The sequence below is a fragment of the Accipiter gentilis genome, chromosome 18 (genome assembly GCF_929443795.1).
Source record: "Accipiter gentilis chromosome 18, bAccGen1.1, whole genome shotgun sequence".
Classification (NCBI taxonomy): Eukaryota; Metazoa; Chordata; class Aves; order Accipitriformes; family Accipitridae; genus Astur; species Astur gentilis.
Genome location: NC_064897.1, coordinates 7,613,567 through 7,730,485, shown reverse-complemented (window position 1 = coordinate 7,730,485; position 116,919 = coordinate 7,613,567). Strand labels below are relative to the sequence as shown.

General features: G+C 43.7%; 4 protein-coding genes across 7 annotated transcripts; 1 reads left to right on the top strand and 3 right to left on the bottom strand.

Annotated features, from left to right (window-relative positions):
• Nucleotides 1-16,093: 16,093 nt before the first annotated feature.
• Nucleotides 16,094-27,104, bottom strand: LOC126047731 (killer cell lectin-like receptor subfamily G member 1). Of its 2 annotated transcripts, XM_049821759.1 has the most exons (7): nt 27,015-27,104; nt 22,401-22,522; nt 21,695-22,000; nt 20,549-20,647; nt 19,291-19,442; nt 18,707-18,810; nt 16,094-16,863 (listed from the first exon to the last, which is right to left on the bottom strand). In XM_049821759.1, exons 3-7 carry the CDS (start codon nt 21,936-21,938, stop codon nt 16,752-16,754), a joined length of 711 nt encoding a protein of 236 aa, XP_049677716.1. In that variant the 5' UTR covers nt 21,939-22,000; nt 22,401-22,522; nt 27,015-27,104; the 3' UTR covers nt 16,094-16,751. The 2 variants fall into 2 exon arrangements, with proteins under 2 accessions (XP_049677716.1, XP_049677717.1); XM_049821760.1 differs by lacking the exons at nt 22,401-22,522; nt 27,015-27,104 and having other exon boundaries at nt 21,695-22,116.
• Nucleotides 27,105-43,950: 16,846 nt separating this feature from the next.
• Nucleotides 43,951-63,749, bottom strand: STYK1 (serine/threonine/tyrosine kinase 1). Of its 2 annotated transcripts, XM_049822239.1 has the most exons (11): nt 60,481-63,749; nt 59,985-60,343; nt 53,355-53,459; nt 52,323-52,463; nt 51,097-51,345; nt 50,604-50,785; nt 48,818-48,901; nt 48,355-48,563; nt 48,068-48,108; nt 47,692-47,788; nt 43,951-47,010 (listed from the first exon to the last, which is right to left on the bottom strand). In XM_049822239.1, the coding sequence occupies exons 3-11, from the start codon at nt 53,419-53,421 to the stop codon at nt 46,806-46,808; spliced, it is 1,275 nt and encodes a 424-aa protein (XP_049678196.1). In that variant the 5' UTR covers nt 53,422-53,459; nt 59,985-60,343; nt 60,481-63,749; the 3' UTR covers nt 43,951-46,805. The 2 variants fall into 2 exon arrangements, with proteins under 2 accessions (XP_049678196.1, XP_049678198.1); XM_049822241.1 differs by lacking the exons at nt 59,985-60,343; nt 60,481-63,749 and adding an exon at nt 55,386-55,459.
• A 1,373-nt stretch (nt 63,750-65,122) lies between these two features.
• SYCE3 (synaptonemal complex central element protein 3) lies at nt 65,123-68,753 on the top strand. Its single transcript, XM_049821954.1, has 3 exons — nt 65,123-65,173; nt 67,404-67,512; nt 68,584-68,753. The coding sequence occupies exons 2-3, from the start codon at nt 67,404-67,406 to the stop codon at nt 68,751-68,753; spliced, it is 279 nt and encodes a 92-aa protein (XP_049677911.1). The 5' UTR covers nt 65,123-65,173.
• Nucleotides 68,754-77,298: 8,545 nt separating this feature from the next.
• YBX3 (Y-box binding protein 3) lies at nt 77,299-102,651 on the bottom strand. 2 transcript variants are annotated; one of them, XM_049821873.1, is made up of 9 exons: nt 102,255-102,651; nt 98,283-98,346; nt 96,641-96,674; nt 91,540-91,629; nt 90,735-90,857; nt 84,188-84,282; nt 79,013-79,184; nt 78,323-78,423; nt 77,299-77,895 (listed from the first exon to the last, which is right to left on the bottom strand). In XM_049821873.1, the coding sequence occupies exons 1-8, from the start codon at nt 102,508-102,510 to the stop codon at nt 78,358-78,360; spliced, it is 900 nt and encodes a 299-aa protein (XP_049677830.1). In that variant the 5' UTR covers nt 102,511-102,651; the 3' UTR covers nt 77,299-77,895; nt 78,323-78,357. The 2 variants fall into 2 exon arrangements, with proteins under 2 accessions (XP_049677830.1, XP_049677831.1); XM_049821874.1 differs by lacking the exon at nt 102,255-102,651 and adding an exon at nt 101,645-101,881.
• Nucleotides 102,652-116,919: the final 14,268 nt, after the last annotated feature.

Here is a 116,919-nt window from a genome sequence, read left to right as displayed (position 1 = left end):
GCTGACCATGCACAGCAGCTGCCCCAGCTTGCATTGCCAGTCTTCAGGAGGATGTTGCAGGTCCCATGGTATTTGTGTTCCTGGAAGCTTGCAGGCATCCCAAAGCACAGCTCATGCCTGGATATACACGTGTTACAGGAATTAGTTAATATTCTCCTTAAAAAGCTGGACCTTGCAACACCTTTCCGTAAAGCAAGGGTCTGGTTCTCCCTGATTTTGCACTCTGGCCAATGTCATCTGGATGTTGTATTGTTCTTTGGGAATTAAAAGATCGTTAATAAATGCTATAAATAGTGATATGTGGAAGCAGCAGGAGAACATCAAGATCCTCATTTTCAAGTAAGGGCGTTGCTATAACTGCATGAAGGTTGAATGTACTGGATTATTAGCTGAAGGAAAAACTGATCTATCTCCTTTCCACTTCCCGCCCCTCCAGCTTAGAGGAGTCTTTGTCAGACCTCAGGACCCTGTTTTGGCTTTTTGCCACAATCCTCTCTGATCATCTGAGCAGTCTCCTGAAGTGTCCACACACCATTCAGGAACCTGGAGAGCTTGCAGGAGGTAGCAGTCCCCGTTAGCAGGACATGTACCTTACCGTCCTTGAGCCAATTAATATAATCTTTTTGGTCAGCATTCCTCCTCGTCTTTGCTGTCTTGCTGCTTGACCCTTTTGAAATAGTCTTCCATGTAGCAGAATGCCCTTAGGTCAGTGAATGTAAGTCCCTAGTGTTTGCAGAGGATGTAACTTTTTGCTGCATATTGGGGCAAAAGCATCCCCATTCACTGTTCCCAGCACACGCAATGTGTACGTGGCAAGTCTTGCAACTGCCACCATATCTGCAGCCTGTTTCCTTCCTGCCGGAAATCTGGCTTTCCTCTTCCAGATACCACCTCTTCTGCCAGTGCTCAGCACTATGGATGCTGTTCCCAAAGAACTGATGGAGCTGTCTAGAAGCACAGGGAGTCTGCAAGAGGATGGCAACTGCCGGGGGAACTTGAGAATGTCTCCTAACATGTCAGGGAGATCAGGAGTTGATGGTGTATATCCTTGTCCAAACATAGAGTCCTCCTCCTTGAAGTAAACCAGCTTGTAGCGGATACTGGCTCTGCCTCTTCTCTCTCCCAGTATCCTATTATTCCTCCAGTAGCAACTGCCCTTTTCTCCCTCAGGGTACAGCGAGATTACCAGGAACAGAAAGCTTTCCTTACCCTTTGATGTCATTGCCTGCCCAGCCACCTTCCCTCTCACAGGAGATGACAGAAGGCTGAGATGTGCTCTCATGCAGCAGCATCACCTACCTCCATTACCTGGGGTTCAAAGACACTTTGCTGCCCAACATACAGTGAGCAGGGCTGAAAATGCCTCACATCAAATAAGCAAAGTCATTGCATATCATTCCCACAATGAATACACACCTGTGAACACACCACCTTGACCACACACACAGAAGCGTAGACTACATCCTGCACCTTATGCTGGAAATACCACACCATGCTCACCCCAGACATGTACACACACATGCACCTTTTTCCACCACGCCTCACACCACATTAAATGCACATATATCTTCATATGCTGCACTGGCCACATCATGAATATTACCACGTCAAAACCCACTCTGTGTCTTCAGTAGTTCCCCACACAACAGTGAATTTGCATGCATTCCCATGATATGCTGTCAAAAACAATATGCTGCATATACCGAGCTTTGTATTGCAGCAAATGTGCAAAACATACCAGTCTGACGGTGTTCACCTGAAGCACGTGTAAGCAGAAGGGACGTAATGGAGCAGACAATGCACACTGCACACTTAGAGTTCAACTCCCCACACAGACTGCAAGTTTGGAAAACAGTGCAGAAAGGAAAGAAAAAGGAAGATGCATGTACACACTGAACGTGACGCTTAACAGGCCTGAAGTACAGCCAGTCTGGTGAGTATAGTGTGTACAGGCAATCAATAAAGAAATACAGCAAAATAAAAGTCTGCGCATACTGGCTTTCACCCAGCCCTTGGGGTGATGGACAAACATACATTTTGTGCTAACATGTATTCAGCGCAACTGGAACCAACAGCCATGTACAAAAAGTGGCCACTGAGGAGTGGAAATCAGGAAGGAAACACAGGATGGAAAAAATGCATAGGGTAATATACAGACATGGGCTACATGTGGTTACAGAAAGGTTTGCAAGGGTAAAAGTAGGAGTGAAGAAGAAACCTGGAGCACTCAGCAAAGGTACTGCAGTCTACAGCCACTGAACTGGCCCTTATCTGTGGAGTGCAAAGGATGCCAAGAGAGCATCAGGTCATAGGAAACCTTGGAGGAAAGGAGCCCACTACCTACAGCCATATTTCAGAGGTGAAGACACAGTAGTCCCTTTTCCTCTATCCTTTGCAATTAAGGTGAAAATTAGAGTCTGGAAAAGCAGGACCCTTCTGACTAGGACTGGATTGGGTTGGGAGAACAGGAGGGAGGCAAAACTGGAGTATCGGCAGTTTGTGGAGTGCAGATGGAGGTAGTAGCCTGGTGGAGCAAGGTGTGAGGGGAGAGTAAGAACAGACTAGTGGAAGGACTGCAGGATATGAGTGACCCTGGCAGAATTGTGTGGGAAGCCCAGCACTGAAATAACACAGTGGTTCCAAGGCAGGAGTGAAAAGATACAGACAGCTTAAACTAATTCCTTTTGTGCATAGTCATTACAGTAGCCATCCGAGCTCCCTGTGACCATCTGCTACCTCAGTGCTATCAATTAACCTCTTTGACCCTGGGTGGACAGTGGTATGGGACATCCTAAATGCCTTTGCCTGACATCACACAGGAAATCTGTGGCAGGGCGAGGCTGTGAACGGTTATCACAGGGATGGTCCTTCTTTTTCTTAAGAAGTGTTCTGAACCCAAGAGCAAAATAAGTGTATAATTAAAGGAGTGGTATCACCATGCAAATACACGAAGGGCAATAGAGTCAAATATTTAGGAGAGAACAACTAGAAGACAATGGGCAACACAAGCCTTTTAGAATGAGAGCCAAGAAAGGCAGGAGTCAAGCTGCAATGCACTATGTAAGAATGTATCTAGAAATGATGGAGAAGATGCTAATACAGATTAGAATCTGAAATAAGTATTTTGCCCTTTTACTGTGGTTGTTCAGATGTACCATTGGAGTATTTCAGGTCTCACTCACAGTTCCTTTGTTCCAAGGGGCATACAACAGAAAATGTGAAGTGACAGGTCTGATCATATTTCATTAGTTTGCATTTTATTCACACTTACATAACAAGTTCTATATGACAGTCTCAGTCCTTTCAAAAATACTGATCTATTCAGCCTCACAGTGGCTCAGTGGGGTAGCTCTTACTGTCTCCAGCCTGCTGCTGGGGAAACTGAGGCACAGAGATGTGGACTGGCTTGCTTTAAGGCCATACAATGAATTAGAAGTAGAGCTAGAAAAAAAGCCTTGTCCCCCTCATCTCTAGCACCTCTGATAACAGGATGATACTCATCACACAGTAAAATTTGAAATGTGGCTTCTGTATATTCATATCATCATTCATTAATGAATGAAACCCCTCATCATCTTTGAGAACGCAACACTGTAGCATTTTGATGTTCTGCCATTTGCGGACTAGAAAAGCTCTGATTTCTGTGCCAGAACCAACAACAAGACGGTAGCCCCTACTCTTGACATACTGCCAAGAAAACACTGCTGAATTGTCTTTGAGCAACAGCTCTCTTCAAAGCTCATTGATACATTTATCAGTGCCTTCTTTCTCTGGAACAAAAAACAAATCACAGTGCAAGCCTGAAAAAAAAAAGTGCATTTTCTTCTTGTCATTTGCATATTGTTGGATTTTCTGGCAACTTACAAGTATTTAGTATCTGCTCTTCTATTTTATTATGAACATGTTTCATAAAATTTGCAAAAGGATTCAAATGATTTAGAAGCCTAAAGGTCATTTTGAAAGAATTGACATTTAGCTCTAGATGCTGCAGGACTTCAGGGCTGAAGTCCCACTCGCTCTTGAAAAATGCTGAAATAAATCCAATATGTAGCCACAGACTTTCAGTAATATTTTGTTTTGTAGTATTTTTAAAGGCATAGTCACATGACAAGCAGAAGGAAATCTTGATGATTTTGAAACTATATAGCTATATGCATCTGTGGTTGACTAAATAAAAATCAGATATAAGACACTTTTGGAAATATCCTTTTGGGATAGGATTTCCTGGCTGAAAAAAAAAAAAAATTTTTTTAAATCTATACATTTGCTGTGGATGTCATGGAGATGAGCATTAGAGTGTTTCACTGTTAGAGGAAAATATCATGCACTATCTTGGCCTCAGAAGGTGAGAAAGCTCCTATCCAGTGGTAGACACTAAAGGCCCTACAGGTACCTAATAAAATGGAGAAGTGATATTAAGTTAACATCACTTCAGTGATGGAGATATTTTTGTTTCCTATAAAAGATTTCAGCTTATTTTGCCTCGAGGATGTCCTGTAAGAAAACTGCATTTCCCCAACTCAAGCCCAGGGGAAAATACCTCTTATTAAAACTTTAACTATTCCAGAAGGCAGAATCAAGTGCATATTTGGACCAACTTCTGAGCTCCGGAAAAATCACAAAGGTACTAAGGCAGGTTCATATTTTAGCATATTCTTATAGTCTATTTTAGCATATTCTTTTACTGTAATGTTCTCATAATTTTCCAGAAAGCAGAAAACACATCTAAGTAGTACATCCCAGGTAGCATGAGCTGCAGTTTGCTGTAGTGCACCGCCACTTCTCTTGACTCAGGCGTTGCAAGTCAGTTGCTCCCACAGCATGGACATTTTCTCCTCTTTCTGCAGCTGGTGTTGGGTTGTCCAGACTTAAAAAAAATCTCCTTGAAGGTACCTCCCTGCAAAGGATTCCTGGTCAGAGCCTATCTCCCAGAGAGGATATGAACATGGCACCTGGTCTAGTAGCATATTTTGAACAAAACAATAAAGAAACAGTTTTAAAAGGAAAGTAAGCTGTGCCAGGCAATTTAAGGTGAGGTAGCCACAAGAAAAGAACACCACTCAGTGAATGAAGATCTAAGATTTATTTACTAAGGGAGATGGTATTAGCAGGTGGCTGGCAATTTCTAGCTATGAAATGTGCTCACCACACGCTCTTTGCAGAACATACACACCCACAACTGAAAACTCCAGTCTGACTGTGAGTGGCGCCATGGACTAGAGGGTGACAACCCTGTGCTGACCATAACTAGCAGAGTTTCTGTAACAGGGGGCTGCAGGGCTGCCATGTGCAGGAGGAGTCAGTGAGCTGCCCCGTGCCAGTCACAGCTACTTCCAGGTAACCCTGAAATGGAGGTGAACAGCCCATCGTGCTCCAGAAGCCTCAGCCTGTCAGAGCCAGCCAGAAGATCCATGGCAGAGCACGTGGCACCTCTGCTCAAACAGATTTTAGAAAGAGCAGCACACACAAAGGGGAGGAGATATGTGAGGAGACACATGGAAAAAGACATTGCTGGGGACATGGCTGGAGATGCACCCTTGGAAGGAGAAGCTCCATGCCAGAGCAGGGACACGCCTGAGGGACTGTGGCTTCTGGAGAACCCATACCAGAGCAGGGACACCCCCAAAGGGACTTCAGCCTGTGGATGGTCCATGCCAGAGCAGAGGAAAATGAGCAAAATGCATGGACTGGCAGAGAGAAACCATTCCGTTCGAACCTCAGCCTCCTGTGCTGCCTGTCACATCCTTGAAGGGACTGGGAGAGACTGAGTGTAATGCATGGCAAAACCAAGGGAAGTTGGGACCAGGAAAGGGTGGGAGTGGTGTTTGACTGAAGTTGAGCTGCAGGAAAGAGAAGGAAAGGTGTTTCCTTAAATGTAAGTTTAATGGTTTACTTTTTTTTTTCCTCAATATATGAATCAGTAATCAAAAGTTTGCCCTAGTTGGCAATAAATTAATATAAATAAAATTGCCCAAGTCGAGACTGCTTTGGCCATGACAAGTAGACTTACTCCAGCTGGTAAAAGTGTCCAAGACCTGCCTGGTGGCCCAGCTGGTACCTGCAGCAGTGCCAGCTCAAGCTTAGCCTTCTGTGTGATGCTGTATATCTGGGGATGTGGTTCCTTCCCTCAGCAACAATTGTTTTCACTATTTATTGCTGCCTAACTGAGATGGCCAGTAAGTCACCAATTACCTCATTTTCAGATCAGCCCAGGCTGGTTTAGCTTTCTCCATATCTTAAGCCAATTAATGGTCTTTTCTGGGGTCACTAGTATGTTGCAAAGGTGTAAAGTTGTTAAGAGTTCTCTGTGCTTCTTGTTTCTTTCTGTTGCATACACGAATCATTTGGAACAGGGCAGATGTAGTTCAGAGCTTTGGGCAAGTTTTCCCTGTAGCAGCTATTTGTGCTTTCCTTGTTTTTCGCTGTACATACCAGAAGTGTTAAAGCTGGCAAAGCAGTTGAGGGCTCATTTTGTCTGAGTGACAGTTTTGGGCAAGTTTCACCACATGACAAGCCTAGCCTCCATTTCCAAAGGATCTCAAAGCAATCTACAGAGATCGATACTAAAATGGTCATCCTACTTATGGAAAGGCAGCTGTTCTTTGAGCAACAGAAAACAATCATAAATCAGCTAGCTACAGGGTAGAAAAAGCAGAATAATATCAGGTCTCTAAAGCAGGAGGTTGGGGGGATTCTGTCTGCTCGAACTGGGTCAACACTTTCATAGACTCATCCACTTTCAGAAATACTGAAGATAATTTACTATTATGCATAAGCTTAGTTTGAAAATGATTTTCTGTCTCCAAATAGCAGGTATTTTGATTGGAAATATGAAAGATGTAAGCCATGCGTAGTGTGGGAGTTTTAAAAGCAGAAAAAAATGAGAGGCTAAATTACATAACGAAATAACAGAGAAAAATTATATATGCTGGCTACAATTTGGGGATAGTGTGTTTTCTAGGTAGTTTTGTACTGCCTCTTAAAAGTACAGAAAAAGAGACAAGGTGAACTAGTCTAATCCAGTGAGAGGCAGAAACCTCCCAGCTATTCAGGTTTTCCACTTTCAGACAATTGTTATCATAAGCATTTTTTATTAAAAACTCATGTTGCAGTCAAAGAACTCAAATATCCACTGTTTATGTAAGATATTTATTTGTCTGCTTGATGGGGTGTGGAAGTTGAAAATCTCCAAAGTATAGAACAGAGATTATAAAGTCATTCGATGGGACAGATTCAGTAATGTTATTGCGGGACCCAAGACCACAACATTACGTAGGATTCACTGCTATGAAGTTTAGAGGCTGTAACCAAAACTTGACTCTCCTGAGATTACAGTGTAAAGGAGAATAGCCTTATCCTTCCAGCTAGGTAAGAGTGACAGTAATAAACTCCTCTGGAGCAAGAAGTAGCAGTGAGTCTCTAAAGGATAGGAAAGACCATCAAAGGAGACATAAAGGATTTACACTGGAAGAAGAATATTAAATGCTTGATCCTGCTTTCACTGGCACTACTGAAGAGCTTCGGTTTTGTTTCTATGAGAGCAGACTCTGCATCCAAAAGCAGAGACAAGATTTTGCTCTAGGCTACGTTCATGGCACTGAGATTGGTAGAGTTGCACGGAGGCAACTGACAGTAACGTCTTGCCTTGTCTGTAAGCAGCAGCTTAAAATCTCTCTCCTTCTCTGGCATAAGAAAAAGTAATTTGATAAAGATCACATTTCCTCTATGTTAAAGACTGTTCTAAGCAACTCTTTTTTTCCTGGAGACTATAATAATTTTTTAACACAATCAAAACATTCGGGATTCCCAAATGCTTGGGAATCTTTTCTGCCAAACCTGTGCATCATTAGTAAATATTATTCAATTTACTTTTTGTACAAGGAGATATTAATAGATTTCATAATGATCTCATTTCATTATAATTTGCAAACAAAACCAGAACAATGGAATTAATTAGCAGGGCTGACTCACCTGTGTACATTATTTGAATACAATTAACAAGACTCCGGTCAAGGAGTAATAAAAAAAATTAAAAGGGAATGATTTTAGCCTTCTGCTAAACTAGATGAAGAAAAACAACCAAAAAATTTTAATTAAAAATACCAAAATACAAGTCTGCAGAAATATTATGTTTAATTGGAAGTTTATTTCAAATAAATTACTTACTGTTAGTTAATTACTGTTGCCAAGCATATTTTGAAGGTTCAAAGTGCTAAGAACTCCCAGGTCTGGCAGAATGGTGCTCATTCACATCTGCTCCTGTAGGAGGTTGATAAACCAGGGTTATTTTACGCACATGATATTTTCTTCTTCTTTCCAAAATAGCTGGATAAAATAACACCTACTCTCAGAATTTCTCAGCTGAAAATCAATTTGAAAGTTTCACCCCAAACCAGAAACATGAGTAGTGGTACAAATGGATATTTCACCCTTCTGATACCTAAAATTCTGGCAAAACTGAAGTTCTTTGTTTCCAAGCAGAAAAACTGTTCCTCTTCAAAGTTCAGTGAAAAAATTCCTTTCTTTCTTGGTGGGAGTTGAAATGAAGCCAAGAAAGCTTTGTGGTGGTTTTCTGCAGGTCTCTATTAAATATGCTTCAGCCTATGGACAGTGCCACCCTCCTTCACTTCCTATTTCAGTCATCATCATATATGTCAGGCTGGAAAATGCTGTTGAAAGGTGATTTATACTGGATTTTAGACTGGGTAGATCCTATCAGGGGACAGCAGGCTTGAAAGAACATAAAGCAAGTTTGCTGCTTCTTTGCTTTTGTGCTATCAGTGGACTCAGCTGGGAAATGATGCAAGATTTAGAAAGGAAGCTGGGAACTAGATGGAAAAATGTGTTCTGATTGAACTGCTATTTCATGACAGGTCTTATTGGCCAGCAAAGCAGCAGATATGAGACACTTGGCTGGGTTTGACATATGCCACCATGTCAGGGTGTTCATACCCCTCAAAACCTCATCCATTGAAAACCACTGAAAAATATATCAAAATATAACAGATGGCTCTTAACAGCTCCTGAGAGCATCCTCCCCTACATTTCCAAGCAACTACCCCTTCAGTGGACATGTCTGCACAGCATTAACTGTCACAGGTGGTCCAAAGAAGTCAGATCACAGTGAAAAATTCTCTTCTGCTTTTGTGATTAATATTATTGAACAAAATCGATTATTGATACAAATTCTTAAAAAAGAACTGGATTATCCAAACTTTTTTTTCCTCTCCAGGGTTTTTTTTCTGACACTATGTACACAGCAGGACTGCATCAAATTATATCAAATATCATAAGAAAAATTCAGGCCGTTTTAGGCATTTAACACACTGCAGGCAGCGTAGAACAGAAAGATAACAAGGTTTCCACCAAGTCAGTCATTAGGAGAGATTGTCAGATGGCATTATGCTTGAATGGGTATCGTCAAAAAACCCCAGGGTTTAGATGTCAGTCTTGCAAAATTACAAATAACAAGCAAGTGTGTGATAGACCAATTTCCCATCTCCTAGATGTCTGTGGCAGTACGATTCTTCTGACAATAGCACCCATGTAACTGCTTTAGAAAGCAGATGAACTAAACTTATGTAAATCGTCTCTTGCGGCCCACCCTCTCCTGGGTTAGGAGCACCTTTTCTCAATATAGCACCATCTTTCCCACACCACTACCTTCGTACAATCACTGTGATCTTTATGCTCCCTGAAGCGCTGGGGACTGAGAGTCATATACTGTTTCTCAGCACAGCCATGCTTTTTCCCAGTTCCCATCCCTCTGACAACCAGTGGAGCAGCTCAGCAATGCACACTGCCTTTAAGAGAAGGCTGTGCTAAAATATTTATTTTTGTTTTAGAATGTGTAAACACTGGTTTTCATTCCAGAGCCCAAATAATTTCCCACCCCTCCAGTGCTGTCAGTATAGTTTACGAATCTAATAGTTTATTATGGGAAAGTCACAAGTGATACAATCTGCAGAAGTAACCCAAACCCATTCCTTTCATTCCTCAGACTCTACAAGGAGAACAGGGCACAAATTTCATGTGCTGTGAAAAGACGCGTATATTCATGAGGTGCTATCATACATATTAAACAGGAGAGTGCTCCTCAGAGGCTGAAACAACACCCAGATGAGAAGAATTTGCGTGCCAAGAATCCTGCCTGGTTTGCTTTACATTCTGCTAGGAAGAAATATAGAAAACAACAGTATTTGTCAAAAGGTATTTGAAGAACCTCTGCTGTTTTTCTCACATGCTGTGTTAGTTTTTGTAACTCAGAGTGAATAGCTATTAAAGAAAACTAATGAACACAAAGGGGTAACATTTGCAAAGTGCTTATTAATTGCTTCTGAACTGATTACACTTTTAAAATTAACTCCTTTTGCATCCATACAATAAGCATGGTCATGGAAGAGTTCTCTGATTGGAGAGTGACTTGCAGCATGCTGTGTAGAGCTGAAACTGCTGTTTATTCTTTACTGTAAGCACAAAAAAATCTTGGAAGATTGCTCTGATGGTTGCTGAAAATTTGTAAATCCTTCCAAGGCAATCAAGATGTATTTTGCAAAGCAGAGGGGCTACAACTACAGTAAGATTTTTCCTCCAACATATCATATCCCTCAGTATTATTCTTAGTATCATGATTTTCTCTACCTCATTGATGGTGGGTTTGCCTTTGAAAACCCTTTGCTCCCAAACATGAGCTAGTCCTTATGTATAGCCAAAGGAATAAAGGTTTTCTGTTCCAAAAGGAGCCTGGTGTCCTATGCCATCCTGTTTTATGTGAAATCTGAAATTGGAAGACATCTTTTATTGTTAACTTTTCTAATCTTACTATAAAAGGCACATAAAGAAATGGTCCCTCATTTGCTTCTCTGGGTACCCTTAATCGTCTTGGAGTTTACAGGGATTCAGCATGGAAGGGGTGGATGGGTGAGCCATACCAGGCTCTGCTCCATCACAGAAGTCTGTATACAACAGACAAAAAGGAAAGCAGATACACTTAATATTCTCCTAAGAGAAAGCCCATGAGCTGTAGTTGCTGCTGTAGTTTGCACTGTCAGACATGAATGCATCCCAGCCTTGCTTCACAGCCCTGGAAATCAGGGCTAGTATAAAAAGAGGGTAAGGCTTAGCACAAGGGAGAGCTCATGGCTGCTGTACTGGGAGTTCAGGATGGCAGAGGGGAGACAAGGGACAGAGGTAAGGACAAGGGCCCTATCAGTAACACTGTCCTAACTACTCAAAATGCTGTTATAAAGGCCTTTGTCTGCCCAAGCCTTGAGACAGAACACTCCTCCTTCCTTCTGGAAGAGAACATGCCCAAAGGCATCCACCTCCCAAAGCAGGCTTTGTGAAAGCACAAATAACAGATAAAGATAAGATAACCTTGAAAACAAAAGAAACTCAAGATTTCACTTGGGGCGGGGTGTGGGGGTGTGGGGGGCTAAAATCTCCTCTGAGCACTCTGAGCACTCTACCCTGTCAGGGTGGTCCTTCCTTGGTCCAGTTCTGCAGTTTTTTCAGTGATTCCCTGCATTAAATAAGCAATACGCACCCCCAGACCCCAGAAGGCATGAGGCTGTGCTAGAGGTCTGCACCCAGAGCAGATCACCTTGCTCTGCTCTGGTTTCAGGGCTCCTCCTTGCTGTGTGACCCCTGCCTGCCCCATTCCACCTTCTGGAAGCTGAGCATGGCCAGCCAGATGCAGGGAAAGTGCCGTCTCCCCTCTCTTCAGTGGGGTCCCCTTGACTGACCATGCTGCAGCAGGGATGCGGTGACAGAGCAGACTTTCTTGTCTTCCCATCTTTGCCATCCGGCTATACGTTTTACCTTTTCCTCCTGTAATCCATGGCCCTTCTTTTTCAAGCAAATATCCCTTTGAAATACAGAAACCTAGTTATGGTTCCCCTCGTGTTCACTTAACCCTCTAGCAATGCCTAAACTCTCAACCTTACATGTGTTGCACCTTCCAACAGTCTGTGTGTCCTCACCTTCCACATAAAGTCAGTGAACACCAGGATTGGTGATGTTGCATAGCATTCTCACCTCCTTGGGATACTGCTTTAGATGGTGGGATAGCTACTTGGTAACTGTTCCATATGTCATCATCTATGATGTGATGATCCCCACATTTCCCCTGTGGCACTCTCTGCAGAGATTTCACCATTTCTGCTCACACCTTGCAGACTGTACTCTGAACAAGAATGTGTTGCCATCCCTGAAACTTTTCTAATTCTTGAAGACACTGACTTCTTTACAGGGGAAAGGAAATGATAGCAGTTTTCTGAAGTCTTGTGGGGAAACAAGCTGCATCTCAGGACTCATTTTTGGTGACTAGATCCCAGGGGAAGGACCATGAATAGTGAGTCCAGGCCAGAGACCAGATCCTCTGATTTAACTAATAATTCTCAACTAAAAGCAACCCTCAGTACGTAAAATCTGCCTGAGAACTTTTCAGAAAAATCTCATCTCCAGCAAACCAATAAGTCCTATAAAGGTATCAGCCCTGCAATATTCTAATTCTGTAGCAGAGGAAGAACTCTGAACAGAGAGAAGGACTCATTCTCCTTAAACATCTGCTAAAGGCTGACCTGGACCTAGCTCCCTGGCAGAACCACACAGAGCACCATACTTCAAACCCTGAAACCAGATCTACTGCTGCTTTTACCAGTATGATCAGCTGCAGCCTGTCAAGGCTCCTAGACATTAAAATTTTCAGGAAAGAGATTCCAGGGGAAATTTGGCTTCATTGAAACCAATGGAAAAACTCCCATATAAAAACACATCCTTATAAAGCCAATTTTATATAAGTCTTACGAAGGTCCTATCACAGCCTGGAGGTATGGAAAAAGAAATACGAATTATATTTATGAAATAATTTATATGGTAATAATACCAATGCTACACTGCACCAGTGTAAGGGCCTTATGATCTTTGAAAGTGCCTAGAAATGTCTGAATCCTGGAGAAAATAAGTTGAATATATATCTAAATGGATTTTGTCAGAATTTCTTGGAAAATTATTTGCTTTCTTATTAGACTGTGGATGGCAGCTGAGTGCAGAAAAATATCTTAGAATAAAAGATGCAGTCCTATGGTAACGCTGAATTAAGGTTATTGGAAGATGAAGTAGTGTTAAAATAAAGTCAAATGGAGTTTAGGAGAGAAAACCCAGGGTTTTGGTTACAGGGAGGCACCTCAGCTGCAATGGTGGCTTAACTCCAGCGGGAAGCAGCTGAATACGGGCTTTTGGCCGGGAACCATCCCATCCCCCTTGGGTTGGGGACAGCCGTGCCTTCCCGCTGGGTTAAACAGCGGAGAGCTGAGAGACCATCACAGCTCCCAGGGTGTCCAGGGAGAAGACAACTATCCAGTACTGACATTTCCTCTGCACAGCTTTTGAGGGACTCACCTGCAAGACTCAAAATGACCCCATCTGTTTTCTTGCAAACCTCACGCAGGATTTGTCAAACTGACTGAAACCTCCCACCGTTTGGGCTGTTAGGTTGTGTCCAGCTGCATCAGTTGCACTGGAGTGAAAAACAGTCTGTCAAATTGGCATTGGAGCAAAATGAGTAACCTGAAACAAAACTGTCTTTTTAAACTCACTGACTTCTGAGTACAGTTAATAAATTTGTTATTTCATTAAAACTGTAAGGTCAATGTAGGGATTTTGTTCTCTTTACATGGGGACATCTGATGTTGCTGTATTAATTTTGAATAGCAGATGCAGCCTTCAGACTTTCAAATTAGTAGAGAAAAGACTCATATGTCCGGGTTATATATTCTGAATTTTTGCAGGATTTTCCTTGGCCTGCTGCCATGCTGGAGCTACGCTTTTTTTGTGCTTATGGAACAAGCTTCCCCAAACTGGCACTCACCATTCCACTACACAGCCAGTGGACATAGCAGGAGAAGGTTGATTACACAAATTTCTGCAGGCAAAGCACTAAATGCTTTGATATCATTCATAAATACTTTCAAAGGTATGAAGATTTCTTTGAAAGCTTCACAGAACAGTGGGTGAGAGTCTGGTCTGATTTCTAATCCTGCGTTTGTTCCTAATATAAACAAAGTACAGCAGAATGAATAATGGGTAGTTGTTTATTAGTCATTAAAAATTATTTGATCTAAACATCTATTTTCGCTAATCCAGTAGGTGATGCTAAGGTAATCGTTGGTTGGGGGTGTGTGTCCTGATATGATCTATAATATGAACATAGATGAAAGAGTGTAATAGAAACTTGACTTATTCTAGAGCGATGGGCAATTCATCCAGTCATCAGTGTTCAGAAGATAGAGCTCCATTTTAGCAAGCTTTAAAGATAGGTTATCTTTAATTGGCATAGATTGTTTGACAAGTTTGTGTCTGAAGATCTTGAAAAAGAGACATATTTCTCCACCTTATAAGAAGATACTTGGGCATGTGTTGTCAAAAATCCTACTGCAAGCTGATATTTGATTTGTGTTGTCATGCTAGGTTTCGTTCTGTGCTGTTCAATACCAAAGATCTCCTTGGTGATAAGTATTTACTGAACCTGAATTTAATGTATACACTACACATTATTTCTGCATTAAGCATTTACAGTAGAGCAAATGCTAATTAGTCATTACATATAAATAACATAATTTTTTCATCCTTGAAATAATTGGTCAAAATCTCTTGTTATGGGAGACATCTCATGAACTGCTATTAGATCACTGGGTTTCTCACTCCTGTAGATTAGTACTGGGGCTGGTAACTTCTTACAGATTGTTCAAAACATATCTAGCTGCCCTGGACTCCATATTGGGTTAAAGTCCTCATATTATAACCATTTCTACTGATGTCATTGCAAGGGCACTCTTGGTTATTTTTGAAAGGTAATGGCAACTGGGATATGTTCCTGAGGACTGGAAGAAAGCAAATGTCACTCCTGTCTTCAAGAAGGGCAAGAAGGAGGATGCAGGCAACTGCGGGCCAGTCAGTCTCACATCAGCCCCAGGAAGGTGATGGAGCAATTTCCAGACACACGGAAGGACAAGAAGAGGATCAGGAGTAGTCAGCACAGATCCGTGGAGGGGAAATCATGCTCAACCAACATGATAACCTTCGACAATGAGGTGACTGGTTTGATGGATGAAGGGAGAGCTGGGGATTTTATTTGTCTTGACTTCACTAAGACCTTTGATGATGTCTCCCATGAAATCTGCACAGAAAAGGTGATGAAATATGGGGCTAAATAAGTGGACAGTAAGGCGGTTTGAAAACTGGCTGAACAGACAGGCCAAGAAGGTGGCACAAAGTCCAGTTGGAGGCCAGTGATCAGTGGTGTATCCCAGGGGTCAATACTGAATGCTTAGCTGCATTAAGAAGTGTATCACCAGCAGGTCGAGGGAGGTGATCCGTCTGCCACTACTCGGTACTGGTCAGGCCATGTATTTTGTGCTGCTTAGGGGCATGAACCTAACAACAAAATCATCAGTATTTTAAGAAATACCATCATGAACTACCACCAGAGTGTCACTAAAAAGTCATCACAGTCACCTGTCAGGTAGTCAAGGTGTTGCACAGCATAGGACTTTGGGTGACTATAGCTTACTTGTCACAAAAAATTGGAATTGTATCTGTCTGTCCACTGAATCCCATGGGAAGAAGTGCTGGGTGAGGAGTATAGCGGCACTTCTTTATGGGGAGAGCTGCTCTGGAGGAAACTTGGAGCATGGGGCAAAGAGACCACTCAGTCAAGGTATGGTGCGATGCGCTTGAACCGTGGCTGAGGGCACCTTCATGGGTGGGCCTTAGGACAAAGGGTCTAGAAGATGAGGGGCTGCATTTACTTGGCTACTGACAAAAGTAAGTTTGTCAGTCTGTAATCCCTCAGGCAGAGCTGGGGTAGGAACCTGTTTAATAGCTGTAGCTGTATCTTGGCCTCTGCAACAGGAGATGCTCTTCTGCAGCGTTATTGCAAAGAAAGTGTTTCACCCCCTGCCCTCCTGCCTCTGCTCCTGCCACTAGCTTAGTTTCTGCCCATTTATCAATTACCCAGTGTGCTAAACAATGATGTTGGGGAGGAAAACAGAAAAAGCCACCACTGAAAAAAATTGTTAGAAGCAACCCATATTTATTTTCATCTCAGCAGGGCAGCAGGTTTACTCCTTGCTAGTTACACAGCAATGTAGCACTGGGTGCCATGCTCCAGTTTTCTCCAGGTACAAACAAAAAACACAGAAGAATTTAGGTTAGAAGGGACCTCTGGATATCATCTGATTCAACCACTTGCAAAAGCAGGCCAGCTTCAAACTTCAGGCTGGTTTTCAGCCTTGGTGTATGACACCAATGTTCACACGAGAGAGAAATTAACCCAGAGTTCGCACCAGCTCACAGATTACAATCCCATCTCTCTTTAGGATTTCCGATGCCAGGACAGCATTCCAGTGACAGTGCTCAAGTATCTCTGAAAATGACTGAGAGGGACTTAGAGAAATCTCTCCTGCCCCTTCTCTACCACTTTGAAGACTGTCTATCACTAGCCAATGGCTATGAATAAGAACCTCACCAGTGTGATCCTGAACAGAGCCAGGAGCAGCACTCAGACCTCCGGCTGCTCGTGCCAGGGCTTTGGCTGCGGCTACGTTCATTCCTTGCACTATGGCAGGTGTCACAGCAGCAAGGAGCACAGCCAGGCACTCTCTCAGAGAAGCTTCCTGAGTCACCTTCAGAGGGATCAAGCATTAGCACAGCTTTCCAAAGGACACTTCCTAACACAAGCTCCACAGAGGTCACTGAAGAGATTTCTCGCAGACCCATGGGGCAAGGAATTCACAGCTGGAAGCATGGATGGCACCTTGCAGCAGAACGGCGCATTTCTGCACAGGGCTGTTGGACAGGACCCTGTGGGAGACACAGACAGAGCACAGAAGCAGGGAAATATTAGAGAGGGATCCCCACTTTGGCTGGGGGAAGAACACCTGACAGCTTTGGAGGCAGGAGGCTCACTGCATGGACTTCGTGACCTTGTGTCAGGGAAGACCCATCCTGGGAGAGAGGAGGTCTGGCAGTGGGGCTTGCTACACCCAGAGCTCACCGTGAGACTTTCAGTTAGCCAGTCTCATTCTGGGCTCTCCATTTCCCATCACTAAAGAGAGAAGTCCTGTCCCACAAAGGATTTTTTGCTGTTCCACTTAAGGCATTTGGAGACCTTGGGACAGAAAGTATCGAGTGTTCAAGTTTAAACCTGTTGTATGGGTTCATGGAAAGTGAAAGCCTCTGCTTCATTAAGGTTGTCTAGTCAAGGACATTTTCAATGCAAAAGGGGGTAAGAAGGAGGAAATGATTAAACAGAAACCCACAGAGACACCAACTTGGTGCACAAGAAATAGCAGAGGCAACGGCAAAGACCAGAAGTCTTCAGCCACAGACTGACGGGCCGTTAAGAAACTCCAGGTGCAGCTTTGGAGAGGGACACCCTGGGCTTTGTAATGGCTGAGAAGGGGGCAACAAGAGGAACAGGAGGAGTTGGGATGTTCGAGGGGGGCTGTGGGACTCTGCAGAACTTGTTGAGGAAAGTTTAGGGCAAGGGGACGACCAGGGAGGAGAGGGTCTAACGAGGTGTGGGTCGTGTGTGAGCGGTTGCTGACGGCGGGTACGTGCTCGCCTGACCCAGCCCTGCTGCTGCCCACCGCGGTCCGTCCCGGTTCTCCTCAAGCCCTTCCCTCGCTGTCTGTCCCTGCGGTCTCGCCCCCCACCCTGCGTGTGCCAGCACCGTAAGGACGAGGTGCCGGTAACCGGGGGCACCCTGCGAGGGGACACGGTGCCGGCTCTGGGCTCGGAGAGGGGTGCCGGACCCCGGGCGGTGGTGCCGGGCGCTGGGGCGGGCGAGGGGCTCATCCCAGCCCCGGGGTCGGCACCGGTGGGGGCGTGTGTGTCCCGGGTGTAGCTGCTGGGGGGACCGGGGTGGGCGAGGGGCTCAGCGCCGGCAGCTGGAGCGGGACCGTGGGTGGCTGCCGGGGTGCCGGGTGCTGGGGGGAGAACGCGTGCGTCTTCCCCCAGCCCGGGCTGCGTGGGCTGTGGTTCTGCAATTCCCTAGCAAGCTCTGAGTTGCGCTAGCCGGCGAGTAGGAGGCCCTGGGTCTGGGCAAGGGGTCCCAGGTGGGCAGAGGGTCCGTGCTGGCGCTCAGGGAATCCTTGAGTGGGTGCGGGCATGCTTCTGAACCTGGAGGGTGTTGTGTATGTTTCTTCACTAGTCAACTTCAATCCTAAGCAGCCGGAGAGGTGGAAGGGGACTTTATCTGGCTGTAGCTGGACATCATGTGAGTCCTGGTGGCATTACATGTGGGTGCTGCTGAAGGCAGTGCCTTGTCTGTTGTAGCCAGCTGTGTCAGAGTCCTTCACCTGCCTGCGTTTCTGTGTCCGTGATTGTGTCTCTGGGATACTGGCTCAGCTTTACTACTGGTTGAACCCGCAAACAGGAAAGTAGCAGCTGTGTCCGTCAGCCTGGGATAGAGACTCCCAGGTCTCTGGGTGCACCAGACTGGGCTGCAGCAGCCAGGCAGGAGGAACCCCTTAGTTCTGGAGCTGCTAGAGCCTGTGGCCACTCTGAACGTCCCTTAGCAGCTCTGTTCATTGTTGGTCGACTTCCATCAACTACAGATGGAACATTTCACGCAAAAGGGTTAAAGGCAGGGGAAGGATCTCAAGCCCTTTGTCTAAAAATACAGAGGAAATACCATACTCACTTTTTGCCACTCAGTTCTGAGCCATCTTCCCAGGCCCAGTCACCACCAGTGCTATTCTTCAAACCAATCCAGTACGATTCAGTTTGCAACATCTGGAAGAAGTCCTAGGAGGGACGGAGAGGCAGAGAGATCAGTGGACTCGAAGAAACCCAGTCAAGTCCTGGGTTCTGAGGGGGAAAGAAAGGGTCGCTGTGTGGGAGAGGGAGTTTGGGGGCCATTTCTCAATGTCCTTTGAACACCCATGCCCTTCCTTCCTAGAGGGACCGGCTTTGTGAGACTCAGTGTTTCGGAGTACCAGGCAGCTCCCCTGACTGTGGGGTCTGAGGGCTGAGCCCACGACAAGCGCAGTGCCGGCAGGTAGAGAGAATCGGGTCCCTCTTGCAAAGAGGCCAAGAGAAAGCCTTGCTTCTGCCAGATGCAGGAAGGTGGTGGTGGGTCCCAGCGCGTTGCAAAGTCCCTTCACACTCTCTTTTCCCCACAGAGGGGAAGAGCTGGGCAGTACAGTGCCTTGGACCTGCTCCCCCGTAATCCTACCATCCTGCATGGCAAAGGCCCTCTGCCCTTGCCACTGCAAAGGCACCCACCATTTCGCTGGGATCGCTGATCACCAGGAGATGAGCTCCCTGTGCCCGGCAGGATTCCTGGCTGGAATTCCAGTCCTTCTTCTCCTTGGAGAAGGAGTAGCAGCTCTCTCTGTAGGCCACCCACTGCTTGGGGCAGCGTGGACATGCGCAGCCTGCAAAACAATCGTACGTCTCTCTTCCCATTCATAGTCATAGCCTAGTTGATGACAAACACATTTCACAAATACACCTTCTCCAGAAAATGATTCTGCACCGTTACTGTAATGCCATCCCTGGAGCTCTTCTGAGACTGGCAAAGACAATGTAGTTACCTACACCAGAGTGCCTGAAGGGCTCTGTGAAGGGCATCCATATGCCAGACGGGAACACGTGGGAGAGCGTGTAGGGGTCTCTTGGGACCTTCCTTTTCCTTCCCAGTGTTTTTGCCTTTTTGTTTTTCCCTCCCCTTTTTGTTTTGTCTTCTCCATATAAACATCCTCTTTGGCCCATGTTTCCTTCTGTCCAACGGGAAAGGCAAAGCCCTGGCACCTGACAGGTTTGTGGCAGGTCATCCATTTCCATACAGTCCCCACCGCTAGTGCTGGCTGCTGCTAGGGCACATCTGTAGCCCATTCCTGAAGTACTGCTGCTTTGGACAAACAGCATTTCCGATTCCTATACTTGCCCGAACCTCAGCTTCGTAACATTTCATGGCAAGCTGGTCAAAAGGCTTAAACTTCCTAGGAACAGGAATCATTTTATAACAGCTGCTAGTCATGGAAGTCTTGCAGTTTGAAGCACCCTTCTTTTCCTTCCTAACAGGAGAGCAGCTGGTGCTACTGGCCCATGGATGGTCACTGAAGACCTCAGTGTTCATTCTGTCGCTCTACAGCACTGATCTCCAAATCAACAGAAAAGAAATGGGCCTTCAGGTTATGTCCTCCAGCCTAGAGCTGTATTTGTCAGGATGTAAATGGTCCTGAGTGGCTGAGCATGCAACACAGCGTGCTTGCTACACACTGAAGTCTACCCAGTCACCCCTTTCAAAGGCATCTTTGATACTTTCTACCCCCTTACTCTCTTGTTCCTGCTGAGGGCAGGTCTAACTAGACCAAGTTTAGCATTTAAAAATCTCAGAAAAAAGAAGCAAGTCTTTTTTAAGAGAGAAAAGGAACTTCCATGCTCTCCTTGGACCTTTGAGATTTCAAGAGCTCTGTTTTGCTCCCTGACAAAGTTCTAAATTCAAATAAAATATTTTCAATGGAGGACATTTATTTACCCTTGATAATAAAAACCACTGTTGTTCCCAGCAATGCCAAGAAGAGGATCCCTAGAACCACTGCAATACTCCAGCAGGTAGTACATGAAACAGGACAATCTAACAAGAAGAAAAAGAACATAAATGTGAGAAAGGTGAGGCTATCTCAATGGGATCAGCTCTAAAAATACAACTTAGATTGAACTGCAGTGTCTGTTTACCTCAGCCTGCACTCGTGTCAGAGTCCAATACTGTCTGAAAGGGTCCTTTTCAATATTACACACATGGATAATTTAATGTTTAATACCAAATTTACTTATTTGAAGATACCTGATGTCGCATGAGATTCTGATTTAGCAGAATGATACAGCTACATGTTGAAAGCACAACACAAGCGCAAATCACACTTAGCAGAATATAGCAATTTCAATACACAGCTGAATCGCAATACAAATGTGATTCTCATTGCTAAGCTCTATGATATGCTCACCATCGCAACGCTGAGTGGCACCAGGAAGGAATATGTGGGTTTAAGCAGCTCAAGCCTGTTGCTCTCTTCAAAGCTCTTTTTGTCAGTTGTTCAGCAGTTGTACTCTGTTAGGCTGAGTCACGTATACACTCCCCCCATCCTGGTCTGGCTAACTCAGGAAGACATTCCCACTCTTTTGATTAACTCATGGCCAAAAATTTACACAACCAGCTGATCTACTCAACTGATACAACTTTTAATCTAAAAAAAAGTTTTTCTCTGGTCCCCTTAATGTTAAATTCAACTTTCTGACAGCCATGTGCAGTCACTGCATGCTTCACATGTACATTGCACTTGGCCACCTCCTTTGAGCCTTCTCTCATTGTAGGGGCTTATTGATCAGTCACAACTCAGGATTACGTCTGAAGAGGAGTCCAAATGCAATGACTGTTTTGATACGGCACCAACAGAAATTATTAGATCACACATTACTTACTCTGTTGCAAGAGTAAGTTGCAAGACTCTGCAAGTCTCCAAATTTAACATGCCTTGAACTGCCCATCCTTCCCAACTTCAAACAGCAGGATAGAAAAGAAAAATTTTTAGCATACAAATGCAAATCTCTTATTCAGACATGAAATCTGTTAGACTATTTATTCAGTAATGCATACATCTTTCCCATTAGTAACAGACTTTACCTTTGTTCTTGATGTTCTTCTTTTCTGTTCTTTGTCTTCTCATCATCAGTTTCTTGGAAGAAGTGCTGTGTTTCACGTTCAGATAGATGTGCTCCTTAATATTCCCGTCACAAGATTTTAAGTATTGCTTTTTTTTACTTTGCATTACTTGGAATTTAGAAGTCCAGTTAACTGCAAAGTCCAGGTCTGGATCTGAATTTCCCTGAACGTCAATACAGCTTTCCTCCCAGCAGTTTGGAATCATTTCAAACAACAGACCATATTAGCGGAAGGGTAATAGAAGGAATGATGTCCTAAATCAGCCTTCTGGAATACAAAATCATTTAAGCAAGGACAATAGCTCATGAAGAACTCTATCTTTTGTGATTAAACTGCTTCTGTGACGGATGCTAGGTAGGTCAATGTTAGACAGGGGATCTTGCTTTCACAGGCAAGGGAAGTTATCTAGCATTTTCCACATCAACTAATATAAGTAAGCAACTTAGTCTTGACCAAGATGACAAAGGTGAGGAATTAAATTTCCTTATGTAGCAAATGGATAGACATGGGTAATTGTAGTGGGACAATTTACAGAATGCTTTTCTCTCTTTCACTGCAAGCACCGTCAATAAAAGCAATACAGATGCATTTGATCTATGTCAATGACACACTGATTTAAAAACAAAAGTCCTTTGAGCATTTGGACAAGAAAATTGGGCTGGTTTACCTTAATTCCACAAGAGGAAGCTGAAATGTAATAGCAGAACAGGTGGTGCATCTGTCCTGGTCTCCATATGTGACTCTGCAGGACGCCGAGGTGATCGTTAACATCAGACTGAAACAGGGCAACTGAGAGATGAGAAAAAAGTATTGTGGTGACCCACACAGGAAACTTGCATTCTTTTACACAGCACAAAGCTCTACCCTTTCAGAGTTACAGTGGCAAAACCTGTTCCTGTCATGGTCACACAAAACTCTGTTTGAGCTAATTGTAATATCATGTTCACTGAGCAACAGAATACATCGAACAAGTTGAATCTGTAGAATCCATTACTAAAATCATAGGCTTGTACTGCCAGTGCTTTTCCTACAAGAACAATTTCTCTGATCTGTCCAACAATATCAGTCTTTCCACCCAACTCTTTGGTCTGTGTAGAAAAAGTTGCTTGCCCTTGCTTTACAGATAGGTTGGGACTCGGCTTCAGATGGAAACCAGAAATTATAGTACCTTCAGAACAGCAGAGGACTTCACAAATCACTCTTTTCATTAATTCTGAGAATGAATAAAAATCTGGAAATGTAATTCTATGAACATTTGCATAATTGTTCTTACTTTACAGGCTACCAGGAACATAATATTTAATTTTGAAACATAAAAATATTTTCCTTCCTTTTCTTCATTTCCTTTCCCTTCTTTTTCTTCTTACCCAATTTATTTTTAAGGACATGGACAAGAACTGGTCAGGGATGTAAAGGTTGGGGGCAGGCTTGACTGCAGTAACCATGAGACGGTAAAGATCAGGATCCTGAAAAGAAGGGAAAACCCCCAAAAAGCAGAATCACAACCCTGGACTTGAAGAGGGCAGACTTTCGTCTGCTCAGGAATCTGCTTTCAGGGATCCCATGGCAGACAGTCCTGGAGAGAAGAGAGGTTCAGGATAGCTGGTTGGTTTTCAGGGATCAGCTCCTCTGAACTCAAGAACAGTCCATCCCAATGAGCAGGATACAAAGCAAAGGTGGCAGTGGACCTGCATGGAAGAGCAAGGAGCTCCTGACTAAACTCAAGACACAAAAAGGAAGTGTACAAGAGGTTGAAGCACGGTCGGGTGACGCAGGAGGAATCCCTAACTTGCAGGGATGGGGTTAGGAAGCCCGTCTGGATTTGAATCTGATGGGGGATGTGAAGGGCAACAAGAAATGTTTCTACAGGTACATCAGCAAGACAAAAACTAGGGAAAAATGTGGGCCTCCTGCTGAATATGCAGTGGAGCTGGTCTCAAAGACATAGAAAAGGGTGATACATTCTGTGACTCAGTGCCGCCTTTGTCTCAGTCTTTGCTGGTGTGACTTGCCTTCAGCAATCTCAGGTCCATGAAAACTATGAGAAAGTCCAGTGCAAGGTAGACTTACCCTTGCTGGAGGAGGATCATGTTAGGGAGCATTTAAACGAAGTGTACACACACAAGTCCACAGGCCCTGATGGGACACACCATGAGTGCTGCAGGAGCTGGCTGATGCCATTGCGAGGCCACTCTCAATAACCTTTGAAAGGTCATAGTGATCGGGAGAGGTCCCTGGAGACTGGAAGACAGCAAATGTGACTCCTGTCTTCAAGAAGGAGGATCCAGGGAACTACAGGCCAGTCAGCCTGGTATCAGCCCCTGGGAAGCTGATGGAGCAACTAATCCTGGAAACCATTTCCAGACACATGAAGGAGAAGAAGGTAATCACATTCTTGTCAGCATGGATTTACAAAGGGGAAAACATGCCTGACTGACCTGATAGCCTTCTACAATGAGGCAACTTGCTCTGTGGATGAGGGGACAGCTGTGGATGTAATTTATCTTGACTTTAATAAGGCTTTTGGCACTGTCTCCTGCAAAATCCTCACAGACAAGCTGATGAAGTATGGAGTTGGGTAAGTAAAGAGTGAGGTGGACTGAAAACTGGCTATAGGCCTGGGTCCAGAGGGTTGTGACCAGCGGCATGAAGTCTAGCTGCAGGTCAGTGACCAGAAGCATGCCCCAGGGGTCAATACTGGATGCAGTAGTGTGTAACATCTCCATTAATGACCTTGAAAATGGGGCAGGGTGCACCATCAGTGAGTTCTCAGATGATACAAAACTGAAAGGAGTGACTGATACAGCAGGTGGTTGTCCCAACATTCAGAGAGACCTGGACATGGTTAGAGAAATGGCCAGAGAGGAACCTCATGAAGTTCAATAAAGGTAAATGCAAATTCTTGCCCCTGGTGAGAAACCAGTACGCACTGGGGGCCAACTGTCTGGAAAGCAGCTTGGCAGAAAAGGATCTGGGAGTTCCTGGAAGATACCAAGTTGAACGTGAGCCAGCAATGTGCCCTCATGGCAAGGAAAGCCAGCAGCCTCCTAGGTTGCGTTAGGCAGAGAGCTGCCAGCAGACCGAGAGGAGTAATCCTTCCCCTCTACTCTGCACTGGTCAGGCCATGTATCAAGTACTGTGTCCAGTTCTGGGCTCCCCTGTACAAGAAGCGTATGGACTTACTGGAGAAAGTAGCAGAGGGCCACTAAGATGGTGAAGGAACTGAAGCATCGTTCGTACAAGGAAAGGCTGCGAGAGCTGGGACTGTTCAGCCTGGTGAAGAGAAGGTTCAGGGGGATCTTGTCAATCAAAGCTTTTTCCATTTTTTATTTTTTTAAATAAAAGTGAGTGTGGTTTCTGAGTGCAGTCAGAAAAAGTTTCTGAGCGCGGTCAGAAACTGGAACAGGTTTGTGAGAGAGGTGGTAGAGTCTCTCTGGGAGACCAATATTCAAAGGCCAACCAGACAATGTCCTTAGCAGCTTGCTCTAGTTGACGATGCTCTGAGCAGGGCACTGATGATCACCAGAGCTGCCTTCCAATCTCAACTATTCTGTGATTCTGTGACAAGTAGTGAAATTTCAGCATGAAAGAGAAGATGAAAGCTGAATGGAACAGACATCTGATTCCTCTACAGCAGCTTTGGATGGGCAGGTAGGTTCTGCTCTGCTCTGCCTTCTAATACAATAAATCTTTGGCTACTGGAAGGGACTTCTTGGGCTTAGTTAGTTAAAACAGACTTCAGTTTGCTCTGTTTTGTGCTGTTGATAAGGTCTAAAAGAGATTTTTTCCCAGCCTCCACATCCAAAGATCTCCTCCCTCACTCCACTTTGTGCCACGTGGTCCAAGGGGCTGGCAGATCCATGCCAGCTTCAGGGACAGTTCTGTAGGAGTGAGCTGCAGGATGCTGCTGACCCATTGTCATAGAAAAATTTAGGAGTCTGTGGCTTTTTATATTCCAAACTCATCCAGACAGTGCACGAGCAACTATAATGTAAAATGTCTCTCTAGGGGCAAAACAAGCTGGTACAGTTGTTCCTAGTAATTACACCATGCACTATAACTCACAAGATCCGAATCAACTGTGCATACAGCAGAAATCACGTAAGGATGACACTGACTGGGTTAAGAACTTTAGCACTGTTTTACAAGTCTGTGGCTCCTTGTGGGCAGATTTTTGACACAAACATCAGACTTATCACACTCCCCAGCAAGCTGGATCTAAATTCTGCCCCCATGTCCCTGAGTTCTTCATTGTGCTGCTGCAGCTGACAACATATTCTAGGGCAGGATGTTCTTCATTTAAAACATGGATGTATCAAACGAATTTAAATACAGAATGTGGGATTAAATTCAATAAAAGACTTCCTTTTTATAATTCAGTATAAGAAATTAAGTAATTAAACTTATCAAAACATAAGTAATTAAACTTATTAAAACATAACTAATCAAACTAAATGCTGTCCTCCAACTCGGAGCTGGAGTATACCTGTGCAGAAAGTACACATTCAAAAAAACCTTACAGACAGTTCAGCTTGTATCTGGCTCTTTTTTGTTTTTGCAAAAAATAAACCACAGTAAATCCACACTTCGAAAAGATAACACCAGTTCACAGGAACTGCTTTTTCTAAAGGCGTTAGCTTCAGACAGGAAGCATTAGCTTCACAAAAAGCTTTGTTGCCTGATATATTGCTCATAGGAAGAAATGATTAATAGGAAAGGCAATGAGGAAGCTCTGAGTGCTTCTCTTCCACAATGCTATATATATCATAATGCCATTTCTTTGTGTGTCTCAGCAGATAGGTCTGTTTTGCAATATGTCCATAGGTTAAGAACTTCAGCAAAACACATCCATTTCTGGTTGGTTTGTTTTTTTTGTTTTGGTGGGGTTGCTGCTCTGGTTTTTGGTTCTCTCAAACTCAAGACTTCTCATAAAAATACAGAAATACAATTAACAGCACATAAACTCTTCTAAATAGAACAGCATACATTTTTTTATAGGGTACATTACCACAGTTTAGAGTACTGCTCCCATCTCCTCACCACATCTTGAAGATAGGTTGTGGTGAAGAGCTTACAGCTGCAGCTCAGCTGCATATGTGCAAGATCACATACATGTTATGGGTGCAATAAAGAAAGGAACAGCTGATCATGACCTGACTGTGGTGCAAATATTTAATTGCTTTCATTCTGTTACAATGATTCAGGTGAAAAGTAATGAAAGGTTTCTACAGTGGCAACAGCTCTGCTATAGCTTTTCCACATCAAAATATTCTCTTCTTACCTACTGAAGCCCCATGCCTCTCCTCCATGTACTGAATTTTGAAGTACTAATATAGCAAACTGATCAAACCGCTGCTGCTCACACTGACACAAAAATGCTCCCGTAAGGCTATGTGGAAGGTGACAGCATCCACTTCATTACAGTCATTGAACAAGGAGCCTTTAAATGTAAAAGAGGATTATAATATAATATAATATAATAAAAATAACAATAACAGCAATAACAACAACAACAACTATTATTATTATTATTATTATTATTATTATTATTATCACAGAGACACAAACTACGCTGGACCCGCTGGTGAGTAAGGAACCCGTGGGGTGGGATCTGGGTAGGGGTGTCAAATGGAGAGGTGCTGTGCTGGTACTCGTGGGTCCATGAAAGCGTGCGTGTGCTTGTGAACCTAGAGTATTGCGTGTGTGCCTTCATTAGTGAATCCTGAGCAGCCAGAGAGGAGGAAGGGGACTGCGCTGCCATTAACTAACATTTGTGTGAGTTCTGGTAGTGTTATCCATAGGTGCTGTTGAAGGCATTGCCTTGCCTGTGGCCATCTGTATATCCAGCAGTGTTAGTGTTGGGTATTTGTGTGCGTGCATGTGTGTCTGGGATACTAGCTCAGCTTTTGGTACTGGTTGAACCTGCAAATGGGAAAGCAGCAGATGTGTCCTTCAGCCTGGGACCTCCCAGGACCTCAGATGCACCAGCCTGGGCTCCAGTGGCCGGGCAGGAGAAATTCCTGAGCCCCAGAGCTGCTGGAGACGGCATCCACTTAAAACATCCCTTATCAGCAAGAATATCAGAATTATGTGTATTAATTTCCCGATATACACCTGCTTATTTACCCCTTCAGAGAACTTCAGTTTATTTGCTTAAATCTTTGCACAGAAGCATAGTTGTCTCCTTCCCCAGACCATTGTGCTTAATGCTCTGTCTATTCTATGTTTGTAATGGTTTCTACCAGCACGTGTAATGTGACAGTCAAGCTTTTAGTCTGTAGTTTTAAGACCCTTAAAAAGTGGTGCTACATTTTGTTTCTTTTGTGTGTTGGGATACATTCAAGAAGTTACTGGGGTGGGTTGACGCTGGCCAACAGCCAAACACCCGTCCATCCACTCACTCACCTCTCTGACAAGACAGGTTAAAAATAGAAGTAAGGTGAGAGGTCTTGTGGATTGAGATAATGACAGTTCAATCAAGAAAGCCAAAGCTGCATGCTCAAGCAAAGCAAAAAAATTTTTTTTTACTACTTCCCACCAGCCAGCAGATGTCCAGACATCCCTCCTTCCTCCTCCTTGCCTTGACCTTAGTGTTCTTTCTCTTCAGAGCTCAGTTTGGAAAGGTGGCGTTATTTCTTTTCTATATGCATTCTGCCAGAGGGCTGTGGGTTGGGTTTATTTTTGTTGTTTTGCTGGGTTTTTTTCTGGTCCTGGTGCTGTTTCAGTGTCATCTACTTTCTAAGGCTCTCCTGTACTTGCCTGCTACGCTTTTTAAAGTGTCGCACTTACTTAAACTGATGTTCTTTCAACATGATTTTAAAGAAATTGGTCTCATCTGTAACCACATTATGTGGTTCACTTCTTTTAAAGACATATGGCATCGGCTGATTGGTTTCTCGTTGTGACGTCCTCTCCCCGTTCAGGACGGAGCTGCGTTACTGCCTGAGGCTGTGCGCCCAGGTGCGAGAGCGTGCTGGGGCAAGGGACAGAGGGAGACATGGAGAAACAGTGAGAAATACCACGGTGAGGATTGTAATAAATAATAAATAAAAAATAAATGAAGACACCTCTGTCTGGAAGTGAATGTTCATCTAAACTACTATAGACAGGAACACAGACTTTTATGAATGTGGAATGCTGCGTTGGTTTTTTTTTCTGAAACTGTCATACAGGAAGAGGTAAGCAAGAAGGAATGAAAACATCCAGACAGGCAATTCCTCCATTATTTATATTTCAACCGCTGAATTTGGATCTCAGAGTCAGCGGTACCATGCCTGCATCCAGGAGGCAGCAATGCAGGTCTGTTCTCGTGTTGGATGGTATTATGTGGATATATTAAAGGATTAAATGTATCAAAAGATCAGCCAGCTAAGGCTTTTCCTTACAGTGTGACCTCCCCACCTACACACACACACATCCCCGCTAATATTACCCTCTTCTTTTGTTGAAAACCCTGCTTTCAAGGATAGTTAAGGAGCATAATAACTTTGAACTATGTATGTCAATGTATAAATTGCTGGCATGCCCTGTACCAAGTAGGGTATGATTTTTCTGGCAGCATCAAGCTAATTTTTCTTTTCCTTACTTGTTAAATAACACTTTTTAAAATACGGGTCCTAAGACAACATTTCTCCCATTAAAAAAATGGGTCTGCCCCATCTTTTTTTCCCTTTTTTCTTGCTTAAAAAGTAAAAGCCTTTTTTTTCTGACAGCAGTAATGTATTTTCATGCTATTTCTGCATGCAAAAAGAATTTACTCAGGAGGGCCAAAGCAAGATCACGGTCCAGGAACGTCACAACCTAAAGGGTTACCTGGCCTGTGGGTGTGTAGAGATCACAAACATGGGTTCACAGGATTCTGTAATACATAAGGACATGGAGGCTTTATCCTCTAAATTTCTCTACTTTATTACAGATTACCACAAATCACCACTAGCAAGTATACATATGATTAATAAAGGGAATATATATATATAAAGCTATTAAAAATTATTATCAGCAATCAATAGCATAGCAGCAATCAAGAATAGCTGCAATCCAGAACAGCAGCAACAACTGCTGCCTCCCTGGGGCCTGGGTTAAAGATGTGACAAGAAAGCTTCCTACCCTGGTATGGCCCTCAGATTATTATCCATTATTGCTTTTTCATGTAGGCAGCAATGAAGTTGCAATAAGAGGTCCAAGAGCAATCAAGAGAGACTTCAGGGCCTTGGCACGACTGGTTAAAGGATCAGGACCACAAGTGGTGTTCTCCTCTATCCTCCCAGTTGCAGGGAACGATGAGAGAAGAAACAGACAGACCCAGCAGATTGATACCTGGCTCCGAGCCTGGTGTCACTGGCAGAATTTGGGTTTTTTTGATCATGGGTCTCTCTACATGACACCAGGCCTGCTGGCAACAGATGGGGTACACCTATCTCAAATGAGGAAAAGGATCTTCGCGGAGGAGTTAGCAGGGATCATTGAAAGAGCTTTAAACTAGATATGAAGGGGGGAAGGGATAAAATCAGACTTGCTAGAGATAAGCCTGAGGGTGGCACACCAATATTTGAGGGACAGTGTTCTAGCAAGGTCCTTCAGTCTGCTGAGTACACTGGATCACATTCAAGGTGTCTCTGCACCAATGCACACAGCACCTTAGCCACCTCAGTGGAGGTAGGGGATGGAGATCCACTTTTGCAGCAGCAAAGACGTAAGGGTTGTCGTTGCCATTAGAAACCACGGAAGCACCTGGGAACAGTCACATAGGAATTAGAGCTTCTCCCCCCAAAAGGCAGCAGGATCAATAGCCCAACTGAAGTGCATCTACACCAAGGCACGCAACACGGGCAACAAACAGGACAGGTCGGAAGCCGTTGTGCAGGTGGAAAACTATGATGTAATTGCAATCACAGAAACATGGTGGGATGACTCGCACGACTGGAGTGCTGCAATGGGTGGCTATAAGCTCTTCCGAAGGGATAGGCAAGGAAGGAGAGGCGATGGGGTGGCTATCTATGTTAGGGAGTGTTTCAATTGTACAGAGCTCCACGATTGTGATAATACGGTTGAGCGCTTATGATGAGGGCGAAGGCCAACAAGGCAGATATCACGGTGGGAGTCTGTTATAGACCACCCAACCAGGACGAAGAGGCAGTCAAAATATTCTATAAGCAGCTGGGAGAAGTCTCACAATTGCTAGCCCTTTTTCTCATGGAGGACTTCAACTTACCAGACATGTGAGAGGAAACAGTCTAGGATGTTCCTGGAGTATGTGGAAGATAAATTCCTGACACAGCTGGTGAGTGAGCCAACTAGGTCAGGCACCCCACAGGACCTGTTGTTTGCAAACAGAGGAGGACTTGAGGGTGATGTGATGGTTGGAGGCCATCTGGGGCACAGCAATCATGAATGATAGAGTTTTTGATTCTTGGAGAAGTAAGGAGGGGGGTCAGCAGAACTGCTACCCCGGACTTCTGGAGGTCAGACTTTGGTCTGTTTAGGGGCCTGGTCGACAGAGTCCCTTGGGAGGCAGTCCTGAAGGGCAAAGGAGTCCAGGAAGGCTGGACATTCTTCAAGAAGGAAACCCTAAAGTCACAGGAGCAGGCCCCCCCCATGTGCTAAAGGATGAGCCAGCAGGGAAGAAGACTGGCCTGGCTGAACAGAGAACTTTGGCTGGAACTCAGGGGGAAAAAAAGAGAGTTTATGACCACTGGAAGAAGGGGCAGACCACTCAGGAGGACTGCAAGGATGTCATGAGGTTATGCAGGGAGAGAATTAGAAGGGCCAAAGCCCAACTAGAAATTAATCTGGCTACTGCTGTAAAAGACAATAAAAAATGTTTCAATAAATACATTAACAACAAAAGGAGGGCCAAGGAGAATCTCCATCCTTTATTGGATGCGGGGGGAAACATGGTGACAGAAGATGAGGAAAAGGCTGAGGTACTTAATGCCTTCTTTGCCTCAGTCTTTAATAGTAAGACCAGTTGTTCTCGGGGTACCCAGCCCCCTGAGCTGGAACACAGGGATAGCGAGCAGAATGAAGCCCCCACTATATATGGGGAAATGGTTAGCGACCTGCTACACCACTTAGACACACAGAAGTCTATGGGGCTGGATGGGATCAACCCAAGGGTAGTGAGGGAGCTGGTGGAGGTGCTCACCAAGCCACCTTCAATCATTTATCATCAGTCCTGGCTAATGGGAGGTCCCAGTTGACTGGGGGTTAGCAAATGTGATGCCCATCTACAAGAAGGGCTGGAAGGAGGATCCAGGGAACTACAGGCCTGTCAGCCTGACCTCGGTGCTGGGGAAGGTCATGGAGCAGATCATCTTGAGTGCCATCACACGGCACGTACAGGCCAACCAGGCGATCAGGCCCAGTCAGCATGGGTTTATGAAAGGCAGGTCCTGCTTGACTCACCTGATCTCCTTCTGTGACAAGGTGACCTGCTTAGTGGATGAGGGGAAGGCTGTGGATGTTGTTTACCTGGACTTTAGTAAAGCCTTTGACACCATTTGCCACAGCATTCCTCTGGAGAAACTGGCTGCTCATGGCTTGGACGGGTGTACTCTTCGCTGGGTAAAACCTGGCTGGATGGCCGGGCCCAAAGAGTTGTGGTAAGTGGAGTTAAATCCAGTTGGCAGCCGGTCACAAGTGGTGTTCCCCAGGGCTCAGGACTAGGGCCAGTTCTGTTTAATACCTCTATCAACGATCTGGATGGGGGAATCGAGTGCACCCTCAGTAAGTTTGCAGATGACACCAAGTTGGGCAGGAGGGTTGATCTGCTTGAGGGTAGGAAGGTTCTACAGAGGGATCTGGACAGGCTGGGTTGATGGGCTGAGGCCAAGTGTATGAGGTTCAACGAGGCCAAGTGCCGGGTCCTGCACTTGGGTCACAACAAGCCTGTAGCATTGCATGGGGTTGGGGAAGAGCGGCTGGAAAGCTGCCCGGCAGAAAAGGACCTGGGGGTGTTGGTCGACAGCCGGCTGAATATGAGCCGGCAGTGTGTCCAGGTGGCCAAGAAGGCTGATAGCATTGTTAAGGAATACTAGTCATTCCGCTTAAATAAGTAAGTTTTAAATAGAATTAATTGCTCTGTGCGATTGGTATACTGTTTAGTGTAACTTACTTAGCATGAATAGCTAGATTTACTGAAGCCTTAGGCTGCAAGCTGTGAACTTTCACCTAAATACTGCTGAACTTATGCTGAACTTTTACCTCATTACATGAAGGAAGGCCCCAAAATTGGTGCAAACCAGAAACATAAGGTAGCCACATCCATCAGCAGAAGTTGTGTCTTTGACATAAGAAAAGGAATGGCCTGCCTGGAGACAGAAAAAGGATCTGAAGTGGAACAAGAAGACCCCAAAACCAAATATTACTATTGGACTGAACCATCGTGTGATGGGAGGGGAACTTAGATTGTAAGGGTGTAATTGCCCAGAGGTTTCTTTGTTCAGGGTCCCTCTCTGGAGGCACCCAGCTTGAGCTGTTTTTACGCTCTACCATCTGAATAAATTATTTTCATAAGATTCGATGCCTGAGATTCTGCTACAGGAAACCTAGGGTGAAGAAACTTCTTTAACATCAGCAATAGTGTGGCCAGCAGGAGCAGGGCAGTGATTGTTCCCCTGTACTGGGCACTGGTGAGGCCGCACCTCGAGTCCTGTGTTCAATTTTGGGCCCCTCACTACGGGAAAGACATGGAGGTACTGGAGCATGTCCAGAGAAGGACAATGAAGCTGGTGAAGGGTCTAGAGCACAAGTCCTGTGAGGACCAGCTGAGGAAACTGGGGTTGTTTAGGCTGGAGAAAAGGAGGCTGAGGGGAGGGAGACCTTATCACTCTTTACAACCATCCGAAAGGGGGTTGTAGTGAGGTGGGGGTCAGTCTCCTCTCCCAAGTAACAAGCGATAGGATGAGAGGAAACAGCCTCAAGTTGCACCAGGGAAGGTTTAGGTTGGATATTAGGAAACATTTCTTCACCAAAAGGGTTCTCAAGCATTGGAACAGGCTGCCCAGGGAAATGGTTGATTCACCATTCCCGGAGGTTATTTAGAAGACGTGTAGACGTGGTGCTTAGGGACATGGTTTAGTGGTGGACTTGGCAGTGTTAGGTTAACAGTCAGACTCGATGATCTTACAGGTCTTTTCCAATGTAAATGATTCTATGATTCTAACTATATACATAGTATTTCAGGTTACTAGAAACTTACCACTAATAAAGCAAACTTCTTAATAATATAACAGCAAATATATATATGTTAGATTACTTATATGCATATAAAGGTATGCTCATAATAATACCAGTACCAAGCACATCAAACTGATCCCAGAAGTGGGAGGCCAAACCCGTCCCCACAAGTTGGACCAAATCAAACCAACCCCAGAAGTGGGCCCAGAAGTGGGATGAATAAAAAACAGACTGAGGCTCACCTCAAAGATGATCCATGTCACAGAGCTGGGTGATGACGTCCCAATAACTTGTCTAGGAGATCTTGTAGAAAAGTTTGTGCAGGGAGTTCAGCCTGCTTAGGAAAAGGAAAAGTACGTGCAGCATGGGAAGTTTGCAGAGAGAGAGGCTCCATTTTGGGTCAAAAATAAGTCATTTTTATATCACAGAGACATAAATGGGCACAGAACACCCCACCTGGAGCAGCCAATAGAGGCAGCTAATTTCTATTTTTCACTTGGGGCAGCCAATAGATGATGAGGATGTTTTCTGTTCTCTCAGACCAATTTTTGTTTTTCCAGACTGTTTTCCTGTTTTTGCAGCTAGAACAGCCAATGGCAGTTACCGATTCTTACTTTCTCAGTGTGTTTTCCTCTTTTGCCAGACTTGTTTTCACCTTTCCAGATGATAGCTTGCTGTTACAATCCTTGATTTGGCGCTTATCTCAGGCTGTCTCTTGTTTCTAGGTACCCAGCTGTACTTCTCAAGGATACTTCTGGTTCCCAGGCCTCGTTCCCAAGCTATCAGGTGTTTTCTCTGACAGTATTTCGGCAGACATCTTCTTCTGTTAGTAATCTTCCCCTTATAAACAGGTTGCCTTTATGGCCGTTCACATCAAGGAAAAAACTTGCATTTCTGAGAGAAGTCTGAGACTTGCAGTGTAATTTGAAATGACCAGCTCTAAACCTTGAAGCTGGTTGTGAAACTTCCCTAAGAAATTTTGCAGGATTTTCTCTGTTATAATAGAACTTGAAAACCAAAGTTTCCCAGGTTCAAAGCTGAGCTGGGACAGTGGGAGAGCGAGAGAGACCAATTTCCAGAGTTGTACGCTGGTAGCCTGGCTCCTACGCTAGGACATCCAACACCTAGGTTTTCTTTATTGTTTCTGAAACATTGGGATTGGATTAAAGACCAGAACCCAGATGTAGCTGCCCTCACCATAGTAGTATATATATACATATTTGTAAGTGAAAAAACCCAGATGAGTGCTTGGTTTGCATTTCCTATCTTGCATGCCGTGTGGGCTTCAGGCTGGGCAGAAAACAACAGAGGTAGTAAGCCAGCATCACGCAAGAACCTCCCTTGTCATTCAGCAACTTAAATAAACACTGAAGTGTAACATAGTGAATAAATATTGTCCTGACCATGATTGTTCTTGGAGCTGTGATGCCTGCTGCCTTCAAGCCTCAGCTGATTTTGAGATATTGTTACCAATTCCAAAATCTTGCAGAGAAGTTCAGTGTAACTACTCAAGTTTTTAACATCTGCATATTGCATGTTGCATAAATAATCATGATCTGCAAGTTATTTGCAAGAGTTTTCAAGACTGCATGCACACTTATGTGATGGAAAAACAGATGGTAATCATGAATTTTCAAAATGTGCTCACAACAGAGCTGCTAGCAGAAGCCGTGTAAATCCTGACCTTCATGTGAAGTTCTGTGTCTGTCTGCCCACGATTTTCTGTTTCTTTGGTTCAGGATTTTCCTTTCTCTCATTTTGGTTTTGGTGATGAACTACAATAACCACAGGCATCCTCTGCCTACCATTAACGTGAGCATTAGGATTTTGAGTACATGTGTCCAAAGAAAGACACAAATGAGAATATCATATATTCTTGCCTGGTTGTAAAACATACCTTCGATAGCATGCCACAAAACTCCAAGTCTGAAGTGAAGCAAAGCAACCCTCTCACTATTTCATCCCTTACATTTTCCTAGACCTGTTCTCTGGAGAAGAAGAAAGAAGATATAATTGAAGGTCAGAGATGGGCAACTGGTGCTGCAAGAAGACTACAGCCCAGGTCAGCATAGTCGGGGACACGTGCCGCAACGACGTTGCAGGCAGGATATAATGGCAGGACTATCGGCCACACGTCTTGCCGTTGTCAGGTACAAGACAAACACTGAGCAATGCCACTTCAAACAAAACCAAAACAACGGATGCCTACAGGCCACAAACAGACCATCTGGAGTATCTCAGCGTGCCTGCTCGCGCTGTGCCAGTCTGAATGACAAACCTGGCCAGGAAGCGATCACCAGGCACGACGACCCCCTTGTTTTCACAAATGGTGCTTCACGTCAGGTCCCAGCTTCTGCCAAAGTGATGCCAACCATGGCTGAAAAGATAAATTTGATGCTGGTTACATCATCCATACCCACCATCTATAACCACAGGCACTGTTCTCCAGCAATCTGCCCTGGCACCATCACCAGGAACCCCAGTTACCGGGCAGGATCCCAGTGCAGACAAGTGCTTTGGCCAATGTGAGGTAACTTGGCAGCTGTACCCCTGAAGTGAAAAGCAGGCTCTGTTACAGGCAATGAGATAACCTACATTGGAATTACAGTGTGGTGCCTGGCAAAAAATAAACTTCAGGTAGGGAATTATTTTTCTAATTTAATTTCTTCTGACAGTTCACAGACTTCCACAGAACAGAGCTCTTTCAAACACTTTTGTCCTTACCTTTCCCACGTAATGCAGCTCACGGAGTAATCACAGGGCTGTACTGTAGCCAGGTGACTCTGGATATGGTCCCATTCAGAAGAAACATACAGCTCCTCTCACTGAAGAGGTAGTTATCAAGTTTGCATTCAGCAGCTCCTGCAAGCAAAAGTTGATTTAACTAATATGAATCACACTAGCACCTCTTCCTACTCTGAACACTCCTGGAGGAGTTAGTCATATCATAGCAAATGTTGCCCTGAAGACAAAAAATCCTGACATACGCTAGCACAAACAGATGAAGAAGCCAGCTATTAACAACTAAGAACCGAGAGAGAGCATTTTCAATATAACATCCTGGTTTAAGACTAGCATGAATAACAATTCCAATGTAGGTATTGCTGTGCAATCTCAAACCAGGCAACCGTGCTCAAAACCACTAGTTTTTGAACAAATTCAACACAGTCCCAGCTTAACTGTCTTGATGTTACTCTACTACACTGGCAGACTCTTCCAGGTCCTATTCTGACATATCAAATTCTCCTTGGGCACTGCACTGAAGGGCTCTAAATGTCGTTCCAGGAGGGAATGCATCTCAGAGAGCAAACAGGCATTGTGTTATTAATGAAGAAACAGGGAAAGAATAAGGCTGCGGTGACTGGCAGAAAGCAGGAAGAAAGGTGCAGCACAGGTCTCATGTCGGGGCTTGGTCTTCTGCTATCATCTTAATACCAGCCAGCATGTGACCAACCACCTTCCTGATAAGCACTTCCAGCCCCTTTCAAAGGTACTGGATGTAGGCAAGGGTCATCCTGTGGCAGCAAGAAGACACGGTAGCTTCTTCCTCTGCCACGAACATCTCAACTCCTTTAATCCTACCTGTGCTCTTCACTTCTTCTTCAGCAGTTCTTTTGCTCTTAAACCCTGGATGCTGACATCTTTACTTCTACCAAAAACTGCTCCAAGAAGAAAAACTTCAAATTTAGAGCCTGGACAGAAATCATTCCTTGAGTCATGTACACCAGGTTAAATTCTAATCTAAACAGGATTATAAATATTTCATCACATGTCTTGGTAGTGTTCCGGCTCGAGCCTAGCACTATTAAACACTGCTCTCTCACACCATAGGTCTGCTGTAAGTTTCCCAAAGTCAGAAGTAGTTACTGTAAGTGAAGCAGAGGGTGAAGTAGCGTCCCCATGCACGCTTCAGTGTCTGATGAGATAGCAGTTGTAAATACCACAGTAAAGGCATTTTCAATACACAGAAGGAAATCTCTAACACAGGACACCTCAAAAAAGCATCCAGCACCACTATGTAAAACAGCAGCAAGGGAGAAGAGTTTTCAGCTTAAATAACACCTACCCAGCCACTCACTTGCCAGTGAAGGCTAAGCCTCCCCACTCACACTTCATGATCTGCAAGCGCACGCAGTCTTAAGAGCTCAGAAACGAGTCCAAGATGAACTTTAAATCTGCATCTCCAACAGGAATGGGAAAAAAAGCAGTGCTGGATAAGAAACATTTCTCAAGCCCAAGAGGGAAGAAGGAAGATCTGGGAGTTGTGAGACTCTTGGCACAGCTGGAGTCCAGAAATTTTTGCTTCAGCTTTAAAGGACACTATATGGGCTGCAGGATCTGCAGATACGTGTCATCCTTACTAAGAGCCAACACTTCAAGACCTTGTCACTTTATGAGATATGATACGGTATTTCACATGCCAATTGCATCCATGTCAGATTCACTCTAAACATGCAGAAGCACGCAGAAGACAACACCATGGCTGTGCTTTCCACACTGCATTTCTTCATCTGCTGCTTACTGGCTCCTCACATATAGCTCAACCACACGGGAGGGAGCTTAAAACTCACAAACCAACAACCACCAAACTCCATTTTAAATAGGCTGTAAAAGCAGCTACACGGCCCAGCAAGATTTCAGTAATGATTTTCTGAAAAAATTATTCATAACCAAGGTGTATCCCATCACTTACAGCAACAAAGGCTACGTCAGATGCCACTCCAACATCGGACCATCAAGAACGGACAGTACTTTGCAATAGGGGATCATACCAGATTATCAGTGCTTCTAACAGCAGCAGCAAAGCCATGGTGGAAAAGACACGACAGGTATTCAGGTAGCATTCTCTAACACCAGTGTATCACTTCGCCTGAAAAAATAGGTATTTCCTGTCAGTCCCAAATGATTTAATGTTACCTTGGCAGTGTTTTCCAAGCATTCTTTTTTTACCTGATATCTATCTGTCCTGAGTCAGACTCCAAACCGTGCTGCCCTTACAGATCTGAAAAGTCACCCACAGCTACCCACATCTTTCATGTTGTATGCACGTCCTAAAGAACAGACTGTGATCTCCTCTCCTGGTTCCACCTGGCTAAAGGCACCTACATTGGCTAAAGTCAGCTATTTCTCTACAGCCATAAGCTGTATCTAGCAGCTTTTATAACCTTTGAACAGAAAAGTACCACCACACAGAACAAGGCTTGCAAGAATACATTTTGGCTTCACACAGTATTTAAAAAATATTAGTTACAATTACCCTACAAACCTTCTAAAGCTTTTCTGCACAACTGCCTATACATTTTTAGTCTATTTTAACCACCTCTCCAGAGGATTAGGCCTTCAGGCCTTCTGCCTTCACTGCTTTTTTGGAACAAATTCCAAAAATATGTAATTATTTTAACATGCATAAGTCCAGTCATGGACTATATTAAGCAGGTTTCCTGGGCCTCTTTGCTTTCCTGGTGTGTTTTGTACATGAGCCATATTCAAAAGTCCTTGGATTACTGACAAGCTATATGAAATCCAGCTATTTTGCTGGATATCGAATAACTCCATTACATTCCACTTGATTGCTCATGCCATGCAAAATAAGAGTTACTGTATTTTTGTGTGTGATATTAAATCAAGAATGGTTTTGATATAGTATTCAAGGCACTGTTGCTGAAAGTCAGTGATGGCAGCTCAGGCTAGCTTGCTACATATGCATATGAGATTCTCGGGAACAAGTTCTGCAGGGGAGAACTGTAAGCAAAAGAGGAATGAAAACAAGCTTCCAAGGGCAAAATTGGGGGGGAAAAAAACCAAAACCAAACCCACAAAGGGAAATACAGCATCCTGCACAGAAATAATTTCCAGAGGACATAGAATTTGAGATAAAATTATTATAATCCAAAACAATTTACAATAAGAAAAGCAAGACAGCATTCACTAACATTTGGAAAAAAATTACTGGATAGCAAGCTCTAAGCCACAGACGACTCAAATATTTTCACGAACGTCACCAAACTAGCAATTTAAAGTTTTGCATGTGAATTACCGGTTTTACACACTAAGTAGAAACCCACCAATGGCCCAAAGGGTTGGTTAGAAAAGGCTCCACCAAATCAGTACACCTGTGGGATAACCCAGAAAGAGAAACAGGAACATCTCAATTCTTACAGCAGTTCAAATGTGGCAGGCTTCATCTGAAAGCTCAAAGCATGTTAGAAGACAGTGCAGCTACTACTGTTAGCCCGAAATGTATGAATCAAGTACATAATGGGGTTGTTTTAATTGTATTCAGGTTCCCAGTTGCATCGAAACAAAATCAGATGCACAGTCAAGTCCTTCCCTTGCATCCCAGCAGCAATTCTTAATTTTAAGGTAGACTACCATGGGGCAGACGTGGTAAGACCAGTCAGCCCTGCCGTACAACTAATGGCAGCAACTACGGGGAAACAAGGGCAAATGCTGCAGCCTGTGGGACAGGGCTGAGTTTTGCCACGTTGCTGCCTGTTTCTTATGCCAGAAACCATGCTGGCATCCTTTACGAACCTGTGTGGAGTAAAGGCACCCGTAACCCTTTAGCAAGGATTTTTTTAACATCCATTTGGACTGACATCTGAGAAACTTCCCCTGCCTTAGCGAGAGCGACTGCGGCAGTGAAGCATGACTGATCCTTGTTATTAGGATGCCACCTCAGAGCAGCTCCGACAGCAAAGGCTGCTCCAGCAAAGACAAAGAGCGAAATATGCAGGGTGATGGCAGCAGGGGAAAGTAAACCAGATCCAAAGCACTGGTGAAAAACTGGAAATCAGCTTGCAAAGTAAAGGAGCTTGTAACTTCTGACCTACGGCTATAACACGGTTTGTGTGAAGCTATGCTGACATGGGAACAGAAGAGCAACACCTCTAATGTAAAACACAAAGCTACAGAAGTAAAATGCCTCTTGCAGAAGTGGATGACAGTGGGGGCTGTTTAAAAACAGGAAAACCCCAGGCCACCTTCTCCTTTTGTCACAAGTAGAAAGACCTGTTAAAGCACTATAAATATGAGACTAACTAATGTGAAAAAATTAGCGCTTTTATGTGTCTTGAAAAATTTGGGAGGGGTGTGTGTGAATTATTGCTATTTCTTGATGGTGCAGTACCTGCTATAAATAAAACCACAAGCTGTAGGAGGTAGCATAAACAAATACACTCTCACATTATCCAGACTAACCCACAGCCGTCACCAAAAAGCAATTCTGTGACCATAGAAGAGCAAGTAAAAGCACTGCAGTATCTCTCTTCTGTGTGTTTTAATGGGAATCCTTTGCTACGTGCCCATTGTTGCAGGAGAAAGATTTACGGAGGCCTAGAGAGTTCAAAAAGACTCTTTAAAAGCTAATGGCTCATCTGTGGTTCCAGGAAATTCCAAGCATGGTGAAGCCAAACCGCACCATGAATATCTAGTATCTGTGCATCCTGTCTGTTGTCACCTTTTGGACCATAAACTTTCTTTTTCTCTGGACAGAACTTCCTCAGCAGAGCTGTTGGTGCTAATTCAGTCTCTCACTGATCAAACGGCTGAAGAAGGCAGGTAGCAGAGATAAACCTTCATCTGTAACAAAAGACATGCTACATCTACGTTTGAGAAGGAGAGTGAAACATCCCACTGTTTTCCAGTCTCCAATCCTGTACATACAGCAGGTACGTTGAATGCTAGTCAAATAAAGACTCAGATACATACAATTTACATGCTGTGGTGCTAAACTGCTCCCTCCTTGTCCTGTCAGAAGCGGGGCCGGGCAAATTCACTCTCAAATGAGCAGTAGAGCGAGGCGAGACGGCCGTCGTTGACCCTAACCCTCGCTACCTCTCAGCAGACCGAATCTGCGCAGGCACAGGGTCTCACTGTCACAGCTTCAAATATCCAGGAGGCAGCAATGCAGCACCTGTGTTGGTTCTCTGCATTTGTTCCAGCGGGAGGAATTCTTCTCTCGTGTTCTAGAAAAGCTTCCAGACTTCCACCCCAAGCCTAGGGCATCACCATGCAGAAAGTAAAAAGCTTGTTTCAACGGAACGGTAAACTCACGCTTTCGGTGATGGCAAATTGTCAGACCGAAGTATTGCCAATCGGAGAGGTGAAGGCCCGGTGCAAAGTCCATCCTGCCAGTTCTACAGGACTTGTGGCTCCTCTGCTTCACACTGCGTCAGCAGGGACCAACTGAATTATGCAGATGGCCCTGCCATCTTGGAGAAAATTGCAACATAATGATCAAAAGTCAGCATTTTTCATGGGAACAAGATATTCCAAATAAACAAATCAAACGAGGTTTGTCATTGAAAATCCACGCTTCTCCACAGAACAACTGCGAAAAATTTTCACCAGGCCCTCAGTAGATTCACCAAGGAGGAATTCATGCATGAGTCTACGCTGATCCTAAAAATTTAGACCTATGCATGAATGGAGACTGCCATGTGGAAAAGATTTCTATAGACTACCTTAATTAGCAGGAAGTGTAGTTAAACTAGGGTAACTCCACATGTGTAATTCCTTCTATGCCACTATAAAACTTAATCTGATTTACATTCGATCACTTCCAAACCTATATAAGCTAACCTGGGGAAAAGGCAGTCAAACCAGAATAAGAATGCTCACTTTGAGAATCAAGCCACTTTATTGAAAGGAAATTAAATTTAGACCTTATCATATAGCAGGAAAATGTCTTTCTATGGGCAAATTCATAAGCGGGGTCTTGGCACAGATTTGCTCTCAGGGGAAACTAAAGCAGATCTTTTGTTAGAGGCTGTGAGGTGCTCAGCATCCTGAATTCCCACAGATTCCCTTGATCAGAGCTTTGATAACAGAAACAAAATACAAGGACTCGTGTAAACCAGAACGTTGCTTTCTGTGATGTAACAAGATAGGGAGCTTTGAGAACAGTGATGCATTTGTCACATTTATTTCTCCGTTTAACAAAGCTCCCTATGAACCACTGTGCATTATTCATCAGGTCTGCAGCAGCACTACCGATGCTGTTCACCGTTCTGAGATTGTATTACACCCCTGAAACACACCCACCTTTAGCTGGCAAGACCTTTAGGAATATCCCATTCTTGGGTGGGAGGTTCGAACTAAGCAAATGCGTTTTTAATGAATAGTTGATTCATCAAAAAAATAGTATCGGCTGACTGGTAACTGTGAACTTGACCTCAATTTACCAGGTAGCTTTGAACCTCCGTTCAAGTGAGGGGAGAGAGAAGAGGATGTTATTGTTTTAGCATTTTGAAAAGAAGATGTTTCAATTCTTCAAGCCAGATTTACACCAAGAGTGGTTATGGACATTAAGGTGGCCATTAGCCAACACTGTAAAAAAAGTCAGAAAGCTAACTGAGCACTCTTTCATGGGAGCTTGCAATGTTCTGGTATATAGTGGTGATAGATGTGCTGCATGAACTAATATTACTTTTATTTCTGGATGGAAACATAGGTCCTTACAAAGCCTAAGTGATATAGGAAAAACAATCATTCCATCGATGTTATTTTGCATTTAAAAGAGAAAACTTTTTAACATTGTCTTTGGAAGAAGACCAATAAATGATGGAAACCAGAACCGAGGCTCCTTTTTACAGCTATATATGTTTAATATCTGAAGTGACAGTTGAAGACTTCCTTCAGGGTAAATATTCCCCTTTAGATGAGCCATCGTTTAGCTGTTTTCACACCACCAATTTTCGGCCTTGCATCCTACATGGCTAACACCTAATTTTGGCCTTATATGATGCTGCAGGCCTGCAACTTGTTCTGAAATTATCAGGGATTCAACTACACCAAAGGCTGAAATCTAATAAATATAACTGACTGCAATTAGCCTTTTGTGGGTTTCTATGCCCTTTGACTTCAAACACATACAAGGGTCATGCTAATTGGAGGGATACGGAGTGAACATTGAATCCACTCTTCACACAGAACAGTAAAACTACTCCTTTAATGTGCATTTATTCTTTTTTTTTACAAGAACCTTTGTTGCTCAAAGTGCCAAAATAATTAGAGAAAAAAAAAATTAAGGTACTGTCAACTTAGAAACCACAAACAGTGGAAGTCAGATGAGAAAATTTCACAGACTGATTCTGCTTCTTTTGAAATGAAGGAAAAATGTTTGTGACTTCAAGTGCCTCTGATTTTTTACAAAGTTTGCATGTTCATTAAAATCAATGACCAAATATTTTCAGATAAACTTTGTGCAGCTTATATTATAAAATATAAATACTGAACAAGCAAAACCCCCACTTTTTTTGATTAAAGAGTCATGCCCCTCTTCCAGGCAGACACTGAAGACATACAGGTGTATTTCCACTGGGACTTCAACCCCTCAGCTGTGCTAGGGTAAACCTTAGCATAGGCACTACTAACTTTTCTGCAATAGCACTGGCATAGCCAGAGCCTACTCATAACCTGAAGAGTCAAATCATGTGCACTCACATAAATCACCACTGCAACAACCCTAGCCATTGAAATCTTTAGTGGAAACAAGCCTGGAACTCACATTAAAATGTATCCACTGATCAATGCATGGCATAGAAACGGCTTATAAGAAAACTACGTACATAAACTTTCTCACATGATTATTTTAAGCTGAATCTTGAGTTCATATTCAGCAGCTCACTGGGCACAAGTTCATATCCTCCATACGATTACCAAAGTTATCTGTGTTGTTTATATGTGAGGCCTTGAAGTAACTCTGTTATCAACACAGGATTCACAAAATTCACAATATTGTCACACTTGTCACAGGGTAGCTAAGAAGGTCATGGCCAATATCCAGATCCTCACTGCAGAATTCATATAGCAAAGGTGTCACCACAGAGATAAATACAGTCTATAGTATATTCTCACCATAATCACACAACAATGTCACTATGCATGCTTATTTTCATCATGTATTGTTTTTAATGTAGATCAACCTTTCTTATTTGGTGCACTCTTAACATTTCCATACTGTTTTCACAGCAGCTGTTATAACCATGGACAGGTGTCCCCCAAAAACCAAAATGCTTAACCCAGCAATTAGCAACTCAAAAGAGAAGCACATAAACAAATGACCTGCTCTGCTCAAATGAATGCTTGATTAAGGACTATCCCTAAGGAATTCAGGTCTGTAAGGACTTTTTCCTGAGACGAACATGGGATAATACGCCTTTTGTCTTGGAGTACTCACTTGAACCCAGAGCTACTACAGGGAATGTACACTCTACATGAAGATGTATTACATTAATGTAATAACTTCTGCATCCACAGATCTTCAGGTTTGGGGTTTTTTTGTTTTTTTGTTTGTTTTTTTTTTTAATACAGTACCCATTCTCCCATGGGAAGCTAGAGTATAAAGCACTGGAGAAATCCCAGACATTTACTGAACACTTAAAAAGGCACAAACACAACTGTCTTGAATAGGTCCTTAAGTGAATGGACAGGAAACTATCCATTTGTATTACCTACTCCATACGGTTTTTCCTATAGGGCTGTGCCCCATAGCATATTCCCCAGGACATCTCCTGTTTTAATACCCAACTGATGCAGTTTCCCAGGACAGAAAGGATGGGGAGAGATTTACAGAAACCTCCTCATGGTGGGTTGACCCTGGCTAGACACCAGGTGCCCACCAAAACCGCTCTACCACTCCCTCTCTTCAGCTGGGCAGGGGAGAGAAAATGTCGAGATAAGGACAGGGAGAGATCAGTCACTAATTACCATCATGGGCAAACCAGTCTTGACCTGGGGAAAAATTAATTTATTACCAATCAAATCAGAGTAGGATAATGAGAAATAAACCAAAATCTTAAAACACCTTCCCCCCACCCCTCCCTTATTCCCAGGCTTAACTTTACTCCCCATTTTCTCCAACTCCTCCCCCTCAGCAGTGCAGGGGGAGGGGGAATGGGGATTGGGGTCAGTTCCTCACATGTTGTCTCTGCTGCTCCTTCCTCCTCAGAAGGAGGACTCCTCACTCTTGCCCTGCTCCAGCGTGGGGTCCCTCCCACAGGAGACAGTCCTCCATGAACTTCTCCAACATGGGTCCCTTCCATGGGTTGCAGTCCTTCAGGCACAGACTGCTCCAGCATGGGTCCCCCACGGGGTCACAAGTCCTGCCAGAAAACCTGCTCCAGCGTGGGCTCCTCTCTCCATGGGGCCACAGGTCCTGCCAGGAGCTTGCTCCAGCACGGGCTTCCCAGAGGGTCACAGCCTCCTTCGGGCATCCCCCTGCTCTGGTGTGGGGTCCTCCATGGGCTGCAGGGGGACAGACTGCCTCACCATTGTCTTCACCACAGGCTGCAGGAGAATCTCTGCTCCGGTGACTGGAGCACCTCCTCCCCCTCCTTCTTCACTGACCTGTGGGTCTGCAGGGCTGTTTCTGTCACATATTCTCACTCTGCATTTCCGGCTGCTGTTGTGCAGTATTTTTTCCCATTTCTTAGAAATGTTATCACAGACGTGCTGCCAACATCGCTGATGGGCTCAGCCTTGGCCAGTGGCAGGCCCATCTTGGGGACAGCTGGAACTGGCTCTATCAGACATGGGGGAAGCTTCTGGCGTCTTCTCACAGAAGCCACCCTTGTAGCACCTCTGCTACCAAAACCTTGCCACACAAACCCAATACACTTCTTTAACTCAAGTTTCTCATTACATTTTCTATGGCTTCCTAAACCCACTTTGCTCCCAAATGACCACTGGCAGAATGATATCAACAGGTTGATTTAATTATAATAATCATAATAGTTTGTTGTTTCTGGTATGGAGGAGAGGTCTGATATATATGATGTGTTTGAAAAACAAAGGGATCCCTCCCAACATATGCACCTCACTCTGGGCTTGCAAAGTGTCTAGAAAGGGCAAAATCAGAGACTGCTCCTTTACCAACATGTGAAAGGGTCCTTCAGAGTATAGTGTATTCCCTCACTAGGCTGTGAACATCAACTCCAGCAACATTAGCATAGAGTTCAGGCACCACAAGTTCAGGCACCTGCAGTACTGCATGGTCATTGCTGGTCTTTACAGCTGTTTGTAGGGACCGGATCAGGTCTGCTGGAGAAGGCCGCTTAGTTGCATTCCACTGCCAGCAGGACGTCATGATGCCGTACCTGTAAGATGGAGAAGTAGGGCAGCACTGGGAATGAGAAGCACCAACACAAAGTTTTACTACAGTCAAGTCATCTCATATTTAAAATATCTAGAGACCTCCTCTTTTTCTGCTTCATATAAAGTTCTTTCAATGATCCTTTGGAATTTGCAACCACATAATAATGCGTGGGGACAAAGGCATGCAGTTGTTTGGCAGCATGTCAACCCTGAGTATGGGAAAAGGGAAGAAGATTGTTTGGTATTCCCTTTTGAAAGAGCATTATGAAAGAAAAACCCTCTGTCTATTAAAAGAAATTATGTCTTCACAAAAGGAAATAATAATGCCTTATATCTTCCCTGTGGATGATTTGTTCATTTCAGGGAGAATCCTACAACTTAGAGGAGAAAGATTACTCCAGAATAGTCCTGCACCTTGCAGGGAAGCAGTGGAGCAACAAAATGCAAGGGCAGACAAGGAAACAGAAACAAGAGCAATTTTCAAAAGCAGGAAAGAACGGTTTTGGCAATCAAGGTTTCATACAGCAGAATCCAGTAAGGAGATGTGGCAGACGTGAGAACAAGTCTCTTCAGCTAACAGGTTACTGTTTTGTATAGTCTAGAGATCTTCTAGTTTTGCGTGTCTCACTTCCATTTAGCTCTGCAGATCTCAAGTTCAATTGCCCATAAAGCAAGTGGCTTACATGGCTTGCCGGCAGCTTGAGGGCTGCTTCATAACATTCTGTCTCTGCAGGTATGGTAAGATGTCAGAAGGTGGCACTTCAGGATATGGTGGAGCACCTGGAAGAGCAAAAGGAGCAACAGTAGAAAAACTATAAGGTAATGGTTGCAGATAGCAGCTTCTGTGTAAGAATGCCTGCCTTCCCTACCAAAATACATTTTTTTCCTATCACAATTCACACTGACAGAAAGTCTAAAATTAATTGTCAAGACTTTGCAAGTTGGAAAAACAAGATGTTTATTTAAATGGCCCAACTTTACATGCTAAAATTTGAGATTTTGGGTCTTATTAATTTGCTGCTTCCTTACATATTTTTTTATTATCATTAATCTTCTTACCTAATGTTATCATTTCATACAGTAGAATTCCAAAAGACCATCTGCAAGAAAAGAAAACAAAGCAATGTTAAGTCTCCATTCTAGCCAGCTAGCTAGCTTAAATACATACAAAAAACTAGGCATGACCTTCAGAAATTATAAGAGAAGGTATAAGCTATAAAGTGGAGCATTACGCTGAGACTAGATAGGCCTTACTGTGAACTGCAGGACATGAAATAATACATAAAGGAGTGAAAGAGATAGGCATAACAGAGAGAGAAACTTCTGGTCCAAAAATTAAATCATACATGTCTGCCTTGATGCTGGGGGGTTTCTTCAGGAGCCGCTCTGGTGCCTGCCACTTGACTGGCACAATCTGTGTGACTGAGTTGGCACCATATGTGTGAGCTTCATAGGCCAGACCCAAACCACAGAGCTTAGCAGTGAAGTTGTGATGAAGCAGGACATTCCTGGCAGCAATGTCACCATGGAACAACTTCTTCTGTTCAAGGTAAGCCTGGAGAGTTGGAAAAGAAAGAGACCATGACAATTTTAAAAGGAATATTAACTGATATCAATTTTCACTTAGTTTATGCCTGTCTTCCACACTGTGGAATAGAGATGTATGCTCACCAAAATAATGCAAGCATATTTGGCTCAGTTTTAACAAAGCACATCCTCAGTGCTTAGGCCAAGAAGACCAGCCACCATGCAGACTTGTGCTCCAATCAAGCAAGAAGGAAAAAATGCAGCAAATGCGAGCAGACTTACCAAAGCTGCTGCAACCTGCTGTCCAACTTCATATACTTGCCTCTCAGTGAGGTCATAGGGGATACCATCCATTGTCATTACATCCTAGAGACAAAAGAGCAGACCTTGGTTCAAACAAATGCCATAGCTGTAGGGTACTGGGGAATATTTCCTTCTAATCTAATAAAATGAGTACTATCTAATCTTATGCTCCCCCAGCTAATTTCACAATTGGTCATAAATTGACTGAAATATAAAGGTACATGGATGGGTGATGTTGATGGATGGATGGTGTGCTGGGTGTGACAAGTACACTAGAGACAACTGGTGGGAAAATTGAAGGGTGGAGAAGAGATTAATAGGTTAGACAGAAATGGGCAGAATGACAGCGGAGAATGACAATCCATACAGATGAATGAAAGATGTATTATAAATTAGAATGATGAGTAGAAAAGCACATTTATAACATATAAATTGTTATCTGGTACAAGACTAACAGTCCATCTCTCTTACTATCCTGCCTGTAAATGACCCTAGTTGGATGCCCAGGAAAGAGAGAGAGAGAGAATAAGGTAAGCACACAATGCTTTTCCAGTGTCATTTGCCAGCCCCCAACTATTTTCAATTTGAGAACTTCCTGAGATGATTATAGTTTCAACACATTCAGTAACCTTTGAAAGGTTATCTTCCATGAATATATTCAGTCTTGTCTTGAACCCATGTAAAGTTTCAGTATCCACAGCAGTCAGTGGCAAGGAATTCTATTAGTCAACTCCCTACTTGATGAAGAACCACCTACATTTGTTTGTTTTGAACAAGGCACTTACTAGTCTTACTTGCTACCACCTTGACCTTTTGCCGAATGAGGCAGTAAGCAACCTCTCTGTATTTAGTGTTCTAGATGTAGAAGAATGATGAATTAATATAGTGACATGGCAGAGTTTTGTTTCTATGCCTTTCTTAATAATGCCTAATATTTGGTTCCTTTTCTTCAGTTAACGTTTTCATGGGACTGTATATTTTCATACAATCAGACCCATGATTTTACTCCTCACCAGCAATGGGCAGATATGAGGCCATCACTACATATGTGAAGCTAAGACTGCTTTTCTACATGTGCATCACTTCATTTTTAACTATGCTGAATTTCGTCTGTTCTTTTTATTGGCCAGTCTCTCAATCTTGGAAGATCCTTCTGCAATTCCTCAGGGTCAGCCCTTGCCTTTACTGGCTAGAATTATTGGCAACCATCATCACCTCACTGTCATCCCATTTTCTAGGTTATTGATACATGCAGCAAACAGCACCAGGTCCTAGGTGGGTGACCTCCCTCCGGTGCAAGCACCAACCTTTCACTCTTATGCTCTGTTTCCTGTCTTTTAATCAATTGTTATCATTCAATGACCTTCTCCCTGGTGTTGTCACTGCTCTGCTTTCTTAAAAGCATTTGGAGTGAGACATTATTTAAAACTTTTTAGAAATTCAGGTAGCTGTACCAACTGTCACTCTTATTCCAGTGCCTGCTATACCCTTCAAGGAACTCAAGTGGTCTGCAAAGTAGGACTTAGCTCTACAAAAGTATGTCAACTTCTCCAAACTGTATCATATCTATCAAGATATCCACTAATTCTATTCCAGTTTAGACTTGTGTAGAACTTCTCTGGGGGATGGAAATAGTTTAGGCTGATATAGAGGGATGCATGGAGAGATGAAAAGAATCATCTATGACTTCTGGACTATGACTTATGGATGGATACGTACCTAAGAAATTTAAAGTGATGATAGAATATCTTCTCTTTTGACTCACCTTCCGACATGTCCATAGAAATGTCAACAAGTCACCAAGAGACACATCTTCCATGATCATATAAAGTGGGAGCTGGTCTACACAGCATCCAAGCAATTCAACCAGGTTCTCATGGTGGCCAAGATTTTGATGGAATTCAATCCTCCTCAGGAAATCCTTTACTTCCTGGGTACTAGCCAGGTCTGAAAGAACAAAAAAACCCAACCCAACCCTAAACAAAACAAACCACAAAACCAAATCAAAACAAAATAAAAACCACAAAAAAACCACAACAAACAGAGGCAGCATAGAACAGGGTGAGTAGCTTAAAATCAACATGAACAGCAATTTCTTTAGTCTTACCAAGACACTCCTACCAAAATACCACTCTGACTAGCTAACATGTTACCGAACACAGCTTGTTCTTGCCCAGTAATGATTGCAATGTTCTGCCCAGCATCATGTCTTTGATACAGAGATCTGTACCAAAGCGGACCCTGGCCATGTGCCTTACCTTGTAAGACTTTCAGTACTACAGTCTTAGTCTTCCCGGGGTTCCCAGTTTCCAACTGTGCTCTGTAGATGCTCCCATAGCGGCCACGTTTTATCAGCTGCAAGGTGCCTGGTGAGAGTTTCTCTCGTGGTATCTCCAGTTCTTTCAGCATCAAGGATGCAGAATTTAGCAGACTCTCCACAGATGCCTCACTCAGCTGGATATAGTGGTTCTCTGTTGAGCTGGATTCCTGCTGATTCTTGTCATTCACTGACAAAAGCAAATACACATGATGCACAAAAACAGACAGATGAACTCGTGTAGTAGGTGGCAATGCCTGTCCTTCTATCCTCTTTAAATTTTGCTCCATACTGTTTTGGAAATCAGGACAAAATAAGGAACTGTTATTGTCTCTTAGTTATTCTGGCCCTTGAAGAGAAGGAATTTATCTCCCACTCTGTTTGATGAAAAGGCAGAATGAATCTGGAGATCTCTACTATATTTAACTATGCAGACTTTCTAGATAAGACGCATTTGTACTTGATTCCCCTGTGCTGAAGCAATGACCATTTTCTTTTATTACCAGCTACCAGTTGTTATGTAAGCAACATGCACAGGGTGTTCCCACAAAGGCCTTATCTTTGTTCTCAATTATTTCCCTTAATATAGGCTGAAGAGGCTTTTTCCTCCACAAAACCAAAATCAGTTCAGAACTGGATTTTCCTTTCCACACAGCAACATGTGTTTGCGGTACCAACAAACCTTTCCCTACACCCTCACCAGTCCCTCTTGTTTCCTGTTGTCTCCATAGGAAGTGGGAGACAACAGCTTGAAATTAAATTTCTTAAATGACAGTATAGAAAATGGATTAACGAGGTGTGATCTGCATCAAAACGATTGTCATTCATAACTACCGCAGTGAAACTGTCCTTGCAGTAGCCTCTAGAAGGCTGCTACATAAACACACTTCACAGCTCTCAAGTGATGTTACCACAGTATGTTAAACAGCCTATATGGTACGTTACTTTAGGTTTTGTCAGATCTATCTATACTACAGATTCCACTACTACTACTGCAAGTGGGGTAAATCAGGGTTTGCAGTTTTTCTGATGTTCACTGAATTGCTGAATACCACTCAGGCTCTTCATAAATGCTATTGCCTAAAACCTCAAGCAATGGGGAAATGGGATTGACTTCTGGCCACTGAAACCAACACTCTTTCCTCTGGTTGAAAAACATTTTTTTACCTTGGCGTTCAGATGATGCTTGCTCCTGCTTTGCTCGCAAGCCTCGACAGTGGAGCCAAAGGATCACAGTTAGCACGATGACAAAAAACCCCACAAGGAGAACTGGGACAACAATCACTTCAGTCTGATATTCACGCACAACTATCAGCAGAAAAAGGGAAACCAAGGAATAAGCAGCACTGCCAGATGCACATTGGTTCTATATAACAAAGTAGTAATAACCCATTTCAGTACCTTTCAAACCCAAAAACATGTGTATCTATCCTCTGCTTCTTGGAATAGCAACTGAACACTGTTAGTGCTGCTACTCTATTTTTCAAAGGTGCTGAGTATCTAAACTGCATGAAACCACTGGGACTCCCACACCTAAGGTCACTTACTTAGATGCCTTAATACAGAGCCTAGGACTTGTAGCCATGTGTAAGTATCATCCACCAGTGAAACAGAACCGGCCCTGGCAGAGGCTTACCAGGGAGATGGGAAGGGCTGGATATTGCTATGCCATCACAAATACACATGCAATTACAGCTTCAGCTCCTTCCATTAAAATTATAGGGAGCATTTTAAAGAAAACCAGGTGTGGTCACCTGGTTTGGAATTTGACCAGAAGACATTGCAATTAACAAGGATGTTGCAGGTAGCTAACTCTCTTATGTTCCCAAATTTGGAGATGGTGCTATTTTTGCATAGGCCAAGACCACATTTCAGTTCCCAAAGATGACAGAATGTCATGAAATCAAAATCTCACAAGACTGGTCCTTAGGGAAGCTGCAGGGAATCTTTAATGACTATATTATGTCTCATTCAAAGTAGAAATACTCTAAAATGCCTAAAATTATGTGAGATGAATCCCACCACAAAGGCTGTATCCCCTTAAATGTTTCTCCCCGAGACACATGCAGGAAAAGCTCAGTCAGATCCTTCTCAGATGCTGGTGGAGGAGGGGAAAGGGCTTGGCCCACTTTTTAGTAAAGCTAGACTTCCTGCTTATTATGTGAAAGCTTGTTACTTAAAGGAATCTGTGAATCTTACCACATAGCTTGTCATTGCTGTTGCACTCCAGTAGCATGCGTGTGAATCTTTTTACATCCCCTGCCATGTTCAATTACAAGCAACTGGGTTTCCAACCTCCGTCTTCTGCACAGACACAAAGAGTATGAATGAAATTTATTAGGACAAAGGATGATTCATGAAGCAACAAGTGACTTGAGTATGGAACTTTCTAGCCCTTATGATCAGTGGTTGTATGAAGCAGCAGTACTGGGACCTCAAGACTTAGAGAATGATACAGCACATCCACTGTCAAATCCTATGAATGGTAGACTGCATGACCAGAGAGAATTTAAGATTAAGCTTGTTCTACAGTGCTTCACAAGCAATCAGGTACCCCTGGGCCTAAAGGCTGATATATGCACAAAAATTCATAGTCATGAATTTAATTATATTTAAAAAATAGCTAATACAGCTAATACACTTCTAACTAACACACTTAGATCCCAAAATGGCACTGCCTTTTATCTTCTGGTCCATAACAAATGAAGAGATCAGCAGCATGCATACAAAATGTCTGTCATTCTTGACTACAGCCCCTGCCACAACTTGTACTATTGCTCCACAAAGACAAGGAGAAAAAAAGTCTTGTCATTAGGGCTCTCTGGTACCAACTCCTTAACACTGGCAGTTCTACAACTAATCTGAAGCACAGCATCTGGAACTCATCTGCATTTGTAGTTGAAAATCCAGAGCCTGTGCAAGCGTGCACCCTTCCAGCTGTAATTTCAGATATCACTAATCTCTCAGCATGTGCAATCATACACCTACAAAATCTTCTGATTGTGTAAGTGCGTGTGTCGTGTACAGCCCCACTCAGACAGGGCTAGACTCACCGGTGTATGCCAGTGTCTTTGAGCTGCACCAGGACTGCAGATCAGCTGCAGGCCTCCCAAAACACTGATGTAGTATTTCAGCTGTTCTGCATTACAGGGGGAGATTAACTCTGTAGAAATTTGCATTTCAGTTCAAATTGGTGTATGTGGTTTTGTTTATTCTCCGGAAAACACATAAGTGTTTTAGAAGATGCCCCACTACTACACTAGGCGTGTTATATTTATTGAGGACTGAAGTCATAAGATAGGAATAGGCTCTGTGGTGCTGCATTGATTTACATCAGCAGAGGACCTGGACTACTATTTCTAAATTGCAAAACTCAATGTGGTGAATAGTGACGACTGTCAGAAAGGCAAGGCATGTACATTTAGCCACTATTTCTTATAAACATTGCCAAAAATTTAAGACTTAACAGTTTCACAAACAGTATCATCTAGAATGTTTTATAGGCATTGGGACTTTTATCCTGTAAGTACTTACTTTATTTTCAGCTATGAGTTCAAGGCAATTAACCTCAATGGCAAATGTTAATAATAATATATGGCATTCTTACTGATATTAATATGGTTTTATGGAAGTTGGTAATGGATCAAACATTAAACAGAGTTTGTTCTCATGCTTAAAATTAACAGGTAAAATTATGCTTTATCAGTTGTATAACAGAGGCAGCAGAAAGAGGAAAATAGAATATATCTGCACTTTAAGGTATCACAAAAAGTCTGTTTCATTTTTTATTTCCTTTGGTTCTTAATACACTAGCAAATTCACCTGGTTTCAGGGTGTGGCTACAACATTAATCCAGTCAAGGGAGCAATAATACAGCAATAACGCCGAGCTTTTCAGGTACAGTCTGAAAGCAAGCACACTAAGTCAACCTACCTTGGCTGTAACACATACACACTCTTACACACAAATACACACATATCACTGTAAGAGGAACAGTCCTAGCTTCTTTCAATCTCAAGACACACACAGATACAAAAGGTATATATGAACATTACAGGAAAATAGACTTTAGGACCATTAGCCAGCAATCATGTTGTATAATCTGAACCATAAACAGTCCAAGCTCCATTTTAACACTAGCTAATGGCTTTGCTTTGTACAGATGCTCACTAGAAATGCACACTTACATTTAAATGATGTGCATGCACACGCATACCAACTTGTACTTACACAGAAACACGCTCATACAGTCGCCAAGACCGATGGAAAAAAGCTTTGACACAGCAACCATGTCTACACTGGTCCCCTGTCCGTAAAAAAAATTCCTACTTAACTCCCTTATGCACCTCCCATCAGTGATGCCAGTGGGTGGCACCCATTTTTTCTAACCATACTCAGGGCAGAACTATGGGATCCAGAAACAAAAACATTGGCAGCTATTAAGCTTTATTTGCACTGGCACTCCCGTTCATTGCTGTTGCTTATGGAGCCATGCAGGTGTTACCACTGGAAAAGTTTGATTAGACAAGTCCATTTACACTCTATGTATCTATCCTCTTGCAAAACTCAGGAAGCGGGAAAAGAAGTTGTACTTAGTAAGATAATTCTGAAGTGTCTTTCAGTGGCAATTTCCAGGCTGAGACCACATAAATTCTCATACTTAGCTCTTTCTGCAGCTTGACTAACAGCAACATCATTGCAATTCCTACATTTCCATCCTCACAACAAGAGTGGTAACTCGTAAATCCACAGATCTCCTTTTATATGTTTAATAAATATTTTTGCAGTGTACCAGTAGGGGAGACGTGGAGGTTATGTGGTACTAACATCTTCAATGTACAGGGACATACTCACCACATAGCAGAAAGCATATTGGCAGTGCTCAACTACTTATGTTATTATATGAAGACAGTTTTCCAGCACCAAGCCAGGATAAGGGGGACCAAAAAAGGTGGTGTGTTGTTTTCAGCCATGTTTGTTTGCCAAGCTGTTCTGCTGCCCTGGCAATTTAGACAAAGTGCAGAGGGCAACACAGGGACAGGAATAAGCAGCTAAAAGATGGCTGTTGTGGGGGCTGCTTAAACCAGTTCACAAAGCCCCAATACTGAATGTGAATATGGTTTTGAAAATGCAGCTGAGCTGAATTAAGTGCTCACCAATGCCAAAGGAAGGGAGTATCTCTTCTCTCTGGTCTCTTCCCACTCCTTGTTTTGCTCCCAGCTGTGCAATTGATCACACAGTAAACTGATTCAAACATTAACCTAGCAGGAAAAATTCACTGTTCTTTTGCCAAGGTAACTTCCTGACATTTTAGTGAGTGGCATTATTTCACCAAGCAATTCAACAAGTGCCAACGCAGGCTCGAGAAAGTGGCAGGGGCACACATCCAGAAGCAGGAACAGGGAAAATGGATCTCCTACTACCTTGGGTGGAATGGCTAATTCATCTAAAGTTGTATTGTGAAACCATTCCCTGTGTCAGCACAGATCCACAGGTACTGTGTGCCAGCATAAGCCCTACTATGGTTTTTCCAGCCCCCCGTCACTCATTCCCGTGTGTATACTGTCCCCTTCGCGCTAGCACAAGCATTCACATGGTAATGTGGTAAACTGATCGGGAAGGTGATCTGCCCTAAAATAATCAATCCTCTCTTGCATTTTATGGATTTATATTTCTCATCAGGCTCCATTTATGCTATTTAAAGTGCCAGGACGTAAGAGTCAAGAAACCAGAGGTACAAACATTGTGGTGAAGACTGAAAGAGAAACAGAAAGTCTTACGTGCCCATGGAATGTACGGAACAGATGGCTTGAGAACTGCACACACAGAAACTGCCTGCTGCTTGCTCCTGCCATGTTCAGGAAAGTAAGTTGCACATATTCATGGTAAATACACAGTTTTGCCAGTGAGTATGTCTGACTTGGGAACTAACATCAGTTCCCATCATGCACAGTGCAAATGTGTAAATCCTTGAGTACTGATTAGCTATTCTGTCTAAAGAAACAGCTGATTAAATTAATTAAATATGATAAAAATAAAGGCTATTAGACCTTTTAAACTGTGCTATGAGCTGATATGGAATTAATGTAGTTATTTCTCCAGACTTCCTGGCCTGCATTAACTGCACTTTATTATAAAAATATTCTTACAGGTGTTTTTCATGCACCAATTGTGGGGACCAACTGTAATATGACTACAGGCATGTAAAGAAAAGCTGAGTAATTACTCACTTCAGTCCAGCATACCGCCCGACTGATAAAAGACAAAATAAATCCTTTGACTGTGACACTTTCTATGTAATTCCTTACAGCGTCAGAACCATACTCTCAAGCTTTTCCAGTCACCATTTCTGCACTGCTTTTATTATTTTCCTGCTCTTCTATATGACCTTTGAACATGGCCACCAGTCAAGGCGTAGGCAACTGTTAACCACAAGCACACTGCCCTGGCTGCACGGCTGAAAGGGAGGGGAGCTACCAGGGAACTGCAGGAACCAAAACGGCAGCGAAACCACAATGTGTGGGCTCAGGACAGCCCAGCAGTTGTGGACACTGAATGTGAGAGAAGAGGGAGAAGAAAAGCACCATGGAAAAGCAAACAGCGAAACAGATTTCTTCCCCTGTAATGTCCACCGTTTTACTAAAAGCAGCGTCCAAAACAAATAAAAAACAAGTCCCACAGGTTTCAAGACTAACAACTTGATATCGTAAGAACATATTTCTGCAAAGAGCTATGTATTTGTTAGACTACATATCCTGTCTCTTCTGCCTTCAGAAGACCTTAGTGGCTATTTCCAACAGCCTGGTAGAACATGACATGTTTGCAAGGTTTCCCTGGCCCATCAAGTCATCTCATCTCTCACCATAAGGCACCTGTGGGTTACCAAGCAGCATCTCCAACTGTCGAATGGGAAATTCTGACCGGTCAGCCCAGGTTAAAACATACCAGAGCCACCTCACTTCTCTCCTGAACAAGGATTACTAATAATATCCTGCGGCTTGCTGTATTGGCTGTAATAATGTCTCAGCTATAAAGATTTGGTACTCTAACTCACTTTTCCAACACCTGGTAGTTGTAACACCCTGTAAGAAAACAAAGTGTTTCAAAAATCATGTACAGTGACTCAAGATTTTCTCTTGGCCCAAAATTAGAAGCAGTACCTGAACATCAAACCTAGGCTAGCTGCTACTGAAGCTTATTAAAGGAGTGAAAGAAAACTAGGCCGACCACTTCTGAAGAGCTAGACCATGGAGAAAACAACAAATAATGAGGTCCATGCTGCTAGTTGATCAGGTGAATTACTTAGGGCAAACTTGGCTCCTTTTCAAGGGAGCAGAAAAAATAGGCAAAGTCAGCAGTCACTACTGCATTGAGAAATGAGTCAGGAGGACTCTGCACTGCTGTGCTTTTATGCTAACAAGGTTAGTCCAAACTGGCACCTTATCAGTGGAGATATGCAAGTTCTTATGGTGCTAAGTTTTGCTTAAACTCTGATCATCTCACAAAAATTAATTTACTTGTGCAGCGTGAGGAAGTTTGAGTACAGAAGTGTGAAAGGTACAGAAACTGAATGGTGATTAAGACAAAAATTTTTTCTGATGCAGACACAGCCTACTATAGTTTCTGAAAAATGAACGTATATCTTGATCACACTCCCCCTGAATTAAGGCCACAAAAAGTTCTTCCTCACAGGTAATCTGCAAAATAAAAGTTAAAATAATAAAAAAACCCCTGAGGAACACATTAACCTGAAGCCCTTAGTGAGCAGGCTGTTTGGAATACGAAGTGTCTAGTGGCCAAACTCTCAACAGCAGAGTCTTACCTATGGCATCTTTTTGTGCAGTCAAAATCACACACTACTTTTGAAAACGCCAGCCATTCTGTCTCTTTCTTACTGACTGACTTCTGATTTTGGTGGTAAATGCCAGTACTAAGCCTGTATCAAGTCCTAGGACAAACTTGATACTCTGAAAAACTGTGACAGCAAAAGCTGTTACAGGACATAAGCAGAATGAAGGAGTTTTTCAAAGGACCATGCATTCATGTAGCTCTTGTTGTAAAGAACACTGTGTGATAAAACATACTGCATGATACACATTGCTGCATAATGGCTTAAGATATTGGAACCTGAATCTGCTTTCATAAATGCACAGCCACAAGGAAACTGAGCTGAAGCTGTGTACAGTACTTTAGCTTCACAATTTCTCAACTTTGGGATGTTTCTTGGTGCACTTAACATAGATTTTGTTTATAATTTAATCAGTAGCTCATGCACACACACACACACAGATACATGCAAACAGGTAAACACACAGAAAAATCTAGATATCTGCACCACTTTGGATTAGAGTTAGCTTCCTTACAATCAAGTAACACTGATGGAAGTCAAATGCTAATTAGTTCTGAATCCAGCCCTAGGCATTTATTACTTAACCAAACACTGAACATATTTATACACACATGCATAGTATCGCCCTGCATTGTTTCAGTGAACTGAGACTAATTTTATATGAAACTTATTTCTTTTGTTATTTTCTTCCTGTTTAAAATGAGCCTAGAAGTTATTTCATTTAAATCAACCTGCATGTAGAGGGCATATATTTTTTTTCTCTAACCCCAATACCATTATGATCACAGAAATTTATTACTATAAGTAACTTCAATACAAGCAGTAAGTACATGCACAGATGTATATACATACAAACACAGATGTATAGACTTTACAGTACAGCTATATGCTAGCTGAGGTCACATTTATGTTAATGAAAGTCTTTTAAAAAAAATAAATATTCATTAGCTAATCTTCCAGCAGTGTTTTCTCTCACTTACCTGAATTACACCACTTCTCTTGCCCTGGGGTAGTCTCTTCCTGAAGCTCGCCTGCTGCCGGTTCCCAGTTTGTCTGAGGCCGCTCCTGAATAACACTGATAGTTGCCTTGTGTGGTTGCAATTCTTATTACTAAGTTCCTCCTCACTGATTTTCCTACCCCAGACCTGCCCAGCTTCAATTCTTTATTCCTCAAGGTCTTCTCAGCTGTCTCCCCAGGGAGATCGCATGAGTGGATGTCCAACACACAGGCTGACAGGTAGGCACACACTTGTAAAACGGGTCTGCCTGGCTTCCGTGCACCAGCTGCTCACCCACAGATGACAGAGACAGGCAAAGAAAAGAGTCCACGGGAGGGGACCTGGAGTGTAATTTGAAAGGCAGGCAAACACAGATCAAGAGGGATAGGCTAATATGACAAAGAGAAATCATACACTTCAGATTACAGGTTCATGTTTAGAAAAAAATGAGCTCTTGGCACAGAAAATCTGTACAAACCCCCTAAGACTCCAGACACTGAAAGGTTTTCTATCAGGAACACAATCTGCAAATGAAGAAAGAAAGAAAAGATTGGTAATACCAAAGCATGCTACAACAGACAGCAGCAACACAGGATTTTTTCACATTCTGCCTTGCTTGTTCATATCCTTCCTGCTCAGGCTGTCCATGCATTCTGCCAGCATTTCCCACCCCTGCCATCAGCTCTCTCCTGCCCTTTCCTCCCACCAGTCCAGCCCAGAGCTCCCACACAGCCCTGGCAATGACCCTCACTTACAAAACCCCTTCAAAATCTATCCTGAGCTCCCCAACTAGACCGGATAATACTCTTGAACTTGCCTTGTGACCTTTCCCTGCTATGATGCCCTTGGGGTCACCGTTGCGCTCTGCTGGTGCCCTCAGTCCCCAGCAGCTGCATTGCATAATCTTCATTGCACCTCAGTTCCTCAGCTTTTTAGTTCTGGGGACTTTCTTCCCACCCAACCAGTGTATGGAAGTCCCAGCTGTTGGCCTGCTCTCCCCTATTACTGAAAAATCTTGTGTTAAGAGTTTCAGATTCCTGACTCCTGTTTGTATGAGTCTGTACAAGATTATTTGCTTACCTACTTCATACAAGTGAGAGGCAGTTGTATTACAAGAGGAAACAACATGAGGCCTATCATTGAGAGACAAAGTTCATTTCACAGTCAACAACACAATGCAGGTGGCTTTAGGAAGATGTAGAAGATGATATGATCTCTGCCAACTGTTTGAGCAAAACTTACCTACTCCTATTAACACTTTGGTGCTGCATGTATTATTTTGTTATGGGAATATTTTAGTTGTGGTAGAGGCAATAGCTTTACATACTGAAACACAGTAGTTAATTTATCCACAAGAGAGACTGCATATCAATATATCTGTACACCAGTACATCCCAAGCTTCTCTCTGGGATTATTCTTCCACCTGGCATTTACTGTTCATGTGTGCAAAATGGTGAAAACCAGGAGTGGTTTTCTTCATTGCTTGATCTCTCTACAGAGACTGGCAGAAGTGGGCAAAATAGACTAAGTGAAATAGCTCTGTGATGTGGACTTTCAGCCCCTGAGATACCAGGAGAGACATCTTCCAGACTGAAAATTTTCTTGAGTTAGAAAGATCACGACAGCTGCAGAGCATAGGCGCAGACTCTGGTTTTAGTTTTCCTCTTATTCTGGTACTAAGCTGCATTGACTCTCACCAGTATTTTCTTCATGAAGGAGCAGAGGATCTGTCCTATACCCCATTCCCCACTAAAAAGTGGCTAAAATGCAAAGGACAGTTCCTCATTTAAATGAGTTCTTTACTGAAATGTGTTACTTTCCACAGGCACCTTCCCCGAGGGCAGCTGGGTGAACCTCTTCAGATTCCTGTTTAAAAATATGCTAATTGGCAATACTCCTCCTTTTGCTCCTTCTTTCACAGCTTCTAAAGCCCCCAACTGCAGAGGAAAGAGTGGGAAAGGCAAAGGGTTAATATTCAAGGTATGCATATGCAAAAGCAGCAAGCGCTGCTGCTTTTAGCTTCCCCAGTCAATCTTTCTGCTGTGCTCCCTGTCCGACTGGTTGGAGAAGATATTTCAATGGTTCAGGCCTCAGACTATATAATCTTCCTCACTGATCCACAAGCCCCTCCCCCTGTTTAGTTAAGGGACAGCAGTCGTTTATTGTCATGTTTTGTCCTGTGAAAAACAAACTTCTGCTGTAAGTCTTGTATTGTGCGCACATCCTCAAAGAAAACACTGTTTAAATGCCTCTGTCCTTCTGTTTTTTCCTTAAGCAAGTATGATTAGGCACACTGAAAGGCAGCAGACTGGCAGCCTTATTAACAAAAACGTTCTCTTCATCTCCAAGACAGCTATAGCAACCATCCAAACCACAGAGCAGCTGCTCAGTGGCCTCAAGATGTGTTTCTGGGACTAAGCGGCAATTCAACCACAAGCCATCCAGTCTTTATCCTATGCACTGAGACTCTTAACAAGGGTGCTAATTTTGCAGTTCAGCTTCCAGAAGGTAAGCATGCTCCAAGTAACTGCTGCTGGACCAGAAAAAGCAAGCTTCAGATGATGGGATCCCCTTCTTAAATGTTGTGGCATTCACTTTTTCTGCATTAATTTAGAGGAGGTAAGGTCTCTGACTTAACTTTCACATCCTAATGTAAGATTTAAAACTGTGGCTTATAGGTGATAGACTGTGATGGATCTTTTGGTCAGCCTAAGCCCACAGAGGCTGAAAAACTCAGTACCTGTTCTTTTGTTTCTGCAAGCCAGCCATTCATCCCCTAATGGGGTAAGAATCAGAACAGATGATCTAGAAATGAAAGAAAAACTCCCATCATTTTCCCAAGTCTCTGTTCTGCTACATGCGCTTTGGCTCTCAAGATGGCAGGTCTTCTGACTTGAGAACAATTCATTTGCCTATTTAATATTTAGATTTTTCTTGAAAATGATAGTTCTAGTGTGATATTCAGTTTATCCCTGCAGTTTTTGTTATTTAAAATTTCCAAAGGAACAAGGGCTAGGAGGGGGTAGCATTACATGAAAAGAAATAAATAAAGAGCTTCTCCTTATAAAAATGAAATGACTGAAGGATTATGCATCAAGCTTCTTCAGCCAGTTGAAGGTCCAGTAATTTGCCAGCACTTGCTCTATTCAGGGTTAGGCACATCTAATAATAATCTTTTTCCCCCGCTCCCCTGCCAAATTAGACCTGATAATTTCCAGCTCTGTTCTTAAATCAAATGGAAATTTCATTTGCACAGTTTCATGCCGTCACTGGTCTGGTCAGCCCTCTCTTCTCAAACCAGATGCTCAGGAAAGATCCTGAAGGTTGGTTAGATGCTGTAAGTAGGCTACAGTACAGTTTTCCCCTTTGGCTTCTTTGGCAGATTTTCCAGGCCCAGAAGCTGGGATTCATTCAACACAGATGAAAAACTAAGTTAAGGTCACAGCTGCCATAGGTTCTCTGTATAGTCAATACAAGGTCATGAGAACTTCTGTAAAGCAATTCAAGGACTAAAATCTTCTCTCTCTACACTGATGTCACAGGTACAAAGGGTAACCTAGCTCCTGATTTACATGTCTTGGTCAAACGTCAGAAGTTAGATACCATACATTTGGGCTAAATTCCTTCATCTTCTTCTTCTTCAATGAAATAACGTCCCTGAGCAGGAGCTCTTTGGGCTCTCAAAATCAGTACGTATCCGCAGCGTAACTTGGTAGCTTGGCCACACCTTCTCCCAGAACCCCAGGGCTGAGAGATGAACTGTTAGACTGTAAGTTACGTGCAGCACGTATCATATGCATTCAGTTCCGCTCTACTTCCTAAGTGCTTTTGTCCTAGGCAACCAACATCCTGAGCACAGTACGTATGCATATTCCTCTGTTACTTTTACCTTCTCTCTTTCAGTTTCTTACTTTCTTTTTGTTAAATATATAAATGCTCCTTTTATGTTCCTGCTTTTTGCCACCGCATTTTTACACTGTTCCCATTTTCCAGTAAGAACCCAGCAGCTCCTCTTGGCAAAACCTAGAAGGTAGCGAACAGAGGTACAGCAACCTGAACAGCCAGTCTCTGGATGGAATAAATTGCAGGGTGTCACACAAAAAGGAGCCAACTATCCCCTGGAAAGAATGCCCATAGAGACCCTAGAAGAACTACAAAGTACCTATCACCAAGAGCTATAACACTGTTACATAAAAATGCATTTAAGAACAATTCCACTCAATAATACAATATTTATGCCTGTAATTCACCCTTTAACACATTGCTGTGTCCTAATTATAGAAGAGTCACAAATAAACAAAGACATGTTGAAACAAAACACGCTCCTGTCTGCCAGTGTCACTGGAAATGGATTCTAGCACACATTATTATGCAGTAGCAAGGTGGCTGCTAGGCTATTGGCATTATGCACATAAACACATGACATATGCTGCCCAGGTTTTCATAAAGTAATGAAGCAGTATTAAAAAGCAACACCACTAGACCAAAAATCAGCCTCCTAACCACATATACACATGGGTACAGCAGGAAGGCAGCATCTGGGAGACAGCTTAAAGGCACAGAATTTAGGTGCTGGGGTTACTTAAGAAGTGACTGTGCCACCTCAAACCAAGGGTCCATCAGCCTAGTACTATGCCTCAGGCGGCTGGCAGCGAGACTGCCTAGGGAAACTAAAGACTGTAAGAACATAAAAATGATACTTCCCTTAACACTTTCCCCAGCTGTCAGCAGCCTATGGTTCACAGATTTACTTAGCCAAATACAACTTTTTCTTTTATAAGCCTTGAAGGATTTTGCTCAACTTCTTTTGAACCCCTGCAAAATTTCAGCAACACAACGCTCTGTGACAAATTCCGCAGCATTCATATAACTTGGGTGAATAAATACTTCATTTTGTTTGTTTTGAAGATGGATTGCCAACTTCAAACCAGCTACTCAGCTGACAGTGAAATGAGTGGCAATAGCAAGAGATAAGTTTCATGCATGATGAGAATACTAATATACTCCATTGTTTACAAACAGGACTAAGTTTTTGTTTGTGTGGATGAAAAAGGAGAAACAAGAGACAGCCCAAACCATTTAAGGTTTTGATATTCATCTGGAATGCAACACGATTTGGGACGTGAGCAATTCAGAGAAGGTACTTGATTCTCCCCCTGCTATACACCAGGTAATTCCTAGTATCAGCAAACTCTCAACACTAGTATCAGCAAACTCTTGACAAACTTTTGAGTCTCGTTGCTCAGTCTCCAGAAAATTGCTAACCCTTCTTTGCCTACTCCTGCAAACACCTCCTCTGGTATTTTTTTTTTATGAAGACAAATGCCATAGAATCGCAGCACAGCTTGGGTTGGAAGGGACTTTAAAGATCATCTAGTTTCAACCCCTCTGCCATGGGGGTTGCTCCAAGCCCCATCCAACCCGGCCTTGAACACCTCCAGGGTTGGGGCATCCACCGCTTCTCTGGGCAACCTGTGCCAGTGTCTCACCACCCTCACAGCGAAGAATTTCTTCCTTACATCTAATCTCGACCTAGTCTCTTCTACTTTAATACTGTCGCCCCTTGTCCTGTCACTACAGGCCCTGGTCTGAAGTCTCTCTCCATCACGCAGGCGGGAAGAAGATCCCCTACAGAAAAGCAGCTGAGGCACCACCCAACTTTCAAACTTTGGGCTCAAGACGTAACTTTTGGGTTACCTTCAGGACCATCCCCGAAAGGACAGGCCATCTGGTGCAACCAGCCTTGCCACGGCTTCCAATGGCCGGCAGCCGGCCGTGAGGGGAGGCCCCGCACCACCCTAACGTAAGGGGGCTATACATCCCGGGGGGGGGGACACACACGACACAACCAGAGGGGCCGTAAGCAGGGGAGGGGGTTACCTCCTGTTGTCCAGCCTCCGGGGAAGGGCAACTACGGCACGGCGGCAGGCAGGGTAACTGGCGCTGCCCCACAGGTCGGCCAGGGGGGTGGCCAGGCCGGCTGAGGGGGGCCCAGGGCCGGCTGCGGGTGCGCTGGAAGGAGAGGGGTGGCGGGACACGGAGCCGTGCCACAGTCCGGGCCCGGAGCCGCGGACTGCCTCCCTGCCGCGGCGCGGGGGGCGGGGGGGGGGGGGGGCAAACCCCTGCCTTTCCGCTGCCTGTCCCTCGGCCGCCTAGCTCCTCACCCAAGCGCTTGTTTTCGCGAAACACAGAATTAATCGAGCCCGTGAGTTCGGGGGCAGAGCGCGCAGGAAAGGACGGAGAGGACAGAGCGGCGCGGTTTTTTTTGGTGTCCCGTTGCCGCCCGCTCCTGTCCCCGCCCCCGCTGGCGACGGCGGGAAAAGGGGAGGCTGAGGCGGTGGCGGGGCCCGCCCGATGTCCCTCCTCGGCGGCCTGGAGGTGGCAGCGGGCCCGTCGTGTGGGACGAGGAGGGGCCTGGGCTTGTGGAGGTCCCTGGGGGAAAGGGTTTGCCGGCGCACGGTTACCTCAGGGAGCTGGTTGTGTGGGGAGGCCCGTGAGCAGCCGGCGTCTCGGTGAGGCTCGGCATCGCTTTCAGGTGCTGTGGAGACGTTACAAACCGTCGCATTCCTTCTGCGCTTATCGGCAATAAAAAACGGGGAAATTGAGTTTGAGAAATCATATATGAAAAAAGAAGGCTGACAAAAACTTGTGCTTGCTGCGGGGCGTGTGGAGTCAGTGCAGTGAAGCTCTCCCATCTCCTTCTGTGTAGTTCTGTGCCATCCGCCGGTGGTTTTCAGAAAAGAAAATTAAAGGCAAGGCTGTGTGTGACATTTTCGGTTAATATCAAGGTCCTGAAACTTTTAATTGCATAAGCTGAGCCTCCCGGTCTATATTTTTGCCCCAAGCATTTTTACTTCCGGAGATTTTACTACCTACAACTTAAGCGGAGGTTGGTAAATCACAAGCACTTATATGGTGACAGAACTTGGTGTATGTAGTTACCCTGCTGCAGCATGCACGTGTGAAATGCTGGATACAAATGGAGATTTTGCAACTACCTTTGAAAATTAGGACTTGACCTACGTCAGAGTATTTGGGACAGAAGCATGGAGACAACTGTAACAGGACAATAAATAAAATTTTCTAATGAAGTGTGTGATGGTGATCTTTGTTATTACTAATACCAAAATCTTTATTTGGCACAAAGGCAGCATATTTGAGTGTAATTCTTTCTACTTAAATTAATTTCAAAATGGATTAAAAATACTATGCAGCATACAGGTGATGACCAGTAACTTCAAGGTCAGATTTTTTAATGAATTCACATGTAAATTGAGTATTTATATACACTGTTGGGTTTGTTGTTTTTTTAAATTTATTGCAATGTTACTTTCTCTCACCTGGGAAAATCAACTCACTTCAAAGTATAATAAAGTGTGAAATTCCTGGTTTCCTTGTAGATGGCCGAATCAGAACCTCAGGAAGGAAACTATGATAACATGGTAAAGATGGTGGAGGACCCGAATAGGGACTTAGAAAAACTTCTGGAGGAAATGGAAAAACTAACAGGTACAGGACTGGTAAGAATTATATGGATTTGTCTACTAGAGTGAAGACATTGAAGATTTACTATTTATATTTATTGCTGTAAAATTCTGTGTGAAAGAAATATAAGTGGAAACTATCACCATCAACTAATGCCCTTATGTTCTTTATTGGGAGAAAGCATGCAAATACTGAAAATTAATAGGTGATGCATGCTGAGTTCAAAGTGGTGGCTGAAAACATAAATAATCCTAAGGTATTTAATGTACAATTATTGAAACATAGTATGTAAAATGAGATTTAATTCTGAAAAATGGTGGGATACATAGTATCTCTCAGGTCAGTACATGATGTGTTTAATTCCTCAGCTAGAATAAAGACTCCTCTGCAAATGTAATCTTAGTCTTGTATGTATGGAGAGGACCGCATATTCCTCGCCGTGTTCTGCAATAATTCTATCAGAAACTGTGCAACTAACAAGGCTAGATGGAATCTGTTCATTGAACTATTTGTAATTAAACATAATTTATGAGTGCTATTGAGAAAACTACAGTCAATTTATGGTAAAACAAAAGGGAAAGTATGAAATAAGTGCTAAAACTATTTGCTCTGCTTTATTAGATACTTGTTATTTCAAAATCAATTTAATTATTTAGGTTGTTCTTAAAACCTTTCATCTCTATGCTGCAGCCTCCTTAATCTTACCTACCGTTCCTCACCTAACACAAGCCTCCTGACTGCAGCTGGTCTGGAGAGTGGATTCTTTGGTTCATTTATTTTAAAACAGTCTGTTGAACCTCTCTTTTTGATTACCTGTTTTGTTACAATTTTTAGGTAAAGTGTCTGTCTCCCTTTTGTAATTTACACCAGTATACTTCCATTCTGAAGTATTTTGAGACATTTCTAAAGAAGTAATACTGAACAGTCTTTCATTTCAGTATTACTGTGGGCAGTTTCCACTTTATTTTACAGCAAGCTTTCTCTGACATAAGATCTGAACTGATAATACTTCATGTCTTTTATTCGTTTATTGAATCAGCCATTGCTTTTATTTAGCCAAAATTCCTGGCTTAGTAGTATCTGTTGGGTTTGTAGTGCAGGCAACCTGGATGGCATATGACATGGTAGTTATACGTACCAACCCAGACCTGGCCAACTCCATGAGACGTTTGGAAGATGCCTTCCTGAGTTGCAAGGAAGAGATGGAGAAGAAATGGCAAGAGGTGCTAATGGAATCTAAAGGTGAAGAGCAAAAAAAGGAATAAATTGAATTCAGTCGTGCTGGCAGAACTCCATCCCTTGGAAAATCACTTATTGTTTTCCAGCCGTGGAGGTTTCACAGACACCGTGGAAAATGGATTGGCTTTCATCTTTCTAAGAACTACTTATGTGTATACATCTACGGAAGTATTGTAATGAGATTACACAGATATATATATTTATATTGTTGAAGGTAAAAGTAACAATGTGTCTCTTTTTATTATGCTCATCAGTAATTCTTGTAGTGTGTACGCATACACAATTTACATGCCTTCCTGGAAGATCATACTCACTTTGTTGTCAATATACATGGAATTCTTTGACACCTAAACAATTGGGGAGGAGGGGTGAGGGGGTGCAGTGGACCATTGCAGTGGTATTGCACCAGCAGATGCCTTTCAAGGAAAACTGAAGAATTACTTTTGTTCCAAATGAAAAACAGGTGAAATTCTAGATTCGCAGATACTTGAGTTAGTTTGACATGGGATTGCCAGCTACGTGTTCAGTTACAGAATTTTACTATTCAGATAGTTCATCTGTAGTTGTTTCATTTTGTTTCTTTGGCTTTTTAACCATTTCTTGGGACTACTTTTCCCAGATTGTTCTTCTCAAACCCTCTGAAGGTAGCATGTCTCATTTAAGAAAAAATTGTTTACCATTATAGACTGCACTGTGTGTGGTGTAGTCTGTGGAGGTGCTGCAGAAACCAAATTAACCATGTTATAAAACATGCTTTTCTCCGTATGTTCCTACTGTGCAATATTAAAAAACGCAGAAAAAAACCCAAACCTTTTCTTTTGTAGTCAAGCTGTGGATTAAGAGCGCCACCTTGTGGCTTGCGGTTAATGCATAAATGAGTATTTTATCCAAGATGGAAGTCGGTGCAAGTTCTGAGAAGGATCTTCCCCTTCTTTAAAATCAGTCTCTTTTAACATCTCCATCTCCTTTGAAGAGGCATTTAATCATTTAAATCACATCTAAATGATCTGCCAAAAGTTTGCTAATTTTTAGACTATGTATTCTCTTGAGACTTGAGTTGATGCCAATTCACAGACAGAATGTTTATTTGAACTCTACTCTTGACTTTCCAGTGGGTAGGTCTTCATTCCAGCCAAGGTAGGGAAAAATGGCAGAGCAGCACGAGGAAACTTAGACTTTGATTAATCTGTGGAGGATTTTTAATGGCATGTTGTCTGTCATTTGGTACCTTTGACTACATTGTCTTTACTCTTTAATTCTGTATTAAAAATGGAACTCTTTGAAGAGGCACTGTCTTCAACAGCTTGTGTAGGAATGTACTGAATTTTGTGTGACCTTTTGGTCATGAAGTGCTAAGTATAGATTGACTGCAGATTTTCCAGAAAGCTCAGTTTTCATTGAGACATTTAAACCAAGTGGCCAGTGTTTTAACCAAAAAAAAAAAAAAAAAAGAAAAATTTTTTTTTGAATCCAGGAGTCCCACTGAGAATAGAGAATACTGCTCAAAACCCACACTTCTAAAAAATATGTCTTTTAATTAACTAAATGCAGCATTCAGTGAAGTTGTATCTTTTATGTAAAGTTGAATCCTGTTTCATGTGATTGGAAGGCTACAGTAAGTGAGTCTGTCAGAATACTGTTTCTCCAGAGCAAAAGGCTACGATCAGAAAGCATAGCTGGAAGGAGAGGAGGCATCTGGTAACATTTTTTTCAGTCCTAGTCACACTTTACAACTTTTCCTTTCTGAATTTTGGAAAAATGGGGGGGCGGCGGGGGGGGGGGCTGCTGTATAACCACAGAGGCAGAAAGCATTACAGCACCACTAACAGAGGGCTGTAAGAGCACCTTAATTTTCTCCTCACCAAAAAGCAGGCAAACTGCAGATAGGCTGTGCTAACCATCGGGCACCAATTTAGTCTCAAGGACAGGTGCTTACACTGAGGTACCAGGTCACCCCACTGTGAAGGAACAGAACAATTTCACAGGAGAGCTGTTGGGGATATCTGTGAGCATCTGCTGTCTCTGCCACCCTTTTTCTTGCTCCTGAAAGTTCTCACACATGTGACCATGAACACCTAACGGTGATGAGCAGCTGGGATGGAAGTTGGGAAGAGAGAACCGAAGGTTGTGGCTGGGAGCACAGCATGGACTCTGCCTAGGGAGTCTAGCTGGCTGAGTAGACTGGATCTGCCTCTTTCTCCCCAAGATTTTTCTTCCCAGCTGCGTGATGATAACTGGAGGAGAGTTAGGGATATGCACCAGTGAAGAAACAGTGCATATTCCTTGAAAAACTAGACAGCAAGATGATTATACTTTTCCTTTACTACTAAAATAATTTGTGTTTATTTTAGGTTAGGTTTCTTTGGTTTTTTTTACATTGAGAATCTGCTTGTGGGTATTGTGAGGTTTGTTTCATCCATCTCACCATCTACCACATTTCAGCCCAGCTAGAGGCTTTAGGCTTGCAGCAGAAACCAGATAGCCCACACTGAAAGACCTTGATTTCCACAGCATACAAATCTTCAGTAAAGTGTGGAGCAACAGCCCCATCTAGTGCTCACAGCACTTAAAACTAACTACTCCACATTGCTGGGTTGACATCTCTTAATCATCCATCACCAAAGATTTCCGTAATGAAAAGCGTCAGCAGCAGTTTAGCTTTACGTTCGTTCTCAGTGAGCTCCACTTGTGTGACCTGAGGCTGTACAGCAGTTACTCACAGGCGGTCCCTGTACTGTATTTAAAGCGAAGCATGCTTCTGCAAAACAGCTACGGAAGCAAGAGAAGTTGGCACCAGTGCACTGCCCATCTGTATGCCCAAATACAGCAGTAAGGAATCCTGTTTCCTTAGTTATTCATTCCTTAGCCTCTATTAAGTAACACTTAATAAGCATGTCACATGTTTTGTTGTTTGGTTTTCATTTTTTTTCCTTTCCTGTTTTGCAGACACCTGGACAGGTACTGGGATCTGTGTTCACTGTGGTTCATTTTACATCAAGACAGGCCAAGTCTTATTTCCACAGCTGGATATCAGCTTTATTCAAGAAGTGTGTGAAGCTTAGCAAAGAGGTTACAGACTCAACCCTTAAAAACCTATTAAGGGTAGTAGATGCTCTCGTGTTTAACACTACAACACTTTCACTGTCCCTGTCACAAGATTTACTGATCTTAATTATGTAGTTAACATGGCAGCAAGGCGAGAGTTGAATGCCTAAGAGCAAACTATCCAAGAGCCATCAAACTGAGCCATACATGCTCTGGTCCAAACACTCTGCAACAGCATAGCTCAAAGCACATTCCTCTTTTGAACATAAACTACTGTCTTTCCTATAGACCAGAGGTGTGCAAGGTGTCCTATGGCCCCTTTTTGTCTAGCTCCTCAGGTGCTACTGCACTCATCAGAGCTGCCTGGATTCTCAACACTGTTTAGAGTTTCCATTAACAGTTTCTTACCAGGAAACAGGTGAGACTTGGCTAAAAGGCCAATATGCAGCCTCCCAGGAAATTCTGATGGTTGAAACTGTGCCCTTCTCTCCAGTGTAAAACAACTGAGAAGGGGCTGTGGACATCTCACATATCCACTTCAGCATCTCGATCCTTGTCAGAACGTGGCCTAGAGCTCTGGAATATTTATTTAATTTAGTACTAGTGCCTTCCAGTTCTTGATTATTATAGCCCCAACTCAGGTTCTCTCAGAAAGACTCAAAAGGAGAACCTGTACTAGCTGTTTTACTTGTTGGCATGAATTGTTTCAAAATTTCAGTCCAGATCCTTGCAGCAATTTTTCCTGAAATGTGTATGGAAATATTACTGTATCTCTAACAGCCCTATTTACACTTACTAATATTAATGTTCTTTTTGCTGGCATTCTTTAAGAAGCAATGAGATTATTGAGAACGAAGGGGGTGAACAACATTCCTTCCAAGTCAGTCATCTCCTCCAGAGCAAGGACTGTATCACCTAGGCACTATTAGCATGAAAGTGGCAACGCCTTTTCTGTATACGTTCTGTTAATACTGATTTCTTTTTTATAGCGCTGTCTCCTCCCTGCTTCTGCACCACTGTAAAATGCATTTACATTTTTGCAACAAAAACCTATTATGGCACTTTCTCATTTTTCTGTTTCTGATAAACTATTCTCTACTTGCCTGGTTTTCTATAGGTGCTCTGGGTTTGGATCACTGGAATACACACATAGGCAGTATGATTACAAGGTGGAGGCGACATGTCATTTTACACATGGATTGAGTTCTGCTGGTAACTAGAAAACACCCTATAGCTCCTCAGAAAGCCAAAGAGCAAATAAAGAGGACACATGGCATCTTCCCATTTATAGAAAGCCAGACTAAATAAAGGCATGTGGAGACACTAGTTAGAGCAGGTTAATTTAGCGACTATTTAAGCTCTTGCACATTTGGGATACCATCCCGAGGTTGTGAAATTGCTGGGATTTTACATGCAGCTTGTTATATACACCAGCACTACACTACACAGAATATTTTAAAGGAAGAAAGACAAATTTAGAGGCCATTAAAAGCTGTTAACAGCACTCTCCAAGTCACAGACAAAAATGTGAGTATTGTGTAACATAAGTGAAAATAATTGGCTAGACCAACATACTGAGCAGTAACCACAGAACATAGACCTTCTGAGCCCCTGGAATCAAAACCAGACTCTTACAGGTACACTGTTCAAACCATATTTGGACTCTTACCACCTAACTGATGTTACCTAGTATGTTAAAACAGCAGAAGTTTGACTTTAACTTGAGGTGCAGCTAAAGCTGAGTTGTAGGCTGACACTAACCACTTATCTGAGCTAAGACTCTGTGGATCTTCACATATTTAACCCACACTGAATTTTTTCGGAGCAGATCTCTTTTTGTACTACAGACACACACTTTATGGCCAGTCATCCTTAGAATTCCTGACTAACTCTAACTCTAAGGACCCTATGTGGTCCTACAAAAGTCAAAATTTACAAATCAAAACTCCAGACTGATAGCCAAGCATTGAAGAGTGATGCATTTTGACAACAGTCAGATTATGATGAAGCTCTGAACTCAATGACAACTTTCTGTAGGTCTTTCCTATCACATCTTAAAACATTAAGATATTAGAAGTACTTATTTATCTCAGCAGCTGGTGGTACTAAGTCATCAGGATCAATTTTCTGCTCAGTGCATTATTGTCTAACTCTTAATACTCCAAATCAAATCACAGCTGCATTGCCCCACTGTTGCCAACAGCACAAAATGGAAGAGTTCAAGCTGCCACTTGTTTGACACGGCCTCCAAAGCTTTCTCATCTCCGTTACACTTGACTAAGGGTCCCATGGCTGCTTGGCTCGTGCCACTGTTTTTCCCCCCCCAGGTTATGTCAGAACATCTCGGAGCATACAGTTTCTTTCTGCAGGACAGTGATGCTGAAGGCTAGCTGGTTCTCCAAAAAGCCAAACCAGCAGAAAGGATGATGTTTAAGGCCATGGCTTTGAACTCGGGATCTACAGACTTTCTAAAAAGCCACAACAAATAACCGAGTGTCAGACTTGCATGGTTTTCCATCTTCATCGGAAGTTTCCATGGATCTAGAAGTTGAAGAGTTTGAAAACCACTGTTCCAGAGTTATTAGGGTCATTACAACTCTTGCTATCCAGATCACATCCAAGTTCATTCTCATATGCCATGGGGGAGTCCCAAGCACGTGCCCCTGGCATGAAATAAGTATGCACATAGCTTGCCCTAAGGACTGTGAAGTCCAGTTCTATGTAGCACAGACTTTATTTCCCAAGTTTTTCCAACAGCAGCAGGAAGTCTGTTTCACTTCCAAGGCATTTGTTGCACCTGCATACAGTCCTCCCATGAAAGCAGGTGGGAAGGGCTGCACATGGATATAATACTGTTCAATGCAGAAGTTTACAGGATATGTATTTCTCTGAATCAGTGAATATCTTGTCATTGCAAGACTATTATGTTCAAAACAGTGCGTAGACAAAGGCCTACAGAACTTTCTTCTCCCCTTCTTTTTCCTCCTCCAAAGATCACAAGCCACAGGGAATATTTTTGTGGCTAAGTTACAGCAGACAGCAGCCTTCACAAGCAAAAAGCCTGGTTACAGTCAGACAGCCAGAGTATTATGAAAACACTGTAAAATGATTACACTATAGAAGTGTAATCCACCCCAAGTGTAAGCCACTTTAAGTGCCCATGAAAGGGAAGAACACTGGAATGAGAGAATGAACATAGCACAAAACCAATAGCTCCAAGTAGGTATAAAAGCATGTTAGCTACTCTGTAAATTCAAAATCCTTGTAGCTAAGTCTTTAAAAAAACCCGAAACACCACAAACTGAGCACTGATCTGAAGTTCTGCTTGAGGCAGATAACCTATAGCCTCATTTTCAGGTACACAAGCACCACAGCTGCCAAGAGAACTGACCCTCATTACTGAGCACCAGTTTTATATTTCTTCAGCCAAAGTTCAGCTAACAAGAGAACAAGTGGCCCAGTAAGGGAACAATTTACGCCCAGCTCAAGACATCTAAAATGTAATTTCAGTACGTACTTTACACCTGCTAGAGTTGAGCCTATATTTTCAGAGCCAGGAATTCAGGGGTGAAGGGGGGTTATATCAGTCATAAGCTTCTGTTTTATGCAAAGATTCTTCTTATTGCAAAGGTAGGACTGAAATAACAGAAACAGAGCTAGACCCTAGGACACTACTTGCCTCTCTCCCTCGATTTCTCCTTTCATAAAATAAGAATAGCTAGTTAGGTACTTTTGTTAAACCGATTCAATCTGACCCACATTTCTGCAGAGATTAAGAGAACTCCATTTGGCCTGTCAAATCTCACTATAAGAAAAAACCACTTACTTTTGAACAACTGAAGGCAGTTCAAGTAGTTTTTATGACAAATTCTGCAGTAATGTTTCAATATTTATGAATACCTTGCATCTGTTTATACTACAATGAAACTGCCAACCTCTCCCAAATCTGCCTGAAATATTTCATTCTGAACAAAACTGAAGCCTACTAGGGATTATCCTGCTTAAGAATTTCTAAAACATATTACTTACGTTTTCCTCACCTTATTAAATTTTATTGTGTGTCAAAACAGCCACATTCTTCATCTTGCAAGGAAAGACATTAAAATACCACTGTGTCCATCTTGACATCTTTCCCAGTCTACAGCTTACCAGATACAGTGCAGAAACTCAGTCTCACAGCAATCCTTGTACCAAGGTATTTTCAGGACTGCTAGATAAGTGATCCAGTGCTGCAATGGCAGGTTACGCTACATGAACTTGTACTCGAGGGAGTCAGAAGCATTCTCCTTCTTGAACCAAGCCTGTAGCTTTCACTTCACACCTCATTAAAAGTTGCTAATTCACTGCAAAAGCAAGCAGGAAATTCCCAGTGCAGTCAGCTGTGGGCAGTGTAACTCATGCATCACTAAACTTTCCCCTACCCACCCCAACCAAAGGCAACAGGGTACAAGGACCATTCCTCACCTTCCCAGAAGCTGGAAGCAAAGTGCTTTGGAACACAATTATTCCCTACGCTCCCCCTACTTCTCACTTTCTCATGTTACTCCTCAGGAAATGTGTCTCCAGAAAAACGTCATGTAATTTTTTAATTATTAATAGTGCACAAGAAAAGGGAAACTAGATGAGACAAGGACAGAAAGTACCTGTCAAGAAATCTCTCTACTCCCATTTAGTCCTACACGTGTACAATTGCTCCAGACAAAAGGGTTTTACATGAAGTGTTACTCAGTAAAGGCTGGGTAAAGATTGCATAGCTAAGAACTGAAAGAGGTGTTTTAAGGAAACCAATACACTAAGGTGTGGATAACAGCAAATGCAAGACAGGAACGTGAGAAACGTTGGACTAGAGGATGAAGGATGCAAGATAGCTGAAGAAACACACCCATATTCAACAGCTGGAAGCAGACTGATAACACTTGCAAGACATCCAAGTTTTTGTGAGGAACATTAGAAAACACACACACATTAGTAACATAGCTAAGTACCTCGCTCATTAACACAAAACGGCACAGGTACAGAGATTTTACTGGTTTCAAATAAGGAAAAGTGGAGAGGCTAATAAAACATACTGCCATTGTTTGGAACAGAAGCTTGAGTAAAGTGGCAGTTACTAAGTCCACTTTGTCTTTTTGAGCAGAAGAGTCTCAAAGCTTGCGTACTACTGTTTACAGAACACAAAAGCGTAGCAAAACAGATGGGGAAAACAATATCCCAGTAACCCACTCCAAATCCCCCAAACTCCTGCCACAAGATGGTAACAGAAAAACCCAACCCTTAACACCATTTGAGCCAGAAGAGCAGAGAGGACAGTGTAGATTACAGCTCTGTTGTACAGTTTCTTTGAAGAAGTTCTTTTGGATTGAAGTAGATCCACCTAACCTAGCCATGTCCCTGCACATGTATCATCCAGCACAGTTTTAGGCAAGACACATCAACACATACTAAAGAGGCAGCTCTCATTTTCACATATCAATGCTGAAGCAGCTAGATTAAAATAGTATATTATTTTAAAAGTAAACATGAACAAATGTACTAAACCAGATTTTTTTTGGTAGTTGAAATCACTTTTATTTGCGAGGAACGTCACCCATGCTGCACAGTTTCAAATAGATCTTACCAAGGAAAGCGGAAGTTTCTCCTCCCCGTGTCCTGCAGTGAACAGGACTGGCACAGGAAAAAAAAAAAAAAAAAAAATTCACACCTGGGAGGTTTAGCACCAGCATCCAATAAAAAAAAAGCATTTGATTTCAATTTCAGTTCTTTGGTTGGTTTTTTTTCCCTTTTCAGTTTGATACCAAAAGAAAAATTGAAAAAATTCAATACTAGCGAAACAGTGAAATTCTAAAAAAAAAAAAAAAAAAAAAAAAACCAAAAAAAAACCAAAACCAAAACAAAAAACCCCACAGTTGCTGTTGAAACTGGGGAGGTTGCTCTTTCTGAATCTCGCTCTCTTTCTCTCTTCATGCATCTATCTTGCAGGCGTTCCCTGGATCTCAGCTGCTGGTTAATTTTTTTTTTCTTTTAAGTTCCGATGTTTCAAAATCTTTGCTTTCGTCATCACTGTTGACAATTTATTGCTTGTGTGTTTCTTTGGTGTTACTTTTGAGTTGTATTTTAGGACACCTGTGGAAAAGTAAAATTTAAAAAAATTGCAGTTTAAGTTTCATTTCCCTGTTGAAGTGAGACGTCAGGTGGAGAAGGAGTTATCATAATAACAGACAGGATAAGCATGACTGGCTTATCCTGTCTGTAAGCTGAGAGTACAGTATCTCCCTAAAGCAAAACATTACTAACTCATCAGCAGATGCTATTGCTATATAGACCAGATAGATCAGGATTATAAAGCAAAGTTTACTTTGGGTCAAACACAGACACAGAGGCAGAGGAGAGAAAGAAGAGCAGCAGAATGTTCTTGGTTTGCCTATACAGCACACTCAGAAGTTATCACAAATATCTAGCCATACATAAGGGAACATGGCTAGAGTCCAAGTCCTAGAAGGATACACAATGCTGCTTCAGCTGGAAAACAGGAACTATCTATATTCCTTACCTGAGGGATCGTAAAGGTGCCTGGGGAGCCGGACATTACTCAGCACCACTCTGCTCGGTCACTGGAGCAGGATTTTCAGCAGGTGTTTCAGTCACCTTTGTCTGAGACACAATAAACCTTTATTATAGGCAATAACTGACCTCTAGACCCTTCCTCTGTTCAGTAGTAGGGCCAGCATAACCCAGGTTTTAAAGTAATCCAGGAAGATGAATCTTCAGAAAATATTAACTGGAGGCAATACACTAAAGTTTAAGTATTACACAGCAGATTCTGTCAGGGGACCGCCTCAAGCAGACACAGGATGAGAAAGTCTTTCCTCAAAGGTAAAAATCTGTGTTTGCAAACAGTTCCCTGAAATAATCTGGCTCAAGCAGTCCAGGAAATGGACACAACTATTTCTCTCCACTTCAAAAATATTTGTTACAGTCTGACCCCGATTAAGAACTATCCAGAAGCAATCCCTATGCCACTGCTGGTTCCATTTAAGAGAAGCTGCTCATTCTCAAAGAAGGTCATAAGGAACTGGCAATGAAACCAGCTACCTTCAAGCACGAGCACTCTGGACTTAGCCATCAGACACCTCCAGCACACCAACAATACACTTGTCAAAACTCCCACAGGACAGAAGGTCTTGAGCATTCATCCCATCAAAACTCAGCCTCTGCCACGTTTTGCCAGGGGCGTGCTTACCTCTTTCCCATCCTGAGCCGGAGCATTGGGTGGACGAGGTCGACGCCGGTAGTTGTATGGGCGCCTATACCCACGGCGAAGTGGCTGCTGACTCATAGCATTGGCCTCATGATGGTTCTCTTTGTTTTCAGCCTCTCCAGCCACTGGGGCAGGGCGTGGACGTGGGGGCCCTCTGAAGAGGGGCAGAAATGGGTATTACATATGAGAGGAGCCCGAGAAGGTTAAACTACCATAGTTTTACTCCAGCAAAAACCTCTCTAACCAAATACCATCTTTAACAATTTTGAATGCTAGCAAATCATCCCTCTGGAATTTGGCTGGCATATAGTTGGAAGGGAAAGACAAGCAACCTGGGTGTCTCTTCACTGCTGGGCTACGTCAGCATATTCTACTGTCTATCCTACAATAAAGATGCAGTTAGCCCATTTGAGTTGCTGGCTAGGAGAATAAATAAGCTAGCAGAATCAGCCTGTGTGGCCACTACTAAGTTAGCCTTGGCATAGCTATACACCAGCCCAGTCCTATTCACAATTAATGGTGTGATCCCTGGGAATCTCAATTCCACCTGTAAACCATTCCTGGATCCTTGCTCTTTGCCTTATGTTGCCCCTCTCAACCACAAAAAGCAGCATAGTGTGTATCTCAGTCAGGCGAGTTGGACCTCGTTAACACTAAGCTATCAAGTCTGTGTTCCTGAAGTATGCAAGAACATTTCCTCCCATTTCCAGTATAAACAAGGTATGTTTATAAACTGTCAAAACACAGCTGAAAGTGATGACGAAGTCACTGCCTACTATCCAGTTCCCTTTAGCTGACTTGACTAATCCACAGCTATTTAGTCCCAAAAGCCAATGTAGCTTTTCCAAAGGAATTTAAAGCACTAGTGTCACTGGACTTGGTGCATGTAAGTAATACCTCCCTGTTAACTCAAATACAAACATTCTGCACTCATATATCATACTTCTTATAGGGAAAAAAAAAGTATCAGAACTGCATGAATTCCCGTTAGCCATGGACAAATTATCCAGCTTGTGATTTACCCACAACACATGCAAAAGCTCAGGTGCCTCATTGTACTTGATGTGGTGCTATTCCTGACTGCCCAATGCTGATGAAGACCTTCAGGAACAAAATCTATTCTGCTCAGATCCCTACAAGCAGCAGCAGCAGCCTACCTCATTTCCCACAATCCCACATAAGAGAGCCAACTTTAACAGAAATGTTCACAGATAGAAAAGCTCACAGTAGAGGTGGAAGGCTGGTGGTTCTAGACCCAGCATCCAGAAGGATGGATCCATTTTGCAGGGAACAGGTAGTCATTACAATTAAGGACAATCTTGTATTTCCTACGAAATTCAGCTTCTTGTTGCTCCCGTTATTTACCTCTTACTGTTGGTTTCTGAACAAACATGCATATGAAAAAGTGGGGATTACATGGAACTTGACCTCTGAAGCTAGTTGACAGGATGACAAAGACAAGATGAAGAGGAACAAGTGAGTGAATGGCAGACTAATACAAATCAGCTCCTTGAGAGTAGAATTATAGAATGGTTTGGGTTGGAAAGGACCTTTAAAGGTCATCCATTCCAACCCCCCTCCAATGAGCAGGGACATCTTCAACTAGACCAGATTGCTCAGAGCCCCATCCAGCCTGGCCTTGAATGTTTCCAGGGATGGGGCATCTGCCACCTCTCTGGGCAACCTGTTCCAGTGCTTCACCACCCTCGCTGTAAAACATTTCTTCCTTACATCTAGTCTGAATCTGCCCTCTTTTAGTTTAAAACCATTAACCCTTGTCCTATTGCTACAGGCCCTACTAAAAAGTTTGTCCCCACCTTTCTTATAAGCCCCCTTTAAGTACTGAAAGGCTGCTATCAGGCCCCCCTGGAGCCTTCTCTTCTCCAGGCTGAACAAACATGAAAATCTCAGCCTTTTCTCATAAGAGAGGGTGTTCCAGCCCTCTGATCACTTTTGTGGCCCTCCTCTGGATCCCCTCCAACAGGTCTGTGCTGAGAACCCTACAGCTGGATGCAGTGCTCCAGGGGTGTCTCAGCAGAGAGACTTTCAGTACTTAAAGGGGGCTTATAAGAAAGATGGGGACAAACTTTTTAGTAGGGCCTGTAGCAATAGGACAAGGGTTAATGGTTTTAAACTAAAAGAGGGCAGATTCAGACTAGATGTAAGGAAGAAATGTTTTACAGTGAGGATGGCGAAGCACTGGAACAGGTTGCCCTGTGCTCACAGGGGCAGAATCCCCTCCCTTGACCTGCTGGCCACATTTCTTTTGATGCAGCCCAGGATATGGTTGGCTTCCTGAGCTGCAAGCACACATTGCTGGCTCATGTCCAGCTTTTCATCCACCAGTACCCCCAAGTCCTTCTCTGCAGAGCTACTCTCAATCAATTCATCCCCCACCCTGCACTGGTACTGGTGATTGGCCTGACCCAGGTGCAGGACCTTGCACTTGGCCTTGTTGATCCTCATGAAGTTCACACAGGCCCACCTCCCAAGGTCCCTCTGGATGGCATCCCATCCCTCAGACACGTCAACAACACTGCTCAGCTTTGTGTCATCTGCAGACTTGCTGCGGGTACACTCGATCCCATTGTCTATGTCATTGATGAAGATATTAAACAGTACTGGTCCCAGTACAGAATTGTTAGGGACACCACTCATCACTGATCTCCACGTGGACATTGAGCCATTAACCACTAACCTCTGGATGTGACTATCCCACCAATTCCTTATCCACTGAACAGTCCACCCATCAAATCCGTATCGCTCCAATTTAGAGAAGGATATTGTAGGGGACCGTGTCACAACGCTTTATAAAGAACACCAGTGAAAGTAATCCAGTGTTTTATTTAACTTGTCACTCATTCTCCAAGATAAAACAAGTCACAAGAAGCCAAGAATCTGAATGAGCTTTTCCACTTAAAGGAATTAAGTGAAAAAAGTGAGGCAACATTTCAAAAGGTATGACAGTCAGAGGCTGACTATTTCACACTGATATTTTTAACTGCACCAAATTCCTTGGCTATGGAATTGTTTCCTCAGTGTAAAGGGTGGAAGCTGGAGTGGTCATGTCAGAACTATGGCTGGAAAAATGAAGAAAACAATCCTACACTGGCCAGTTTAAAGTATGACTAACACAGATGACTCAGCAACTTACTCTGCGTAGCCCCCTGGAAAGCATCAGTGTTCATGTGAACTCCAAGGGATCTTTAATAAGAACCTAAGAATAGCCTACTGAGTCTTCAAGTGTCTGTTTATCCCAATTCTATGGATCCCTAGGGAAAAATAAGGACAAGGAAACCTACTCCTGAAATAGCCTCCCAACCTCCAATTGGTTTACACACTGGGGATTTCCCAAGCCAGAGAGTTTGCCTGTTTAGAGATATCACAATGGTGTTCTCTTCTAGTTATTTGACCAGTCTGCCCCAAGCTCATGCAAGCTTTTAACATCACCAACATCCCATGTCAAAAAGCTCCAGCAATCTGCTGTACGCATAACAACCCCAGTCAGCAACCTGAACATGAGTCAGCAGTGCACCACTGCAGCAACAAAGGCAAAATGGATCCTGGGCTGCGTCCACAGAGGCATTAGTAACAGAGAGAGATGTGACCATCCCACTCTACTCGGCACTTACCAGGCCACATCTTAGTACCGTGTCCAGTGCTGGTCCCCACAATTCAAAAAGGAGCCAGACAGACTGGATACGGTCCAAAGGAGGGCCAAGATGATCAAAGGGTTGAAGACAACTGACCTATGAGGAAAGACTGAGGGAGTTAGGTCTTTGCTCCCTGAAGAAGAGAAGGAAGGAACTCATTACATTATTCCAGTACTTAAAGGGCAGCTACAAAGACGACAGAGGCTTTCTCTTCACAAGGAGCCACACTGAGAAGACAAGGGGCAACGGGTACAAGTTGCACCAGGACAGGTTTTGTCTTAATATAAGAAAGATTTACAGTGAGAACAATCATTTACTTGGAACAACCTCCCCAGGAATGTAGTCAAGTCCCCATCACTGAAGGTCTTCAAGATGTGATTGGACAGGGTGCTAGATGATCTCATCTAGGCTTCCCTTCCCACAAAAGGTTAGACCAGATGGTGTTGGTATTTTTTAGGTCCCTTCCAACCTGGGCTGTCCTATGGTTTTTATGAACCTCCCTTTGTTCTTCAGCACATCTCCCACTTCCTTCATTCAAAGGCTCCTCAGTGTATTCTTTTATCAGAAGAAAAAGCAAAAGCAATTTCATCCATCCTTTCCATGTTACTAATTATTCTGCAGACCTCTATAATCAATCTTCATTTGTCTCTTCTCCCAGCCTCAGAGTCCTCAGTCACTTCCACTCTTCACACATTTTTTTCCCCCTTCAACCATTTTGATGAGTTTTATCTTATTATTCTGGAAGCTCTCCAGTCTCTTTAGCACCCCCTTTCTCCAAAAGTTCTAGCAAGAGTAACTCTAATAATCCTATTTTGTTACCTTCTCCTTTAGGAGCCCTCAAGGAACCTAAAATTTAAGTCTTGACTGACAGCAATACCCTCCACTAGCACAAGATACTGCAAGGTAACTATAATGCTACCATATAATCTAATGGCCTGTAAGAGGACACAACTTCAGTTTTTACTGAACAGTAGGCTTTCCTCTGTACCTACAAGTAGCACCAGTGCATAAAACCAAGCCCGCATGACACATAGGACTGAGCTGGATGTGCACAAGCTACTAGTCCAGTGCTGAACTGCAAGCTACTGTCTGCAGACCACAAGAAGAGCTATAAAGCACACCCTGCCCTTGCAGATGGTGGGCCTGGCTGTCCCAGATCAAGTGGGATTTGGATTCATTACTTGTCCAGGAAAGCATTAGAGTTCAGCTGGGAAGACGTGGACCCTGCAACTCATGTCAGTATGCTGCTCAACTATGAAAAGTAACAGGATACAAAGAATTCTTCACACTTTCTTGACCTATTCCTGACTCTGACAAATTCTACAGTTGTTTCCTTCCTTACTCCTATGGCTCACCTTTCTCCTAGTAATTAAAATGCTTCTCACTGTCCCTACCATTTGCATACACATTAATGACAGGGAATACAGCTTCCTGCTCTTAATGAAGCCTGTATAGATCACAAAAGCATCCAAATGTAATGATGAGCAAAGGAAATAGTACAAACCTGCGATAACGGGGACGATACGTAGGATTCCTATTGACTTGTTGATGAAGTTGTCCTCCTTCTGTGACCCCATCCTTGATTTCTCCCTCACCACCCTACAATCAAAAGAAAAAAGAAGACAGAGTTAAAGTTATTTCATGGGCAGTATATTAACTATAAAGCCCAATGATCTGAACCTAAGTTCAAAAACAGTGTATCAGTACAGAAACACCAACCAGGTAAAAAGAAGCAGCAGATACCCCAAAAAAATTTAATTTGCGCAAAGATAAGAGTAGGACAGACCAAGAGCCAATAAGACTGCCCTTGTTCCTCACAGTAACAGACTAAGCAGCTACCTGATGATGCCTCCTCCCCGTCTGCCAAGAAAGGCAGAGAACCTGATAGTGCTCTCCGATGCATATGCAAATGCATTTCAAGACATGACACTGCATTGCAAGAGGTAAAGGTGTTAGAGAGGCAGCCATGGACCAGGACACTTCTGAATTTGGAAAGCTAACTGAAAGACATCACACTGAAACTTGCCAGAGACGACTTCTGGCTTCATTCTACACAGAGCCCCATTCCACAGAGAACTCCCACAAAAATATCAAAAAATTTAAAGACAGAAAAACTGTACTACATGTCAAATACTCTTCTACACAGTCAACATTTTCAGCCTTTCAGAGATGCAGTGTTTCTTTCGCCTTTAGTTGTTAACTGTTAAAGCTGTATTTCAGTTTGGGTTTTTGTCTAGTTTGTTGTTTGGGTTTTTTTGTTTTGTTTTTTAAATATCAGCCATCAGTAATGTCTATTTCATGAAGTTACATTATTAGCCATTCCCACTACACCATTCTTCCCTTTAAAAAGAGGGAATTTAACAAAAGATGGGCTTCTGTTTCCAGATGTTCTGGATCACCATCATGCTTTGCTCTATTTTAACTGGCAAATCTCAGGTAACTGCATGGGCAGTGAACTTTTCCTTAGCTAAGATAACATGATGATAAGCATTTAGAAAGGCTGGAGTGTTGTAGGTTATAACAAGAAATCTTGGGGAATTAAATGAACCTCAGTGACCAACCTGGACAATCTTCTCCTCTCACCGCAGTTAAAATACCCTCCAAATGCATTAATACATTTCAAGCACTCTTTGTAGCTCTCCACGCTTCCAAAAAGCACAGCGACATGGCCTAAAGGCAACTGGAATATTTCACATGCTGTACCTAGAAATAGCTGTACCAGCTATTCTTAACAATATGACAGGGTCAACTGCTGAGGTGAGTGGAGAGAAACCCGAAATCAGTTAAAAACCCACAATCATAGATAACATTATCCGTTATGTTCTCTCATGTATAAAACTGATCAGGATAACTAAATATCAAAAGGAACTCCCACTGACTTAAGTAGATGGTAATAGTAGGTAGCATCTGATAGCAGTTGAGAAGTACTTGAGACACTCAGAACCCAAAAGGAAAATTACACTTCTGAGTTTAACAGCATTATACTACTTATATCTACTTTGAAACACCAATCTGTCCTGTTCATACCATGATGCTTTGTCCTACATAACCATACAGTTTAATAGACCTGTGATGGGTGGTCAGAAGTGTCTCAAGACAGTAAGGCAAGAAATAGCATTGCCAGTATTGTGTGTGGCAAAAGCAATTCAGAGGTCTTGGGATTTGCCCTTTGTGAAGGAAGGGCCTAACGCTGCTCCTGCTTTCACTCTCTTCCTCACATGAGGACTGGCAAAGCACAGAAAGAAAAGAAAGCAGCAAGGTGTGAAAGGCAGAGAGGATGCAAAACAAACAATCCCTGAACATGTTCCAGCATAATCACTATTTCTCTTCCCTAGGATTTCTGAGCAAGCACACATGGAATCAGTGCTCAGTTCTAGGGCTGCAATGATGGAACCATGAAGGCCTAGCAGGTCTTGTCTGAGGAACAATGTGCCAGAAGGTAACAAAGCATCAGCCAACCTAATTGTAGGGTGGGGCACACAACAATATTTTTCATCAGCCAAAGCTCTCCTCTAGCATTTGACAATCAGCATCACATCCACAGCTCTTTAAAAGGCAGTATTAAATTTCTGCATGTTTTTAATGGCACAGCCCAAGTCCACTCCTCCCTACAGAGGCCTGCACTGGAATCTCAGATAAAAGACTCCATCTCCTGTAGTGACTGAAAGAACTACACCTTATGAAGCATTAATCAAGAGCAACACAAACATTTTCCTATTCATCTTGAACTGAATGTTGCTATGTCAGTATTTTAAATGGGTTTGGCTTAATCAGTTGAAAACAAGAGTAGCAAAGCAACTGAACTGCTTAGCCCAGAAGTCTTGATAATTTCCTACATCTTCTATAGTATCACAAAAATTCAATTAACACATTACGTTAGTATCACTGTTAGTTGACCTAGGTCTATTGGCCAGAAGTGAAGTATGGCTCCAGAATAAAGCAATTATACTGTCAAAAGTTACTGAAACAGATGCAATTTGACCAGAAAACAGAACCTGAGCTTTGAGGTCCTGTTTTACTATACTGATAGGAAGATTACATTCCTTTATTAGGAAAGCTTAAAAGCACCACACCATGTCTAGTACACGCACGATCCACAGGTATCTTCCAACTTAGTGTAATACCTTCTAACAAAACATTAGGTCATCTTAAAGGATGAATGAATGAATGAAGCTGGCCTGATGCACTCTAAACTTTACTCGAAAGAAGGCCAAAATAGCCAGGCAGGCTGTGATTCCCCATGAAGATCTCACACAGATTTCTCTAACCCTAGAAGCCACAAAATTTTATTGCTGTCCCTCAAAGAAAAGTTTTGTAAGCATTAACTGTAACTGCAATGAGGTTTTTACCCATCTGCTTCCGCCAGTTTCTTCTTTGTTTGTTCTTACACCTCTTCAGATCACTCTCTAGCTTTTGTATAATACTATTTATCTTTCCAGGTCTCCTCTCTACAACAAATAGTTTCAGCCTACAAAACAGCTCTCATACTATTTCACTTATTTTCCAACTCATTGGTATAGAGGCTTCTTGTATTAGTAATGCAAACAATATGTAGATGCAGACACCATTGGTTCTCAAGATTATTCTACAATTCATTGTTCTAACATTTTGACACCAGCTCCATGCCATATCTATGTTGTCACTGTTTAGTGAGGAACACAGCCTCTTTTCTGTAGTAGATACAATTAAGAAATTTCTGATATGAACAAGTACTTCTACTCTCTGCAGAACTCTCCACACAATCCAGACACAGTTCCACTAGAGCTGATTAAATATCTCTCATTCCTCAAGGTTCTCTGCACTCTCGAGTAATTCACACAATGTGTTCAAAAACAGACCCAGTAAGTTACATGCAGAGCACAGGCACATTTGAGTTAGCATGGCAGACAGAGGATAGGCATCTTTAGTTTGCCTAAACCCATGCCAGCAGGCAAGGATAAATCAACTCTTGCTGCGCTGCAAGGTTAGACTGGAGTTGCTAACAGACATCAGTTAAAAGTTCTTGACATCTAGAAGGCCACCATGTCAAAAGTCACCTCAACAAATTAAACTTTTTTTTTTTTTTCCCAGTAAATACGGGATTGATGATGTGGACAGCTGAGCTCTGGGAAAACCTTTCACCTCTGCAGCCTAGTAGATCTTTAAGCATAGCAGGCCTGGGTACACCTAAACCTTTTCCTTCAGGTGTGCAGTAACAGTTACCTGCAGCTGAGTAAATATCCTTTCAGCAAACACAGCCCAAGAGCACCATACCATCAGCAATTCAAACTTGTCTCAGAAATATCCTGCAGGACAGTTAGCCAAAAACACTTCCTCAAGTAGAGAGGCACAACCTTTAATGTACCTGTTAATGGGACCATCCAGAATAGTGTATACATATTGCTATGGCTCACAGACATTGCTACCTTTCTTCCCCCTTTACACACATGGGAATGGAAGGGGAAAGAGGAGGCCTTGTTAAAGGAAAAGCATATTAGAAAGAAACATCTTTCTAGACTTGTGGTTCAATGTGAAGAATGTGTTAATTGATGCAAGTGAAAAATCTCTAAAAGGAAATACCGATAGCTTCAGATGAGGATCCACGCTACTCTCAATTGATCTATCAAAGCAAGCACACAGGGGATGACAAGAGTATGTGGAGAACTTTGAGTGGCTTCACTGACCTACCCTAGGCCAACATCACGGATAAGTCCCTGCACAGCCCTTTGCAGTCCCTGCAAAGACTTCCTTGAAGTGGAGCTTTGACTTGCTCAGGCAACTAGTAAGTGAATGGATAAGAAGGCCCAACAGAACTGGCTGCACCTCAAACCAGCTCAGAGCACAAGAAGGGTCCACTGCAACATGCAGAAAGTTGAGCAGGCACAGCAGAACATCAACTTTGGCTGCATAAGGAACTCCTGACTGAGCTCAAACATGAAAAGGAATTATCACTTAAGCAATTGATTACACAGGATACGTTCAAGAGTGCTGAAGGAGCTGGCCAACATCACTGCCTGGCCAGTACCATCTTTGAAAGGTCACAGCAATCAGAGTTTACCTTGTTACCTGTTAGAGTGGCATGCTAAGGGAATGGTACTATAAAGTCTTCATCATCCCTGAATGAAACAGAATTTACTCTTAAAATTATGAGATGATACCAAATCCAGAGGAGCAGTCAATGCATTGATAGTAAGGCCTGACATTCAGAGGATACTCAATAAGCTAAAGAGAAGGACCAACAAACCTCATGAACAAAGGGAAACAAGGAAAGAATGAACACCCAGGTTAATGTCCTTTTGTAAACTATCATTTGCAAGTTTTGAAGGCTGTAATTCTTCTAGAGTCAATGGTCCCAGAGAAAGAGCAGTACATTTTAGGTTATGAAACGAGAGATGACTTCATGGAACATCAGGCACCAGTCACACAACAGCTAAGGTCTGGTATCAACACCAAATCAGTCTGGGGACTCAGACAGAAATAAGCCAAAGAAAAACAGTGTGATACCACAATTTGTTCCCCTTGTGTACATCTTTAAGTACCAGGATCCAAGTGTGTTAGTGTCACATGCAAGCCAGATTTTTAGCTGCATGAGCCTGCATTAGACATCCAAGAGAACATGTCCCAGCATGAGTACCGTGAGACTGAATGCTCCCCATGTACACGCTAGGTCTCACATTATCACTCTTCAGACAGAAACAAACAGCTGCTTTCCATACTCACCAGTACACAGGGTTGTCTAAGCCTTGATACATCTGCTCATTTAAGAACTGAAGCAACTCCAAGACAACACCAATACCACCAACTATAGCACTGACTCCCAATAAAGACAGTTGATGGAGATTTTAATCTCAGGAGAGCAAAAGGAAACAGAACCCATACTGGAACATAGCTAGCTCATGAGCTAACAGGTAAGACTAGAAATATCAAGGAGCTGAACAAAACCAAGCATCCTAGTTCTTTGCCACTTGGCATGAAAGCTGAAGCTTGCAGACTGTATCACTACAAAACCAAAGACATACTCAGCAATAAGCCATCAGTTATCAGCACCAAGTTCTAGCTGTCTCCAAGGGACTCTGAAAGAACACCTTTCATGTATTTAAGGCTCAGTGGTGTCTAGCAGGATTAAAGAAGAGACCTCATGATAGCTAGTATAAACAGCTAGGCTTTAAGGAAGGATTTGATAACACTTGTTCTGTTTGCCCCTGTACTGTCAACTCTGTAGAACAAGATGAGAAAAGAGTTACGTTGCTTGGGCAGCGGCTTCCATCAGGGCTCTCATATTGGATCATTCACACATTTCTGCAAGTGATGATCACAGATTCAACTATTAAAGAAAATATAATCAAGCCTAGAGTATGTTTCAGCTTGTTGGATTGTTCTAGGCACCAATTTAGCACAAGCACAACATGGACAGGCATAGTAACTGCTTGAACTACAGCCGAGTACCTCATGCTTACTTCTCCCTCTGCAAAAACTTGCAGGGAAGCTGCTTAGGAAAGCTTGCAGATGTTATGAACAGCTGTGCATAGCTAGTTTAACAAAAAAAAGCATTAACTTTACACTGAACTGCTGTAGGCAGTGGCCTACAAAGGGATGATACATGGAGGTTTCAACTAGTTGGTCAAACTACTACCATGCCATGCAAAAGTGATGAACTTCTAAACAAAGCCCATTTTCCAAATAACCCTTTCAATTTACAGTTATACTGCTTGGAGCAATATAAATACTTCCCCTGGCTTCAGGCAAAGGGCATGGTGAACCACTTGGGCGTCTCACTCCTTTGTGTTTACTCTTCATACAGATACCTTAACACCCAAAGAGATGCTTTTAATGCATTCTAGAAAGAAAGACATGCCAAAGGAGGGCCTACAAGACACCCAGTACAGAAAATATCAGTATCAGCATCAATGATGTGCTGGAGGAACCCAGATTATTACAGAAGAACACTCACACCTTAGTTAAGCATTGACAGTTTACTATATGCCAGTGCTGAAGCTGTAGTTCCCTCTCATGCGGGGACTGGAAGACTGCTGAGGAGGCAGGATGACCACCACTAAAGAAATTAAACTTACACTTCGAGGTGGTCCACGGCGTCGGCCAAAATAGCCACGTCGATAGCGGCGCCGGTCTGCAGCATAGCGGCTGCCTTCTACAGGGACTCCATCTGGACCAGTGACATTAGCTGCTTCTGCACCCTAAAAGGCCAAAAGAAAGTAAACCAGGGTGGTGTGAGGAAAGAACAACCAGCTACAGGGAGAAGATGAAACAGGAAAGAGGCTTTTTTGCATCATTTCCAAGCTGCAGATTCCTTCCTCCCACATAGTGCAAAAGCAGGTTTGTTATTCTCATGATCATAACTCCTGGTTATGGGGTTGAGTCAAGACCCTATCAGCCAGGCTGAGTTCAGAGGAAGAAGCAAGAAGTAACCGATTAATGGGGGGGGGGGGGGGGGGGGGGGGGGTGCGGATAAAAAAAATAAAAAGCTCAGAAAACTCAGAAAACGTTTGAGAAAGTACAAGTACAAGGAACTTGAAGGTTCTTACAGTTATTAAGCTACCAGACTCCAAGACAAATTCTTCAGGGCAACATATGCCTCAGTTAATGATCACTGGGCAGGCTGCAAGCTTCAAATGCTCTATCAAGTTACAGATTCTAGAAGGACTAGAATGTAGTTAGAGTTTCAAAACATAGCTAGAAATACTTCTTAATGAAGCCTTTAAACAGATCTTCCACAGAAAAGCTGTATGAATGCCACCACCCCAAGGATTAACACATTAGACAAAAACACCAGATACACAGCTAAGGTTGTGTGTTATTCCCCATTAGAGTGATGTTAACTCTGTTGGACCACACCCCTAAGTCTCCATAATCTCTCACCTTCTCTCCCTCGACCACATCAAATTCTACAGTCTCTCCATCACCAACACTGCGCAGATACTTCCGTGGGTTGTTTTTCTTTATCGCCGTCTTTAAAGAAAGAAGATACAGAAAAATGTATTTTATCTTACTCATTACCTTACACATTCATAGTCCTGTAGATGAGGAAAGGACAGTATTCTTCTGCTACAATCCCAACTCTACACACAAGATCAGTTGCCACACCAAGATATTTCAAATAAATAGATGTCTCTCTTACTCCACAGACCCTCTAATACTCAGTCCAGGTTTACTCCTTTCTCAGAACTTATGAGTTTACAAATCAGCTGTTGCCCCAGAATCCCCTCTGGCAAGCCCACTAAATATCCAGTTCATTACGTATTTCTGTATGAACAGAGTTCACACTGGTTGTTTGATCTCCTGCAAGTTGTACCAAGGCAGCTCCAGCAGCCAGCATGACCCATGCCTTCACAGCCATTAGGAGACCTGTAGACCATCTACAGAGAACTTAAGACCAGGAGCATTTTTGCAGAAAATGGCATCAACTATAAGGTATCATGGCAACTCATAGTACCTCAAGAAGAATTACTGTATCCCTGGTGTAACAAATAAGCATTTTACCTAAGCACTGTAAGGGAGACCCTCAAAAATTAGGCGAGTCCCTAAAGAACACAGGAACAGTACCAGACCAGACAATTGCAGTCTTAGTCATCTCTTAGACAGAAACACCAAAATCCTATTAACAACATGGCTTTGGATCAAAACCAGTAGAAAATCTCCTCAGACTCACAGCAACACTCAAACCTCCTGAAGCAGTTTTCAACCTGTCAACTACAGATACCTTTCACTCTGTGGAGTATTTCTAGGATTCCACAAAAGGCAGTCAGCAAGACAAGCCTACTATCTGTTCATTAGGTAAGGGTTCACAAACTGGAAGAGGCTGGGGGAGAAAAAACCCAAACACCACCAAAACACACACATTGCACAAGCCAATCTAGTAGCCAGCCTTTTACTGAAGTTCTCTTAGATTATTAAAGACCAATTCACTTGAAGTTTCCCGATAAGGGCATCTTTTGTAAGCATGGAGGCAGGTGCAGATCCAGTAGACAGAAGCACACAGGGAAATAGAAGGCACATATCTGGCTTAAGAAATGGGATGCAAGGCAGAAACAGAAGAGACAGTTTTCTTGAACTGCAGACAGATATGACAAACAAGCAGAACAAAGATCAGTTGAGTTGTTGCCTGTGCATGGCAACTATATTCTTTCAGTCAACAATAGCCAAAATATTTCCCGCTGAAGGAAAAGTTCTAATCAGTTTAAAGTGGAGCTTGACCAGTTTAGGAAAAGTATTCTCACTGTTGCTGAATACAGCCCCCTTTGTGTTTCAGGCAATAGGCCAGCATGTCCTTTTAGCCGTACATCTAGCCACACCTTCCCCTGTACCCTGCAGCATCCCAAACAGCTTAAGGAAGAGTGTACCTGTTATTGCTACCAAAGCAAAAACAACTCAAGAGGGTTGTTTTGGTTTTGTGGGGTTTTTTTGATACAGGAAGAGAATGAGCTGCTCAAGTGAATTCTTTTGGGAATTACTTTGGCAAGCAGAGACTCCCACCATCAGCTGAGACAGCTTTGTTCACTTTCTGCTGACCTGTTGGTGTAACTGCCCCATTTCTAAAATCAGCTGGAAGTGCTAGCTTTTCCATAAATGCTATATACTAATACTAAAATCACTATCTTCACTGCAGATTGTTTAAATCTTTTGCTACCACTTGTACTGAGACAACTGACTCAAACTCCCAAGACTTGTACTCTGCATATGATGGACATGTCAACAAGCTGTATTTCAAACTCCATCCCCTTTCTTGTAAGTGCAGAGGAAGAAAGGACTACCAGGTTTCTTTTCAGCAGAGGGTGTGCTTAAGATTAACAAATCTCCTCAAGCATCCTCCAAGAAGGGGAATGGAAGATAAATGCAACAGGATTCCACATGTTCTGTTCCAGCTTTATAGACAGAAACTTCAAAAATTCAGACTTGAAACTGAACAACCTGCCAACAGGAAATAGAGGCTGCCACACAGCAGGCTGAGGTTTGTTTTATAAAGGCAACCAGGAACAATTTCAAGTAAGTCCTTCAAGTAAGTAAGAATCCAGAGCAGAAACTATACAGCTTTACTACTTACTACTTCAGCTGCAGGTAAACATTGATGAAATAAGCCTCTAACAAGCCTAGGCTCCAAGCTTGATGAAAAGACTTTTACTCTGTATATCCAGAGGGGAGAGAGCACTACTCTCCCTATTACTGTTCACCAGCATCCCGCAGGCTCTAGCTTCTTTGATTCAAAAGACAGATGTTCTGTGTTAACACAGATAGCACTCAACAATTAAGACAAAGCCTTTCCTTTCCCAAGGGGACACTGATGAACAGAGAACTATAAGAGTCTTCACAGATAGTTCAGCATTTTTTGGTAAGAGTTCTTTCCATATCCTCACAAGCACCACATCATGTGCTCATCCAGCATTGTCACAACAATAGCCAAAGTCTGTTACACCAGTTACTAGTGCACACACACCAGGCTGTGCAAGGTGAACACAATCCAGTGAAGTAAAGAAAAAGAAAGACCTGGGCAGCAGAAGAGATGCTGCTTGTTTGTTCAAACTATGCCTAATTAAGCTGGACTTCTCTGGCTACTGACACTTTTAAGTGGTGTCAAATTGCAAGACCCTCATCCCCCCCCCCCCCCCCCCCCCCCCCAGACACACTCGACCCCACAAGGCAGATCAATCCCTATTGCTCGAACCACCTCTAACCAACACAGTGGCCCAGACAGCACCTTGCATCAACCAACAGGACAAGGATGCAAGCAAGACGAAGCAGGTGAAGAACTGCCCTTCCCCAAAACACTGCTTGGGCCCCCTGCAATACAAAGGGTTAATTCAAAGCAAGCCATGCATGCCCTAAAGAGAAAAGCATTTTAATCTGTACTAGGTTTATAAATAGCATCCAATAGCCAGACACCCAGCGTTAACCCCCATTCCAATCATGAGATCGGCCTGTTCCCTCCCCACTGCGGATGTGTGCGGGGGAGGCAGGGAGGAGGCTGTATCTATTCAACTAGGTCAGCCTTATTCTGAAGGGATTAGGCATGTAATCCAGCCCCTCCCGGGACCAGCGCAGGGAGGAGGGGCAGAACCAGCACTAACTGTGGAGAGGGAGCTGGAGCTTGCAGCAGGATGTTTGCTTACGCCATGGATTTGCCTCCCTCGCCAGGCGGCCCCATCAGGAGCTCTGGCCAGAAAGCCCCAGGCTCTAGTAACAAGCACGTTCATGTACAGGAACAGCTCGAGATGGAAGAGCTGAGGAACATCTGATTGCAGCCAACCCAGGCCAGAGCTGGAAGCATCTACTCTGCCATGCACAGCCCACCAAGAGGGTTAACTGGATGCAGGCTTGCACATGATGCAGTATTTCTGAAACAGCATGCCAGTTTTGCTCAGTGCTCACTCCAAGAGGATTTCGGCCACAGGAGATGGGAAATAAATTCTCACACACACACACACACACACGAGTTTCCATTTAGCTGAATAATCTTCTCCACAGGTGTAGGAGACGAAACAGCACAGATAATACTACCTTGCTATTGACCTTCACTGTTTGGGTCTCTGCAGGCAGCCTTCCCAAGCAGAGTAGCACTGATCCATGTTACCTCTGTCATCAGCACAACCACCATTTTCCAGGATATCTTCTCAGAGGTCTCAAGGAGACCTCATTTGCCTTCAAGGTAGTTTTACAGTGCTGCCTAACCAGAACATGTTTCTGTTACTAGAATTCTTCTCACCCTCCTCTGGACATACTCCCATCAGGCTGCAGATGCAGCACCTGTATTGGCATTCACACAGCCCACAGTCATTAAGGAAGGAGAGTGACCACTAGAAATCAGTACTTGCATTGAGGGCTCTTGCTCACAAATCCACCAACTGAACCAGGAACGTGTACTGCATGTACCTCCCAACATTATATTCACTCATTACAGGCACTAGACTTACTCCCTCCCAGCTTCATCCATTTTCAGATAATGGGTCTACACTCCTCGACCCAGAGAAACAGTTATCACAGGCTATTTAGTCATGAAGCCACAGGAACTCTCAATGTTGACCAGCACATTTAATACAACTACATATGCACATATCCTCATCCTCTGTGACAAACTCCGAGTTCAAGTTTCCTGGTTACATTTGGTGGAAATACTGCCACTTACACCACAGAGAAAGCTCATGCTTTTAAGGATCACAGGGGGTTGCAGATATTTCATATGGGACAAGCTCCAGGGGCAGTACTTCATTTTCTGGTGGAGTAAAAGTCTCAGATGATGCAAAAGCAGATCTAAGCCAACTAATCAGTTTGCATCAGCATGGAGACAGCATCCTCTGTCTTCCCAGTAGTTGCCTGCCACCTGAGAGTCAAGGTATAAAGTTAGAACAGCCTACTGACAGTTCAAGGAAAGTTAACCAATGACAAGCTGCTGGGCAACCTCTCTCTGCTTGGGCATACTTGGCACACAGCCTTCCTCCTCTTTTTCCTAAGAGCAGCTGCCTCATGCAGCAACAGCTGATGGCAACCCAGGCTGGTCAAGAGCCAGACTAGATCACTTTCTCTCCAATACCAGGGAGGGCAGTCAGAACAGACCTGCAAACGAAGAGGGTAGGAAGAAACAGCAGACACAAGGAGCATGGGGAAAAGAGGGGCGGAGGGCAGGACTGACAACAAGTAGCAAGGTATTTACAGAACAGGAGTCATCTCCCCAGGGAGGGACAACCAAACAAAAGAAAAAAACATGCCAAAAAACCTTTAGTGTTCAAATCAGAGCAGGCAAAAGAAAGCATAAGGGGCTGTAATACCTACTCCTTCAGTTATAACTCCAGAGAGAAGGAAAACACACCCTAATATTCCTCCCTGAAAATTTCAACATACACGTCCATTCAAGGTATTCGCTGTAAATATCCTAAGGAGAAGCCAGGACAAGGTTGGGTGGCTGTTTCAGAAAGTTGCATTAGAAACGTATCACAGTGCACATCTCTAAGTACAATTACTGCTGTCTTACCTGATGAACAAACACATCTTCTTTGGTATCATTTCTGCGAAAAGAAAGTGAGAAGTCATAGAGTTTAGACTAAGAGACTTAAATAGAAATCCCTGACTTCACCAGTAAAACCCTCCTTCCCCCAGCCTGTAGTACATCCCCTGGATTCCATACATTCTGTGTAAGTCTATGCTACCAAGACCCTGCTCTGAATTTCCAGGGTCATATGCTTGACAGCAGAAAGGACTTCCCACCCTTCAGAAGGGTGAGGGGACAGGGGGAGGTTCTCTGTAATATTCTGGCAAACATTCAATATTTTGTTTTGACATGAGGCAGAGTTAATGACTGGACTGCCTGCCTTTCACTATTCTACCCCCCCCAAAAAGACTTCCACAGGGGCTGCAACCTGAGCTGTTGTCCCAGAGGTCAAGCAAGACTATCAACAGGACTGGCCACAGCTGTTAACAGAGCTCTCCTTTCAGTGAAACTCAAAGCAACCATGCACAAGAGGTGTTAGGAGAGTCCATTGGAGGGGAACCCAGACATGAACATGAGGTTGTCTGGATGAGGCCAGCCAGTTCAGGCTTCTGCATGCAAAACATAAAGACAGGTCTAAGACCTTGATTCTGTGTTCCCATACAACAGAAAGAGCCTAGACCTTGACGTCTGTTCACTCAATTCCTTCTCTGCAGAGGGCACAGGTGGGTCAAAGAGTTTGTGGAGATAACACATAATCCAAAACTTGTTGCACTAGACCAAAGTAATAGTAGACTTCGGTTTAGGAAGAAAGCTAGCAAGTTATTACACCACAGCCAGCTGAAGGCTCTCACATCAACTGCTATGAAAGACTTTAAGAGTACTTCCTAATTCAAGCTTTTCTTCTAAGCTTACACAACACTGGATAGTAGTCTCCAGAGACTGGGATTAATGCTGTACTACAACTGGCTTCAGAACCGTGAAAGGTTTTTCATAAAGCACACAAAACATTTAAGCTCCTCAACCCCACACATATTCCAGCCTTAAAAGCCAGAGTTTCCTCCAGTAACTTGGAAGCATGGGTCCTGTGTACCTACGGTTGGAGTGTGATCAATATCACTTACAGCTATGTGGATGAACAATGCCATTCAGAAGTTTGGTTATGTTCAGAGGAGAATAAAAAAAATGATACAAAGAGAATTCCTGTAAAGCCAGGCCCAGAATATCTTCAGTTAGATGATATCAGACAATCTCAGTGTGTATTTAGAATAATTATTTTGACCAATCACTTAACACTTGAATTTTCATCCAAGAGTATTTCCCCTCATCTTCCAACCTTACTTGCACCTTAAAAAAAGCCAGGCAGTCATGAAAGAACATAGAGCTCTTTAAAGGTGTAGTAAAAGTAAACATAAGAAACAAGTAACAGACCAAATCTGTAATGAGTTTGACCCTTTCTGTTTTCTCCCCATACACACAACCTTTTTTTTGGGGGGGGAGGGGGGGGAAGCGTCCCCTGAGATGATATCAGAGTTAGTTAGTTGAACACCTGGCCAAATCTGGCTGTTGACTGCATGAACTTGTAGTCAGGTCCTCAGGTCTCCGTTGCAATTACTAACACATGGCATAGTATCTGTACCATGAGTCTTAGTACAGTATAAATAAGACTATCACAATTTAAACATACCTGTTGATAAAGCCATATCCATTTCTGACATTGAACCACTTGACTGTGCCAAGAACTTTGGTGGCTAGAAAGAAAAACAAGTTACTCTAAAACAGAAGGAAGTACAAGAATGTTACAAAAATACTTTTATACCTGCACATGAACCAGACCTATTCTGTTCCCTTAACACTCAAAAGTGTTCCTTCATCTCCCACTTCAATTTATACTAACACAGTAGCAGGAAGCAGTGCTTTAACACGCTGTTCTTCAGCCAAGAGTTTACCACACAGCATATAGAATGAAGCCCAGCTCTAGTTGCAGAATTGGCCATCCATCCATCTCTTATTTCTTATCGCAGAAACGGGCAGCGAAGCTGAAAAATCCCACTGCCATTCATCAATTCTCTTTAGCTTAGTAGCTAGACTTGCAACATAGCTGAAGAAAGCTGTTTAAAAGTCCTCTCTTTCACTCAGTTACGCCTCCTTTCTTCCTTGGAAACCAGAACTGGCCAAAGCAGCAGTATCAAGCACCATGCAACTCTCAAGTGGAGAGGCAGCACATCCTTATTTTGGATAAGCTCTTTCTCGCTTTGTCAACATCACTCTAATCATACAAGACCCCACAAGATGTTTTTGTTTTGTTGTTGTTGTTTTTTGTTTGTTTTTTAATACTCCAAGTTCTAGGGACCTTCTGTGATTTACCAGTTACAAACTAACCAACTTTATGTTCCAAGGCCTCTAGGATCAAAACAAGCTCCTGTCTCAACACCAAAATAGCACCTTACTTAGAAGCCATACTGCATCGTCTTATAGGATCTGGCGAAACCTGTTCCTCCAACATATAGGAACATGTGGGAGGAACTCAACGGCGATGGAGGTAGTTCAACCCCTCCTTCCCTCTCAGCAACTGGGTGGAGACTACAAACTTGTACTTTTCAAACCTGTAGGAAAGGGAGAATTTGGGGCTCTAGACTTTAATGGCTGTTACTTATTACATAGCATGACCACAACTATCTAAGCAATCTACATAGTACTTATTTGAAAAGGGTCTAGTCACCTACAGATGACTGCTTGTTAAAAAGCTTACATATGTTTGGGGGTCTGGGAAGAGCCCGAGAGGCAATTAAAAGGAAAATAATCTAGATACAATCTCCAGTTCAGAAGTCCAAGCCGGTCTGCTAGAGGTATGAAGAGCACACTGCAAGTCCTTACCTTCATCTGCTCTGCACCTGCATTCTTCCCTACACATCCACCAGGAGATGACAAAGCTAGACAGACCTTTGGTCTCATGCAGTCTTGCCATTCCTTATATACCCCTCTGACAGGTAAAAGGAGCAACCTCTTTCTCCTCCCCTGAATACAGAGCTAAAGTAGGAATGTTTGTTGATAGCAGTCCACTGTAGCACTGTTGCTGTTACTGAAAGTACTAACAGGCCATTTCTCACTGCACTTTTAGAAGCAAAGGTTTTGGTCTCCTTTAATACACTTCTTTCGCAGAAAATGTTCAAAGTTAGAAGAAGCAAAACCATGTTAGGACTGAGACAGTTCCTAGAGAAAAGGGCTCTACTTAATACAGCATCCATTCCCAAGACTTCTTGTTTACAGAGATAAAAATCCTTAGTTCCACTGCCTAGTACTGATTCAGTAACATTCTTAAGCATCAACATTTATAGTTATGCTTTTAGGTTTAGTTTCATGGGGACATCACTAGGTACAGGCTCTTATTGCTACCATAAAGGCACTCACTATAAGCAAGAGCTCGCTGCACTAAGACCAGTCAACAGGAGAGGAAGGGAGGGGGGAACAAGAAGCACAGAAACAGGTGCCAAAGGCACATGCAGGTTTTAGTCTGCTTTAAGAAACAAGGCTAATACCACTGATTCCCCTACCATCATCCATTCCCTCCCCCACAAAATAGCTATCGAATCTGTTGGCCTATTTCAATCAGATTAGGAAGAGGGTGAGAAGCCTAGGAAGCCTGACAAAAACCCTCAGAGGAGTCAGAAAGCTGGTGGAAGGAGAGGTACTCGAAACCCATTCTACATGGCCAGCTAGCTGCTGCAAAGTGGACATCCACACACACAGCCTCACAGCAACATTGCTCCTTTCACACAAGCTGCCAGAGACCAGAGGTGAGTCTCCAATATATTCCCTAACACAGTGTACTGGGGAAATACCATCCCCTACCCACACTAGTCTTACAGTCTCCCCAAAGCACTACCACGGGGTGGGAAAGAACCTCAGATACAATAGCACGACACTGAACATCTGAACATGCATGTGGCTGTGGTACAGCCTTTGTTAAGCCTGAGCAGTCATAGCAGGGAGATGAGGAAAGGAGGAGGACAAGCCCAGAGAAAACCATAACCAGTTTTACTGACGAGTCAGAAGAGGTAGTTGATATGATGACACCTATCCCACCAGCAAGTGAAAGCCCACATATTTCTACAAGATGCTGTACCCTGACACCATCAAAGGAAACAATCATCAGCCACTCCTACCCGTGACAAAATAGCTTTTCCATTAGTTTTAACAAGGAAAGCCAAAGCTTCCTGTGACCAAGAGAGAAGAGAAAGTTGACTAACCTTTATCCTTATTCCTAGAAGTCAGACATTTGGATGCCCTGGGCAAGCATCAGACCTTGCTTCTAATGGGATCTTTGTAAAAGGAGACTTAAGTGAACATAATTACAAGACCATTAACAGGGATATGTGAGGCAGACTTGAACATAAGTCCATTTTCAATTAGCATTATCAGTGATCATTTTCCTTACAACTCCTGCAAAAAAGCTTGCCTAGCAATAAGGCCAGCATGCAAAACTATCACCACGGTGGTTTTCTTTATCTTGCTGGACCAGGAAAGGCACTTGTGCCTTCACTTTTTTTCTTTCCCCTTCTCCAAGCAACTGGAATTGATAAAACATGATTAAAACCTTACCAAGAATGAAACAAGCCACGTTAAGGCAAGAAGCAGCCAGACATACCAACAGATATGGATGTGCCTTGACCGATCACTGACAAATCAGAGAACAGAACAGGGGGAGGAATCATACAACCTGGACCTCCAATTTTTGTTTTGCTAGAATCTTTCCTACCTCAGCTCCAGAGAAATCCTTTACCTGGCTCCTCTATCTGCTGCAGTAAGACTCAGTCCTTCCCTTCAGAAGAGAAGATACTGTCTTTCCTTAGCAAAGGTTCAGGACTCCGCACTAGTAGCCAGCCTCAAGTCTGCCTTGACTAACCTCTTCAAGTTACGCAGTTATAAACAGAAGATCCCTATTTCCACTGCAGACTGAAGTCTCGTCCTTTCCAACAGGTTGATCCTGTTTAATCACAATGGGAAAAAAAAACCAAACCCCAACAACCAAACACGCTAGCTACGCACTGGGCTCGAGCACAGAGATGGCAACTTGGCATTTTGCTTGCCTCTTTACTGATAAAGTAGAAAGAAACAAAAACCCCATCGCGAAACTTGGAGGCAGTATTAACGCAGTAATCTTTATAGAGAAAAAAGTTCTGCAGACACCTTAAGATCAAAGTGGGGCACGCAGGGTTTTCCAAGGGAAGATACCCGTCCAGGGCACGGCGGCAGGTGCCGGGAAGCCCCTCAACATGGCTGCACTTCACTCACTACCCCCGACCGGTCCCGGAGAAGCGCCCGGGGCCGCGGAACGCGGCCCCGGGCGCTTCTCCGGGACCGGTCGGGGGAAGGGAACGCCGCTCCACACAGGTGCTCCCGCCCAAATCCCGAGTTGGCGTCCCGGCCAGGCGCCGCTCCGCTCCCCCCCGGCCGGGGGAGGGTGAAGAGAAAGAAGGAGGAGGCACAGCCGCCTTCCCGGAGCGCAGCCTGACTCACAGCCACGGGCGGGGGGGGGGGAAGAGAACCGGGCTGGGCCCCGGCCATGTGCTGCTGCCCCCCCCTACACACACCCCCTCCTCCTCCTCCTCCTCCCACAGGTGCCCCGGGAAGTTGGGAGCGGGGGTCCGCTACTCACCCAGCACTTTCTTCTCCGTCTCGGCCCCGCCGGTTGTTGTTGTTGTTGTTGTGGTGGCGGCGGCGGCGGCGGCGGCGGGAGCCGCCTCAGCAGCAACCGCGCCCGGTGCGGCGGCGCTGACAGGGCTCTTGGGCTTGGCGTCCGGGGCGGCGGGCGGCGGCGCGGGGGCTCCGGCGGTGGTGGTGGTGGTCGTCGCCGGGCTGGTGGTGGTCGTCGTGGTGGTGGTGGTGGTGGTGGTCTCCGCCGCCTCGCTCATGGTGCCTGGCGGGCGGTGGGGTGAGTGACGGGCGGGCGCTGGGGCGGCGGGTGTCCTCTGGGGCCCGCGCTGGGTCTTACTGCCCCCCAAAATGGCCCCGCCGAAGTTTTAACACAGTCAGCGGGGGCCGGCGCCGGCACTCGCGCCGCCTCATTAGCATTTAAAGGAGCCGCGTCGACGCGGAGCGGAGCGGGGGAGCGGCTCCCCCGCGTGGGGCGGCGCGGTTGCCGTGACATGTCATGACACGGGCGGGCGAACGCGCTCCGGCCCTTCGTGCCTGCGCCTCTGCGCAGGATACAGACGTGGCCGCGCGTGGGGCGCGCGGGTGCCCGCGGGGGCGGCGTGGGGCCGAGCGCGGCGCGTCCACGCCCATCCGTGTCCGTGGGTACGGGCGGGCGTCCCCCCCACCCACCGGCGCCTACCCGCGGGTACCTATAGATGATGTATACGGAGGGACGGAGCGCGCAGAGGCCGAGCCGTTCCTCGGTCCCCACGGGTGTGCGTGTCCCTCTCCCACGTCGGCGCTTTTGCCCCGGTTTCGCACTCCGAAGCCCGCCCTGCCGCCGCCCTCGCACCTCCCTCGCCCGCCTTCCCGCCTCTCCTGCTTTTTCCCTGCCCTTCGCCCGGGTCGCGTCCGGCCTCTCCGGCGTAGCGTGCACCCCAGCACCCCAGCCTTGTTAGCCAAAGAGCATCGGATCCGGATTCGGTTTTGCTTTGTACCCCCTCCCCATCTCCACTCCGATGATTCCTTGCTAGTTCTCACAACAAAAATGAAGGTCTTCGGAGCGCATCCAGCCCTCGCTGAATGTCCCTCAGGTAGCAACGCCAGCGTCGGCTCCGAAGCGGGCTCAGACGAAGCGTTCGCTGGGCTTAGGGTATGGTTTGGGCTGCACGAGGTCTCGCCTACGGGAACTCCCCAGGAACCTTGAACCTGGGTTTGACCCGTGTCAGAGCCAAAAGAAGAAGATGCTACAATGCGCCTGTGACGCAGACCCTCCCACAGCTGCAAAGCGGCTAAGGCTTAGCTAGCCTAGAGACTGATAATGAACCAGGGAGCTCCTCTGAAATTCAAAATGCTTTCAGAGCATTCAGAGGTATTTCCACCCACACAGGCGTCGCTGCTCCCAATTCAATTACTTAGACCATTTTCTAAATCCTGGATGGAAGTTATTATTACAGTTCTCCTCGTTGCGTCCCGCTGTACACGTAAGAAATGAAAAAAAAATTTTGTGCCACAGTTTGCGATCCTCCACTCTATGTTAATTTCATTATTCTAAGATTATGTCACCTTGTGTCCTTTTACGTTTTCAGGGTATGTGAAAATTTCTAAGAGGATGCTCATTTGAATGAATTTTTAGAGGAAGGCTTACTATGCTAAGTCCAATACGTTATTAAAATTCAGACACTGACACGCACTTGAGACATCAAATTTATTGTCAGTGAAGTTGTTAATTAATTTTTCTTCTTTAAGTTAATTTCAGAGTTTTATTGAAAAGCCCATTCAACAAAAAACTACAGTTTACAAGCTGTCGAAACGTACTGTGCTTTATTCCATTCCTTTGTAGAAAATTGGCAATGTTTCCCTCTTTTTTAAAAAATTATTTTAATAATAAGAAAATGTAAGAATTATAGAGTAGTCTCATTTTTCCTTTCCTTGCTGACATTTGGTAATACATCTCCTTTGCTTCAGTATTCAGTCTCTTTTCAAAAAATATTTTGGAAGAAATTAATCCACCGATTTGGGTAATAAAAAATTGTAACTGTTGCATGTGGAGGCTAATTTCTGCATCTCTACGTTTTCTAAATACTTCCTATCAAGTAGTTGTAAATAACTATTTTATAAAATTTAGAACAGCACAGAGTCGCAGACAGGCTGAGGTTGGCAGGCACCTCTGGAGCTCATCTTGTCCAACCCCCCATGTCCAAGCAGGGCCACCTACGGCTGGTTGCCCAGGCCCATGTCCAGATGGCTTTTGAATATCTCCAAGGATGGAGACTTCACAGCCCCCCTGGACAACCTGTGCCAGGGCTTGGTCACCCTCACAGTAAAACCAGAAGTGTTTTCCTGATGATCAGAGAGAACCTCCTGTCTTTCCGTCTGTGCCCGCTGCCTCTGGTCCTGTCACTGGGCACCAGTGAGCAGAGCCGGGCTCTTTGCACCCTCCCTTCAGGTATTTATACGCATTTATAAGATCCCCCAAGCCTTCTCTTCTCAACAGTCCCAGCTCTCTCAGCCTTTCCTCCTAGGAGAGATGCTCCGGTCCCTTCATGGTCTTTGTGACCATTCGTTGCACCCTCTCCAGTATGTCCAGGTCCAGAGCCCAGCACTGGACACAGTACTCCTGGTATGGCCTCACCAGTGTGGAGGAGTTACCTGCTGGCAACGCTCCTAATGCAGCCCAAGATACCGTTAGTCTTCTTTGCAGCAAGGGCACACTGTTAGCTCATGTTCAACTTGGTGTCCAACTCGGGTCCTTTTCTGCAAAGCTGTTTTCCAAATGGGTGGCCCCCAGCACGTACTGGTGTCTGAGGTTGTTCCTCCCCAGGTGCAAGGACTTCGCACTTCTTATTAAACTTCATGAGGTTCCTGTCAGCCCATTTTTCCAGCCTGTCAAGGTCTTTCTGGGTGGCAACATGACCCTCTGGCCTATCAGCCACTCCGCCTGGTTTTATGTCATCAGCAAACTTGCTGAGGGTACGCTCTGCCCTGTCATCCAGATCATTAATGAGGGTGTTGGACAGGGGTGGACCCGGTATTGACCTCTGAGGTAGAGCACTAGTTACTGCCCTCCAATTAGACTTCGTGCCACTGATCACCACCCTCTGGGCCCAGCTGTTCAGCCAGTTTTCAATCTACCTCACTGCTCATCCAGACTGTACATCAACAGCTTCTCTGTGAGGATCTTATGGGAGACAGTGTTGAAAGCCTTACTGAAGGCCAGGTAGACAATATCCACTGTTTTGCCCTTGTCTACCAAGCTAGTCATTTCATCATAGACGCTTATCAGGTTGGTCAACCATGATTTCCCCTTTGTGAATCCATGCTGGCTACTCCCAGTCACCTTCTTGTCCTTCATATGTCTGGAAATGGTTTCCAGGATTAGTTGCGCCATCACTTTCCCACCGATCAAGGTGAGGCTGACCGGCCTGTAGTTCCCTGGGTCCTCCTTCCTGCCCTTATTGAAGACTGGAGTGACATTTGCTTTCCTCCAAGTCCTCAGGCGCTTCTCCCAGTCTCCATGATCAATCAAAGAGTGTCAAGAGCAGCCTTGCAATGACATCTGCCAGCTCCCCTCAGCACTCGTGGGTGCATCCCATCAGGGCCCGTGGACTTTCGCATGTCCAGTTTGCCTAAGTATTCCCTGACCTGATCCTCTTCCACCAAGGGTACATCATTCTTGCTCCAGCCTTTCCCTCTGGTCTCTGGGACCTGGGATTCCTGAAGGCCAGTCTTGCTAGTAAAGACTGAGGACAAGGTGGATTCTGTACCTCAGCCTTTTCCAGGTCCTGTGTCACCAGGTCCCTGGTCTCATTCAGCAGTGGGACCACATTTTCCCTAGTCTTCCTTTTGTCACCCAAGTGCCTGTAGAAGCCCTCCTTGTTGCCTTTGACACCCCTCACCAGATTCAATTCCTTTTGGGCTTTGGCTGTCCTAACCTCCTCCCTGCATGCTTGGACAGTGTCTTTGTATTCCTCCCAAGTTACACATCCTTGCTTCCACGCTCCATGTACTCCTTTTCAGGTTTGAGTGGGCTTTCCTGTTTGTGGGCCAGGAGCCCCTAGTTCATCTACATGTTTTTGCCTGACTTCCTGCTCACCGGGATGGACAACTCTTGAGCTTAGAGGAGGTGATTGCTGAGTATCAACCAGCTTTCTTGGGCCCATCTTCCCTCCAGAGCCTTATCCCGTGGGACTCTTCTGAGCAAATCTTTGAAGAGGCCAAAGTCTGGTCTCTCTTCAGGGTTGCGAGCTTGCATTTTGACCTGCTTCCTTCTCTCAGGATCTCCACCATCTCACGGTCATTGCAGCAAAGGCTGCCTTCAACCTTCACATCCCCAGTGAGCCCTTCCTTGTCCGTGGGTATCCAGTCCAGCAGAGCTTCTGTCCTTGTTGGCTCCTCTGTCACTTGGGCCAGGAAGTTCTCATCGGTGCTCTCCAGGACTAAAGTCCTCCATGAGGACAGGGCCTGGGAGCGTGAGGCTGCTCCTGTCTGTCTGTACAGGACCTCGTCTGCTTGTTCTTCCTGATCAGGTAGCCTATAGCAGACACCCATTACAATGTCACCCATACTGGTCTGCTCTTTAATCCTTGTGTTGCTCACATCCTTGTGTTGGCTCATCATCCATCCCCAGGCAGAGCTCCAGGCATTCCAGCTGCTCTCTCCCATAATGGGCAACTCCAGGTCTTCCCAGCCTGTCCTTCCTAAAGAGCCTGTATCCCTCCTTTGCAACACTCCAGTCATGGGAGCCATCCCAACACATCTCCGTTATCTCTGTGGGACTATAGCCCTGCAACTGCACACACATCTCTAACTCATCACGTTTATTCCCCGAGCTGTGTGCATCGGTGCACAGGCACTTCAGAGAGGTACCCCAGCATGCTCGTTTCCCCAGAAAAGACCTGGGGTTTTACTCCATAACATTGCCTTGTCAGCACTTCCTTGCTTACATGCAAATGCTTGAGTTTGGCTTAAGCCTTGATTTGTTAGTTTTGTGTTCCCTTTTGTTAACATCTCCCCAGCCCCTTTGCTCGTCAGCCCTTTCTGTCCCTCTCTCACAGGGCTGCTGGTGACTCTCCCTCCTGCATCGTTCCTAGTTTAAAGCCCTTCTTACCAGGCCAGCCATCCTGCTGGCAAGGATGCCTTCGTCATACTTAGTGAGGTGGATCCCATTTCTCCCAAGCAGATGTTGATCCTCAGACAAGGTCCCATGGTCATCGGAACCAAAACCACTGACACCAACTCCTCAACCAGCTGACACACAGTTCTCTCCTCTTCCTCCTCGCATTGTTTTCATGCCTCTCTTTCCTAATTAATATAGATCCATAGCATATCAGCAACACTCTTCTGACATTGCGGGTGGTGAAAATATTAACCTAACACACTGTTTAGTTTGCTCATAACTTGGCCAAACTGCGATAGCTGGGGCTGAAATTTGTGCTTCTCAGTACAAAGTTCAGCAAAAGATACTCAGTCCTGACAATGAGATGAGGAAAAAATACTTTGTTTTCCCTCAGTTGAATTTGTTTTAGGACTTGGCTTTATAAGTTACAGTGACTCCGTGCTTTTGAATGAAAAGTTGAAATTTAGCTGTGATAGAGGTACAGGCTTTACAGTTCCTGCTGCCCAAGTTGCGACAAAGGCAAGAAGCAGAGGGCGGCTGGGGAGCATGGGCTCTGCCGAATACAAGACTAGGGGCTGAAACATCCAGGGTGAAGACACTTGTTGGAAGGGGATGAAATACTGGCAGCAGAAGCCAAGAGAAAACAGTGGTCGAGAGAGAGCAGAAAGGCCTGGCGACGGGTGTTTCGTACCCCTCTGATTTGTACTCCATGGGCTTTGCCGCCTGCTGCTCCGGCTTTCCAAGTGGAAGGCGTCCGAGCCAGAGCTGCTGCTCGCTCGGGTCCGTCCAAGTGGCTCTGTGGGACAAAAGCGCTGTTCCCTGGCCTGGCGTTTATTGCAGCTTTACTTTTGGAAGGCAACTGAAACCCATTTGGCAAAAGTCAGTAAAGCTGCAAAGTTAGGCAAGGAAAAGTTAAGAAATACTAGGAATGAGGTTATTTGTAAGCTTGAAGTCAGCCCCCTTAAGTGTAGGGGTAATTATACATTTCTTAATTAGATGATCACATATTCTTCCTCCCACAGGATCCTGCCTTTTTCCAGCAAATGAGCTGTTTTTCAATAGTCCCTTTCATCCTCCTCTCTCGATGTGCAGCTCAAGCTATTATTTAATGCGTATTACATAACCCTCAGACTAGATGCAGAATTATTCATTCCCCTCTTTCTTTGGGATCCTGTGGGGCTTTTACTGTTGTGTGCCCGTGGATCACAAGCATTAATGAATGTATTTTATCCAGCATCATGTGCAAACAGCTGGGATTACCATCTCCATTCTGGGGATGGGGAACAGAGGCAAAAAAGAGATTAATGCTACTGTTTTCAATTATCTGCTGATTCTGGGTACTAGCTGCCTTGAACATGCATGCGTTTCTTTTCCAGGGAACTCGCTGTTTTTACAAGTTGGGTGCGACATGAGATGCCTGCGTAAGGCTTGGACATGTGGCATAGGAGATATTTGGGGATATGGGAGATATTTTCTGGGGCTATTTTATGCCCTTGGCTTCAGGGGAGGTTGCTCCTGCAGATCCCGAGTGAGAGGAGATGTCTCGCTGCGGTGGGGATAGGGTTTGAACCCCACTTCTTGTCTCGCTGCTTCCCACTGGTGAGCGTAGGTCGTTGTTCATCATGTCCTGTGAATTTCTCTCCTACCGTGACTAATCCCTCCCATGCTCTGTGTGGGCATCCCAGGCACCCACCTCCGGCTTCTGAATCCGCCAGGTGTCTGCATGAGGTTGTGCAGCTCCTAAAAATGAAATACTCTGTGATTTTTATAATGAGTATCACATTTATTCGCGGGCTCCCTTTTACAGTCCTAGCCTCTGGAGTCCTGTGATAACCTGAAAATTTGTGCTTTTGTTTCTTTGTGCAGAACCCTTTTACTCCATGCTGGCTGCAGAAAGGGTCTTGAAATGTGCCATTTAAGGCTTAGATACTGAAAGACAGATCAGAAGAGCTAAAATTCATCATTGTTCTAAAAATTGCATGATTTTAAATCAACCTCAGCAAATTTTGACTGCTGGGAATTGGCAAGAGTATGCCATAGGAATTCTGGATTAGGTAGGTAAGTGTATTTGATGATTTATGGATATGAATAACATTTTGTACTTACAAAGTAGCTCTTTAGGGGCCTCAGGCTCTACTGAGAAATCTGAGGGGAAAACAGCATTTCTGAAGATTTTACACGGTGGATGACGATGTGCAAGGTGGCTGCATTCGCTTGTCCGTAACAGGACACGCTGATCCAATAGGCTGGTTCTAGTTCAAAGAGCAGATGGAGCTAACAGGTTTTGTAATTAGAAAATGTGGTATTCACCGAAGTGGAAACATTTTGCAGATACAAATCAATTTCTGTAGTTGTATTTCTTAGCAAAAATTGAGATAACACCTTTCAATAAAGTGGCAACATTCTGTTTCAACAATTGCAGAAACTAACATTTCAATATAGCATTTCCAAATGATTTTGTGTACTGAAATTATTTTATGTAATAAAAAATAACATTGGGGTTTTTTTACAGTAAACAGTGTATTGCTGGGGATGTGTTTTATAAAATACAGACATCTATAAATACTCCTTTTCCTTCCAATTTTGGAAAGGAGAGACACTTAAAGCTGCAGAATTTTCTTTAAAATGGAAAACCCTGGTCTTCCCAGGTCTAGCTCACCAAGTAAGAGACTTATTTGGCCTTAACCCTGAATTTAAGCCATAAATTCTTCAAATTATAAGTGGTCCTTTAGTATGTTCTTATAAAAATCCTGGTGTAATTGGGACCTTATCTTCGCTGCAGCCTGTGCCTGTGTTGACATTGTCATAAAATCGATAATACAATGATCTACCTACCATAGGCAAGTCATTTAAACTCTCTACTTACCTTCCTTATTGAAAAATTAATTATTTATTTACAAAAGCAAGTTTAAAAAGTCAGAAAATAATAAACTAAAAAATGTAGCACTTGATCCACTGAGTCAGTGGAAAAATATGCTTGGGATTAAGCCCTAAGTGTATGGTTGGATCTAAAATGTAGAGGATTGATTGATCTTAATTACTTCTACATTACATTTTATATCATCAACAGCTACTTCTCAAGTAAAATCTTTTATATTGGACTGAAGGCGGTTCTACAAAATCCAGCAAGTTGGGGGTTTTTTTGGAAGGCTTTTATTAAGAAAAAACAACTTACACTGACTTTAACAGAAAGTATTGACAGTCTTGTAAATCCTTTAATCTAGAAGGAATCAAAACAGTTTATAGATTAAATACCTGCAGAGTACAGCAGTCAAATGCAAAATGCTGCTCCACCAACCTGTGTCCAGAATATTTCAGAGTAATGACATAAGAGAATATCTTTCCCATTAAAGCTGTGGAAGGTTGTCTTGGAGAATATAACAAAGTTATTGTGATAGGAAAGTAACAAAGGCTCCAGAAGTCATTGTCCCTTGATCTTCCTGTTATCCTGCAAGCATCTCCCAGCCTACTCTGAGAAATGTAATGTTGAACCTGGGAAAAAAAATTTCCAGTGGACAATTTATGAGAGAATGCTGTGAATTGAGATGATATTCATTAATAATTTTAGGCAAAATAAAATTAACAAAATACTTCAAATTTGTCAAAGAATCCAGTTGAATATGTTAATATGTAGGTAGTCTACATACAGTACACCTCCTTCTGCACGGCAAATGAAGAACAATCCATCCCAAAATAACCCGTAGCTTGGCACTACCCTGTGAAGCATTGGATCAAATTCACTCTTAGGGCTGCTGCGTTCTACCACACAGAGGATATGTTTCAAATTTGGTTGAAGTACCTGAGAATTATTGTTTATAAGCAGTTTTGGATCCTTCCAGATGGGAGGACTTAAAAGGACTGTCAATGATTTCCCTCAGGATTTCTGTGTTGTAAAACACTGAAAAGCTTATGAGCAAAATAATTGTTACTATCTGGATGTCTGTGAGATATGGAGAACCTGATTCTGGGCCAGAGTTGAAAGACCTGAACTTGAGAAAAAGCTGCTGCTGCTGAAGAAGGAGAATTTCTCTGCTAAGAGACGAAGGATCTGACCAGCGGTCAGTGAAGGAAAAATTTCTGCTGACGGATTGACCTCTAAAAAGTTTTGAACCAGACCCCGAGCGCATCAAAACCTGGGTAGTTGACTAGGCTTAAATATATCACTGTACTACCGTGCAAATACGACTTTTAATGAAGAAACCAAGGAAGGAGTTTGCTAGAGCCGTTCTGGGGCTCGCTGGCTGGCTGGGCAGCCCCTGCCGACTCACTGCCGGGCTCAGGGTCCCGCCGCACGTTATCCCGCAGAAGTGGGGTCAGCCCTTGCCATTCCTCTTCTCTGGATGCTCCTTTGTATCGTTGCTCCAGCCAAGGGTTCTCGCGGTGTCTTAGGGGTTAAGGTGAAATAAAACAACTGCACAATAGGCGGTGTTATTCTAACAGAGTATAAAGTATAGCTGGAAGGACCTGATCAAGATAAGGAATTAGCTCACTAGAGCGCTGAATTGTGTAGTGACAGTCGCACCGGCTTGTTTCCGGATCTTTGTTTATTTACCATTTTAAAAAGACTGGATGACAGCCAGCTGCTGGCTCTGCAAGAAGGCAAGGGAACAAGATGTCTACATTGGCAAAGGAACAAGATGTCTACATTCGCAAAGAACTTTACAAGTTGTAACTTGTGTTACAGTCACAAACAAACACGGAACACGGTACCTAGATTTCAACTCAGAAAGCCATTCCTCAGCCACATACACACACCACAAACCATACGTTCACAAATTCAACTGCAGATACAACGCAGAGACCACACAGAACTACACCCAGACCATCCTTTCTTAGGCTGTGGGCAAACGTGCATTTGCCTGGACTACAAAACAAAACCTCTGATTGGGAGAACCCCCCCTGCTTGGTCAAAGATGTCCTGGTTTCAGCTGGGATAGAGTTAATTGTCTTCCTAGTAGCTGGTACAGTGCTATGTTTTGAGTTCAGTATGCGAAGAATGTTGATAACACGGATGTTTTCAGTTGTTGCTCAGTAGTGTTTAGACTATAGTCAAGGATTTTTCAGCTTCTCATGCCCAGCGAGCGAGAAGGCTGGAGGGGCACAAGGAGTTGGGAGGGGACACAGCCAGGGCAGCTGACCCAAAGTGGCCAACAGAGTATTCCATACCATATGATGTCATGCCCAGTATATAAACTGGGGGGAGTAGGGGTGGGGGATTGCAGCTTGGGGGGGACTAACTGGGCATCAATCGGCGGGTGGTGAGCAATTGCACTGTACATAATTTGTACGTTCCAATCCTTTTATTATTACTGTTGTCATTTTATTAGTGTTATCATTATCATGATTAGTTTCTTCTTTTCTGTTCTATTAAACCGTACTTATCTCAACCCACGAGTTTTACTTCTTTTCCCAATTTTCTCCCCCATGCCACTGCGTGAGGGGGGCAGTGAGTGAGCAGCTGCGTGGTGCTTAGTTGCTGGCTGGGGTTAAACCATGAGAAAGGAAGACAAGGGTGAAATGAGAGTAGCCACCGGAGATCTGTGGGGAGCCTTGATCGTACTAAGGTGGGGAGCTGCAGATCAAACCCCAGGCAGAGGCTCTGCATAAGCAGCTCAGCTCAGTAGAGCGGTGAGAAGGGTTGAGGTGAGAAAGTAACGGAGAGGTGCAAAACACACTGCACTCCATAGGGGACACGAGAACAACCTCGTTGTGTCCTCCAGCATCTCTCTTGGAAATGGTCTTTCCCTTGCATTTCATGGTTATTTCTGAAGTCATGAGCGCTGACTGCCTTTGTAACGTTTTCTAAGGTGATAGTCTTCATAACACTGTGGAAAGTACAATGGCAGTAAGGATCAGGGGGGTGTGAGTGGAAAAGTGTAAAAGGAATGTAAACTAGCCTCTGCCACAGAGTAAATAACACACTCAAGAGAAGTGTGTCCATCCAGGAGTATCCTCTACCCATGTGCTTTGTAGAAAGTGCATTTTATTAAGTGCTATACCAAGATTAAGAATAATAATATGAAAATAACACACTCAGAGGAGTGTGTCCACCCAGGAGTATCCTCTACCCATGCACTTTGTAGAAAGCCTTTATATGTAAGTGCCATACCAAGATGAAGAATGCTGTGATATCTGCCTACGGCACTGGATTCTCCTTTTGCCTCTCGTGGTGAGTGAAGACTGCAGAGTTAATAAATTCCTTCTCCGCTCCCAAGTGTGCCATCAGCTTTTTTTCCTTTCTTGTCCTCAGGGAGTTTTGTGGAGGAAGTATGTGGCAAAGCAGACTTGGACACTGTGATTCAATTCTGAAGTCTGGGGCCTGCTCTTCTGAAACAAGCTTTCTCCTTTTTCTCTGAGCCTGCTCCCACTAGCTGTAATACAGCATATGACTGCACATGCCTACAGGGAAAATGGGTTGGGAGATACATTCCACATAGTCAATTCAAGGTTTTACGGCAAGTCATTAAAGATTTTTTAAAAGTTAAAAGTGGCAAGTGAAGAGGGGACTTATGTGAGCCGGTGCAAAAGGTTTATAATTAGGAAAGCACTGGAATAAAGAAAAATTACCCTGGCCCGTGGGGTGGGTATCTGCAGGCAACTCTGTGCCTGGCAGAAGGAGACGTGCTGATCGCTAAGTGGTTCAATACTTTGATCATCAAAGCACGTGTCAGACTCCACAGGGGTGGCAAAAGTCCCATTTAATTTAAAGCTAAGTGGCATTAAAGCAAACCAGAGCTCCAAAGAATAGATTGTAGAGAGGAATCCTGCTCTGCCAAGTAAGAAGAGAAGTGTCGAAGGTGTGGTCTAATACAGTGCCTTTTCACTAGGCATTTATAGGACCCTGTGAAATGCATATGCTCCAGGAATGCCTCCTGTCTGTGTTGCAACATGAGCTAAATGTTGTTGGACTCCCAGCAGCTCCCAGCAGACTCACAGCCCAAGATAGCAAGGCTGCTTTTCTGGGAGGCTGTGTTGCACCAACATGGAAGAGGCTGGATTTGGAGCCTGCTCTCCTGTTCTCTTCTGACACCCGGAGTGCTGGTGCTTTCAGGTGGGCTTACCTAATGGTTGCATGCAAGAGAGGAGAAGAAATCCATCAATGTCCAACCATAATAAAAATCCATCCAATCTTGCCTCCCTTTATCAGCAGCAAAAATCAAAGCGTTGACCTTTTCTGAATGATTTCTGCCTGACTTAACACCTATCTGATCATTTACAAGACACTAATTATAGAGTTGGAACATTACCTGCAGCCCGTTTCCTGAAGTGATGAAACCGGCCGATACCTGAATGATGTGATTGCCTGACAGCACATATAAAGAGAGGCACGCTGCTGGATGCTGCTGTTCCAGGGAGTGGTTGCTTTCCTTCAGCTGAGAGAGCTTCGAGGTGCTTCTTGGAGCCAGTTTGCTAGTCCTGGCTGCAGGTTAGGCCACAAAACTGTAATGCTCTCAGATTGACTGTCAAGATGCATTTTGACCCCTTCTGTAAAGCCCTGTTTTAAATTAAACTTTGGGAGGGTTGTGGGGTTGTTTTTTTGAGAAAAGCCTTGCTTCAAAATAAAAAAATCCAAATTCTTTGTTTTGAAAACACTGAAATGTAATACTGGGCTTTTCTGGATTGTCTTCTCCTTTCCTTAGCCACGACTTCTCCCCAAATATGGCCCGAGCTTGCCGTTACACAGGCGCTGGGTTTCTCAGTTAATCCACCCCAAAATCCCTCTCTGCAGGTCCTTTCTCAGCGCACTGCTGCTCCATGCCACATGAAGTGCTCACGAGGGACCCTGCTGACAGAAGCCACCCAGATCTCCTGCCCTAACCTCTGATGGTTTGTGTTTGTAAAACTTTGGGGGTGAATGCCAGCCATCCTCATGAATGTGAGGGATTTTCCCCTTCATGCCACCCTACCGCTGCAAGGTGATGTGAGATGGTGATGGTATTTACCTTCCTCTGAAAATGTGACATATCCAGTGTTGTCTGAGGTAGTAAAGAGCAAGCCAGTTCCTATTCAAGCAAATCCCATCCCCCTGCTCTACACAGCTAGACTTTTTCCTCACCTCTTCCCAGGAGTTTCCAAACTCAGGCAGGAATCCTGTGAGGAGCAGCATCACATTCAGAAAGGCTGGTATACTGCCTGCACTCCCTCTTCCCTTTTGAGCCAAAAAGCCTTTTTTTTGGCCACCGGTAACTCAATATGATATATCCGTGCTGAAAAGCTAACAGGGAATCAAAGACATTTCAAATGGAAAGGAAGACAAACCTTCCAAGGCCAGCAGAAATAAAGGTTTTATCAAAAGGTGTAGTTCTTAAATAAATAAGAGTAAACCAGAGATATTTATTGAAGGCCCAAGGATGAGGCCATTCAGTCAGAGACAGTAGATGGCAGTAAAAGATGGGGAATAACGAAGATTAAACCTGTAATTGGGAAACAGCGGGTGGGCTCTCATTTCAGTGCAGAGACTTCACTAACCTAGTGCCACGCTCTGCTTGCAGGTGGAAAGGCATGGCTTCTTGGAGAGCCATTTTTTTCTCATGCCTTGTGCCTTTCTCCTTTGGTTCTTCGGACACGCAGGAAATGCCGATGTATCTGCACCGCAAATTTATGTTTTCACGATTTAACCCCACAAATAAGATTCCCTAAAGAAGACTTGCAAGCACAACGCCTGACTCATAGGTAGGATCACACACAAGCTGCTTAAAGTCAGGTCCCCCTCACCGAAGACCCGGTAACTGGGGGGTATGATCCAGCAGCTCACAGAGAAAGGGAAGACCCCAGCCAGCTGACGTGCAGACAGCCAGCTGAAGTAACTGAGAGCCCATTTGTCCACAGGAACGTCTGGTCAGCGTTTGGATTAGCAAATTGAATATGGCAAAGAAAAACCATCCCGGGACCTTGAGCGAGTGTAGTGGTCAAAGCCCAGACTGTGCACTTTAATACAAAGCAAAACCTCGTACAGCAGAATACTGTGTAGTCCTGCATTGTGTGAGCTGAATGAAACGCTCGGCATTGTGGTCTGCATTAGTTGTGAGGCCGCCCTGCAACAACGGAGCACTTCCCACCTGGGCATGAAGGGACATGGCTCTCATCTGTCACGCTGAGAGGGATGAAATACGGGAGCACAAGTCAGCAGAGAGTCCTGGGTCCCTGGCTTTGCATGCATTGTCACCACATTATATATATATCCTTAGGAAATGTATTAAGCTCCATCCCAAAACTAGTTTGTTCTCTTCTTCTTCTCCCCCAAATGCCCTCTGATTATCACCTGTAGTATCCCATAGGCTATGGCATATACCATAATTCTATAAACTGCAATGAACATAAACACAATTCTTATTATATAATATATAAAATACAGAATTGATATAATTAGTGCAATTAAAATACATTAAAAAGTCTAAATATAAATAATAAAACGTCCAGTTCACATTGGAAGCAGGTTGACATTTTTTCACAGGAAATGGCTCCTGACAACTGAAAAATTAACTCACAGTTCTGTAAAATCTAAAACTTTTTCAGCAGGCAAAACTTTTCAAAGAAACTTTTTCAATGAAAATAGAAGCATTAATTC

Coding starts and splice junctions, on each gene's coding strand:
- YBX3 (XM_049821873.1), bottom strand. CDS start 102,510: ATGAGCGAGGCGGCGGAGACCACCACCACCACCACCACCACGACGACC. Junction 79,185..84,187: donor TATCGTCCCCGTTATCGCAG/GTTTGTACTATT, acceptor GCCCCTCTTCAG/AGGGCCCCCACGTCCACGCC. Junction 78,424..79,012: donor CGGCTCAGGATGGGAAAGAG/GTAAGCACGCCC, acceptor ATTGTGTCTCAG/ACAAAGGTGACTGAAACACC.
- SYCE3 (XM_049821954.1), top strand. CDS start 67,404: ATGGCCGAATCAGAACCTCAGGAAGGAAACTATGATAACATGGTAAAG. Junction 67,513..68,583: donor GGAAATGGAAAAACTAACAG/GTACAGGACTGG, acceptor TTGGGTTTGTAG/TGCAGGCAACCTGGATGGCA.
- STYK1 (XM_049822239.1), bottom strand. CDS start 53,421: ATGGCAGGGGATGTAAAAAGATTCACACGCATGCTACTGGAGTGCAAC. Junction 51,346..52,322: donor AGCATCATCTGAACGCCAAG/GTAAAAAAATGT, acceptor TGCTTTTGTCAG/TGAATGACAAGAATCAGCAG. Junction 48,109..48,354: donor CCCAGCATCAAGGCAGACAT/GTATGATTTAAT, acceptor CTTTTCTTGCAG/ATGGTCTTTTGGAATTCTAC.
- LOC126047731 (XM_049821759.1), bottom strand. CDS start 21,938: ATGATTCCAAACTGCTGGGAGGAAAGCTGTATTGACGTTCAGGGAAAT. Junction 18,811..19,290: donor TCAGCGATCCCAGCGAAATG/GTGGGTGCCTTT, acceptor CGTCCCTCCTAG/GACTTCTTCCAGATGTTGCA. Junction 16,864..18,706: donor TCAGAACTGAGTGGCAAAAA/GTGAGTATGGTA, acceptor TGTCTCCCACAG/GGTCCTGTCCAACAGCCCTG.